The sequence below is a fragment of the Orbicella franksi genome, chromosome 1 (assembly GCF_964199315.1).
Source record: "Orbicella franksi chromosome 1, jaOrbFran1.1, whole genome shotgun sequence".
Lineage (NCBI taxonomy): Eukaryota > Metazoa > Cnidaria > Anthozoa > Scleractinia > Merulinidae > Orbicella > Orbicella franksi.
In genome coordinates, this window is record NC_138145.1 from 22,546,426 (window position 1) to 22,668,321 (window position 121,896).

Below are 121,896 nucleotides of genomic sequence, written 5' to 3' on the forward strand. Positions count from 1 at the left end.
TCATTCAAGGTCCAAACATTACGCACAAATTAATTACTACTGGTGCTTTCAGTTGATTTTCGTTCATTTTAAATTCAACAATACGCTGAAGCAGCAAACGTGACAATTTAACTCTTCACGCCAACTTTGTAACTTGATACTTTTGTTTTCCTCGCAAAGCCATGTAATATGAAACCCCTGTTTTCTCCAAAACATACGGAAGATGTCCTTGTTTTTTGGAGATAAATGAAAGAAAGTTAAATATCTGATGTACTGATGAAGAAACGGAACAGAGACGATGTTTTACTAAAAATGCAAATTTTTACCGATGAACAAGAACTAATTTAATTATCAGATAGTCACGAAATACCACTTTCTTTTTCTGTTGCCACCTTTGTTGTTAACAATAAAACAATTCAAAATTAACACACAACGATATTGATGGCTGCGAAGTTTTTCAACGAAAAGTATTGAAGATAAAGAGCGCTACTTGGCCGATATGAATGAGTCTCCTCAAAGACTGATTAAATTAATTTGAACTTTCATTAGGTGCCACGGCGTCTGCAGCAATATTTGAGCATTTTCCTGGTTTCTTTTGTTACAAATTCACAATTTGCGGAGTATTAACGCCACTAACTTGAGAACTTTTTGGTCTCTCTTACAGACACAATTATGGCAAGAAACAAACAAGTCGCTAAGGAGAAGCAATATATTTGAACCCTGACAAGCACACTATTGTAGATTGAAAACAGCAGATGATATTTGTTGAACCGACCTGTTTGTAATTCTAAAAGCTACGCAGCCACAGTAACGTTTCACTTTTGCAATAAAAAGGGACAACTGGCGCTACCTGAAAAATAACTGCCGTCCTTGGTCACATGACACGATATATAAAATACTGCGTGTAAAGATAGTGTATAACACTAACAATGCTAGAACGCATGCGTCTTACATGTTGAGCTCTACCATAAGGAAAACCACTCAACATTTGTGCGTGATTCCGTATGCAATGTATCCTTCACCTAATATAGAGGCCATGAACCCTAACTAATCTACGCATGCGTTTAGGGCAAATTAGTTTTGTTCTAAGGAGAATGGTACCACAAGGAGAGCAAGGGGTTACCTGAAACAAATATATAGCTTTGCGATGTTCAAAGTTAAGCGACGGCGATGAAATGTGTTTTACGTAGAGTACACATGTACCTTTCCCACCCTACTCCCATTACTTCCTTGCCTCTAGACTAATTAATTAATTGAAATTAATTAATTAAACAAACATTAAAGTTTACACCTTAGCGCCATAGGGCCATAGCGCCATAGGGCCATAGTGCCATAGCGCCATAGCGGCATAGCGCCTTAGTTCCTTAGCGGCAGGCAACCCCCATAACCATCCCAATAGTGCACTCTGCACTAACTAGTGAGACAATCTCAGATAGTGCAGAGCGCAATTGATAGCTCTGATACAGTAGTCCCATAAGTACTCACCCCTGCTCGGTTCACTTCCGGTTTGTGTCTAGCTTGGTAGTCTGCTACGGCTTTTCCCCTTTGCAGTGTGTATGTTTCAAGGTTGTATTTTCATTCAAGGTCCAAACATTAGGCACAAATTAATTACTACTGGTGCTTTAAGTTGATTTTCGTTCATTTTAAATTCAACAATACGCTGAAGCAGCAAACGTGACAATTTAGCTCTTCACGCCAACTTTGTAACTTGATACTTTTGTTTTCCTCGCAAAGCCATGTAATATGAAACCCCTGTTTTCTCCAAAACATACGGAAGATGTCCTTGTTTTTTGGAGATAAATGAAAGAAAGTTAAATATCTGATGTACTGATGAAGAAACGGAACAGAGACGATGTTTTACTAAAAATGCAAATTTTTACCGATGAACAAGAACTAATTTAATTATCAGATAGTCACGAAATACCACTTTCTTTTTCTGTTGCCACCTTTGTTGTTAACAATAAAACAATTCAAAATTAACACACAACGATATTGATGGCTGAGAAGCTTTTCAACGAAAAGTATTGAAGATAAACAGCGCTACTTGGCCGATATGAATGAGTCTCCTCAAAGACTGATTAAATTAATTTGAACTTTCATTAGGTGCCACGGCGTCCGCAGCAATATTTGAGCATTTTCCTGGTTTCTTTTGTTACAAATTTACAATTTGCGGAGTATTAAAGCCACTAACTTGAGAACTTTTTGGCCTCTCTTACAGACACAATTAAGGCAAGAAATAAACAAGTCGCTAAGGAGAAGCAATATATTTGAACTCTGACAAGCACACTATTGTAGATTGAAAACAGCAGATGACATTTGTTGAACCGACCTGTTTGTAATTCTAAAAGCTACGCAGCCACAGTAACGTTTCACTTTTGCAATAAAAAGGGACAATTGGCGCTACCTGAAAAATAACTGCCGTCCTTGGTCACATGACACGATATATAAAATACTGCGTGTAAAGATAGTGTATAACACTAACAATGCTAGAACGCATGCGTCTTACATGTTGAGCTCTACCATAAGGAAAACCACTCAACATTTGTGCGTGATTCCGTATGCAATGTATCCTTCACCTAATATAGAAGCCACGAACCCTAACTAATCTACGCATGCGTTTAGGGCAAATTAGTTTTGTTCTAAGGAGAATGGTACCACAAGGAGAGCAAGGGGTTACCTGAAACAAATATATAGCTTTGCGATGTTCAAAGTTAAGCGACGGCGATGGAATGTGTTTTACGTAGAGTACACATGTACCTTTCCCACCCTATTCCCACTACTTCCTTGCCTCTAGACTAATTAATTAATTGAAATTAATTAATTAAACAAACATTAAAGTTTACACCTTAGCGCCATAGGGCCATAGCGCCATAGGGCCATAGCGACATAGCGCCATAGCGCCATAGTGCCTTAGTTCCTTAGCGGCAGGCAACCCCCATAACCATCCCAATAGTGCACTCTGCACTAACTAGTGAGACAATCTCAGATAGTGCAGAGCGCAATTGATAGCTCTGGTACAGTAGTCCCATAAGTACTCACCCCTACTCGGTTCACTTCCGGTTTGTGTCTATCTTGGTAGTCTGCTACGGCTTTTCCCCTTTGCAGTGTGTATGTTTCAAGGTTGTATTTTCATTCAAGGTCCAAACATTACGCACAAATTAATTACTACTGGTGCTTTAAGTTGATTTTCGTTCATTTTAAATTCAACAATACGCTGAAGCAGCAAACGTGACAATTTAGCTCTTCACGCCAACTTTGTAACTTGATACTTTTGTTTTCCTCGCAAAGCCGTGTAATACGAAACCCCTGTTTTCTCCAAAACATACGGAAGATGTCCTTGTTTTTTGGAGATAAATGAAAGAAAGTTAAATATCTGATGTAGTGATGAAGAAACGGAACAGAGACGATGTTTTACTAAAAATGCAAATTTTTACCGATGAACAAGAACTAATTTAATTATCAGATAGTCATGAAATACCACTTTCTTTTTCTGTTGCCACCTTTGTTGTTAACAATAACACAATTCAAAATTAACACACAACGATATTGATGGCTGAGAAGCTTTTCAACGAAAAGTATTGAAGATAAACAGCGCTACTTGGCCGATATGAATGAGTCTCCTCACAGACTGATTAAATTAATTTGCGCTTTCATTAGGTGCCACGGCGTCTGCAGCAATATTTGAGCATTTTTCTGGTTTCTTTTGTTACAAATTCACAATTTGCGGAGTATTAACGCCACTAACTTGAGAACTTTTTGGTCTCTCTTACAGACACAATTAAGGCAAGAAATAAACAAGTCGCTAAGGAGAAGCAATATATTTGAACTCTGACAAGCACACTATTGTAGATTGAAAACAGCAGATGATATCTGTTGAACCGACCTGTTTGTAATTCTAAAAGCTACGCAGCCACAGTAACGTTTCACTTTTGCAATAAAAAGGGACAACTGGCGCTACCTGAAAAATAACTGCCGTCCTTGGTCACATGACACGATATATAAAATACTGCGTGTAAAGATAGTGTATAACACTAACAATGCTAGGACGCATGCGTCTTACATGTTGAGCTCTACCATAAGGAAAACCACTCAACATTTGTGCGTGATTCCGTATGCAATGTATCCTTCACCTAATATAGAGGCCACGAACCCTAACTAATCTACGCATGCGTTTAGGGCAAATTAGTTTTGTTCTAAGGAGAATGGTACCACAAGGAGAGCAAGGGGTTACCTGAAACAAATATATAGCTTTGCGATGTTCAAAGTTAAGCGACGGCGATGGAATGTGTTTTACGTAGAGTACACATGTACCTTTCCCACCCTACTCCCACTACTTCCCTGCCTCTAGACTAATTAATTAATTGAAATTAATTAATTAAACAAACATTAAAGTTTACACCTTAGCGCCATAGGGCCATAGTGCCATAGCGCCATAGTGCCATAGCGCCATAGTGCCATAGCGCCATAGCGCCATAGCGCCATAGCGGCTTAGTTCCTTAGCGGCAGGCAACCCCCATAACCATCCCAATAGTGCACTCTGCACTAACTAGTGAGACAATCTCAGATAGTGCAGAGCGCAATTGATAGCTCTGGTACAGTAGTCCCATAAGTACTCACCCCTACTCGGTTCACTTCCGGTTTGTGTCTACCTTGGTAGTCTGCTACGGCTTTTCCCCTTTGCAGTGTGTATGTTTCAAGGTTGTATTTTCATTCAAGGTCCAAACATTACGCACAAATTAATTACTACTGGTGCTTTAAGTTGATTTTCGTTCATTTTAAATTCAACAATACGCTGAAGCAGCAAACGTGACAATTTAGCTCTTCACGCCAACTTTGTAACTTGATACTTTTGTTTTCCTCGCAAAGCCATGTAATATGAAACCCCTGTTTTCTCCAAAACATACGGAAGATGTCCTTGTTTTTTGGAGATAAATGAAAGAAAGTTAAATATCTAATGTACTGATGAAGAAACGGAACAGAGACGATGTTTTACTAAAAATGCAAATTTTTACCGATGAACAAGAACTAATTTAATTATCAGATAGTCACGAAATACCACTTTCTTTTTCTGTTGCCACCTTTGTTGTTAACAATAAAACAATTCAAAATTAACACACAACGATATTGATGGCTGAGAAGCTTTTCAACGAAAAGTATTGAAGATAAACAGCGCTACTTGGCCGATATGAATGAGTCTCCTCAAAGACTGATTAAATTAATTTGCGCTTTCATTAGGTGCCACGGCGTCTGCAGCAATATTTGAGCATTTTCCTGGTCTCTTTTGTTACAAATTCACAATTTGCGGAGTATTAACGCCACTAACTTGAGAACTTTTTGGTCTCTCTTACAGACACAATTAAGGCAAGAAATAAACAAGTCGCTAAGGAGAAGCAATATATTTGAACTCTGACAAGCACACTATTGTAGATTGAAAACAGCAGATGATATTTGTTGAACCGACCTGTTTGTAACTCTAAAAGCTACGCAGCCACAGTAACGTTTCACTTTTGCAATAAAAAGGGACAACTGGCGCTACCTGAAAAATAACTGCCGTCCTTGGTCACATGACACGATATATAAAATACTGCGTGTAAAGATAGTGTATAACACTAACAATGCTAGAACGCATGCGTCTTACATGTTGAGCTCTACCATAAGGAAAACCACTCAACATTTGTGCGTGATTCCGTATGCAATGTATCCTTCACCTAATATAGAAGCCACGAACCCTAACTAATCTACGCATGCATTTAGGGCAAATTAGTTTTGTTCTAAGGAGAATGGTACCACAAGGAGAGCAAGGGGTTACCTGAAACAAATATATAGCTTTTCGATGTTCAAAGTTAAGCGACGGCAATGGAATGTGTTTTACGTAGAGTACACATGTACCTTTCCCACCCTACTCCCATTACTTCCTTGCCTCTAGACTAATTAATTAATTGAAATTAATTAATAAAACAAACATTAAAGTTTACACCTTAGCGCCTTAGGGCCATAGCGCCATAGCGCCATAGCGCCATAGCGCCATAGCGCCATAGCGCCATAGCGGCTTAGTTCCTTAGCGGCAGGCAACCCCCATAACCATCCCAATAGTGCACTCTGCACTAACTAGTGAGAGAATCTCAGATAGTGCAGAGCACAATTGATAGCTCTGGTACAGTAGTCCCATAAGTACTCACCCCTGCTCGGTTCACTTCCGGTTTGTGTCTACCTTGGTAGTCTGCTACGGCTTTTCCCCTTTGCAGTGTGTATGTTTCAAGGTTGTATTTTCATTCAAGGTCCAAACATTACGCACAAATTAATTACTACTGGTGCTTTAAGTTGATTTTCGTTCATTTTAAATTCAACAATACGCTGAAGCAGCAAACGTGACAATTTAGCTCTTCACGCCAACTTTGTAACTTGATACTTTTGTTTTCCTCGCAAAGCCATGTAATATGAAACCCCTGTTTTCTCCAAAACATACGGAAGATGTCCTTGTTTTTTGGAGATAAATGAAAGAAAGTTAAATATCTAATGTACTGATGAAGAAACGGAACAGAGACGATGTTTTACTAAAAATGCAAATTTTTACCGATGAACAAGAACTAATTTAATTATCAGATAGTCACGAAATACCACTTTCTTTTTCTGTTGCCACCTTTGTTGTTAACAATAAAACAATTCAAAATTAACACACAACGATATTGATGGCTGAGAAGCTTTTCAACGAAAAGTATTGAAGATAAACAGCGCTACTTGGCCGATATGAATGAGTCTCCTCAAAGACTGATTAAATTAATTTGCGCTTTCATTAGGTGCCACGGCGTCTGCAGCAATATTTGAGCATTTTCCTGGTCTCTTTTGTTACAAATTCACAATTTGCGGAGTATTAACGCCACTAACTTGAGAACTTTTTGGTCTCTCTTACAGACACAATTAAGGCAAGAAATAAACAAGTCGCTAAGGAGAAGCAATATATTTGAACTCTGACAAGCACACTATTGTAGATTGAAAACAGCAGATGATATTTGTTGAACCGACCTGTTTGTAACTCTAAAAGCTACGCAGCCACAGTAACGTTTCACTTTTGCAATAAAAAGGGACAACTGGCGCTACCTGAAAAATAACTGCCGTCCTTGGTCACATGACACGATATATAAAATACTGCGTGTAAAGATAGTGTATAACACTAACAATGCTAGAACGCATGCGTCTTACATGTTGAGCTCTACCATAAGGAAAACCACTCAACATTTGTGCGTGATTCCGTATGCAATGTATCCTTCACCTAATATAGAAGCCACGAACCCTAACTAATCTACGCATGCGTTTAGGGCAAATTAGTTTTGTTCTAAGGAGAATGGTACCACAAGGAGAGCAAGGGGTTACCTGAAACAAATATATAGCTTTGCGATGTTCAAAGTTAAGCGACGGCGATGGAATGTGTTTTACGTAGAGTACACATGTACCTTTCCCACCCTACTCCCACTACTTCCTTGCCTCTAGACTAATTAATTAATTGAAATTAATTAATTAAACAAACATTAAAGTTTACACCTTAGCGCCATAGGGCCATAGCGCCATAGGGCCATAGCGCCATAGCGCCTTAGTTCCTTAGCGGCAGGCAACCCCCATAACCATCCCAATAGTGCACTCTGCACTAAAAACTACGCTCTGTCTTTTCTGAAGTTGGACGCCAAGGAGCCTGGAACCGAACTCTTCTGCTCTAAAGCCCCATAAGGGTATTGAGACTTACGTGGCAATCGGTCATGAATTGGGAATTAGTCTTTCCAGTGGCTATTTGTTTCGTGCCACTAACCAGCAGGGCCACATTGTCGATAAGCCACTTTTTTAAAAGTGCTTTAAAACTTTACGGCAGAATCCCGCTTTAAAAAGTGCCTGCGAGATGCCCAGATCGATAGTGGTGAAACCCTTCACAGTTTTCGTTCCGGACGTGCCATTACCTCAGCCTTGTCGGGCTCTCCACTGGAAGATGTTATGTCTCATGTTGGTTGGACGAACTGAAAAACTGCCTTGTGTTACCTTAAGTTAGCCGACGTCTTCCGGGCTGGGGCCCCTCTGACCTGCTTACTTCAAATTCCTATTCGCCTCATTCTCAGGAAGCCTCCCGCGTTTATGGTGATTTTAATGACTTAAAGAATTTCGTCACCGCGTTTCCTGCTGCATCCTCTTCCAAACGTCTACTTCCTTCTTAAGTTCTATTTTATTTTTCTTCCCCTTTGCTTTTTCCGTCCCTTTTGAAGTTCTTATAGTTTTGGGTTTTAGCTTTGGGGATTTTCTTTTGAGACTGGGTATGTTTGGTGGTTTGTATATTCTATAATACCGTGTGTTCTAGTATTATTCCCGTGTGGCCGCCAGACCTCCATACCTTAGTAGGAGGGTGGGTGAGATCGGTGTAAATAGGTTACCATTTACAGCGGTCTTACCCAAGCGAGTATAAGAGGTATCGCCAACATCAATTCATTATCATTTCGATAGAAGGCTCTAGCATTTTTTGTAAGGCGTCTTCTATCCCCCTCTACACTCTCTTACCTGTCCTCCTTTCCAATAGCCGCCATCGGATCACCTTTGTCCTCCCTCTCCTCCCAATTTGTCACTGTACTTACTGTTCTGTATATCTTCATCTGAAGGTCGCCGCTAAACCTCCATACCTTAGTAGGAGTGCGGTTAAGATCGGCGTCATCAAGCACCCTCGTTCCCAGGGTCTCTCCCTAACTGATCAGCAAGACGCTCATGACCCTGCAAATTGTGCGAAATCACCAATCCGGAGTAATATTTTAAACCGTACTTTTAAAATTAACTATCAAAGCTCGTAAAATTAAGTCTTAAAAGTATACCAAACAATAAATTATACAAAAATATTTTTATTTCTCTTGAATAATCCAAGAAAACTTTATAATTGTTACTACTATGTCGTTGCAGTAATAATAATTTTATTATTATCTCCATAATTATCGATTTGTCTGGGTGTTTGGTGATTACTTGGCGCTCCAAAAAAACCATTGTTGGTAAGAAATGGTGTTTTGATGTACGGATAATGATGGTCGCGATCGCAACACTGCAAACATTCTTCTTTTGATTAAAACTAACTAAATAATTTACTGACGTAAAAACTAAGAGATTAAGACTAATTTTTGATTTTTGAAATAATATTCATTGAGACTTTCGTCACCATCATAAGAAATCTTTATGTACTAAAAAATTCCAATTTGTCCCAGTAATAGATTTTATACAGGCCGTAAAGGATTACCCTGGATTAACTTCTACTATCAAAATACTTAGAACATTTCGCTGTCACCAATTCATGTAAAGATGACGCTTGTTAACTACAGTATGCTGTTAAAATTTGGCATTGCGTTAGAAAATGAACTATCAAGACAAACAAAATAGCATTGTTCGCCAAGACTATCAGATTGAATTAATGATAATAATGAGACTGAGGACTTTAAGCATTTGCTCTTTTTAACAATGCTGAAGTTTAATATCAAAATAATTTAAGCCCCAGTAGTGCAATTTTCATTTTCAAAATGAAATGACTTGGTGAATCTGAATTTCTCGTTTTAAAATTCCATAAACTTCCCTTCACCCTCCTTTCCATTAATATAGCAAAACACATTATCACTGACATCCTGCAATGGTTATTCACAACCATAGACATCAGTCTACTTGGAGTTAGGCAACTCAGTATTTTGGAATTGTTCATATAAGTTAATCTTGACTACAGGACATGCCGACTGGCGGCATGTGTATTGTCTATTGAAGTAATATACATAACTTGTGCAAGAGGTCTTGCAGTCCAGTTGGCATGCCACAAATGTTAAACAGGTCTTTTGACAACTGAAGACTAGGATTGCCTTAAAAGGAAGAATCTTCATGCCTGTCGTCTCTACCGTTTAAAAGAAAACTCTCTTCCTCATCGTCCTCCTTGCTGAATGGTTCTACATTGACCTTGGTGTATCTCAGTTGCTTCTTGGATCGAAACTGAAGAACTCCAAACATAACAAGGAACACGACTATTGACACTGACACAGCTGCAATGGCGATGATAGATACCCCGTTCGCTTTAGGATCTTTCAGTACAAATTCCAATGCTTTGTTATTTGGGTACTGAATGGAGCGATGTTTATCTCTAGCTACTGATCTACATTCACTTCCGCATGGATTACAAGATCTTGTGCGTTCATCGATAGAATGATTAGGTGAACACTGTACAACGCACATTCTGCCCTCAAGGTAAAGTGGATTCTTACACATGAGACAGCTATCCATAGACGGGCCATAACATAAATGACAGACTGGATGACACGGCTGGCACTGATGAATGCCGTCCTTATCAGTGACATAAGTCCGATCAGGACAGACATTTACACAAGTAAAATTGTAGAACGCTTTGCCCTCGGGACAGTTGAGGCAGTTAGAGCTGCCTGGACCATTGCAACTTTTGCAATTTGGATGACACTCGCTGCATTTTCCTTCGGTTGAAAATTGTCCTTGTGGACAAACTGAGCTACATCTGCCTGTGCTTCTATTTTGAACCAAGTCTTCTGCACATGATAAACAACTGTCTGCACCAGCTCCTGAGCACGTTTGACATGTCGGGTGACATCTCTCACAGAGCCCTGTCACCTGATTGGCAAATGTTCCAGTGGGACATTCCTTCTTACATGAAAATCCAACAAGACTTGTATCAGGTTCCCTGCACGCAATACAGTCATTTGCTGTGGGTCCAATACACCTCGCACAGGAAGAGTGACATTGTATACACTTTTGATTATCACTATCTAACACCCAACCATGCTGAGGACACTCTCTGATACAGTAGTGCTTGTATAGTACAAATGGTGATACACATCTAGTGCAATTTCTGAGACCATTTCCTGCAATACAATTCAATAAGAATTAGGAAAAATGCATGATCCCCTTTAAAGGCAAAATTGAAGTGAATTTTGCTGTTGAACTCGCCCAAATTAATTTCCCAGACTAGAGGTCAATGAAAAACGTTTGCGGTATAAAACGGGTTGTTAGAACTTTCCACAATTACTTGCGTTAGCCCCCATTTAATTAATGTTTCCTTGAATATGGTTAAGGTCCGTTCAATGGATGAAGAGTGTGGACAGTGGAAGGTAAGTATGAAGCCTGGAAGGTATAAGAGTTAAAAGTGAAAATGAAGTTGTTACAAAACGTATGGTAGGTAAATTCTGCATAAGAGCCAAGTGGCCCATCGGGCCGGAGCTTATCCCGGATGCGACTAGGAGTATTTCTACTCCCCCCTGGATGGGATGTTGGTCCAACGCAGGGTTACCTCCAGCATTAAATTCGCCGGTACCCCTCTAAACATCTGGGTGGAGAGAGGCACTGTGAGAGTAAAGTGTCTTGCCCAGAAACACAACATAGTGTCCCGGGCCAGGGCTTGAACCCGGACCGCTCGATTCGGAGACGGGCGCTCTAACCATGAGGAAACCGCGCCTCCCACAAAAGGTATGTAGGGTCGTAAATTTTAGCTAGAAAGTGGAGGATGTCAGAAGATAAAGACACCAAAAATGGCGGTTTTAGCGGAACTACGAGGGCGCAAGGAATTTGACCGCTGTGGACATTTACAGCAGGTTCTATGTTACTAAATCAACTCTATAAAAGATGTGAGACATTATAAAACCCACCTCCTTTGCAGGTTGAACAGTAATAGTCACATGGCTGACAACTGTTCGCTTCCTTGTCAAAGAAGTAGTCTGAAGGACAAGATGCCAAACATCTTGAGTTCACCATAACAGATTTGGTGTCACATCCTGTACAATCATTAGCAGTGGGTCCAGAGCACGATTTGCAAGAAGAATGACAGGGCGCGCAACTCTTTGTATTTTGCAGCAAAAATGTTCCCACTGGGCAAATGCTGACACATTTGCCACGACTCAACACTTCATGCTCTTGGCACTGGATGCAGTTACTGGAGGACAGAGCGCATTCCTTACACATACCATCACAAGGTTCACAAGAGTTGGCTTTGCTGCGGTAATGACCTGCTGGACATTGTGTTTGACATGAGTTGCCCACAAGCAATAACCCCGGTCCACACGACAAACATTCTGCGTTGTTCTTACATTTCTTACACCCAGGAGAACAAGACTTGCAGTGTGTTGTTTCCAAATCACCAAAATAACCATCAGGACACTCGTAAGTACACTGCTTTGTTTGTAGGTCAAGAAATTTGATTTCACTACAGCTAAGGCAGTCTTTTTCAGTTGGACCATTGCATACAAGGCACACAGGATGGCAGCTCTGACAGCCCTCACTGCCATTAAACTTGCCACTTGGACAAGATGCTTTACATCCTGAGCCATTGAGCGACCAGCCGGCTGGAAAGAAAACACGACTTAAGTTCACACTGCATCATATTTTAATTAACAGCAACAGATTTGTTGATAGATTGCGAGCAGTCTCTTTCTTTCCCTAGCGTGCGAGAAGTTAAGTATCTAGCGTGCGAAGATGTGAGAGCGATCTAGTCACGAGAAGGGCCGGTGCGGAGCCCTATTCCGGAGCCCCATTCCCTCCTCGTTTCTTTTCCTGATTTGCACAATAGTAACTAAGATCCGCGCGCGGACGATTTCAGGAACAAAACCCGACTCCTCGTAGTCTAATACCCTGTTCACAACTGTAAACAAGTTTGTGAGTGGTTTAACTAAACAAGGTTAAAATTAGCACCTCATATCGTGCACACCCCACAACTTAACCTGATGAAACTTGTTTGATTAAAATATGGTAGCAAGGTAGTTTGAAAGCGGAACCGACAAATTACAAAAAGCTAAACCTGATTTAATAAATCTAGTTTAGTTGGTGTGAATGGCGTATAATTTGTTGATGGAATTAGCTTTTGCTTGCAGCTGGAAGACATATAGACTGTGAAGGCTGGACCAACGTTATTTGATTTTTCTCATCCTGAAGGCTTTGAAGTCCTGAAAATCCCTTTAAGTTTGGGTAGGTCCAGAAGTACAAACTGATATATTTTTCTAAAATTGCTTTAAGTCATTATCGATCACCAAAAAAGGCATTCAAAAGGTAAAGTACAATTTCAAATATCAACTTTTTAAATTAAGCAGTTGCTTCTAATCCGTTTGTGGCTTTTGCACAAAATCAGTGTGTTATTTTTTTGTTGAACAATTTTGCATAACATGTCTTAGCCAGCACTCTGAGTTTAAAGCAAGTACGGTACTAGTTATATCATTTTTAAAAATCTCCCTTGGCACTCTTCAGAAGTCTTTTTGGAAATAATTATTATTGTCCTACGACGTGTTGAAACACTACACAAGTGTTGTACAAGTTCCGTACATGATTCATAGTCTGTCATATTTATACCCTGCATTATGAAATAAAAATAAATACCTTTACAAGAATGGCAGTCACTAGTAGATGGTCCACTGCATGATTCACACGTTGCGTGACACGACTGACAACTATGAGTAACCTGGCTGTGAAACATTCCAGTTGGACATTTGGTGACACATGATGAACCAGAAAGGAGCCTTGGAAGAGAGCACGAGAGGCACTGATCACTGCCTTCACCGAAGCATGTCTGGCACGTAGAATTACATGGGACACAACTGTGTGACAAGAGGAACAACATGCTTTTAAATTAATGGTTGCATAAAAGGTATGTCGACTATTAAGTAGCAACATCACAACATCAAGAGATTTCCTTCAAAATAAGCTTGACAGCGAAATAACTGCTTGTTAACTCTTAAAGGTAGCTTTTATTGCATAACTTTGATGTACAAATTAAGTAATGTCCTCTTTAAGTAATTAGCTAGCTACTGAACGGCCGGTTGTTCACTACACTGAACAATCCAGTCACTACCAACATACACAAAACATTCCCATTCTGACCTGTTGGAATGCCTGGGGAAGGTTCCTTCAGGGCAGCGCATCAGACACTGAGATTTGTGCATGACGAATCCTTCTGAACAACCAACGCACTTCAGACCAGAGGTAAGACTACAAGAGGCACATCCAACTTGGCAATTTTCACATCTCCCAGACGTGGTATTTGCATATGAACCTGCAGGGCACTGTTGGGCAGAAAAGCATTGATGCATGTGAAGGAATCTGCCCACTGGACAGCTGGTGCATTTAGTAGGCTCAACAGGGTCGCAATGTTTGCATGATGACTGGCAACGAGCACATGTTCCATTAGATGATTCACCAAACTGACCTGATAAAGGGAAAAACAGGATATGTAAATTGCCTGCATCAACTTATAAACCATGCTACAATAATTCCTACTATCCTTCCTTGAAACTTCAAGTTTTGCAGTGCCTCTCTCCACTTAGTCATACGCAAGTTCTGCCAAACTGTTGGAGTAGCCTGTCAATATGCTTGGAGTACAATCTGTGATGGAATAACAAAGTTCTGCAACCCCATCTCTGCCAGTTACTACTACACCAGTAGTCATGTAATACATTGGGAACCAAAGTTCCTAGTTGCAGGCATTCAAACGTCTCTTGAACAGGCACTTCTAAACCATAATAAAACTTACCTTCAGGGCAATTTGCAACACATGTACCAACTGGAGCACCAAGTCTAAACGATCCCTTAGCACAGGACACACATTCAGAAGTTGAAGGACCAGCACAGCTGCTGCAAGCGGAATCACAAGGCTTGCATTCTTTGAGGTCTTTGTCTCCAAAGAAACCACTTGGACAAGAAGCCTTACATTCACCACCATGCAGAAATAATACTTGGTGTACATCTTTAGTACCACATTCTGTGCAGGAGCTTTCACTACCACCATGGCATTTATGACAAGAAGGATGACAAGGTCCGCATTGTCCATCAGCCTCTAAATACTGTCCATCAGTACATTTGGCTATACACTTTCCCAGAAAGTGTCTATAGTCTGAAGTGCAGGAGCTGCAGGATGTTGCATTACCAGCACACGTTAGACATGACTTGTCACACTTTCCACACATCACAACAGAATCTTGCACATGTTTGTAGAAGCCATCAGGACAAAAGTTCACACAGCTTCCATTGTGTACAATAAGGGGTGAGTGACAAGACAGACAGTCAGATGTGTTGGGGCCATGACAAGTTGCACACACAGGACTGCAAGGTCTGCAAAGCTTTGCATTGGTATCTCTGAACTCTGTGTTTGTGCAGTCAGCAACACATTCCTATACATTATGATAATATTTCATGTCAGTTACATCATTGAAGCAAATAAATATATTTTCTCTAACCAAGATAATTAGCATTATAATGTATTAACTTTCCATAAGCCACAGATAGCACTGTTTCATGGAATGCAGCGTTCAGCAGCTATACAAATTTATTGGAACAAAAGAAAGTGTTTACATAACAAAAGATTTCAACTCCCACAGAATTGGTTTGGGACACCAACATGGCTGCTGTGGTGTCATGTGAAAACACTCTATAGCTCATTTAAGATACTGCCTGAGTTATAAAAGGTCAGTAACATGACCAGGTAGAAGTTGCAAATGTTTCCCTAAAGTGAAAAAAATAATAAGACTACACATCTGTGAGATGCCTTGCTCTAATTCATCACTGCAGGAGTTCCACTCAATAGAAAAGCTAGTAACATACATGTAAATTTGCAGTCAATTTGATAGAGATATACTAGTTGTGCAACAGGTGGAATACAATGAAATGTCCCATCAGCAACTTAATATATTATATTTTTGGTATACACATAAGCCTTTTAGGACTGAGTGTGTGTACAAAGAAAATACAAGTGACAAGTGGGATATTCAATGGTATACCAGGAGAGCCTTTACATAACTATTTTATACCATGCCATATAAGAATATACAGTGGTCAACACAGTCACTGCAATGCACAACGGGAGCTATCAGGTTTAAGAGCTTTCCTGTAATCTGATTAGCTGTTTTTTTTTCTATAGGATGGTATAAAATGATATATACTTAGTGCTATAGTGTTCTTACATTGTTGGTACTTCTTCTGAAGTGTTTACACTCATTGCACTCATCTGCTTTTGGTCCAGTACATCCATTCTGACATTCCAAGTTACAGGCAGGAACTGGTTCCTTTGTGGAATCATTAGGTTGAGCTGGCTGTGATGTTCCATATGCAACCAAATACCAATCTTTGAGCATTCCACTATTCCGAGAGGCACCTGGAGAAAAAAATCCCACAACCTCATGTGCTTGTAATTTTTCAGAGATTCCAATCTTAAAGTGTTAAAAACACTGGCATGAATATTGGTATTCCAGCTAATTTCACCACATACTTATATTTTTTATTTGAGTGTACATTTCTTGTTAAGTTCATATATATCTCGATGAAGTTTACAGTTTAAGTGGGTCATGTGATCAATCATAAGCCAAGTGTTCATCACTTTGAATGAAGAAAACTTCTTTATTTCTAGACTGAACAGTTTAAATCTGTATCCACTGGTTTATCAAAGAGAATTCAGATTCCTTCCATTATAAGCTTAGGGCCATTATTGGGAACAAATGGGTCAATATTTCAGTGGACCTATCTCAGAATCACAAATAAATTTAGCTATTTAATGGCATGGTCTTTGTAAATGTCCATAAGAGAATGAAACAATGAAATCTCAACTTGTTCATTGTGATGCTAAAATGACTATGAGCTCAAACGTTTAGCAGTTTTGCGTGCTTGCAGGTTTAAGAAGAATTATATGCTGCACTATAGGGTTGTTGGTTGGTTTAGAAAATACATGAAAAGAAAAGCTGCATAAGTGTCACTTGCTGAGATGTATCCCCAGCAGAGTGCATAGTGTAGGGTTAGAATATTGTTGTAGCTGTTTAAAAGAAACCCTTCAAATGGTCTGCAGGTTTGAAATGTACAAATTATTTTCGATGTAACTGAGAGGAGCTGAAAGCAATCTTCAAGCAGGAGAGCTGAAAAGTTAACTTGATACAAAAATGGACTTGTAACCTGAATTCTTTGATTGAAATATCTTCAATTCTTCCATCCAGGGAGGTTCCTATGCGTGGCGCTATTGTCTTTTGTTTTTGCCTGAGTGATTTTACACGTTGAGGCTTTGATAGTACAACGCGGAAAACTATTTTCGATAAAGATCTTATTTCAATACACTGATAACCCAGAAAGAGAGCTCACACTCCGAAATGTACAGCTGACGAGACAGTGAATGCAATGGTTTTTCCAAGAACTGCATGGTGGATTTCACAGTCAGCTGCATTAATGACAACCGAAAGCTGTGTAAAAATAGAAATACACACAGACAACAGGAGCAGAATTTATTTTTTTAAAAAAAGTGTCAAAATCTTTTATTTTACGATTTTAAACAACAACCGTAAAAATGATATTTTGTGTGGCCGTACGTTCACAGTGGAAAACAGTCAATCTAATGAGTTTATCACGCTTATAAATGTGTCATCCAAAGTAAAGTAACAATATTTTCTAATGTGAAAGTGCTTAAATGGCTTGAGCTTGACAATTTATTAACACCGACACCATAGTCCCATAAGCATCACAACAAAGAAGTCGAGATTTCATTGTTCTGAATTGGAGATTTGATTGGCTGGATTTGAAAAAGGCTGGAATCTATTATTTCAGTTCTGCCATCTGATTGGTTATCATTGTCTGGTTGGTTCTGGTTGTGTCCTGTGCTAAGGGATCTTTCAGGCTATTGCAATAATTGTAAATACTTAATAAGCTTTACAAAGCTTTGTTTACCATGGTTTTCAATCTCCAGTGTCCAAGTTCCTTTTGGGTCTTCACCCCAAGTATGAGTTGACATGAATTCCCAATTTGTAAAGCCACTGCTTGAGTAGTCTTCTTTACGTTGGGGCAGCAAAATTGCAACTGTACCTTGAGGAGAAATCAGCTTGATGCTGAGGTCACCACGTCGTGTAAAAGTCAGTGTTGTGACTACCTGGACATGCTCCAAGTATCGCACATAGTCACTCTTATCTGAACAAGCTGTAAATGGTATAGTCACCTTCAAAGTGCCTGTCCCAGGGATAGGCCTAAGGAAAAAAAAGAGTTAGGTTGAAGAACAGATAAACTTTAAAAAAATAGAGCGAGCCTCTCCCCATGCAGGGCTGCTGAATCCAATAGCCTCCCTCACTTTGGATTCCAGCTCAAGTTACAGCTACTGTTCACCCACGTCTGAAATCTCAGACCTGTTTTTGGCACTGGGATATCTGTGAGGGCACTATAGAGAGACTGAATTGATGACTTCCTATCTCAGCCACCAACCAACTATATCTCCAAGTTGGTCAGGCAAACAACCCAGACAATCCCAGTTATCCTACATGTATCCACTTGTAGTGCACAAGCTAGCTAGTTGGTGAGTCTTTGGAGTGGAACACTACAAAATAAAAACCAGGTTAGAACAGTCAGACTTTTCAAAAGAAGGTTCCAGTATGCGTTACCAACTCATCATTTTAGAAATTTATTTTAATTTAAATAGTATGATCACCTTTGCTGTGCCTCTGGTATTTCACGACAGACATGCTGTGGTGGTACAGTTTTCCACTTCCTTGCAAGGTTGACAAGTGCCAATGCATCAAGCAAGCCATAACCAAACTTGTGGCTGACCTTTCTACCGACTCCATTGATAACAAAGTCATCAGATTTTAACTTGGCATTGGATGAGGTACGAACAACAAGATGCTGCATATCCCTCCAGGTCAAGTTACGACTAAAGGAAAAAAAAAGTATGAAACAAAACAGTGTAGGTTAGTCAAAGTACAAGAACAGAAAGTATTAACACACCAATGACTTGCAAATCATTAGAAAGAGCTGGTATCAGTATAGGTGATATATAAATGGTAACTATGCTTACTCTCATCTCATCATGTGTACATTGATGTGGTTCTAGGAAAACATCTTTTATACCCACACCAACAATGGCAACAGAATGAGATCGGGATGGACATTTTCATACATTCCCTGTATTTTTCTCCCCCCTGACCTTGACTCAGCACCATTGTTTGTTGGAATATGGGGAGGGTCTATTAACCCCTGCCAAAGTAAAATCATAATGAAGTATATGATACGTGTAACTAACAAAGTATATGGATGCAAGCATACAGACAAAAGTATGTCCCACATTTTGATGAACATTCTTTGGAAAAAAATTCAGCTCAGAGGAGAATGCCCAATTTAAGGTAAGGTAAACTCTGATACTTACTTAACCTCCAAAGCAAGAGCTAATATTCCTGCTGCAAGAGGTGCTGAAGCAGATGTACCTGTATGTGAATTTGTGCATCGTCCATGAAGGTCTGTGGTAACCTTAAACAAGTAAACAAATAACAGTTCTATTTATGAACAGTCTTCTGTTAAAAGGCAAGTAGTGCCATGTGTGTTATCTGCCTCAAAAATATGCAACCTGGATGTTTGTTGATGACTCAAAGATCATAGCTTTCCTCAAGCTTCACTCTTGAAGAAACTGTTTGCTTACTGGAACTGACAATGATCTACAGACAGTAGGTCATCATTTTTTCCAAAATCTTTAGGTAATGCCTTTGTACTAAAGTTTGAGCTCATGATAACCAAAAATTAAACTATGAAAGTTATGATGTTTTCGAGATTTTTGCATAATAAGAAAACACCCAGAGAAACGTCTTAACATTCAAAAGCAACACAATTTTAAAACCTTATTCAAATATATATATTGCAAGCAACCAAACTACCAAGTACTTACAATTTTTCTCATTTCATAATTTCCACTGCTAAAGGTAGTAGCAAGAGTTGATGAGCAGTATTCTGAATACCATGGAGACGTTCCATGTTCTGTTGCAGAACTGATTGACAGGGTGTAAACACTGTTTGTGTAGCCATCACACGCGCAGCTGTCATGACCTCTTCCTCCATTCCCAGAAGCCCACACAAAAATGGAGCCTAATCCACCACGACCCTAATCAAATGAGATGAAAATGATAAGCTACATTCTCGAACTTTTTCCATGAATGAAAATTGAACTTACCCCAGTAAGCTCCACCTCTTGGAGGACTGAGGGTATTTCAGAGACATAACTCACTACGGGTGTATTTCCTAAGGGCTTGCAGCATTAAGACTGCATGAGCAGATTAGTAATTATTATACATTTATTAAGTCAAATATCAATTCATATTATTTATTGTTTTAATGTTTTGTTAGTACTGCCAGCATACATGACTGTTACATAAATATAATAAATGTATATTTATTTATTTATTTATTTATTTTCCTACATTTGCACAACTTGTTCTGATCATGTGCCAGACTTAAGTTGAACCTGCTAGTGTCCATCCATGCACTTATCCTCCTATTCATACATTCTCGTCAGACAAACAAAAAAGCATTCAGTCATAAGTTATAACACTGTCATTTATTCACAAGTGAAACCACCTCAGTTCACTTTTACCATAACTGGCAAAGAATTTAGTAACAGAAGATATTTTTGCTTACTTTTTTACAACCATCTTCAAATGCCTTTTTTGCTAATTTAGCCGGTCCATCAACTGTCCTTCCATCATCATCTGGTCCCCAGCTTGAACTATACAAATCAATATGCTGTGGATTGAGACTAAGAGATGAGGCCTCTACTGCATCTGTCACATCACCATCTAGCATTCGCACACCTTGAACGCACAGAATAATGCTATTAGATAACTCATTGCCAAATTACACTCTGTATCATCAACAATAGTATACCAAGCATTGGTTGTTGACAATGTATGTATCAAGTTCCTGACAAAACTTTTACTAGTATTATTTTGTTTTTGATTGGTTCATAATTCTAATAATGTTGCCATAAACACTTAAAGGTGGCTCAAAACAGTTTCCAGCACTTAGATTTTGATGGGTCATTATAACCACTCGTTATATATCACTCGATGCTACAATCATGGTATCTAAAAACTGCCCAATCATTGGTGAAAACGTTGTTATCATTATTTTTTGTGAAACAATAGGCTACCATAGGAACAGTATGACCTGCTAAAAACACCCTTAATTACAGATTTAGGGTCTTATAATTCAAAATCGGCACAGTGAAATTTTTTCATGTTATCAATTTTGATAAACATGGTAAGAAGCAACTTTTGCCAAAGTTTTAAAAAATCTGAACATGGGGAACCACCTTAAAGTTTTGAAAATTTAAGCACAGATTTTTCCAAGACATTTTCATGATTTTATTTCCCTTTTTCTCATTAGTTTTAGTTTTGATTGAGAAGATAATTATCAAACACTCAAAACAGTGCTTGATCACACATCCAAACTCCTTGAGGTTAATCATCAGGCTTTTAGCCAGATGGGCATCCAGGGGTCCTGTGGATAGCCACTTATTACAGAAAATCATTCTATTTTTCTTATGTTGCCTTTTAAATTATTCATTTGAGCAGGTCCTGTAGCACATTTTGGATGCCCACTTTTCAAATCCTGGCTAAAAGCCTGTTCATCATAAATACTCTGCTGCAAATTAACTCTCTTCCTGGTGCTTGGAAATGTGGTCAAACACAATCTTTCATGTTTGAAATATTACTTTAACCAAAATATGGTCATGCAGCTTACCTCCTACTTTTGAGCCTGGTGCCACACCCACCCCACAGACACTGTTGTTTCCTGCTGCAGCTACTTCACCTGCACATCTTGTTCCATGTCTACAGAGAGTAAGAAACAAATAAAATTCTTATTACAAAAATAGACGACTGATCAAGAAAAGAGATGTTTTCGTCTTGCAAAGATTCATCATTTGTCTACTTAACAATGTTTTGATACTGTGAAGAGAACATGTGGCATTGATCATTTTTAGGGAATTGACGGTGAATGGTGCAGATGCACGGTTACATGGAATCTATTAAGTAGTTAGCCAATCGAACTGCCTAATTTGAAATAGACCATGCAAAATTGTCTTAATTTACCATTCTGCTATTACATAATTATGTCTTTGTGACTCACAGGAGTAGAATACTTCACTGTTCAATGGTGTGGGATCATTGATGTTGCACCCTCTGTTTAACCCTTGTGTTGTCAAATCAACTGACCTGTTTTCATCATTCCATGTTGCTCTTGGTGCAGGGTCTGCATCATTACTGTTATAGTCATAACTAGCTGCTGGATCCTTAAAAGCAGAAATAATAGTTCTGTTTCAAGCTCATTCTGCACAATTCAAAATGTACTGACTAACAGGGATATTATAGCTATGTGAAAAAATTAAGACTGTCTTCACATCCAAGTTAAGATGATCACGGCATTAACATTATGCTTTGATACAAATGAAGAACTTGAAGAGATTTTTAAACAAAGGCAAACTTATTGTCTCTAGTTACTTTTAGTTTGCTTTGTCTCAATGAAACCAAGAACTTCTTAATGATAATAATAACAAAATACACCCCCAAATCTTGTACATTCTTGTACTGTACAACTTCATTACAGTGAAATTCAGATGTAACCATAATGTTGGCAAAAATGTTTCGTTAAAATTTTTCGGTAACACAAATCTCTCAAGTACTTACATAATTGGCCTTTAAATCCCTGTGTGTATATTCAATTCCTACAAAAGCAATTAATAGAAAATATCATAAATAAAATACCAAACGTCAGCAGCTTTATATTAATTTATTTTCTGTCTTCACTATGTTTATAAAGGGGTACAGAGTGACTAGTTAAAACAAAAACTGTTGACAAATACAATATCAACAACACTACTGATATAATTGCAAAGAAAAAAATAGCTATTATTTAACTAGAAAACAGATAATTTCCCATGTAGCAAACAGATCCTGATCTTCTGTCTGAGATGAGCTATCCGTTGGATTTTCCCGTTGTTTTAGATGGGAAAATGGGTAGATCGAATTGCAACTGGAGCCAGATTTCCTGGTAACTAGCATATTTTTGTGCAGGAAAATATCTTCAGAACACTTAATTAACAGCAGACTCTAGAGCTTTCATTGAGATATCAATGTATCAAAAAACTGTCTTACAATGAAAATTATTAGACAGTTAAGGAAAACCTACCATCATCCAATATAGAAACAACAACATTCTTCCCAGTAACACCCTGTCCCCAAACTGGAAGGACATTGTGGTCATAGCCTCTAAATATGCTGTCTGTGTTATGCTGAAAAGAAAAAAACTGCATGGCTAAATCCCAATACCAGGAGTGTTTGAGTTTTTATACTTTTTATACCTCTGCACATGTCACACAACAGGTACATTCCAGTCCAGGGTACTAGTTTTCAAAGATTGGATAACGCTATCCACTAGATAGCGATTTATCCAGTGGATAGCATTATCCAGCCTTCGATTTACTGGGCCCTGATTAATCACTATCCAGTGGATAGGTTTTGGCAAAACAAACTACACTATCCACTGTATAGTGATTTATCAGGTGGATGGCATTATCCACCCTTTGAGCAAGTGAGTCCAGAAAGGAAGATTGAAGTAGTATCCTACTGATGGTTATGCATGGTAAGTCAGACCCTCAGGTTAGGGTTTGAGTTTTACTTTGTGGTTTCATAGAACTCAAATTAAAAAATAACAAAAAGTAAGTGCAGATTGTAAAGCTTCTTCCGTTAGCCTGTGATGATTAGGTCGCATTCACTGCACTATCATCCTAACTTAATGCCTTAGAACGAGAACGAGTGGTCCAGGTTCGAGCCCTAGCCGGGCTTGTGTTATGCTCTTGGACAAGGCACTTTACTCTCACAGTCCCTCTCTCCATCCAGGTGTATAAATGAGTACCAGCGAATTTAATGCTGAAGGGTAACCCTGCAATGGACTAGCATCCCATCCAAGAGGGAGTAGAATACTCCTGGTCGCTTCATGCTTATTAAACTGGAGATATGCCCTAGCATAATGGGCCACTTGGGTCATATGCAGACTTAGGGAGACCTTGTTCTGTTAGACAATCAGTGTTGAGTTTTGCCAAATGCTTTTTTTGCTCTTTTTTGAGCCAAGGTTGAACAGTTATAGGAACAAAATGTTTATCTCATTACAAAGAACCAGGCCAGCCTCTTAACAGTGTACAGGCTGTGTTTTTCGTCTGTGACTCATCAGACATGTCATTTATATGAACATCTCCTCTACTCCCTGCAGTAACCCGATAAACAGGGTTTCCGTGCACTCCTACAAGAGGTCAGAGACAGTCCATTCTGCTGATTGACTTTCCAGTTTCCTTGAATTGGTTGATCTCATGTATTTGTACCATCATTGGGCACGAAATAAAGATTGTTGTTGTTGCCAGCTGATCTGCTTGACAAATTGACATGTAAATCGGTCTAACGGGATCTAAACAACTAATTTAATGGCATTTTAACATATAGCTCAACAAAGGGGTGAAGCAATATTATTCACATTGAGTATACATGTAGTTGCTGTATTATATATTGACATCATACATGTTAGAAAAATAATCTCCCTCCGCAATACTTTAAATAGCAATCATTGTAAGCTATAAGAGTTAAATACTGAATCTGGCTTACGCGATGTTTATAATTAATACGCTTATTTTAAAATCGAAAAATCCCGCGTTTTTGAGTCCCAAAAATCAATTAATTAACCTGTCTATTTCGCTCACTTGAGTTGAATAGAGTGAATTACAACACTTCAAAAATGTATTTGACATAGCAGTTCGTCGTCAATTATCCATCGCTTATTCATGGGTTAAAGCACTAGTATTTTCCTTCATCACTCAATATAATTTACCGGTATAATACTTACAAGAAACCACTGTTTATCAAAATCTGGGTCATTGTAGTGAGGATCGAAATCCCTGCGTACGCGTCTCTTTACAATTTGCTGGTCGGCCCAAATAACCTGAAACAAGGAAGAATTGCCAAGATATAGTTACTGAGGGAATAAACTTCCTCAAACTTACATGTATCCGATAACAACAATACTTCATACGATACTTACATTGGGATGTTCGCTCAACTCCGATGTAATATCCACGGCATCGCGTCTCGATCGTTTAGGATGTGTATTATGCTTGAACATATAAAATCCTTCCAAACTTCCAACCTATCGACCAAGGCAAAACATAAATGTTTCTCGTTTAGTGCGCAAACAAAACCGCCCAAACCTCATAGATCTGTCGATAAGTTGAATTCCCTTGCGATACTCGAACCCGCGTATGAAATAACGCAGCAAAATCACGACACGATATATCATAAGACTTTGTTCCCTTACCTGTCCTAACAGTGTAAGACCTCTTTCGGCTGCTATCCTCTCAGCCCCTGTCAGACCGCCATCGACTTGCACAACCCATGTATTGGAATACACTGTGCGAGTTCGACACGTCGCCGAGTTCAACATCATTGCGGCGACCGCGAACAAGATAACGAACATGTAATAGCTAGGACTTGTGGGCATATTAGGACCCAGTTCAGCAACAATTCCGTTAAAAAATAATAAATACAAAAGTCTAACTAAAATGTAAAAGAAAGGATCGGTACCGCCGAGTGCCTAGACCGATCGCGATAGAACAAGTTCACATCATCTTTGCATGGAAATGTATGCCCAGTGTCAATAATGTGCCGAAAGAAAATATCCGTCGATGTGACGTCACAGAAGAGACTCCTACTTCCTTTAGTTTCACCGCGCGCGTGACGCCTTCCTCGCTGAAACGTTCCAAAATAGTTCACGGAACAAGATTTATAGTTTCAGCCCGAACATCCCCTGCAAACTTTGCAAAAGAATCATCAGAATTGAAAAAAGAATGAATCGGTTTAAGCGTAGGACGATGTGTTTACATTGGCGTGCAAGCTGTACTTACACAGCCGTTCGCCTCAGAGTGAAGATGACGTGCGCGCAAACCAAACTCAGTAGCTAGTTCCGCAGAAACCTGAAGATTTGACTGGTTAAATTCTGTGAGGTAGAATAACCGAAATATCTTGAATGTTTGAGGATTTCGAGACCTGGAAACTCGATTCATTTGGCGTGTTGATTTATGTTTTTTGCTGTCATTACCTACTATAGTAATCTGGTTAATTTTCGCCTTTTTGTCCCGAGCGGTTTTCGTCGCGGTTTACCAATCTTTCGATGTCATTTTAAACATTTTAGAAATAAAATATCTTTCAAAACACAGCAAATCACCGATTCCTTCTTTTTAAGTTTCATAACTGGAAAAAAAAAAAAACAGTTTTATCAATTACAGGCATCATTGACCCTTTCCTGCTTCTCCGAGTTCAAGGTCCGAGATTTAGGCTCACTTTTCAAGTTTTATCACTTCCACTTCACAACTGAATTAAAATAGACTGGATGAATTCAAAACGAAAAGAGTAAATTACAATTATAGTTTCGTATTTCTTAGTGCCCGTATCTAATCGATTTACAATGTAATAGGTTGTTTACTACGTAAGTATGTTACAAGATTTGATAGGAGGAGGCCAAGGAGCATTGTAGTTGATAGAGACACTGTATGCTAAAAATTGTTATGACACTGAATAGCTTGACTAGGCGGTATGTTTTTTTGGCCAACACTCAAATAGAACTGTGCAGTATCCCGATCGTGGGAGTCGAGATATTCACTGCTTCTATTTAGTTTCACCTAGTAATGAAGGGAGTCAGTCAAGTAATTTAGTTTGACAGCATGATTCGTCCCCCAGATACTTTTTATTTGTTTCATTGCCGTTAAGAACAATCATTGGGGACAATTAGGAGAGCATAATCACCAGTTCTGTCGCTTGTGTTCGGCTTCTCAAGTCCTCCGTTGCGTAGCCTGCAGTACAGGCGGATTAGCGGGCTCTAGCGCGATACACGAGCCCTCTGTTCTGCAGGCTATCCGTTGCGAAATCGGCCGTACGAATTATTATAGTTGTCCGCTGCCGCGCGTGAAGGATAATTGAAAAAAAATTTTACCAGTTGCCTGAAAAGAAAATTCTGTCAGGAAGGTGCAAGTTGACTCCTGTTTTAAGAGGCTAAAAGACACACAGATCTGAGAAAATAATTAAATTTAGCTCTACTAAATTTTGCACCTGTGGAACAAGCACAGTTTGCAACGTTTTTTGTGTTTATTTACGCACAGTTGAGTTTATTTCACTTTGAGAGGTTTCGACACTTCTCCTTCACCTGGTTGGTAAAAGAGACAGGCACACTACTTCAACGCAGCAGAGAAAGTCATTAAATGTTTATCACTTTTGACACTTCATTAATTTTGCATGCATAATAGATGAAACACCTCTGAAGTGACATCTTGGCAGGTTGGATTGAAATAATAAATCATCGCTGTCAGGAAATGGGTAACAAATGCCTTGCGGTCAGATCAAATATGAAGACCGTTCCCCACCCCCTCCTTCTCTCAGGCACCCCTACAAGTCTGAAAAAATAGTCAAAAACCAGTCTTGAATCGATTGATACAGCTAAATGGTCTGAAAATGAACACCAACACAAAGCAAATTATTAGGTAGCTATAGAGGACAACAGATAGGTCTGAGGTAAAACGACTGGAAACAAAAATAACTTTGATAGTTTTCATATAGATTTAGACAAAGTTTATGAAAACGATGGTCTTTGTTAATCATGATTCGAAATACTGTAGGTCATATTTTCGACATTAAATGAATGAGCAGTTCTTTACGTGGTCGGGAAAGGTGAAAATGTCAGGAATGAGCACTTTTCAGCAGGGTCTTGATTTATCATTTTTAGTTTCCGGTTTCTTATCCCCCCCACTTGACACTTACTTTCACATTCTGTAGTTTTCCTTTGATTTATTTATTTATTTACTTTCAGCCCAGACAATGTCGAACTATTTTGCAACTGAAAACTTGTTGCGTTCTTTTGGAATCCGCCCTACATACATAAGGTATAGGTGTATCCTGATTTCTTATCGCATGCACGCAACACGTAGATTTTCAGATGATTCCAGACGTGTTATCATTTCATTCACTGACCGCAGTGATTTAAAAGTCAGAAAACCTGATAGTAATGCTGTTTTAAGATTTTAAAAGTGTGAAATACAGGAAGGAATGTTCTACTTTCACCCAATTCACACTTACTAGGGGAAAGATATGTTTGTTTTTGTTTTAAATGATTTTTTTCATGGAGCCTCTGAAACGACTGGTTTAGATAAAAGCTATTGTATACCCTCCCAAAGAAATAAGAAACCCCAAATATTTCCGCAGTTAAGATTCCTCTTACTGTAAATTTTCTACAGTATGGAATATCATGACCTTTTTGTTTTCTAACTTAACAATGTACAAAAAAAACCCGATATTTTATTTTTCTGACCCAAAAAAATAGTCTCTTGCCTGACCTGCGAGCTGACAACGTATTGATGTAGGGAGAAATTAGTTGATGATAATTACTAATGTCGTACATTCACAACTTATTAAGTTCTGACAGAGAGTTTGTGGATTGTTCAGTGAGGCAAGTCCGTAGTTTTCCGCAAGAAAGAGTGCGTTTCTTGCCATGAAACCACTCACTGCAGAGATACAAGGAGTCAGAAAGCACGGTACTCACTTGCGACGCAAGCATAAGCATGAGCAGAAGTATAAAAGAAGCTTATGCACTAGTGGGAACGGCTGCGACATAAGCATAAGCTTTCTGCTTCTGCTTCTGCTTCTGCTTATGTCGGTGTTATGTCTAGGGCCGGAGGACATGGTCGGCATAAGCATAAAGTGTTCGCTGATTGGCTGAAAGTCTTTCGCTTATGCTTACATGCTTATACTTACGCTATCTTTATACTTATGCCAACCACGTCCCCACTGGACAACATAACAGTGACATAAGCATACGCATAAGCATAAGAACGTAAAGTTTTTATATTCTTATACTTATGCTTATGCGTACTAGAATTCCAACTGTTATCATCTCCCTCCCGGGCAACCCCCGGGACAAATTCAGCACTTCGTGCACGGGGACGGGGAATTGTTTAAGGCAGTCTTGGCCCGGGGGGGGGGGGTAGGGGGCGGGTCCATCGTGCACGTGTTCAAACGCAATGGCGAAGCACCACTTGTTGGACGTAAAGGTATTTTTAGTGGGAAAGCCGATAGAGTTTGTTTCGGCTTGGCTGGAACAAAAACAACCTTTCTAAATTATAGCCTGCATATTTGAAGGTAACTTCATTTAATACAAATTACAATTTTAATGTATTAAATGCGACGTTGAGTTTCGCGATAATGCGATCATGAAATATTCTCAAAATCCACTGGATGTGGCTGTTTTCCTTGCGTTTTAATCGGAGGTAGTCGATAAAACATTATAATTATTATGATGAAAAAAATTTTAAGAGTTTATATGGTTTTGGGGTACGCCGTCTCACCATTAACATTAGAGACGTTTGTATAATTGTCTGGATTTGGGACCATGTTTCAAGGTCTGTAACTTGTCTCTGTTCACCCTAAAAGCATCATACTTGTTCAAATGACTACTCTCAACGTGATCTTTCATGTAGTGGTGTCAGTTTATTGATTGGTTTAAATTTGAAACTCGCCCCAGTTCCCTGCGCAATTTCGGAATGGCCTACCGGTATTCATGACGTCATCTGCGCAGAGTCGGAAAGATTGCAAGTAATAGGTGGCTGGCAACAGTTTCCAACAGTTATACTTTGACGGATCAATGCTACCACTGTTTAACAAGTGACGCTGCAATAAAGGTATCACATAAACGCCCAATCATTGGTGAACAAGTTGTGGTCCTCTTAATAGGCATAATAGGTTACTATAGCAACGAAACAATCTGTCAATACAGCCTTGATTTTAGCTTCAAGCGCTTATAATTAAAAAACGCCTTGATGAAATCCGTCGACTTCTGATAACCATGTTTAAGATACAACTTTTTGCAATTCTGTAGACAGGGTTCAGAGCCATTTCAAATTAACGAAAATTTAAGGGGATGATCTTGACATTTGTGACGGCGTAAATAACAAGCGGAGTTTCAGTTAAGTTAACTTGCAATACAAGGCAAGGAAAGAGTTCTATGAACTTGCCTTTAAGCTAAAAGAATTACAAATAGCTCATTCAGTGTTGAAAAGTTTCATTGAAGAAACCCAACTGTTTGGTCTGCACACTTTCCATCAATGGGTCAACGGAGACGCGGGTCTCTCTTGGACAGGGTTCGTTCTCATTTTTAGACGACAAATTCAAGGACTTTTCAAGACCTTTCTGGGAAACAATTCGGATTTTTCCGAGGACTCCATTCACTGAAAAAATACCATTAGAATGTGACACTACATGCTCAGGTTAAGGGATACCTGTCAGATTTGTTCAAGAATAACAGGTCTTTTTTAATTCTTCCACTAAGTGAAAACAGTCTAACAATCCACGGACTTCAACGACGTTCAAGATGCCTGCGAACCCTGCTAAGAGCAGTTAGTCCGAAGCAACAGCACGTAACCCGAGCGGTACAGTTGCAGAATTTCGTCGAGCCGACTTCACTACTCGGTTACTTCGTGTCGTCCCGACTGTCACTAGGCCTCCGAGGATGCACCACCATTTCTTTACTGATTAACTTTCACATTTATCCCTTGACCTAATCGAGTTAATAACATTTTCAACAGATTTGGCAGGTATTTAGCGCGTTTACCCACAACGGCAATTTCGCTCGATCATAGAGCTAACGTATTACTGCTGGTGTAATTTTGTGGATTCCGGGTTACCACCGAGGCCTGGGGCCCCCTACAAAGACATTGTGAGGAAATGGCGAGTTAAATAATTATGCTTTAATTTTTCTGTATTAATTTCATGTACAATTTGTCATAATCTGGTTTCAATTAAAGATTAATCTAAACTCATCATAACAATTGATGACAGCCATAAAGCGCATACAACGGAAAAAAACGTCTCAAAAAATTCAATGTACAACTCATTTGACAACCTGAATGCAACATAAGATGTCACAAAAGTGTTAGAAGATAAATTTATGTTCTCGAAATTGTATGAAGAAAAAAGCACTGAGTTAAGTGGACCTCAAACAAACAAACCCTAGCAGAACGAAGATGGCACTATAGAAGAAATTGTATAACAGAAATAAAATACCAGTGTTCTCCTGAGTTATAGCATGTCTGAAGCAATTACTTTCTTCAAGATACTAAAAATTACCTTCAATACTGTTGGAGAAAATACAGTAGTACCAACATATAATAAACCAAATTACTTGAGCGTTTACTAGTAGGATAGCAGAAACGAAATTACAAGTGTCGGAATATAACTCCAAACCAGCTGGAAGACTTAAATTAAAGAGGTTAGCTACTCAAGATGGCGGCAGATTTCCTTGGTAAACTCTGAGCATGTACTTTGGCCACCCAAATCCCCTGTCAACACCTGTTAAGATACCAAATGTAATTTCGCTGAGTCCCAAGACCAGAAGTTTTGTAACAGAGCACAACAACTAGTGAACTCTCTCCAGTCTTTTTTAGTGCACCTGACACATTTAGTTTATATAAAATACGGACGATCGAGTCTAATTTTTTCTATCCCTATCGCCACTATAGATCAAGATTTCGGACTTTACGTTTAAGTTTTGTTACAAAGTACAACAAATTCGTGCTGTTTATCTTTAAACAAAAGTTGGTCGACAGTTTTAAAAATCACGTTAGAACGTACTACTAGTAATTACGCACTAGCCCGTCGGGATAGTTAACTGGGTAGCCTATGTGGCCGCCATTCAAAGGGGGGGGGGGGGGGCGGGGGGGGAACTAGAAGCGCGAAGCACGATCTGGAAGAGGAAGGAGGGAAGGGACGTGAACGCCAGCAAGCCCCTTCCCTCCTTCCTCCCCCTCCCCCCCAGTCGCGCTTGGAACTTCTAGTTTTCCCCTCTCCCTCCCCTGTGAACGCTGGCCATGCAGGCTATTAAGTGGGTGGCCAAATTCGCTAGCACCGGGCGTTCGGCTGGTTAATTTTCCAAGCCCTGTATTGTACCGAGAAATCCCTTACTGATCGTTTTTAGGCATTAAGGGTTAAAGGAAGCTTACCTTTCCTTCTTCGATGGTTTCAAGCACTGCCGTCTCTACATCCTTTGCATGTGAATGCAGCTCCATATGCCGCAGCATCATTACAGCACTTAGCAGGAGTGCTGTGGGGTTAGCTTTGTCCTGACCTGCGATATCAGGAGCTGTGCCGTGTACCTGCAGGAAGCAACAACATAACTTACATCCACATCTGACATGCTTTTAATCACTTGAACCAACTATTCACTGTAAGAGAATCAATTACCAACGTAGCGACCCTATGTTAAATAGTCCTAGACTGACAACCCACCTTAATGATTAGCCTTTCTGACTAGTGTAAAAATGGGTATGGGCAAATTCTTAGGGCAACCATATAAAATACTACTGGGGTAACCTGACTGGTGCTATTCATGGGAGTTCCCTTATGCTAGGAAACGTGAATACTTTGAACACTTTCCGTACGTGTGGTGTCGTACCCATAAAAGCTTCGTACCCAGAGGATTGGAACCCAACTTGGACGATTTACAGCCGGTCAATTCAGACGTTTCGTACTCATATTACCAAGTCCAAGTTTTGTACCACGTCGGTTTGTTTCACCAGTACAGTGTCATGTTAAGTATGGTAGTTCAGGAGTTGAAAAACGTGCCATCCAGTCGTCTGGAACAAGCAGATTTCCCTGTCAGACAAATAACTGTTCATTCTCACTTGGCCGAGGCAAGGGATTCAGAGGATTCCCTAGCCCGGAATATGGATTATGGATTAAAACTTTCCCTACAATGCAGCCCAACTACACCCCACTACAGGTCCTATCTAGCGAACTGCACTTACTGATTCAAATATGGCAACTCCATCAGCTCCGATGTTTCCACTCGGTGTGACACCCAATCCACCGATCAATCCAGCACACAAATCACTGCAAAATGAGAAAAATATCACCTTTAATTAGTTAACCACAGACTATGATGGCATAAGAGGTGCAGAACTTGAGTGTGATGACTTCTGTGGTTCTTTTAATGTCACTGACTAGCAACAGTCCTTTCCAGGGGTATCATCAGCTAAACAATCCCACTATTTTACAACAATAATTATTGCAGAAACTCTTGCACACTCATTGGCTAAATTTCATTGTCAATAAGAGGACAGACACATAAATCTGTAATTTATGCGATGTTCACACAACGAGCAAGAGCGGTCAATTTGACAATTTGATATAACTGTAATAAAAAAAATTGTCATCAGTTTTTCATGCGTATGTCCTGTTACTGACTGAATTTCGTCATAGCAATGCCAAAGTAGTCTGCGGATCCATTCATCTATTGCCTTGTGGATCCACAGCTACTTTGACAATGTTATGATGAAATTTATGGTCACTATCAGGACAGACGCATGAAAAACTGATGTCAATTTGTTAAATCACTGACACTCCTGGATTCATTCACTTCCTAAACAACAACGACCAGTCTGATCTTAAATATGATGACATTTACAAGAAAGTAAAACTATCTGAACCAAACTGTTTTTTCACTAATGACAAATAAAAATTGATGTAGACCTATTATTAGATTGCATAATTTAAAACATAGGTAATTACAGTCCAATGTCCCACCTCAAAATATCTCCATATAAGTTTGGCATCACCATGACATCAAAACTGGAAGGATCTTTGACAATCTGAAATTGCAGAGACAAGAAGACATTGACCAATCACAGTACCTAGAGCATCTTAATATACAAGTGAGAAACAAAAAAATAAAAGATTGACATTCCTTGGAATTTTTACATGTGCCCTTCCATTTTCCATAAATTCCAGACATATAGTTCCATGGCAACTGACTGAAATACTTGCAAAGGTCAAATACGAGCATCTCAATGCTGGGCATCCAGATAGCAGCAATTACTGCATGTGTTAAAACTCACATTAAGACAAGTAGTATCCAGATACATCTCGTTGTATCTGATATCTTTATTCTTCTCAGCAGCCTTTCGACAGCATTCCAGGAAAAGACCATCAGAACGTCGCCTGAAAATTGAGTGAAAGAAGTGAATCAACTTGAAGTTCTTAGATCATCATTGATAAAGTACAATGAATAGGACATTGAAATGAATGTGCTCTTTACCACATCTAAAACTTTTTATTATTTTTGCTATGAAATTTCAACAATGTTAAAAATTATATTCATGATTTATTAGTTTGGATCTAGTCTTTGGAATACTGTCAAGTATTCTGTGTTAGCACCCAGATTCATTAATGAACACAAATGTTTCAGCAGTAGTGACATTAAAATGTCAGCATTTTTTGTCTGACAGTATAGTATTAGCAAACATTTTTTTAATATTCATCTTGTTCAATGCACTACGAAGTATATATTGTTAGCCCTTAATAAGTAGGATGCAAAAGGCCTACTGCATGTATCTGAATGAAAGGTAGGTTTACTTAATGTTATTTTATTATTCTGACATAGAAAATGGATTTGTATCTTAACTCCAGCATCTTGTAAGGTGGTTTACTTCAGTCTTGCAGGAGTAAAACAGCTCAACTTTGGTAAACAGTGCTAATAGTGGCACTAAATCTGCCTTCATGTTTGCATCAATTTCGTCATTGTCTCCTACTTACATGATATTGGCTTTATGTACAGCAGTCACGGTGTGTCTGTTATTTGCCTTGGCATACTGGAATGCAAAGTCTGCAACTCTTTGAGAGGCTTCCCTTGTGATCAGCTTAATGCTCTGTACCACACCATCAACAACCTGTGAAAACAAACAACTTGTAAAGGCCTGGAAATAATCAAGAAGTTCACATACAGACACCTTTGTTTCCTTCTCAGAGCGACATCAGATCTTCCAGCTCATTCATTTGATATGATGTAAAAGTTTGTTTGGATCAACAGATGGACAAATGCAAATGTTAAGAAGTCAACTCATATTTGCATTAGGTTAACACACATACATGTCCCCTCTTTAATGAAAAAAATATATATATATAACTAGTGAGACAATCTCAGATAGTGCAGAGCGCAATTGATAGCTCTGGTACAGTAGTCCCATAAGTACTCACCCCTACTCGGTTCACTTCCGGTTTGTGTCTATCTTGGTAGTCTGCTACGGCTTTTCCCCTTTGCAGTGTGTATGTTTCAAGGTTGTATTTTCATTCAAGGTCCAAACATTACGCACAAATTAATTACTACTGGTGCTTTAAGTTGATTTTCGTTCATTTTAAATTCAACAATACGCTGAAGCAGCAAACGTGACAATTTAGCTCTTCACGCCAACTTTGTAACTTGATACTTTTGTTTTCCTCGCAAAGCCATGTAATATGAAACCCCTGTTTTCTCCAAAACATACGGAAGATGTCCTTGTTTTTTGGAGATAAATGAAAGAAAGTTAAATATCTGATGTAGTGATGAAGAAACGGAACAGAGACGATGTTTTACTAAAAATGCAAATTTTTACCGATGAACAAGAACTAATTTAATTATCAGATAGTCATGAAATACCACTTTCTTTTTCTGTGCCACCTTTGTTGTTAACAATAAACAATTCAAAATTAACACACAACGATATTGATGGCTGAGAAGCTTTTCAACGAAAAGTATTGAAGATAAACAGCGCTACTTGGCCGATATGAATGAGTCTCCTCACAGACTGATTAAATTAATTTGCGCTTTCATTAGGTGCCACGGCGTCTGCAGCAATATTTGAGCATTTTTCTGGTTTCTTTTGTTACAAATTCACAATTTGCGGAGTATTAACGCCACTAACTTGAGAACTTTTTGGTCTCTCTTACAGACACAATTAAGGCAAGAAATAAACAAGTCGCTAAGGAGAAGCAATATATTTGAACTCTGACAAGCACACTACTGTAGATTGAAAACAGCAGATGATATCTGTTGAACCGACCTGTTTGTAATTCTAAAAGCTACGCAGCCACAGTAACGTTTCACTTTTGCAATAAAAAGGGACAACTGGCGCTACCTGAAAAATAACTGCCGTCCTTGGTCACATGACACGATATATAAAATACTGCGTGTAAAGATAGTGTATAACACTAACAATGCTAGAACGCATGCGTCTTACATGTTGAGCTCTACCATAAGGAAAACCACTCAACATTTGTGCGTGATTCCGTATGCAATGTATCCTTCACCTAATATAGAGGCCACGAACCCTAACTAATCTACGCATGCGTTTAGGGCAAATTAGTTTTGTTCTAAGGAGAATGGTACCACAAGGAGAGCAAGGGGTTACCTGAAACAAATATATAGCTTTGCGATGTTCAAAGTTAAGCGACGGCGATGGAATGTGTTTTACGTAGAGTACACATGTACCTTTCCCACCCTACTCCCACTACTTCCCTGCCTCTAGACTAATTAATTAATTGAAATTAATTAATTAAACAAACATTAAAGTTTACACCTTAGCGCCATAGGGCCATAGTGCCATAGCGCCATAGCGCCATAGCGCCTTAGTTCCTTAGCGGCAGGCAACCCCCATAACCATCCCAATAGTGCACTCTGCACTAAAAAGGATTACAGAAAATTTTTCAAGTAACCTGAAGCCTTTATAATATGTTCAGTGAGCTTGCTGTGATCTCACAGTTGGACCCATCAGAACTTACTGTTCATTGGTTGTAAAATACCATTTCTCCAAAATAATTTTATTGATGTTTACAGGGATGTAAAAATTCTAAGTAACCAATCTAACCAAATAATTTTCAACAAGTGTTTGGGATAATTTTTATAACTTTAAGAAAGCTTACAGCCTCAATTATCATGTACCAACTGAAGGTATTTCAAGACGGCCTCCCCAGGTGTTGTCTTTTGATCATTTTCAAATTTTGAGTTGCTATTCAATTTCAGTCTTGTAGCCAGTTATAAAAGGCAGTTGCTGGACAGACACAACATATTTCTTTTCAATGTAGATAATTATAAGAGTCATAATATTTGTAAATAATGAACTTGTTCTTCAAGGATTCAGGCATCTGAGCCCTTACAATGTTGCCATTTGCTGGATCCAACTACTCACAGACTAATTAGTAAAAATTCATATAATTTGACTATTAGGTCTTGTATTTTGACTACCCTCTAAGTAAGTGAAAAAGAAAAGCTATTCTCACTGAGCTTGATGAAAATCAAACTCATTATAGTTATTACTTGTGATTGAAAATGCCTTTAGCAGAGGTTTCAATAATTTGTGGCACAAGAGGGTAGTTTAGAAAAACAGGCAGAGGAACTTCCCAACTAGGGGGGTCCGGGGGCATGTTCCCCTGGGAAATTTTGAAACTCTAGACTCTTGCAGATGCATTTTCCTGCGTTTTGAGGCCTATTTTTATGTTGCTTTGTTGTTCCTAGAAGTCAATCAATTGGAAAGACAAGGTTGATAACATGTGGTATTTTAATTCTTTGTATTCAAATCAATTCATGAACAATAAATCACATTTCACCACAAAAAGAAGCATAATATTAAAGATTAAATACCAAAATGTGTCCCTTTCAATATACTGAACTAACCTTGCAAAGAATCATTCTTCTTTGACCTCTTTTGTTTCGACACTGGTGTGAAATATGCTAATAATGATTGCCTTTTGGCAGCCATTATTATTCATACTTAGTCCCAGTTTCCTCTAGATTTCAGCTGAATGCCTGGCACAGTTTTTTCACTTCGTATTGAAGCAATTGTTCTCATACGTAAGGTTACACTTTCCTTCATCTTTTGTGGTCCAAAAGGCTGGGTTAACACTAGAAAGTTTTTTCTTGTACCTTTCTTTTTCTTTACCTATTATCATAAGACTTATTTTACCAAATTTCTTGAAGAGAATCCTTAGCCACGAGGAAATTATCTGGTCTTAGTTATTTGTGTACAGCTACCTGGGACAGCTACAAGTGGGTAGTCCACTCATTGCAAGCGGGTAGATCTACCCACTACCCGGCTATTATCGAAACCCCTGCTTTAGAGAGCTGATGACAAGTACTGTTACAACATTTAGGTACATTTAGTACTGTCAACTTACTACATGCTCTATGCCACTGTATTCTCCCTCTGTGTTTTCTCTGATAGTCACTAGATTAACATCATTATACACTGTAGGATAGCCCTCTATGGATCGACAAGGTCGCACATTGGCATACAAGCTGAAAACCCTGTGGGTAAATCAACTGATTAACTATCTATCAATATAACCAATCAAGCCTATTAATCAGTTCATTCATTACAGAGCTGCTTAAGACACAAATTCAGGACGTAATTGATAAAATGGTTGCAAAGTCCTACTTTATAACAGAAGATGTAAGGCAGCTGACATAGATAATAAATATGTTTCGAAAATCCAAACTATTATGATCTGGAAAGCTAGTAAGGAAAATTCCATACTTTTTCCAGATTTCCAGAATAAACAAATTCATTACCCAGGTGAGATTCCTTTTAGGGCCTGAATGTTACTCTCAAATTGTGAGCTCAGTAAATGAACCCTTAGCTTGAAACCTTTAGCTCAATTACAATTTATTGGTTACAAACCTCCTCAGAGTCAGATTCATAGACACATGTCCTTTACCAATCTTTGTTTCCAGTGGCCCTGTAACAAATTCAAGCATGTTTCATTGTTAATCCCTATGGCAAAGTAATTTTTTAATCAAAAGTTACTCTGTTTTGCCTTAGAAAATACACCATCCCAGATCAAAGGAACATTGCATTTGCAGTGTGTACAATCCCAATGATTATTTTGACAATCTGAATCAATATCAATGGTATTTTTACAGATGTGTAAAAAGACTTAGCAATATTGAAAGTTCATCATGAATACTGTCAAATGGAGCTCCCCCCTTGCTACCCAAAAAATGATGCAAAATTAGGTGCACTAACGCAATGGAATGCATATGTTTTTCATGCCACACCTTGTGATGGGATAGTCAGGATTACAATGTTTTCCTGCTTGACATGTGAAAAACAGGAAGTATCTCAAGACTGGGATATGCTACACAAGGCCTGGTAAGTGCTGATCACATACAATCTACCATATTTTGTCATAATGTGTTATGCTGTTAACCAGTAAGATTAAGGTCAACTATTTATTCTTGCATTTTTACCATTTGAAAAAAAAATTAACCTACCTTTGAGACCAGTCTTGTTCTTCATCATAGAGTTTTTTGCTGCTGCTGGGATTGTGGTCTTACCATCAGGGAGGACAATAGGTGTCACTGTAACCTCTTCCCATTCAATGGGAACCTGAAAGAAAATTAGACATCAACATTCCACTTTTGAAATATTCATGTCCTCGAGAAATTAATTGGAAATATTCAAATGGCTTCCAGAGGTCTTTGAATACTAGTAGTTAAGTTGCTACATTCATGCAGCAGAAATGTTTGTTTGTTTGTCTTTTCTTATCATTAGTAAAACTTGCTATTGGTTTGAAAGTAACCGCAGAAAAATTACCCTTTGAAATAAGGATCTTCCCTTCTTTGTATTCATTTAAGACTGCTTTATTCATTAATATTACTTTTATTCTTTATTTGATGTCCATTAAATATTAATTTTTATACTCTAGTAGAGATTTATTCTTTTTAATTTACTGCCACTGTTAGACATAGGCTGCAATCAGGGACAAAAGTGTTGAAACACTTTTGCAAAAGGGATGTTTTCAGACAGAGAGATGTTCTTCCCCTGAGAGAAAAAACTCCTTTTTTGGTTGATAACCACCATCCACCCACTGCCCAATCAATGCTGAAACAGGCTTGGTTAATGCTATTATGAGTTTACAGCATTGTTAAAGGGAGAGGGGGTGAGATATGTGGAGTGCAGACAAGTCAAACTACATTTAAAGGCACAACGTATGTTTTCAGGCAGTGAACAGCTACTTTTGTTCCTGATTGTAGCTTGAGCTTATGACTACTTCAAAAGCAGCCGTGAAAAATGTGTATTACCATGGTTAAATATTCAAGACTCATGTACATGAACAGCAATAATACCTTTGCAGCAGCAAATACAGTTTTGACAGCATCTGAAATTTCTGGTCCTATTCCATCTCCAGGGATAAGTGTTACTTTCCTGGTCTAGTTTTAGTCGGAAATAATGTTAATAGTATACTAAAGTATAATGTAGCGAAAGAAAGTAAGGGGAATTAAAAAATAGAAGGATGAAAATCATAAATTACTAGTCTTGATAGAAGCATGTGAAAATTCATATCTGTACAGAAATGACTTCAATAACTTAATACAGTACCCATAAAACAACTATTAATTTAGAACTTTTACATATTATTAATAATGCCTTCATTCTGGTTTCCATTAAAATGCAAGCATAAAGTGCAAGCATGAGAGTCCCTGTAAACATTGAAATAAAGCAAGACCAAACACATAGATTGCAAAATCTAAATAATCAATACATGTTCTTATACTGGCACCTCCAGAGAAAACCATGTTTAACATGAAGAGTTTTACATTATGTTTTCAATCACACTATCTAAAGTTCATGGTAAGAAGAGTCTTCTGTCAGGAAATGGATTTACAGTGAAAGGAGACTATAATTACCCACTCAATGGTGCTTGAAATTTATAAGCACCCTTAAGCAAATTGTCAAATGCAATATGATGTCCTTTCAATTTGTCCAAGTAATATAACCGGCATATATCAACTGATATAAGCTTACATGTTTTCTGTGAACATTGGATGGTGGTCAGAATCCCTAGCAAATATGGCTCTTATAGCGACACAAAATTGTGCAATGAAGCCAAAAATAGTATTACAATAAATGTACATCTACAGTGCAACAATTGAAAGCCATGATTCTCTGAGCCCTGTCATCATTAAGAGTCCATTAACAACTCCATTTATTGTTACATGCTGCAATATGCCTTTGACAAAATACTGTGCCTTAAGTTTGTAAGTTAACAATTGACAAAAGGATTGTTGATAAAGACTAAACCTAGTCACAAATGAATTATCAGATATCACAAAGGCTAAGGTAAAAATTCCAAACGGGCGTTACTTTTCCTTACGTGTAAGCCTACCTCTGTAGAGTATGAACGTCTAAATCTCAATTCACCTGCAACCTGCAAGAACAGTGAAATCATACTTTTTTATGTGGCTCTTTAAGTCTGTAACATAGACATCAAACAGTTCTTACGCAGGTTGGTCTCTGCGTGGAATAACTTCCTGCCTTTCTCAATCCCTTGGTAGTATTATTTATAACAGAGCTTGAGTTTCGATACCAAAGCCTGCACAATCTCGTGGACGCCATGTTTGTTTCTGAGTATTGCATGCAAAGTACTGGTACCGAGAATCCGACGAATTCCGAATGAGTGACGAAATATTACGAAAATGGGAATTGAGACTTTCGGGAACTTTCCGAAAGAGTTTTTCTCTATAACGCTGATCCAACTGGCTCGAAAAGCGGTTTCTGCTGCTTTATTTCACCTCTATAGCATAACTCTTCTTGCTTTGCTTTAATGAGGCCAAGGACTGTTCATTTCACAACACAGTTTATTTACAGAGGGAAAAATTCGCACCCAGGTTAGCGAGATGCCAAAGATTGTAGAAGCCGGGCGAAACAAACACGCAAACCAACGCTCGGACGTTTATTTCTCCAAGTACACTCTCTCGATAACTTTCAGTTTCAGATAACTTCGTTTGCATAAAATCAACACTTTACGCTCGTTTACACATGGTCATGGAAGTTTTACCACGCAAATTCTAAGTTCCTACGTGGTGAATCTCCCTCTGCATCCTAAACTTCACTGATACAAATGTAGAATGGACACAACCACAATTACGTACGAGAAAACAGCTTTATTGCCTCTTAAATACGGGTTAGGCTAAAAATGGATATCTTACAGACAGTACTTATACTACAGACTACGTCTTTTCCCTTGAGGAGTGTCTTCTGGTACAAAATTGCCAGAAGATTGACTAAGGACCTTGGAAGAAGTCAAATTACAACAACGCATTTACGGGCATTGACATTCGAATTCTCTACCCTCAGGAAACAAAAGACTTGTTGTTCTCGCTCGTCACAATTGCGCCAAAATATTAAGTACCGACAACATAAAACAACGTGTTGAAATAAAACTTAAAAGAGCCTAGATACAGTTGAAAATCAGCATACAGACTGTTATTAGAGTTACACAGAACTGTTAAAAAATGAACAAGATTTAGAGAAAAATTCAAACGAAAATAGTTCAGTTTTGAATGACAAGAAATGGAATAGTAACGCCGTTACTGACGACTAGCGCATGTATCGCAGTAAAGTTCAGTTTCTTACTCAAGTGATAAGTTCCATAAAAGTTTTCATATATACAGGCGATGATACAAGTTATTTTTAAGCACGTTCTCCCCTGATACGGCGGGCGAGTTGGATATCTTTTGGCATGATGGTCACACGCTTCGCGTGGATAGCGCACAAGTTTGTGTCTTCGAATAAACCAACCAAGTAAGCTTCTGCGGCTTCTTGTAGGGCGCCAATGGCAGCACTTTGGAATCGAAGATCAGTTTTGAAGTCCTGGGCAATTTCTCTTACAAGACGCTGAAATGGAAGCTTTCTGATCAACAATTCAGTCGACTTCTGGTAACGACGAATTTCACGAAGAGCGACAGTTCCCGGCCTATAACGATGAGGCTTTTTGACGCCACCGGTTGATGGAGCGCTCTTACGGGCGGCTTTGGTCGCTAGCTGTTTCCTTGGAGCCTTTCCTCCGGTTGATTTACGGGCAGTTTGTTTCGTACGAGCCATTTTCTGCTGCCACAATCCTCAACTTTTCTCCTCTTTACCGCGGTTCAAACCTATTAATGGCGTCAATCATATGTGATTGAACGATATATATGCAGATTGCGCACGTTTCATTGGTCAATTGTTATGGTCACTGATTGGTTTAACGTTCACACTACCGGTCTCTGATTGGTTCCCTTCGATCCGAGCGAAAGTCAAGCTCGCTTGTCTGGTTGCAACATTTCTAGAAACGAGTTGTGTGGCAATGTTTTGTGAAAATGGCTGGTGTTTGTCCTTTCTGCAACGCTCGGTGAGGAACAATTATATCTGTCTCTTTAACTTGACATAAACATGGTCGATGAACAACTGTTGAGAGGTTAAATAACGTAACAAGGGCTTCACGAGGTACAAATTGAGTCCTTTGTGTTTGGTGCAAAATTCGTCTTATTCGCGCGATTCATGGTTTAGACTGTGCTTATTAAAAACTGACTCAAGACGTTTAAACAATTCTTTCTTCCTCTTTTAACACTTAGGTATTTTAGTATTATAATATTTTTAGAATGGATATAACGTACATGTTTGCCATATTTTCAACTTAATTCTTAGAGCGTTCTTGGTCCTACAAAGAATACGCCAGTAACATATATTCCCACGTCCAGAATTTCCACATGGTTGTGATTTTCGGCTAAACTCCAGAATACCCGGCCACTTATTAGCATCTCATTGAATAAGAATAGCAACTATTGTTATATACCTCGTTCTTCAAAGCCCACCGACACATGTAAGTAAAGTGGCCGGGTATTCTGAAGTTGCTCCTGATTTTCAGCTGTCACCCTTATAACCTTAGCTTAAACGTAATACTATGTAGTTAGCTATACCAAAATTTTATTTTTTAAATTGCTTTTATTTTGGTGTCCTTAGTGGGAAACTGCTACCGTATTTTAATCTGACACTTCATTAGTATAAAGGTAATATTACGACGACGATGATGATGATGATGATGATTTATTTTTACGTCAATGGTAGTTTTAATAATTATTATTATTATTACTATATTTATTATTGTTTGCTTTGTACGTTGGTAAAAATGGCCTATTTTTTGTTGCTAAGGTACATTTTTTAAAGCTTGATTATTTGATAGATTCTAACCATTATGCATCCCTGGGGTCTTCTAGGATCAACCACAAGAATGTGGGGATGTTGGGAATATAGGGTACAGTTTTCTGAAGGCTAACTGATTCTAAGCTAGGATTTAAAGTTAATCAAGGTATTCACAATGCCCATATAAAAATGTTTTCACTGCTCTGTTTTTTTACAGTTTGAGATTAATAAAAGTTGAAAGTGAAGGACAAATAAAATATATACAAGAAATCCTTACTTAAATCAAAGTTTGTACTAATTCTGGATTAGCTAGTTGTACTTTGAACAATGCAAATTAGAAGGATTGCATACAACTGTATAACAGTGAACACAAAAGTGCAGTAGGTAGTGTCGCCAAATTTCCCTGCATGACCATCTCCCATAACCAACCTTTGCCTTAAAATAGCAAACATATCCCAGTCAAATCATTATAAAGTGAGAGCCTCCTGTAAACTGTTAATACGACCACCTTTGGGCCATGAAAAATTGGTCGCATTAACGGGGTGGTTGTATTAAAGGGGTTCTTTAAATAAGAAAATGACTGACTGTGCTTTTTTTTTGGGCCAGAATAAAGTGGCTGTAATAACAAGGTGGTCGTATTAACAGGGTGATCGTAAGGTGGGGTTCCACTGTACTAACCATTTATTCTCAAGTTTAAAACCTTGCCAAGTGGCTTGACTTATTTCTTTTCTATTTGAAACCATGAAAAACATGGCCACAGAGGCACCACAGAATGGCAATAAATTTAGAGCTACTGTACTCTTTATTTGAGTCATAGTTAACACACTATTGTAGTCTGAAAACAGCAGATAACATTTCCTCAAACAAGCTATGAGTAATTCCAAAAGATACACTTAACTTGGAACCAAGAAAAGGGAGAAGTGAGGTCTCCCAAAATATAAAAAGCTACTAACAACATAGGTACAGTATCACTCCACCTTTAAGCACACATTTGTGTGATCCTGTAAGTGATGTATCTTTCTTCTAGCATATAGTTGATACTAATATAGACAAATCTTCTGTACATGTAAATTGCTTTGTTCTAGAAACAATACGACCACAAGAATAGAGGTACAGGGTTTTCTGAAACAAGTATCTACCTTTGCAATGTTAACAAAGAAGTAACATAGGACGGTACAACATGATGTGCTAGCCTAAAAGTCATTCTTAACAGCTTCCCAAAAATTCATACTAGCATGATTAATATTAATTCAATATATAAATGTTTTAACTGCTTACAGTACTTCTGTAATTAACCTTCACTTACCCATCAGGCAAGCAAAGGATAGAATCCACAAGTCTGACTTCAAGATCCACTTGCCTTTGATTATTTAACATGACATTCTTTGTGCTCTGTAAAGTTTTCAAATTAAAGTAAATGTGTTTCAAGACTTTATTCTGTGTTATTGTATCCTTTGTTCCAGTCATGACTCTTCTCTAACAGTTTTTTACTAAAATCGCCAAAAGTGAAGGGCAACTCCTGTCCCTTTACAACTTTGGTGAAACTCAGATTTCTTGTGACATTAGTCTCAACAGGCTCAATAATGCATCCTCGGTTTGGGTTAAAGAAAAATGGCACTGAATATCGATCTGCCTTGATTGAACGTCTTACACGATGTCTTGTGGCTCGATAGAGACCTTTGGTCCAGGCCTGAAGACAGTCTCCCAGGTTAACAACTAATGTGCCTGTTAGTAAGAAAGGCATAGTTAATGTCTGGTTGTCAGGGAAAGGGAAAGGCTTATTAGTCTCATGGGATGCGTCATTGGCTCACTTGCATTGTATAACATGTACTTTTCCTACTAGATTCTTAGATATTCATTTTGTTTTTGGTTGTTTTGGTAATCTTTGTGTCTTCCAGAATGCAGTGCAGGTTTTTAATTTTTACAATTTTGTTCTTACTGAAGGCCCTTTGGTTATATGTTACATTGCATGTTGATGTTCAAGTACTGTTTTCTAAGAGATGTTATTGTACTCCAGTAGGGAGTTTGTTTTTCTTTTTTTCCAGATAATCTCTTATCTGGAAATTGTACAAAAGGAAATCTTAACTTGGATTCTTTGAAAGAAATGAGTTGACAGGAGCAACTGACACAATTAATGTAAGTAATACCTGGTATTGGTTTCACTTCAACCCATTGTCCCTCTGTCATTTCCACTTCCAAACCACCAATATCATCTTGCAGTAATAAGGTCCACATACCATAATCTGTATGAGGTCCCACCCCCCAAGAGTCAGTGTCAGCTGGGTAGGGGGGATAGTGCCAGAAGGCAAGAATAGTCATAGGTGGGGAGCACTTGTCAGCAAAATAGCTCTCTGGGAGCCCTAATCCAACAGCCAAAGCTTTTGTCATTGTAAATCTGTTGATAAACAAAAAGAAACCATGCATTTTGTCATGAAACAGATGGCGAGTACAAAGAAAATCATAACTGGGCATTACAAATTGCACTCACTTAATGTGAAATTGATTTTATTCCTATTTTTTTAAAAAGCACTGGCTCTCTGTTTAGTTTTTATGAAAAATAACAATTGGTGCTTGTCGGGATAAAAGCCCTGCATCATATTATTATATTCATCATGCCACATCTACCTAATAAATTTTATTATGATAACCTATCTACATTTTGATTTTTTAGTTTTATTTAGTTCTTACCCTAAATTTGTTAGATGAGCTTTATAGGTTTCTACAGTTTTGGCAAAACCTGGTAACTCATTTTCTTGTGGAAAATTATCGCATGTGACCATGGCATCTTCCTCGTGTAAATGCTTCACATTTGCGCCCAAATAAACACCTTCTCTGATGTCTACAACATTTTGTGTCTTCTCAGAACCTTTAACAAAAGAAGTATTGATCAGTTTTATCGGACTCAGCCCTACATGCTCTTACTGATACAATAACTCGGGTCATAGTATCTGACTTTAGAAGTTTTTCACTGAACAGGAATCTTACCAGCCTGAGTTACTTGTAAAATTAATAGAAATCAGCTGCATTTTGTTTCCTGTATTAGTTTGACAACAATCGTAATTTTTTATAGCAAAGCTCCAGCAGCCCAAAGGGCTGCTAAGTGGAGCCCCACACTCATAGAAACCTGTGAATCACTTTTCTCATGGTAAAAATGGCTCCGCTTTAAGACTTGGCTAAATATTGTCACTGTTATTCATATTTATGTTGCACCCCCACAAGTGCAATAGCTTTGAAATCAGAGGGCCCAGCTTTTCTCCTTTTGTTGCAATCTCAGGCAAGACACTTTATAAAAGACTTCCACTGCCTGTGCCATGATCTGCTTTGGCCCAAGTGTATACTGGGTCCTAAATATTAGGGGGTTGGGGTCACTGCTAATTCTTTTCCATGTTACTTGATCACCATATCATGGATTCAAAGCTTAGCAGGAGAGAAACACTGTGGTTGAATAGACTCCTTTACTTATTTTCACTAGTAGTATGAAAGCAGCGTTTTATTTAATAAAATCATTACTGCTGAATTATTTTCAGTAAAATGTTTAAAAATCCACACCATGTTGGTCCTTTATAGTTGGCATACACTTTTCCCAGGAATATTTAATTGTAGGTACCTGATTTAACATATCCATTGTAGGATGGGCATTTATCAATGCTGATAGCAGTTTTCTTTTCCACTGGAAGAGAAAAAAACTTCTGTGCATAACTGAAAAGCAAGTCCAGGGTCGATTGTTCTACTCCATGACCAGTTATATAGAAGAATCCAATGTCTTTGCAAGCTTGGTGAATCTGCTGATAGACCTGATCTATAGCTTGCTGGTCGGCCAAGCTGCCTCCTGTGAAAGAAAAGAAAGAGATTAGCAGAGACCAGGATGAAAGGACTTTGTCATGACAGCATTTTATCAAAAGAATTGATATTTCTAGGTTGTGATTAATTAGTATTTAATGCATAAACAACACTTACAAGTTTTTGGTAAGACAAACTGTCGCTTCCTTCTATCTAAGAAAAGCTGGAGACATCAGGATCAGTGATAACATTCTAAACACGAAAGACGTATATTCTGGATTTTATGACTGGAGAGAATTCAGTATCCCAAACAACGAGACTAGTCAGCAGTGTTCGCACGCAATAACACGACATAAGCTAACATTAACTCCGTTTTACTTTTTTCTGTACCTGATTACTATATCAATCTAAAAGGAAAACCTTATCCCCTCACTACATACCTTTCCTTCGCCTTGGTCCATTTACTTCAAAATGCTAACAAATGAGAACTTGACCAAACTTTCCTTCAAACAAACCCTTTACCGCTTGTATATTAAGATGAGTTCAGGGATGTAACAGTGCTAATCACTTAACTTTCTAAACTAAAACGAAAGCACCATTCTACAGGGGAAGTGCCTATCACAGGTACAAAATTTATGCCGTGTGATCGGAGGTTGAAGCGAGAATGATGGTTGATGAATACTGCTTTGTCGGGGAATATTGAATTAAAGAAGGGAAAGTACCTTTGTGAAAGAAAGCGAAAACGCACATTTCAACTCTCTTTAATTCCACAATGTTTATACTCAAAGCTATAAGACTCTAATCCGCGTGACTTGATCATCACAAGATCCAGGTCATATCTCACATCGGCACGCGATCAAAGGACCAATGTAGAATCTTAGACAACGTGAACGAGCCAGCGTAAAACTTTTCTCTTTATACGATAACTCCTCGTGATTGCAGGTTGTCCTCTGGGTTCTCGTGCTCTTTGAAGAGCCTTCCCCAGTAGGTCGGTAATCAGGGGCGGGACTAGCAACAGCAGTCGCAATTTCTATTCTTTCTTTCTTCAAGGGCAGCAATTTCTTGAGGTTGCCTCCTCGTCTTGCCATCTCGTCCCTTCATCAACACGACCTAACTTCCCAGTACTTCTGGGTGAATTTTCCTCCTTCACAACGACCATATCTCCTTCATCAGATTTGAAATTGACGAAAATTAGTGTGGTAGTCTATTTGCCATTTATTCCATGAGAAGTGGGACAAAAGTAACTTGAGGTTATGATATCCCCTTCCGTCGACGTCACTCGCAGTAACTGCTTGTCAATGAGCTTCAGGTTGTGGTCGCTGGACAACAACCTTTTCTTCCGATCATCAAATTGTATTTCGTCACCGTAAACGTAAGTGAGCGGTCGAGTGTTACAACACTTCCAACTTGAGTGAAGACTTAGTAGTCCTTCATGAGTCAGTTTTGGCCACACCAGGGATTTTCTTCAAGCTGCCCTTGGTGCAACGAACCACCCTATTCAAAAAATCTTCTCCTCCTTGGTATTGTGGCAGCTTGACCTTCCAGGCATCGCCCACGTTCAGAGCAAACTGTTTAACATCTTGGCTTTTGAACGGCTTCTCTCTGTCCGAGACAAACAGCTGATTTACTACTCCTCTGGTAAAAAAAAACTCTGCGGTAGACGTCTAATAAAGGACTGCATCTAGTGCAGGAACTAAATCCAGGCGAACAGCTCTCGTGTTTGCACATGTAAACAACGCTAATCCTATTTATACCTTGTGCACTGATCTTTTATTCTCCACCCAACACACTTAGCTTCCACCCCTGTCCAGTAAAATTCCGAAGCCCCTCCTTTACCACTTGTAAACGAGAGCCGAGTAAGCGAGTGCTATCAATGTGTCCTTGACACCACGATGCTTCACTTTAATATTTTCATTCATGTTTATGCCGCGAAGTTCTTGATTGCGTAGGTTGCATAACTATTATTTAATTATTCAATTGAAAGAAGGAATTGTCACCTGCAATGTCTTCTTATTTAATCTATCCTCTTGCCCTGATTGCATTCTGTACTGAAAATGTCTGATCGAATTTTCGACCCTCCCACCTCCCCTCGGTGACGCGACACAGCTTTTGTGCTTTCGCTCCCAGTGGCTGAGTGCCTTGGCCACAGTCTTTTCCCATAGCTTACTACGTGAATATGTTAGTTAATATACTATGGCAGTGTGGTACAAACAGGGATGCTAGGGGCTTTATTGTGGTAGCAATACTGGATATTGCATGAGAAAAGAGGATTACTCTGAAGGTATTCCAGTTTTTCCGAATACTTTCCGGTGGAAAGACCAGCTTCATTTGGTTTCTCACCGGAAGTGCTAGTTTTTTCATTCATCTCTGCCAGCGATTTCGTTTCCAGATCTTTCGGCTCGGGCAGTTGTGAAGAACGGAAGTGAGGTCGAACATAAATAACCGGAAGTTAAGGGACGAGTTTCTGGGAAAACTTATTACAGCTTCCAGGAAAAGCCTTTTCGGGCTTCATGCTGGGACAGCGAAAATAAATTACAAACATTTTACAAGTAATTTCCGAGGAAAGGGACTTGGCCTTTTAATAGTATGATAGTAGCAAAATTTTTTTGTTTTTAAATTCGTGTTAAGTATTGAGACATTCTCCGATGTATAATGCCTTCTAAAGAGCATTTTAATATCAATAGTTTCAGATACAACACTGAAATGATTAACTATTTTAATTGTCGGAAATAATTGGGGGATTTCAATACTGGGAAGGGTGGGAAAACGAAGAAATAACTATTTATTTCTCCTCTAACAGATCCATTACCAGGAGCGTTACTATCCATTGACTCTTTTCAGGCTTTTACTTCTAAATGCCTGAAGACCAATGCGACAACTTAAATCTTAAAGGAAGCCATATGTGCCCAGACAAATCTATAACATCGCGAGAGTCTCCTAAATGCTGCGCTCAGCACATTGAAACTTTCGTTTTCTGTGTTGCATTTGGAAGACATGAAATGCTTGGACTTGAAGTTCGTAAGCGTGTCTAACTGCTAGAATGAAAAGTTGAAAAGTTGTAAACAACGAAAATCTTATCCCTTCCTAAAATTAATTCATCTTCGACTTGGTTCATAAACGTTTTAAGACAATTTCGGAAGTACTCGACCAAAATGTTATAGGTACAGACCCATTATACTAAAAGAGAAACGCCGAGAATCTACGGGCTTTCCATTACTTAATTAAATCAAAGAAACATGAACTCAACTTACTTTTGCACAGAGGCGAAATATCGATTAGTGGAACAGAATTCATGATCAGGATTGAAGCGGAGTGATGAAGTGTTGGCACTCGATGTAAAGCTCTGTCTTCTCAAGGAATATATTATTGCCTGGCTTTCAACATAGTACGTCAGGGGAATGTCCCGGAATTAAACATTCCACATTCTCGTACCCAGAGCCCATATTGTAACTCGGGAGAGTTAAAAAGACTGACCCCCAATCGGCGGACTACCCTTCAGACTGCCCCACGGACCACCCTGAATAATCAACCAAAATTACTTTTATGGGGCAAAGAGATACAAGAAGCCTACCATTCTCGTCCCCAGAGGCCGCGCTCCTTTTTGGTCAGCACGAAAAATCGCGACCTCTGGCCGGTTCCAACACCGGAAGTTCGTGATCCACGGACTTCCTGTCTCTCTGCGCATGCTCAAAGTCAAATCTGACAAATCTGATTGGTTCTGGTCTCATTCTATTGTGTTTGCAAAGCCAATCAGAACCGGAATCTCACTGGACCTGTGCTGAGGTCGTGATTCTTGGGGCTGACCAAAAGGAGCGCGGCCTCTGGGGACGAGAATCGAAGCCTACCTGTTCCATCTACACGATCATAACTGTATGAAAAACAGCCGCCATTTTCTTTTTCACATTTTCATTTTCTCCCCATTCTTCATCGGCTACCTACCAAACCCCGTTTTTAGAATGGACGACCGGTAAGCGCTGTTTAATATTAACCTTTTTGATTTGCCTTAAGTATTTGCCATCAACATTAACATTTGCTGAAAAAGCAGCCCTTTTGAACCCTTCCTTACATCTAGAGAAATCGAGATCATCGAAATTGACGCCCCGAAAGAAACTACAAACAGGTGAACTAAATTAATTTTATGATATTTTTGGCTATGTATTACAAATGAACGCAAAATTTCCCTCTCTCAGTTTAAAATGTCTGTTAAACATTTGGGAATTTATCCGAATAATTACTCCAAACGCAATAACCCGAGGGGTAGACTACGAAAGAATGAGGCGAAAATGAAAAAAAAAAAAAAGACTGGGTCGAGGAAGTCGGTGTAAAGAAAATGGCAACTGTCCACTGACTGGTTTTTTTTTTTTTTATCATACAGTTATGATCGTGTAGGTGGAGCAGGTAGGCTTCTTGTGGCTCTTTTCCCTGTAAAAGTAAATTTGATTGATTATTTAGGGTAGTCAGTGAAGCGGGAATCGGTCTTTTTAACTCTCCCATGTAACTCAGCCGGAACGCCTAATCGCTGGTATTGTTGGTATCTAAGGCTGGAATTAGAGGTGGAATTGTAAAGAATTGTAATTATGTTGAGGTCCTTAGGTGCTCTACTTCAACGGTTTCATGCAGCTAGAGATCAACCAAAAACGGAAAGTCTTTAAAGCCACCTTTTCCTAGTGCCGAGGCTGAAATGAGCGTCTCTTGGAATGAGAACGTTGAACGTTCATTTTGTTACCGGACGCCACGCTCACACGAGCAGACAGAATTCCTCCTAACATAGGGCGCTACTCACTAGCACCTTATTCCGTCGAATTTGTCTCGCATCAAGAGAATATGACGTATAGATGACGTCACTAACATTTTTCTTATTTCTTTATCATATAAAACAGATAGATTCCTTGTTGCCGTGCGTCGTCCAGTAATAGATCACAGAAGACGTCAAACTGTTGTAAAAACATCAGTGACACTCGGCTATCGCCTCTTGAGCCAGTTTTTTTGTTCTTCCCACGTTTTGACGTCATCTGTGATCTATTACTAAACAGACGCACGGCAACATGGAATCTATTTGTTAATTTGTGACATTTAAATACAAAAATGTTAAAACGGGATCGCACTTGCTTGAAATTTAAATGTGAATACAGTTGGGGTTCACCTGAAAATTTTGAAACAAGGCAACTTGATGAGAAGTCTTTTGCCGAAAAACAACGGCGCAGAAGGTAGTATTTCGGTGTTTATTTTATTTAGAGTTAGCTGAAGCAGAAAGCTTGCCTTTCACGACTGTCCTTCTCTGAACATGGATTTGCCCGGCAAAACTTCTTATCATGCAATACCGACAAAATGTATGAATCTGTCCTTGGTTAAATGAAATAATCAATCCAGTAGCCTGATGGAAAAATGAACTAACCCTGAGCAAGACTTTTTTGCACACCGTTAGTAAGAGTTAGAGGTGTCAAAAATAAAGTATATGCAGTCAAACTTCAATTTATGTTATTCTGTCCTCTGCTCCAGCCGTGGCTTTTCTCTAAAAGTGTTCGGGCGAAATCACCATAGCGAAAGGGCATCTCAAGGCCTTTTACAATCTTGGTGAAGGTCAGATTTCTTGTGATGTCAGTCTCAATAGGCTCAATAATGCATCCTCGATTTGGGTTAAAGAAAAATGGCACTGAGTATCGATCTGTCTTGATTGAACGTCTTACACGATGTCTTGTGGCTCGGTATAAACCCTTGGTCCAGGCCTGAAGGCAGTCTCCCAGGTTAACCACGAATGTGCCTGTTAATAAGCAAGAAATAGTTAATATCTGGTTGCCACAAAGAATGGAAAAGTTCATTACCCAGTGTCAGGTAGGAGACGCTTTGTGAAGGGTTGCCGTGCTACTGCAATATGGCCAGTGTCTCGAGAACCTATACCATCAGAGCGTAGATGCCTTCCATCAAACGATAGTAAAGTAGCTAGTAGATTGGAGATGTTTTCAAAAATCAGGAGCCAAACATAAAGAGCGTTGCACACTACCTGGTATTGGTTTCACTTCAACCCATTGTCCCTCTGTTATTTCCACTTCCAATCCACCAATATCATCTTGCAGTAAAAAGGTCCACATGCCAGAATCGGTGTGCGGTCCTACCCCCCAAGAGTCAGTGTCACCTGGGTAGGGTAGGTAGTGCCAGAAAGCTAGAATACTCATAGGTGGGGAACACTTGTCAACAAAGTAGTCTTCTGGGAGCCCTAATCCAACAGCCAAGGCTTTTATCATTGCAAATCTGTTGCAGAAAAGTAACCGTGCACTTTGTCAAAAACAGCAGATGAGAAAATCACTAACTAAGAATAATGAACTGCACCACTGAACTGCACCACCAATGTGAAATTGAATTTTAATGGTTTTATTTATTGTTGCCAAGAAGCGCGCTGTCTCCTCCTAGTTGTAATGCGAAAGGGTGTCAAGTACCAAGAGTTTCTTTTGAGACAAAAACTGCAATTTTCATTGCTATTTGAACTCAATGGCACGAGGTGAGGAAAATGATAGTGACTGATAATCAAAATGAATTTCTTTACAGTGGAACCCAAACCCCGCGGTTAATACGGCCACCCTCATTAATACGGCAAACGGCCACATTCTGAAATCTCAACCTGTTCAATCTATAATTTTACCCCGTTTATACGACAACTCAAACAAGTTATGTTCATCTTCCCATTGTTAATATTGTATGTACTGATTAAAGTTTCAATTTTGTAAAAATTATATCTGCTTTACGGATGCTTATATCTGTTTGGACGTCTCAGCTTAGACCAGTCATGAAATTTGACCCCACCCCGTTATTACGGCCACCCTGTTAGGACGGCCAAGTTTTCATGGCCCGTTGGTGACCGTATTAACGCGGTTCCACTGTATTAGAATGACTTATCCACATGTACTGCCTCTTCATCTTACCCTAATTTTGTGAGCTGAGCTTTGTAGCCTTTTACACTTTCTGCAAATCCTGGTAAATCAGTCTCCTCTGGAAAATTGTCGCTCATCACCATTACATCTCCATCATGCGACTGTAGCAACTGCCGACCACAATAAATCCCTTCTCTGATATCTGCAACATTTTGAGTCCTTTCACAACCTAGACACATTTTAAAAGTCTTTTAATCAACCGATAAGCAGAACTTACTAACTTATCTTATTCTCCATCTTATTCAATGAATTCCTTTACCGGTTGTTGCAGTACCCGATAGTATCATCGTCTTCCCGTGGTTTCATAATTCCTCATACAAGTTTTAAGAAACATTTTTACAATCATTAATTCCTAGAACTTCTTCGTTACATGCTCTTATTGTCATTTATGTTCATCATCATCATCATCATCATCATCATCATCATCATCATCATCATCATCATCATCATCATCATCCTGGGCTCTCTCTCCTTTGCCTCCCTCGTCGACAAGGCAGGCAAAGGACAGAGAGCCTGAACGATAATCTTTATTCGATCAAGATAAAATTGTCCCCGAAACTAAAAAGGCCCAGCTAGTGTCCTTCAATTGTGGTTTTTGCTAAGACAATTATTCCTCCAGTCGCTTTGCCTTTTCTGGGGTGATCATGAATGAGCGGCTTCTGATGAACTAGTTTCCAGTTGCGGAATCGAAAATAACGATGAAATGATTCCCGACAAAGTTTTTACCTGTGATGAACTTCTAGTTCATGGCAAACTGAGTATATTACCTTGAAATTAAGTTAACGTACATGATTCCAAGGAATATTTGGTACCTGGCTCAATGTATCCATTGTAGGATGGGCTCTTATGAATGCTGAGAGCAGTTTTCTTTTCCATTGGAAGAGCAAAAAACTTCTGTGTATATCTTAAAAGTAAGTCCATGGTCGATTGCTCCACTCCATGACCAGTTATATAGAAGAATCCAATATCTTTACAAGTTTGGTGAATCTGCTTATAGACCTGATCTATAGCTTGCTGGTCCACTACGTTGTCATCTGTGCTTGAACAAAAACAAATGAGACGTTCTATTAAACAAAAAAAAAAAAATAAGGCAGTAGAATAGAAAGGCAACATAGCCTGCTGGCTAACTGTGCATGTTCTGGTACATTGGGTCCACATTGTGCACGATGAGCAAGTTTTGGGAGAACTCGATAAAGCAGTAGAAACACTCACTTGGAGCTCGTGTATTCCAAACTTCCACTCGGTCTTTTAACAATTAGATCATGAGCTCTAGTTTTCTAAGCGGTGATAATTGATGAGGCCAAAGGCCAAATGTATTATCTCCTCATAAAAGTCGAGGGCGAATGCGCATGACTTAGTCTTTTTTCGTTGTAGTTTTGCAAAGTATGGCAAGGTTTTGTCCAGACGAATATTTGTACGTTTACATCTGTAGTGCAATTTGTCATTCAGACGAGTCGGACGATTGCTTACGTATAATCCACGGATGCCCACACGAGAATGATAACAGGGATCGTAAGCATCTAGACGAGGCGGCACTTGCATTGAGCATGCGTTGTCACGTCTGTGCATAAAAGCCCTAACCGCCAGTTGTGCAAAAAAAAATGTGTTAAAAGACGTCAACATCTGCGTGTGAGATAGCCTAGACTGGAATAAGTCAGGATTTATAACTCATTTACACTGAGCCACGTAAAGGTAAAGTCTGCATACGAGCCAACTGGCCCATCAGGTCGGCGCTTATCTCGGTTTCTGTGATATGAAGAGACCAGGAGAATTTCAACTTCATCCCTCGATGGGATGATCGAGTCCATCGCAGGGTTATCCCCAGCATTAAATTTATACATCTGGGTGGGAGAGGCCCTGCGAGAATTAAGTGTATTGCCCTAGAACACAACACGAGGCCGAACCCGAGCTGCTCCATCTGGAGGCGACCGTACAAACTATGCATCAAGCCACCGCGCTTCCACACCGTTCAACCACGTGCTCCATAATTTTGCGGGAAGCTGGGGCGCTAAAATCACACCTTACCAGATTACCTCTTATAAAGTACCATAAGGACTACTTTTGCACACGGATAAAATGTGTATCACTAGTGGAGAACTCAAGCATGTGCGGAATAGAAGTGGTATGATAATATTGTGACGGAAAATCGTGACGGGATAATGAGCCCATTGGTTATCGTGCAAACTGCTTTATGAATATTAAAGTTCTATAATATAAAAGGTCGCTAATGGCACTGTTACGCAAATTATAACAAAGTAGATCGAAGTATATTAACGCGACATGAGACAAAGCTTGCAGTTTATGTAACACTTCGATTTTAAGGGAAATGGAGTATGAAAATGACCATTTTGGTGCACAGACTGCCAGGATTCTGCTCTCAGTCAATGTTCCACTGTCAATGTTCAACTGATTTTTTATAGCAATATTGTATGATAAACTTAAAGCTTCCAGCCATGAATAAGGCTCTAAAGGTAAAACCCTTTCTAAGAAACGTTTACTTATTGGGATTATCTATTTCAACATGCTGAAAAGATTTTAGACGTGGAAGATAATATTTAGCCGGCGTTCGTATGTTATCACTCCTCACGCAAGGAACATCCGAGAACATTAGACTCGCATCAAAAGCGTTGCCATTTACTTTTGAGTTTGTAAATACATGGCGGATAAATAACGGGAAACTTCTATTTTGGGGGGAAGAATATTTGTTGTTCAAGTTTCTAGCTGGGTCTAGGTCACTGTAGTCAGAAATGCTCAATGAAACGCTCTGTGCGCATATTACCACATTCAATTTGCATATTTGATTGTGCCTACGGTCAATGAGTTTTTCGCTTTGAACTTCACATGCTTGTCAAAGTTTCATAATAATCAGTTGCAAAAAGAGACATCATTATCCTTTCGCAAGTTCATAAGACCTTTATGCATTTGGACCAAGCTGAAGGCGAAGTCCGTACAAAAGAAACTCTACCCGTCCTCCGTGGACCTATGAACTCAAACAGTATATGCATATGTCATATAGGGATTCCGTTTGATCACTTATAAAGTAACATGGAAACCACTTACTTTTAGATAGAGGCGAAATATCTATTACTGGTACAGAACTCATTGTTGGGAAGTTGAAGCACGATATGTATACTGGCTTGTCAGCTGACGGGTAAGGTTAATTGGCAAATCCTGTGACGGCCAAGAACGACTGTCACGAATGTTTGACCGTCACGGGCCAACTGAGGAATATTGAATTAACTTCGTTCCAGATCTCTTCTTAGCTTTGCTTTTTAACACTAAGGAGCTAGTTATTCATTAACTATCGTGGCACGTGAGCTGGAAAAGCTCATTTTTGAAGTCAGAGTGCAAAGTCCTTTAACGTGATACCAAAACTGTTCCACAGAGTTGTTTTGCAAAAAAAAAAAAAAAATTTAGGTATAAGACCACCTTAAAAGAGCCTGTTTACACATAATAGGCAAACATTTCAAACTTCTAATGATAGATTTGTTCATTTTTTCGCAAAACGCAGAAATGCGGTAGAGGTGATCTATCAAAACTTGCGAAAAATGGGGTCACCAAAAGTGCAAAATCGTTAAATCCACGCAAAGTTCTAGCACTATTATATTTGATTACTGGCCCACGTAATTAAAGTGCAAATGACGCAGGCGTGCAATTACAATAAGCTGTAATTGGATATCATACCAGTAATTGGACACCCACTTGATCGCACACCGATTAGGTGACAAATACGCGCCCAGAGAGCCAATCACAAACGAAAATTTTGGTCAATTTTGTTAAAGGCACGATTGGTAAAAGTAATAGTAATTGGACCGAGTGTATTACAATTTAGGGAGTAATCGGGCGAGTAATTTCAAAGTAGGACGAGCGCGAAGCGCGACGCCGATTTTAAATTACGACTGAGCACGATTTCTCCCCGAATTGTACAACACGAGATCCAATTACCAATTAATCGTATCAATAAAAAAAATCCGAGATTAAAAAAAATCTTTTCAGAACTTCTTTTGAGTGAAAAAGTTAGTAGTCCAGGGGAGTAGTGTTTTTCAGTAGTTGTAAAACTGTTGGAAGCCATTATTAAAGCTCACGCAATTGACGTGCAAATGGCGTAGGTATCCAAGACACCCAGGTGATCGCGCACCGACTACGTGACAAACAGTCGCGCGGAGAACCAATCACAATCGAGAAAATTTGTTTTAGATAGGATAAGTAATGAAATAAATGGTATTAGTAGGTCAATTACAGACCAAATCGAACTTCAAACACCACAAACATTCTAGCCCTACATTGACTTCATTCATCCCTGTTTAATACAACACGTACACACAAAACAATCTAGCCATACGCCTACTTACATTCTGACCATGCGCAAACTCTCTCAGCTTTAGAGTGATCCCCATTCTCGTCTCCAGAGGCCGCGCTCCTTTTGGTCAGCAGCACGAATTGCGTCCTCTGGGAAGGTCCAGCACCAGAAGTCCGCGATTCATGGACTTCTCGTCACTCTGTGTGTGCTCAGAGGCAAGTCTGGCAAATCCGATTGGCTGAGAATACGAAACGATTACTCTGCGCATGCTCAGAAAATCGGACGTTCCCAAAGGTCGCGATTCTTGGTGCTGACCTAAAGGAGCGCGGCCTCTGGGGACGAGAATGGAATGATCCCTAGGATCCCTAGTTTGAACTTTTCTTTGAAATACAATCAGTCCTTCATTTTCTTCATGACACAAACGTTCAAATAATTTTCTTTCTTACATAATAAATGGTTCTCAGTAACTCACAGCATGCATAGCATCCCTGCTTACTTCATTCAAATTTATAGAAGCATGGAAATTGCTGTTTCTTATGTAAAATCTCCACCACATAAATACCAAAGGCTGCTTCATAAAATAGTGTCATTTATTCTTGAATATAACATTGTTTGTCTTCAATATACACATTGGACAATATTAACAGTAAATTGTTATTACCTGTACATTATGTATTTATTTACAAACAAACTCGCACACAAAGAATGTTTTCCAAGCAATTCTCTCATGCCCCTTTTTGCACTAGAATGTAGTTCTTTGTAATTATTACGATGATTCAAAACACCATTATTGATTTAGGATGGAAAAAAGGGATTAGCCTTAAATCAAGTTTGACCACTTGGCAAAAACGAATTATCTGTCACAAACAAATGTGCAGTTCCAGAAAAATATCTATACCCCCCCCCCCCGCCCCCCCCCCCCCACCACCACCACGGAAGGGATTGGAATTTTGAGTGGGTGGGGGTTTCTGTAAGACCCCAAAATTTGAAGAACTGTATAAAACTTAATTGGAATTTCCAGATTTGGGGGGGGGGGGGGTCTTAGAAAAAATCCCTTCTATGGAGAGGGGTCTTGGAAAAAATCCCTTCCATGGGGGGAAGTATGGATATTTTCTGGAACTACTCGATGGTGACTGATCTTGAAACCACAAAAAACAATAGTCAAAATAACTACTGTAGAAAACAGAAAGGATGTGCAGTGTGACTCCTACGATTTCAAAATGGCAGGGTTTAACATGAAAAAGGCTTGGCATCTGTGGTATACAAAGTAAGATGATACACATTAATTAGGTGCTTTGGAGAACATGCATTCTACGGTAAGTCTTTAGCCATGTAATAATCACTAAACAAGACCTATCAGATAATCTGCTAATAGCATCCACAGTCGAGTGTTGATACATACCCTCGATTGAACTGCGATCAACCTGCGATTGACACTCAATCGACATCTTAATTGGCAATTGATCAGCCGTTGGTCAATAGTTGACTGAGTGTCGACCGACTCACATCCATTGATTGAAAATTAGTCGACCCTTACCCACTGCCGATCAAGATGTCACTTGAGTGTCAATCAAGGTGTCGATAGAATATCAATTGAGTATCAATGGAGTATCAATGGAGTGTCAATCGAGGGTTGATTGAGGGTGTCGATCAACACTTGACTGCAAATGCCTTTACTACCCATGATTCAACCTATCTATCCCTTACGCTAGACTGGAATAAAGAAAATTCAAATATGAAAGTGAAAACATATTTAAATATGAATATACCAAGCAAGTGTGGAAAAAGAACTTTATATATTAACAAAGATATTTCTCAGATAATCCCCTTCAACTGACATTTCTAAAATAAGCTATGACCATATAAAACAATGCTTTAAATTTTGCTGAAAAAACTTTTCCTCAGGTGTTCTTCACAAAAGGAGTTTAACACTGTTTCTGTTCAAGACCATCCTTAGGCCAAACAGTTTAAAATGTTTTGCTAAAATCCCTAGAAAGAAACTTTGTGGTATAAAAGAAAAACATCCATCTTGTATAAAAAAGAGACCCATACTGGGGGGATGTGGCTCCTATTAAGCCTGGCCAAGCTTATAACCAGATATCCTGTGCAGAAAGGTGCCTGAGTATCACAGGATACCTAACCTGAAGAAAACTGTAAAATTTCACTAATGTCTACAAAATAGTCTGAGCACAGGAAACCCATTTTTTTAAATTCCTGGATACCTCATTCTTTGATGCAGTGTAAGAATAATCATTATTCAGTGGATCATAGTCTTGGCCCACGTCATTACTCCTTTTCAAAGTGAGCTGTAGAAGATCGAGGTTGGAATGATAACATCCAAGGTGATGTTAGCAATAGTTGATATTGTCATTTTCCTCAGAATTAACATTAGATTCACCCATTCAATTACTATTAGTCATTTATGTATTAGAAAACCATTGTACTACTTGTCCTGTGCATTGAAATCGATGAGGCATGCAGCGGATTAGTAGCAATAATTTTGACTGGCAGGTCCCATGTCATGGTTTCTGCATCTACATCAAGGGGGCCCTGCCATGTGGCAATGTCTGTATAAGGAGATGTTAATTGAACTGGGCTAGCTCCTGCTGGTAATGGTGATGACGCAAGTGTAAATTCAAAATGTAGTCTCCATTTTAAGCAAACTGGGAAATAAAGAAAATGGTTGCTGGTTAACCTCATGAGTGATAAACATGACTTTATTAAACAAACATGCATTCCTATTCATGCAGTGTGGTGGCCTCATGGTGAATGCGCTCATCTCCAGATTGAGATGGGTTTGAGCATGGCCAGGGACATTGTGCTGTAATCTTGGCAAGACACTTTACCCTCACAGTGCCTCTCTCCACCCAGGCATATAAATGGGTACTGGCAAATTTATCGCTGATTGTAAACCTACAATGGACCAGCATCCATTCAGGGGGGAGTAGAAATACTCCTACTCACTTCATACTACAGAAACCAGATATAAGCACCATGCTGATTAGTCTCCTCCGCAGCCGTTTTTTGGGATGTCACACAACACTCCCCCAAAAGAAACGGCTGCTCACATCCAAACAACATTCCTTTCAACAAATTAGCCAATCACCGCTTCCGTTCCATTTTCAAGAACGTTTTCGCGCTAAATTCGCCCTTTGAAACTTGTAAAATCAGAGAATGTTTTTTATCTTTGTATCCCGTCGTGGGAGATGCCACAAATGAACATACAGATTTCCGGCTTTTGTTTATGGACGCCAAAAAATACCGGCGACGCTTGAACGAGCTTTCTATGTAGCTCAAGACTCTTCAAAGTTCAAGCTAATTATTAGAAGCTTTCAACTCAAAAAATTATTGTCGAGAAGGAAGATATCTATTTTAATTTAATAAAGGAATCAGAAAATCAAGTAGCTTCGCTCGATTTGTTGACAGCAAGTTCTGGATGCCACTCTTTGTCCTCTTTCCTCCTGATTTCAATCTGTAGAAAGCGTTTAGCTCTTGATTGACGCTTACAATTTGACATTTCCAAAAAATATATATTCTCTCATTAGCTGAACATAGCGATGAGCACATGAAGCACTTGTACTTAGGGCTTTCATTTATCTTTTGTTTTCGTCTGTCATGATGGTAGCCTGTGAACACCACCCATTTTTGGCGACGTGCGGCGTGAAACAAAAGCCAGAAATTCTCTCACGTGTTCACACCGCAGGCCTTTTCGCGCGAAAACTTACATCATTCACACTTTGCTATTATGCAATTGGTCTGTTCAACAGAGCGCAAACAAACCACAAACACAAAAGGAAAAGAATGTTGTTTGGATGTGAGCAGCCGTTTCTTTGGGGAGAGCATTGCATGACATCCCAAAAAACGGCTACGGAGGAGACTACATGCTGATGGGCCACTTGGCTCATAATGCAGACTTTACCCTTTACCACAATTTCCCATTCGCAAGAAGAAAACATGATGCAGGCAGTTGAAACAAACTGGAAAAATTGATTTATTATATACTGTCATTTGTTCACACCCGACTTACCTAAATCAGAAACAAATTCTGGACATGCAGTAAAAGGTATTGGTAAAACCATATGAGTCTTCTTGGTATGCAAACAGTTTTCTTGAACAGAAGTAAATGATGAGTATGTCACTTCCACAGACTGCTTAGAAGGACTGCGCAAATCTTCAGGAATATGTTCTTCACTTTGCAGGACAGCGGAAAACTGCAAATGCACATAACAGCAAAATATTAATAAGGATGATTTAACACCAAACAAAGGAAATAGCAACTTGCAATAATGGGGTGTGTTGTGATTAATAGTACAAGTTGAAGTAACATTTTCCCTGGAGACAGGAGCACAGCAGTTTTTCAGGAGGGGCATATCATCCCCACCCCTCCCAAGTTGTTACCCCCAACCGCTATAGCCCCATTTCTAAATTTCCTGGACCCATCCATTCTGGTGACTATCAAATCAAACCAAGAAATGTTTATCCCTGGCTTGTGTGACAATCACAGGACTACAATGTTACAAAGACACTAGCCTGGGTATCCATCAAAATCTGGCTAACAAAGTACACAGTTGAATTAACTCAATTTCAGCAAAATAATGGAGCCTTTTTATTGTTCCATAACTTTAATAATTAGACAAGTGCAATGAACACTAGTGCTTGGATACAAGACCCAATCAAGATGTTTACCTTGAGACAAATAATAAGGGAATCAGAAAAGTCAAAAGATCCTACAATTTCTTCACCAATCCTGTAAGCTGACTTGAAGAGACAAAATCTTCCCACAGATCCTCTGTTGCTTACAATATTATATACATCTGCAAAAAATAGTAACATCAAAGTTTTCATAAAGTTATTTTGTACCTATATTCGCAAACTGATTTACTGGGAGAAAAGAAGAGGAAGGATGTATACCTCCCCCTCCTCAAAACAACATACACAGTGTATAGGTATGTGTGATTGTATGGAGTCTTGTTGTCAGCCCATCAGACTCTAATGATTGTTTCAGGGTTATATTGTTGATGTCCGTAAGGGGCATGTGGGGTAAATAATAGCTTTATTGAATGGCCACAAGAAAATGTCCCAGTGTTGCAAATTAACAACATTCATAAGCAACAGTGCAACAATCAAAAGAGAAACAAAGAGTAGCTGGTACTTTCCATTCAGTGGTATTCGTATGGTATTACAGGCTCAGTGCACTTTGCCATAGTTCTAGTGTGTTCCAGTGTGGCGGCCCATGGAACATTTTGGTCATAGGATTGAGCAGTTTCCTGCACATCTTTGGTCTATTCGTCAATGTCTTTCGCCCCCCCCCCCCCCCTCCCCCCACATCCCCGTCTCCACTGTTAACTCACTGTGACAGATGCCTGGAAGACTGCGTGGGGGCTTATGGCTGGGTTGCGGCAATTACCAGCCATGGGAGCGTTATGATGTCTAGGGGCTGGCTGGTGACAGTGGAGGCCTCTGGATATCCCAGGCATCCATCTTCCATACAGCACGATGTAGTTGTTAAGTTGTAAATAGCTCTTAAATATCACCTGTACCCAGAGTGCATACTTACAAGAATTTCTTCTAGATGTGATTGTTGTTAAAACATCCACTGCTAAATCCAACAGAGAAGTCTTTGGAGTGGAGTCTTCTAAAAATGGATTATGTGATTTTTTTTCTTGCTTGTTTAAAAAATGTTCAATTCCTCCAAGTCCTGAAACAGAAATAAATTATTTGGTTAATGTAAGGTATTGTAAAGTGTATTGTAGTCATAGGGATCAATGACATGTCAGTATTAATTTTTGGTTTCCATTACTGGAAATGATCAGCTCAATGCTGACAAAGTTTCAAATATGTGAGGGCTCTCCAGTCAAAGCCAGACAAAGGTCAGTTACTTGACCTGAAAAACTAATGTTAAGAAAAATGCTAATGATTTGGTAACGATTACATCTATTGAACTATTGGAACTGCTTGCATTTACAGTGTAGTTGTATGCTTAGAACCCCATCTCTTTCTTCCCTAAGACCCCTGGGTTGATCTTGAAAAGTCCAACTAAACTAACCCAGGATTATTGAGGATTTTGATACTTTGGTTAACTTTTAATCCTGGGTTAGTGCCACCTGGCTTTCAGACAACCCGGCCCTCAAGGAATTTAATGAGGGCTTGAGGATGAAGATGCTTAAGGAAGGAGGCCTATTGAAAGATCAAAATTATTAGATTAAGACAGGCTGAAATAACAACAAAGTTCTAAAGATAGAAAGTTCCACAAGATTTAAAATAGTTGGGGCTTGAGCTGTTTTGCTTGACACTGTATTGATCTGCCAAACAGTATATATTGACATACAAGTGTATAATTCGATACTAACCTTGTAAAACTAGTACTCTAATCGGTAATCTCAGAAGCTTGGATTGTCCTTGAACTCTACTGGTGCCAACAGTGATTTTGTAGGAATACTTCACCGCATGTCCTTTGTATGATGGGACTCCATCAAATGGGATTGTGTCACTATAAAAATCTATAAGGAAACCAAACCACTTGTCATGAAAAAAATCTGCTAAAATAAATTAAAGAACTGTAGAAAGTCTTCATATTGACCTTGTATTGAAGTATAGAGAAATGATTCATATTCCAATGGAGTCGAATAACAAGCACTAAGCTTTGTCTTACAGAAATTCTAGCACAAAACAATATATGACTTCCCAAACTCAGTGTTAAGCATTCAATGTCATTGTTTATCTGATCACTTACTCTATCCATCTATCCGGAAATTCTGATCAATTTCTCGAGGATTTTTTGTAACCTGAACAAAGTATCTAAGGCATGTTTACTGTCTCTTGTTCATGTTAACTTAACAGGTGGCAAAATTGGCATGGGGGCTCTGAACTTCACACTTCTTGTGCCTTTTACTTGGTCAGCTGGTTCAACCCCTTTCTTAGCATTTCACAGGGCTCTGTTTTGTTTTACTCTAACAAAATACTTCACAATGTCATGAAGGTTCAAAGCACCACGAGAATCCCTCTTCCCTTTCTCTCTTTTCCCACCCCCTTAGACTTCCCAACACCTCTACTTCCAGGTTTCCCCTGCCTATCCTCCCATATCACCAAGAGGGGGGAATCCAGGATACAATGAAATCATCAAACTAATACCGTAAACTTCAGCTTACAAGGAGGGTCTCTTAAGCCCTGGGATTATACAACTTTGTAAGGGCTTTAAGATGGGGTTATAAATGGAGGGGCTTATATCCAAGGGGGCGCATAACAATAATAATAATAATAATAATAATAATAATAATAATACACGTTTCAAAACAAGCTACAGTTGCTTATGTTGATCAAAATATGTTTTTCATTTACTGGTAATTTAACTTCAAACCAGCACGATAATATAACAAATTCAAAACAAGGAAAGCTAGAGGGGGGCTTATATCCAAGGGAGGCTTATAACTGGATGTCTTTTTTGGCCCATCTAGCTGTAGATGGGCCTATAACCGGAGGAAGGGGGGGGGGGGGCTCATCAGTGTTAGTTTATGGTTAATGACATACAGCTGTGAATATTTACATAGACTGCATATTGAAAATAGACCAATTTTGATATATTAAAATTCAGCCTAAAACAATAGACCTCAGTACCAGGCTCTGGGGAATAAACTCCACAAACTCTGTAGTTATTCCCCAGAGCCTTGTACTGAGGTCTATTGTGCTGGGCTGAATTTTAATATATTGAAATTGGTCTATTTAGGCCACAGTTTTGATGTTCCATGTGCAACATTCTTCTTTTAAATTCACTCATGAATGCAAAGTATTTGGGGGATTTAAAACTCCTTGACTCACGAATGCACAATCAGTAATACATTAATTAGACACGTTGGAGTGGACAAAAATTAAAATAGTGTTTGTTCAGGTTTATTGTCAACGATTAAAATCATTCAGCCAATATATTGACGACGACTAAACGCATCAGTGGAAACGTAAACGAAGCTCTTTTCAGGAGTTAATTCAGGAAATTATTTGTCTCTCCTTGAAACGAATAAAAAGCTCTGATGTGTGCATTCTTTATCAGTAAAAGCAAAATGCAAATATGTAACATAAAACTGATATTAGGGATAAAAGAGCTGGTTTGATATTTACAATACAGCTTATGGCCTTGGTTATAGTTATGTTAAAGAAGAAGTTTACGTTAAGTTAAATACAATAAAGCAAACAGGCCATTAACACTTACAAGTTCTAGATTCACCCGGAGCAAGCTCCAAATCACAAAACAGTATCTTCGGCTGTGTAGAAAGCAAACAGCGGCCTTCCTCACCTGCGACAGACACGACACAAATAAATCACGATCAATTATTCACCATTGTCATCCGATAATAGCATACCAGCAAAATACGAACATTATTCAGACCAAACAGGCGTTTGTATTCTAACCTCTTGACGGAACGAAGCTTGTACAAGAAGCATTTGAGCCTGTCGAAATTTGATTCTGTGTTCGATCCATTCTCGAATTCGATGACCAGATTTTCACGCGTGGTTCTTTTACAGTACATTGACAGTGTATTTGCGCGCTGGCCCAGGCGAGCCTATCCAGTTCATGGCTCTGATTCGAACTGTCACTGTTAGTGTGATTACAGGGCTGACTACAAGTCTCTTTCCTGCCATCTGCGACGTTAGTAAAAATAATTTCACACTCGATACATTCGCCAGCGAAGAAGACAGAACCACGAAGCAAGCGCGCCTTCACTTCGATCATCGTAAAAACAATCAAGATTTGGTTCTCTCCTCACATATATGTTCTGCGTCCATTCTTAATGCTGACAAAAAAAACCATTAGAGGTCGTCTTGTTGTTTTTGTACGACCCAATTTCTGGAACCATTCCCGAGAAAATATAACGTCTGCTGTGTTCCTCCCGCATCCGCCATATTAAATGAAAGTACTAACTCTTCCGGAAGCAGCAGCTGACCCTCCTGTTCGCAGACATAAGTTCAACAGGACGCAGGAGAAAACAAAACACAACGCACCCGCTGCCCGGAGGAATTTCCATATAAAAAGGATAGGGGTACTCGTCGGAAACTTTGAAAGGAACCCCTAAGAGGTACCAAGGTCCTATTTTGTGGATGTGGCTTGAAATTTTTGTCACCCCTAAGAGGTACCAATTGTAAGCAACAAATGAGCATCCCCGTCCTTATTATAAGGGACTCCCCCAACCCTGGGACTAGATGTTTAGAATGTGTGTTACTGTTTTTTTTCTTCCCTGTTTGTGTGGTTCCAAAAGGCTGGACTCTGGTGAAAGGTAAAATTCACATTTCTCTCCATAAACCAAGCCTTTTAACATACATTACATGTAACAGATCAAGAGACTGATTGTAAACTATGTTGCTATGGTAATCTGTCACAACAACTTGTTCACCAATGACTAGGCATTTGTTAAATACCTGTATTGTAGTGTCAATAGACCAATTTCGATATATTAAAATTCAGCCTAAACCAATAGACCTCAGCACAAGGCTCTGGGGAATAACTACAGAGTTTGTGGGGTTTATTCCTCAGAGCCTCAAGCTGAGGTCTATTGTTTTAGGCTGAATTTTAATATATTGAAATTGGGCTATTGAAAAGGAGTTGTGGAATTTATCCATCAAAGTATATGTGTTCTAATAGGGCTAACAGGTGCTCGAAGGGCTGACAGTCAAAACGCCAGCTTTACAAACTCACTATGGTGATTAATTTACCTTTATCAACATCAAGTTTATAAAAAGCCATGTATAAGTGCTGGAAACCATTCCAAACACATGGCATCCACACAAACAGAAGACGAATTTGTTTGTACAGAGCTCTTATCTGTCACTAATTTGATTCTTGAGCAGTGTGTACCTAGTAAACAGCCAATGGCACCACTACTTGCTCATGCATTGAACCTGTAACAGTGCCATCGAATACCTGTTTACCTGACAGGTTTTTTTCCCTGTAGTCTCATTCTGCCAAGGGCTACATGGAAGGCTTAGCATGATTTTACAGCCATCATGGATTATGGCTAATAAAAGTTTTCACAGCAGATCTATAGAACTATTTTTTAGAGGAGTGGTGGTACTTTATTCCACAGGGTACAAGAATGATTAACATTCTAGCATGTGTCACTGTACTCCTGTGGTTTCATCCTTGTAGCCTGCATTGCATTTGTAAATGGGGAAGGGGTACATAGGCCTTTTTAAAGACAAAAGTAATAGCCTCCTCTAGGTGTTCAGTTAGTTGGGGTGTAGTGTGAAAAAAAAGGAGGGCGAGGTCACACTGCACCCCAACTAACTGAACACCTAGAAGAGGCTACAACAGGAAGGAAACAAGGCATGGTTTGGTAATGTACATAACATGCACATACTATGTATGATTACATAAAATATCACAATGGAACTTAAAAGTTTAAAATTTATTGACAATTTTTTTATATCTTTGTGAAAAAACCACACGTCTGATGTGTTACACAGTTCTGGTCAATATTATCATTAAACCATGAATAAACATATATTTTTCATATAAAAAGTGAATCTCCAATTCTCTTTTATAAATGACTTGCCAGAAGTTAAATAATCAAGGAATGAACAAACTGTTTCATAATATTCAATGAATCCTTTTTCCCCTTGAATATGGTTCCAACAGTCTTGTCGCAAGTTAAATAATTCACTCTAGAAAACATCCCAATCAGGTTAAGGCTCATTTATTCTGGACCACCTCTCTAAAAGTGAAGCAAAGTAATAATTAGAAAAATGTCAGTAACATCATCAAAATCAAGGGCAATTTATAAACAAAAACGTTCTTCAATACTATCAGTTTCTAATAAGTAGCAATAAACAGTAAATAAAAGTCTGAAAATATAGGTATATTGATAACTACCAGTACCTTGATTACACATCATGGCTGCCTGTCATCACTGACATCTAATCATATATTTATTATTTTAAAATTTTTACTTTTTAGTATTTCTTCATTATTTTTTCAATTATTTTTAAATAAAAAAATATCTTAATTGACCACTCCCCCAGTGAGGCTTTTCTGGGCCAATGAACCCAGGTGACGAAACAAATAATGCAAATGAACATAACATGGTTAAAAATCCCAACTGGCAGGAGGGAGACCAGTTGGCTATGTACAAGCATGACCGAGGAGTTGAACTAGGGTCTATGGAGAAACAAATTCAACTTAGTGGTCAGAGTGGAACTTGAACCCACGACCTCCAGATTTCAAGTCTGGCACCCTAACCACTCGGCCACACTGCCTCTGCAATTATTGTTACTAATATATTGGGGTCAGTTTAAAGTTTGGGCTGCTGGTTTATATTTGTTAGTATGAGAATTATTTTGCTATGCAAGGGTTAATAACACCATGATAGTGTTCCATATACTTACTGTATATTTGGCTAGGTTAAAGAGTAACTCTCATTGTTATACCTCAAAGCTCAAATATGTTTTTTGCTTAGAGGAGAACATGTCAAATTCCAAGGTTCAAAACTCACTAACTCCCTAGGGCAAACAAAACTCACTAACTCTCTAGGGCAAACAAAACTCACAAACTCTCTAGGGCAAACAAAACTCACTAACCCTCTACGGCAAACAAAACTCTCTAGGGAAACAGCAACTTGAACTTTTGACTCGCACATGATCAGGTCATACACCTTGAAACCACAGTAAATTTGTGTGTCAGCCAGCATCAGTCAAATAATTTTTTTGCAGTTTGTTCCATTTTGAGCTTGGAGATATAACAAAAGACTTAATGAATAGCCCCACGGGAAACAATGAGTTTTGTTTCCCTAAGTCCCTCAATGTTCCCCTGAGGTGGAGCCAAGGAGAACACTAAGGGTTGAGGGGAAACAAAACTCACTGTGTCCTTTGGGGTCAGTCATTAAGTGGTTGTCAGTAAAAACTGCATCATTGGATAAATTCAAGAGTTTTCATTGGCTTAGCCATAGTGGTATATGACCAATTATACCATGTTCTTCAAATATGGTGAGCATGTGTGTCATGTTTAGGACATTTTATTTTAGTCTTCTATAGTAAGGGAGTATTTCTAATAAAACAATAATTTATTGCTTCAATAATGTTGTTTTATTCAATAATTTACTAATTCTAAAATAATAATTTAATTTTCAATAATTGTTTATTCCACAAATGTGTATTGGATATGGAATGATTAAAGCCAGTGCTATGAGCCTGGTTTGCTATCTATCATCTCATGCCCATTGCAAGCTTGTGGAGTAATTGTTAATTTTACACTGGGACTTTTTCATAATGGGGCTTATGATATTGGGGTACAACTGTAAGTAATTTTCAAGACAGCCTGTACAATTTCTCAGTCAGTACAGTAGGTCACTAAAAACAACTTCATCAATTAAATGCCTATTGAGTGCCATTGATAGGCAATTGATTAATTATTAATCACTATATTGCCAGCCACTGATATTCAGATTGCATAATCAATTTCGTATCCAGTCATTGACTGATTGAATAAGCCAGGTCCTTGGTAGATGTGAGCTGGAGGTTCTTTCAAATGGAATCGAGCCGATGAATTTCACAGACCCCCTAAAAATGTTAGAACGGTTTGTTAATATTGTACACTTTCTAGAGCTAACCTCAATATACTCCATTTCATCTTGTGTTAAAGGCCGTCTTCTGTATCTTGCCGGTAAAGTTTGATAACTATGCAGGTCGTCTGAATTAAAAGCAGCGCTCGAGGAAGAGACAGTTGTAGCTCGAGCCGCTGATGCTGCAGGTAATGTTCTTTTACTGATCGCAGACAGAGTAGACGAAATCTCAAGAGTTCTGTCTGACGGACCGGCTACCGATAATGAAGACACAAAAGGATTCGAATAAGTTTAAATCCTCTGATCAATGAGAAAGAGTAAAATCACTCTTTCCTACTTACCCTTTGTTTTCTTTTTTATTCTGTTTGGAAACCTTATACTGGGAATATGTTTTCTGACTTGTTGCACCACTCTAGTGGTGGCGGACGCCATTTTGATTTGTAAATTTCGCAAAGAGTTCTGGGTGTCGTAGAGCTCGACGTTTACCGATTGTTACACGAATGAACGAACAATTCCGAAATGTTGCCGACTGGCTGAAGTTTCAAAATGGCAGAAGAAGCCGGTGCTGTTGGAGAAACGTGGATTCCTGCTTCAAGAAGACCTGATGGTACATGGCGCAAGGCTCGCAGAGTGAAGGAAGGTTATGTGCCACCGGATGAAGTGGCAAAATACGAAAGTAAAGGAAAGCAGTGGGTAGATAGTATTCCAAAATTGCCACCGGGTGTACATGAGGAAGAAAGCAAACAGCTTTCAAAGAATCAGAAAAAGAGAAAGAACAAGAAGAAAGATGGAAACGATAGTCAAAGATGCGAAGTCGCAGAAGTTACAGAGAAAATGCAAAGCACCAAAGTTTCTAGTGTTGCGACTGCAGGGGGGACAGTGTACACAAGTAACCCCGACGATTTAAAAGTAAAACGTGTTAAGAATCTTAGGAAGAAATTACGACAAATCCAAGACTTACAAGCTAAAATTGACTGTGGAGAGTTAGTGAATCCAGAAGCTACACAGGTAGAAAAGTTATCGAGGAGGGAAGAGATAGAAAAGGAACTTGAAGAATTGGAGGCGGAAGTATGAAACCCGATATGAAATATAATAGGCTAAATTTCTCAGTACCACAACCACAAGTCAACCTACTAACATCAGTGGATTAAGTAGTGAGTGGACTGTACTACTGTGACAGAGTTCAGTCACAGGGGCCCTCTTGTTTAAATTAGATAACCTTAACTGTTTATGATGTCTTTTGTCCATTTTGTGAGGTTTGGAGCCAAAAAACTGTGTGATCGGAAATGGCTGAGAAAAATTGCAGGGGAAATCAGAGTTTCTTTTCCAAGTAGCCTGTATTACAGTCTGCTTTTAGGCTTAAAAGCAGTCCAATCGCTTTAACACAAGCCAGTGGCTGATCTGTGAAACACAGAATCTCAAGCCTGTGTAGCAAGCATTCCTTACCAGTCTGAAGGAAACGGTGAACAAGCAGTCTGATCAATCAAAGATTGGGGCGAGAGCAAAAAATCAACAGTCTGCTTCATCAAAGTTTTTGCTCTCGCTATGATTTTCATGTGGCCTGAAATATGTGGAAAAAGCTCTTAGTTCCTTCAGAATATAAATATCAACGGAAGGACTGATTTGTTTATGGTTAAATGGTTAACACACTTGGCTAGATCAGGTGAAAACTGTAAGCAGTGTCTTGCTCAAGAACACAGTGCACTTCCCCTGTAACTGGTGGACAAAACAGTGACTTAGTGTATGCAGCCAGTGAAGAGCAAAGACATTTAATACAGTAAGGGATGAACCATTTTATCTTTGAGGGTGCCTCAGGCAATTTTATGATCATAAATTTTATAGCACTAGGTCATGCAAGAATTTGTTTTTCGATATGCCTGTGTCTTGTGGGACCCTCTTGTGTATAGGAATATTTTTTGATAATCAATACCATCATTAAGAACTATGAGCCATCCCTCAGTTTGCAAGGAGTTCAGGCATTATTATTCTCTTAATATGGGCCTCTTTATGCTTCCTTTCAAAATTGAGGTTTTTTCACCTTGCACACCAACCACTAGGCCACCATATATCTCTCAGTTATGGTTACTATGCCACAGGGACGTGGAATGGTCAAACATTGTACAACAGAATTTGCCTCTAAGCCTAAGAATCACTGGACCCATCACTTGCTCACTGTAACAAACATAAGTGCAATTGCTTGTAAGTAATTTTATTATCAAATAAAAATGATGCAAACTAGATAATTCAGTCACCTACTTTGAGACAAAACTCCTGTCTATTGTGTTTGTAAAGAGAGAGCATTGCCCTCCTAACATTCTTTAGAGCAAAATGGCCGACTATCCCAACTAATACCTCACCCCAAACTTTAAAGGCTGATAATAACACAATCTCACCTGACTCAGAGGATAGTGGCTGTTGTCGAGAAGTGACAGCTGTGAGGAAGTATTCGTATGGGTGTAATATGACACCTGTTTTTGGGACGTGCAACATTTTTATTTGTAAAAGATACCTATTGTAGCAAATAAAAACTTAACACTATCAAAATATATCAACAAAACAGAAACCAAACAAATAGAGACTAACAACACTTAATACAGATAAATTGTGGGTCCTGGCTGGAGAGGGGGGGTACTCCATATAATGGCCTATATGGGGAGGTTCCCACTGAAAGGGTACCTTTCCCAGGCTTCAGGATATTGAAGGGTAGGGATTTCACAAATTGAGGTATATGAAAGGGTAGACAAATAGGAGTATCGTAACATTGCCACAACAAAAACTGAACAAAGAATTCTTGTTTTATGGTCACCGGTAACATCTCTTTGGTAATGCCTGATGTTCTCCTCTGATATTGTTCATTATCTTCATTCCATATACTTCAGATGAAATATACTACTGACTTTTTCACACAAAAGTAGTTTCCTCTTGTGGAAAATTCAGAGAGCAAAAATCATACTCAAAACAAATCAGTCTCGTATTGCACGCTTGGGCAATTTTTGAATTACTTGTCAAATAGCATTATTGCAGATCAGGCATTCCCAAAATACTTTAAAAATTGGCAAACTTTGGGTGATGTGAAATGATCCCAATGCCCCCATCCTTGCAGGGGTGGGGCTCCCATATAAAAAGGATAGGGGTGCTTGCCGGAAATTTTGAAAAGAATCCCTCAGAGGTACCAAGACCCTTTTTTATGGGCGTGGCTTGAAATGCTATACACTCCTAAGAGAAACCAACTCTAAAACAAGACGCTATCTTGTCATGTTTTTTTCCACTCAATGCCCTGAAAGGTACCGCAAAAGCTCCTGCTGTAGACTTTTTGAGGCTGAATCCCTAGGAGGAACCAAAACCACGTTTTTAATCTCTAAAAGGTACGATGAGCACCGCCATCATTTTGATATGGGAGTTCCCCCCTCCCCCTGCCAAGCCCCCATCTGCCCTTGTTGATCATGGTATTCTATATCCTCCCAACAACTTAGCATGAGGCTCACTTATCTAATTGACAATGTACAAACAATGTGAAAGCAACTTGAAAGAAAGCAATTGTTTTATTAAAATCCACTTTAAAAAATGCTGGTGAAAATTAACCTTTGAAGCAAATATCTTCAATGTACCATATTTTTACAGGAATATTTTCATCGTCATATCACTCCCTCTGTAATTCTCTTTGAAACATGATACCTTGTAACTTACATATATATATATTGTGTGGTTGCATGGTTGATACTACTACTACCACTACAATTGCCCCTGCAAAAAAAAAAACAAAGAAGAAAAAAACTAATTCCCATTGCCACCACTGCTGCTACTACTAAACTGATATTTCTGTAGAGGTGGGAGTTCAAGCCAAAAAACCTTCCATGGGTAGAGTACGGGTATTTTGTGGGGCACCACATGTTTAGTTTTCCATTGTTCACTTGCAAAAGCTCTTGGGTTGAAAATTAACAAAGACCAGTGTGGTTTGAGTAATATTTTTCCACGCTCAAGGCAACATTTAAGGTTCATAAGTTAAAATCCAATCATTATGTTGCTCTAGAAAATAGCCAACTCCCAAATGGATCTGATCTGATATGTATGGCTTCCTTTGATTTTTCTTTCGATGTCCATGGTCTCCTTATCATGGATTTTGACTCCATCCCAGTCAATCTCTCCAGAATTGTACATTTGTATTGTTTCAAGTGAAAAGTTCTGCATTGGTAGAGTCAGTTATTATTGAATCATCATCCTCATTGCCATCATTGAAAAGCTCATCTACATATATGCTTAAACCATTCTCATTCTACAGATTAAATAAGCATTCTTGAAATCCCATTTTTGTGTTTTTTTTCCCTATATTCTTCAAATGTGTTTCCATTGCCAAAACAATAATCTGTTTAAAAATATGTGGTATGCTGGCATATCAATCACATGACTAAACCATATATTATTCTATTTACAAGAATCAAATTTGAAGACTTACTCTGAGAATAAACATCATTTCTTTATAAAGAATATGTACCTTACATGTTGTCATATCTTTCTTTTCTTCTTTCTCAAAAAGAACAAATATTACTACTATTATTTTCATTCCATAATTAAGAACAGATCTATTATTTTCCTTTCTTTGAAACAGGTTATTTCCATAATACCGGCACACTGGTCAAATGTGGCCCTTTATATAATGTATAACCTACAGAACAGAATGTAAATTAATATTAAATATTTTAATAATTTCATTTCTATTTGTCTGACTGATCTCCAGCTTGAAGTTGTCGAAGAGAGAGTGGGGGAGGCAATGCATCATGGGATAGTTGCTGGACTGTTCTGTCAACACTCTCGTAAGTTAAACCTCCTTTTGCTTCCATTTCTCTGAAAAGAAAATGCAAACCAATTATCAAATGTTATTAAATAGATAGACTTGTACATGTTCATATGGCCCCATTCTTCCAGGGGAGAGCTAGGAATTAGTAGTAGTACATGTTCATAATCCGCTAGAAAACTCTGGTGAGCGGTCCTTAGAATGGAAGGATTTTTCCTGTCAAAAATGAAATTAGCCGTCTAACAAAGAGACCTGGGACTTTCTAGTCACAGTCAAAATTAAACCCACACTGTTTTGTAAAATGGGGCTGGAAGTAGAAGAAATGTACAAATGATACAAATATCTTAATTCATTATTCTGTTCCATTAAATGCAGTGATCTGCTTTCTTCAGCTCTCCTTGAGTAATACTAAATCTTGATGCATGTACAATTATTTTTACTATCATTATTATTATTACTATTATTATTATTTTTTACTTTTGCTGGCGAGCCCTAGCGAGGCAGCAGCCTATTCTTTCCAATAGTGAGAAAAAGCCAAAATCTGTTGGATATAAGATCAGAGACATGCGCAGTCAATTGTGTTTTTTATATCTGGGCATTCCAGGGTGCTTGTGAATGCACATGGAAGTATCAATCGATTTCGCGCAATAGCTGAGTACAGCTGTCCCTCTCTGCTAGAAATCAAGGACATGATAAATGAGGTGAAATATAGATGTCTTTACTTGCTTGTGGAAGTATTCATCAATGTCATGAACGGTTTAGTGATGACTCTCGAGGAAGACAAGAGATTTTTATGTGTTTGGCTGCTCTATTATGTGAGCAGTTTTTGCCGATTCGCAAATGGAGGTGCCAAGATATTGATCAAGTCCTACTTCATGGAGATCATTTTTTTTTCTCAGTGCATTCAGCAGCAGTGAAGTGTTAGGCAAAAATGCTTCCATTTGGAGTAAACTGCTGACTGCAGCTTGCTGGTCTCAGGAGAAAAGAGAGGAAGGTGTGAAGCCAACCTGCTTTATGTCGAAAACGACTTTGGTACCACAGGCAAATCATTCACAGTATTCTTTGCCCATTGAGGTGTTAAATTTGATTGTTGAGTCAAAATCTCTGCCCATTGAGGTAAATAATTCGACCATTGAGTTACATTTGCCCGTTGCAGTGAAAGAAAAGCTTGGAATCATATTGTCATGTGGATTTTGATTTCCATGCTTTAATGCGATTTGACATGACCTTTGATGACACATTGCGTGACAGCTCCAGTTTCGGTAAACTCACAAGTTCATGCTATTAAAATGTCTCATTTTCACTTTTACTGATAATGTTTAAGCATAAAGGCTAATTTTAAAAATAATACTTGTGGAAATACATCTTCTAAAGGTTTCCTGGGTCTCTTAAAGCAAGTTCTGGCATTTGTTACGTTCTTTTCTTAACTCAAGAAGTAAATTTTGGGGCTCTGTTGTTGTTTCACAAAAGCCCTTTAAAACTAAACTAGTTGGAAAAATCGTCATTCTCTTCTTAAACAGCTACACCAACCCATATTATACTGTTTATTTCAAATCAATTATCCTTAAAAACACAACAGTGCTTTTCAGTTTTCAGAACATGTTTCGACGTTTCAAACATCATCATCAGCCATTATGAATGTATAGAAAAGATTTACAAAATGATCGGTATATATAACTACTCATATACAATGAAACTAATGAGTTAAAATATTTGTCAACTATTAAACTTATTTAAACTAACCGATAGAATGAAACACAAACAAGAAAAAATAATCTAAAACTACCTGTAAACAACAGTAGATAAATTTAGAAATGCAACGACAGATTAACATGCTCAACTTGTTTGTTGAGTTCAGGTTTCAACTGTTCAATATGAAAACTCTCTTTTATTTTAAGTTGACAATAAGTGCTGGCATGATCAATTGAGAATCTTAAAACAAGAAATATCACACTTATCCATACAACCTTTAGAAGCACTGAGATGTTTCAAATCATATTATCAGTATTTCCTTCAAGCTCTGACGCCAGCACCCACTTTCACATTGAAACTCCTAGTTTTTATTATTATTTATTAACAAAGTGGATACTTCACAAGTTACATTATTTCTCATGTGATGACACCAAAAAAGTGGGATTTTAATCGAAAAACAAATCTTTGCCACAAATATACCGGCCAGGGGCAATGGTGTACTCTCCAGGCACATTTTAATAATTTGTAAGAAAGAGCTTTGCACAGAGAAGCACATGGTGCAGCCATAATTAATGAGAATTGCCTTATTCACTCCTGACATGCTGCTTGTTTTACTGAGCCATAATGAACTTCATATGACCAATCATGATGGCATAACTTCTTGCACATATATGTATTTCAAATCTAGAAATTACTTATTTCTATATTAAATTTGCACTAATTGCAAAGTATATAACCAGCAATCACCTTGTAAATTCATCATGATTATCAAAACCATCCACTTCAGGAACTTTTGAATTTGGACAATGTGTCAATTTTCCTGTGTCATCTTCACTATCATCATTGTCCTCAGAGGATACTTCTTGAGCCGAACGTCTATGCTCCTTTGGTGAAGACCTGATAATAATTGGCATTAATGTTATGGTTGAAGTCTTATTATAAAAATCAATATACCTTAAGGTCTTCAAATGGCAGTGAAAGCTACCTACTTGTCCCAAAATCCCTGAATTCCAGTCCTTGCTGCACTCAAAGAAGCTTGTAATGATGCAAATAATCCTGATTTCCTGAGACAATGCATGAAAAGATATGCAGTTAAATCATTCACTCATTACATTGCCTCTGGAAGAGAACCTTGTTGTTGGGCTAAAATTGTATGTTTCTGATTGATTGACCTTGTTTTCAAGGAAGCAATATAAGCTCAGCTGTAGCAAGGCTATCCCCATAATTTTTTTTTCAGTCACCTGACAAACCCAATATCTGAGATTTGTAAGCAAAGTATGAAATGGCTATGCCTAAGATCGCCCTCAAAAGGACCCCTCAAGGCAAGTGGTACAGAGAAAGGACAAAGACCGCCTGGTGGAGAACTGCGACAGCAGACCTCAAAGAGTTTGGCTTAGTCTGGGTGGAGGCTGAAAAGATCACCAGGGACTGCAAGAAGTGGAGAAGTTAAATGCTGTGATGGCCTTACATCCCGGCTGGGATGATGAGTACGAGTGCCTGACCAACCCAGTTGTTTTGAAAAAGTCAAAAAAGGTTTTGATTCATTGCCTGCTCCCATCTAAATCAGCCCTCATACACTGTAATAATGACATCAAACAGTGCTTGTGGCTCCAGTGCAAAATGGCAGACACAGGAAGATTTTTTTGAACCAAGAGACAGAGAGCAACGGGAAACAAAACAGATTTTTGGTAATGGCCTTATTCCATTTTCAGAAATTTGGGCTTGTTCATAGTACATAGCTAGCTAAATAGTTACTAAACTAAAAACTACATCAATATTAATAATAGTCATGTGATCTAATTCAAACAATATCTTTTTCCGTATTCAGTCGATTCATTGATCAAATTTATTGATTAAAAACAAACAAATTATTTTTCTCCATGCATCTGGAATGAGTTAAAAACCTCCCCCATTAAATTAAATCTAAGAGGTTTGACATTGTTGCCATGCATTCCCCTTAAGGGCCAAAGAAAGTTGTTGTACTTCCGCCTGGGGTAGATTTACATCATTCTGTAAACAAGTGGCAGGGTTACTCTACCAGTTTAAAGCTGGAGTAAAACATTGGAGTCCAGACATATCCCAAATGGTACTTCCTGTTCAGATTGTGATTTTTAATTGTGAGTTATTTGAATGCTAATGTCTTACCTTTCTACTTTGTCCTTGGGTTTATTTTCCTTGTTTAACTTCTGATTTTCTCTTGGCTCCTCATCATGATCGGATTCTTGACTTTCAGTTCTTTGAGGCAGCAATTTCCGCTCCTCTGTCTTAGCCTGGAACATTAAAAGATTGAAATCATTTGAAATCATTTTCATATTCTACTGGCTGCTTGCAACTGCTATGTCCACCAATGAGTAGAAAGTGAGTACCATGAGCAAACTGATAAAAATATTTTGAGCAGTAACCTGTGATGGGCTAGTGTGCATGTTACTTTAGGCTTCAGAACCAGAATTTATTGTTTATCTTTTGAACCAGTAGGCCCTGCAAAGGCTCTACTTTTATAACAGTTTTCGTTTCAATTCAAGCTACAAGGCTAGAAGGAAAAAAGCGACTTAAAGCTCTGGAGAAGTATGATGTATATCGCACCCCACTAATTTAAACTTAGTTACTTTGAATTCCCAGTTATTTTGAACCAAAAACTATTTCCCTTGGATTTGCCCTTCATTCATTTACTATTGGCTATTTGAACTCCCGCTATTTCAGACTATTTTTTTTTCCAACTGAGAGTTTAAAATAACAAGGTTCAACAGCACTTTGCCAAAGTATAACTTTAGGACAAATTGAAGTGAAACCATTTGAAACCCAAGGGCTGTAAAAAGATTTAAAAACAAGCCATTTCATGAAAAATCAAAGGAAATCTGTCAGAAAAGTTCACATAAATTTTCATGTTATGGGAAAAAGAAAACTGTTTCAACCATTCTCGCATTTCTTGTATTTTTGTGTGTGTGCATGTCCACCATATGCAAACAGCTTTGAATTTTAGCATGCCCTATAAATTAGAGTATAAAGTGTGGAATTGACTCCAATTTTGATGCATGCAGCAGTTTTGAAATTCAAGACTCTGAGATAGGCTTAAATTGTGAGATTCCAAGATTCAAAGATTTCAAAACTCAGAAAAAAAATTCGCCAGACTTTCCACTTTCTCCAGTGTGTAGAGAAGGTCTTGTCCAATAGCCTGGGGCAGGTGGATTTTGTGGTAGCTGCAAGTGGATCTTAGGCCAGTGAAATTTTTTGGGACAAATTTTGAGAAAATTCAAGGTACAGATAGAAGTACTGTATGAAAACAAATAACTGTTTTAATTTTATTTTTTTAACATTTGTTAATTAATAATTTTTAGTTTTTATTAATGCTGCCAGTTAGAAAATTTGTGGTGATGAGTGAAAATGACTGCCGCGCTAGTACTACTTACAGTGTACCTAAAGGGGAAGCTGGAAAACTGGGTTTCTTTTCACCCTGTTTCTATGGACTTTTATTTACCCATCATATATATTGAGTTATTATTCCGCTTTTTTACCACATTCGGTCAAGACAGCATACATGAACATGAACCCTTAGAGTCATATTTTATTTTCCTCATTTGCTGGTATGATCTGTATGCTTTTCGGATGATGCAGGATGTATTTCAGAAACTTAAAGCCAAATTACTAAAAAATGACATAATATTGGAATAATAAATCCCTTATTTGATGGTTTAACATGCATTTTATCTATAATATGCCCAAACATTTTACACATTGCTCATATTTTCTTCGCCCCCTTAGGGTTCAGAAAAATATTATGCAACTTGCAAAATATCTACCCATAATTATAAATTAAATAAACCATTGACAGAATAAAGTGTATATATCCAATGAAATAGCTCATGTTGCATGAACATTAAAATGAAAGCTTTATAAAACTGTATATGAAAGCTGTGTAGAATATTCTTGCTGGAATATTTTTACAAGTAAAATTTCAATAATAATGATACTGGAAATGACAGGGTCAATAGTTTCTCAAAATCAATGGATACAAACCAGAACTAAAATTATAGTACTTAGCATTGCATTACTGGCTACCTAAAAGAAATCAAAAATTATACTTGTCTGGTAAGAAATCACACCAGTTTAGTTCTTAATTTTAAAGGTCTTCACTCAACATTATTTGGGGATTTTGGAAAGACTGATTTTTAATCCTAGAAGACTAAATAAACACTTACGAAATTCACTTTTATCCAAAGGATTAAATGTATGCTATGAAAATTGGTCAGAACAATATTACAGATATCCATTAACATAAAACAAAACAAGATACTCATAGGTCTACAATTAAAAGAATATAAAAAATTATAATCATGCTACATTGCAGCTGAAAGATATAGTTAACTGTGAAGTTGCTATATTCATCTTTCAACTTCACCATGCTTAAAATCACACTTCACACTCTACAACATGTACGTTTACATTCAATACTGAATATGTAATCATAGAATATTCATACCATTTCTGAGCAAAATTTTCTTAGCAAGAAAATATGGGGCTTTAAAAAACAACAACAACAAAAAAAACAAACTTAAAGGACTAAATGAGAAGTAGAAACTATACACGTAAACCAAAAGGGTACCCACTATAAAAGAAAGTAAAATGGTTGATTTCAACCTACCAGCCGTGATGACATTGTCTCTGAAATGGAGAATCCAAGGGCTGATGACTTATGATTTAAATTCTCACTCAATTAGATTTTTCATATGTCAAGCCACAATAAAATCCTATCAGAAATTCCCAATAGCTTTACTTGAGTGGGTCTTTTAATCTCGAAAATTTTAATTGCAGAATCTGTTTCGATGTACACTGGGCACATTTTCCATCTGGTCATAACATTAGGATTGTTATTCAAGCTGATACATAAATTACTGTTCAGCAAACAAATATCCCTTTTTGCAATGACCTGACCTGCCTGAATTTTGAATTCTAAGTATGGAAATTTTGTCAGCTACCAAGAAACATATTCAGCAGCTCACACAATATTTGTTTAAAGGTTATAATGATTTTAATGGCAAACAGACAGACCAATCAAATTGTGGCAAACCTTCCATTGTCATTTGACCAAATGTCAATAAATTGGTTTTATAAATTTACATGAGTCTACTAAAAGTGATGTCTAAAATTTAAATAACATATGCTTGTGAATTTTATGGTCTTCAGGTAATATCGTAAAATAATAGGAACAAAGCTGAGTTCATTTAAACTGGAATTATTTTTGTGGAACAGATCTCTCATACATATAAAATTATGTAGTGTCACATCACAGTACAATTATTATTTCATGCCATGAAATAAGCAGATTTTGGTTTTACTGCTAACCCATAAACTCAGTGCCCGCACAATTACTATTAATTGCTCCTGACCAACACAGAAATATTAAAGCCAAAAATTTAAAATTTAAAAAAAACTCCATTATGTGAAAAATGTCACTGTTCTACTTAATAAATATATCTGCTCCAGTGCCTGTCAAACATTTTAAACAAAATTTTAAGCCATTTAAAGTAAATACAAACTACTCTTTGACACTGGATTAAACAAAGCTACTTATTTATATTTCAATACTTCAGTTTTAGAAATGTGACCCTAATAAATTATTCATGTTTGAGTTTATAACTTCTGAATACAAATTCATTCATATCAGTGTTGTAGATAAAAACTAGGCAACAATGAACATATTTATCAAATGACTCCTTTATCAAAACAGCCAAGCAAAAAATGAAATTTCCAATTGTACAACTACATCATAATATTATTACACCTCAGGCCTGTTTCAAAATGTGTTTAACATACATGTATGCATGTAGAGTTATGTACATTAAATTATTAATTGTAAATTTCATATTACATGTATGTGATTCTGACAGAAACGGTTACTTGATTGATATTCCTCAAAATTAAATAAATATTTTTTTTTTTCAGTACAATGTCAGGTAACACTGATGGGGTGGAATTAAGAGTTTTAAACAAAAATTGAGTATTCATAAGCCCAGTCGAGAAGAAAACATGGAAATCTCATTCCTGATCAATTTGTCATGGACACTCTCAGTTATCATCTCGACAAAAATAAACAGGAAAGTACATCAGGTAACCAGTACAGTGGCGTAACTTAGACATAAAAATAAAAGCAAACACTCAGCCCTTGAGCAGGGCTTCCATCTATGTCATCTACTGGTGTTTGTTATTTTTATTACTTGTTTTATTATTCTCCAAAATGAATTATGCTGACTTTCTTTAATTTCAAACTTGTGAAGAGAATGAATTGTTCAGTAAAGAAGATAGTGGAATGTTGACATGATAGCATATATTTCTTAAAAATTTCTGAAAAATCCCAAAATATGCAACATGGTGTTGGCTAACAGAGGTATTAGCCTTGTAATGTTATTTTCATGCCATGAGCATAAAGTACCTTTTTCTCCTTCAGTGGTCCAAACTATAATTTGTTCAAGCAGAAAATCTGATACCCAAATTTCATGAAAGATATTAATGGTTTTACAGAGAAAATATTGATTTAGTATATAACAGCTAAATTATTATCTGGGCCAAAGAATTCATTCTGGACATGTGCATAAGTTTTCTACTCATATTCGACTGAATCATAAGCAAAGGAGTTGAGTGGTGCATGAATGAGCATGAGAACAGGAACATACAAAAGGAATATTACAATGAGAAATAACCACCTCTGTCGTTACATTTTCATGATTGAACAAAGCATTTTCAAAGGAAACCTTCCCACAAGAGGTGTGAGCTCACCTTTGTTTTGTTTTGTTTTGTTTTGTTTTTTCACTGTATCATTGCAGAAAGAATTGTTCAGGTTCCCCAAATGTCCTAGTGAAGATCTAAATTAAGATCCTTAAGATATTGGGTACTTACCATTTACATGAAAAAATTCCGAAATTCCAGTTGGAAAATCAAATGGTTCACACCCTTCCGTTTGGGAAGCTTTGGAAAGTATGGGCTGTGATTTTAGGTGATGCTATTTTTCTGCTCTTTTAAGACTCTCTAGCTGATGTGGATATACTTCATATCGATTCCCTCTCCCGCAACGTCACATTTAATTGTTTAATGTTTATGCCTGAAATTTCCACCCGGATAGTTTTTGTAAATGGTAAGCACCCATTGTTTATTACCAGGGTCCTCCTTCCCCTTTGTGAAGTCTTAGCCCATTACAACAAATATCAGTTTGTTAGCAACTTTTAAATCTTAGGCAGAGAGACCCAATGAGAGTAATGTGTCCACTGAAGTCCAACAGCACAACACTGTTAATAAGTCTGGAAAACTACACGCTAACCTCAAGCTCACCATATCTTCCATGAGACAGCATACATATAATTATGTGGTTTATACAGTTAAACCCCACTAACTTAAATTCAAGGGACTCAAAGAAGAGGTCGAGATGTAGTGGGCTCAAGATAGCCAATAGTAAGTGACTGGAAAAATAGATCCAAGAGAAATTTTCTTTGAGTTCCAGTTATCAGGGAATTTGAGATAACGGAGTTTAAAGCAGTGAGGTTCTACTGTAATTTCAGTGCCCATACCGTCAATTTGCTGTGCTGATGTTTAATCAAGAGTAGTTCATGTTTGAATTTTTTGTCCATTTCAGCCATCTTTGCATTAAACCTCTCAAGCTGCAAAACAAATATATTTTCTTTACGTCTAACACTGACAAGTTTATTTTTCTACTTAATATACAAATGCACTTACAGTAAGTCATATTTTTAAACACTTTGTTTGCATTAGAACTTACATAACACAGGTTGATGGTTTGTAACAAAAAGTATTTGGTTTCCATACGAATGTTTGCATTGATTGAGGGATTCATAAGTTTTTCACAATATTTGATTTACAATAATCTGAGCAAGGTTACTGAATATTATTGCATGTTTAACAGTTTCAAAAGACAAAGTAATATAATACATTACGTAATATAATATTATATAATTATTGTATTAAGGGAGATGAGATTCTCTACAGTTCAACAAAGTTTTTAAAAAAACCAAAACATTAATTTCTCCATTACTTTATGTAACCAAATGCACATTCATATTTATTTATTACTCTGCAATGTATTATTTACGTCAGAAAAGTTTTTTTTCTGTGCATTCATAGAGGGCCTTATCCAGACATGTGAAAGGCTCCAATTTTGACAAATGTCACGCTGCAAGTGATGTATTTTCTTGTACATATTTGTAACAACTAGGACATTTCTTGGCTTGCCAGCTGTACGTCAAATCTCTTCTTGTTTGGAAGGGTGTTTTACTATGTGGCAAGTCAAAAGAATGTCAAGAATATGAACAGTGTATACTAAGTAAAACTTTGTAAGGTATTATTTATGTCAGACATGAGATCCATGAGTTGGCATGTCTATACCAACTCTCCTGGATTATCCAGGAGTCTCCTAGCCTGTGAACAGTCTCCTGGATACAGACCGAATCTCATGATCTCCCATATGGGTCACCAATTCTCACAGATACAAACAGAAATGCTTCACATAGATTTTCACACTTATTTGAAGAAATGTTTGGAGCGTTTGCTTAGGTTTGAGAAGGTAAAAATTATCCATCTCCTGGATTTCAATTTTTTTTAGTTGGGCATCTCTGGTGACATCACTTGAATGCTTCGCTCGTACTTGAACCAAAATGAGTTACTACTACGTAACTACTAAAGGTGGTAACTTTTCTCAGTTTGTGAATCAACTACAAACTGAAAAAATTATATTATGGTATTTCAATCAACACATGCACAAGTTAAAATCAATGTGTACCTCAAATTCACTAGAAAACACCAGCCCACTTGAAGAAACGTAAAATCCATTCTTTAGCTTGCCAAAACCACTATATATAGGATCCGGCTTGTTGTGAATTTTCTTGCTTTGGTCATCTGAAACATCTAACAAAGAACATTTTGTGCTTGCGGCAGTTGCTGCTTCACTTTTCTCCAGTGTACATGATGAATCTGTCTTTAAGGAAAATAAATGAAGAAAGTTCCTTCTCCATTTTTCCTGACTCAGTTCAATAGTTTTCTTTTGAAAGAAACTATGTAACAGTGCTTTCCATGTACAAAGACTTTCTTCCCTTGCAGAATCTCTACTACTGCACCCAAGCTTAGTATTTACTTCATATTGGGAAGCGCATAGTTCCTTGTCAAAAAGAATTGATGCCAAACAAGGCACACTAAAAACTGTTTCCTGCGATGGTGGTTCTTTGCATTCTGTTTCTTTTTCATGCTCCTGATCTGGGAAAACACAATCAATCATTGATTTAATAGCAATGTGGTCAGCACTTGTCCCAACTGCATATAGTTGATGGTATTGTTTGAATGAAGCCCATTGTAGTTTTGGCTGTGAGAAAATAAAAACAAAATAAGTGAGTCCTGCTCCACATGGTCAGTAAATATGTTTTGCCTTTGCCTCCAATGCTATCAGGTGAAAGTGAATTATGGGTACCTCTTAGCTCTACAGATATGATGTTACAGATTACTATTTTGCAGGACAGGTCACAGCCAAACTGTCATAAACTCCAAGGCAAGTATTTTCCATAACAATGTAATTCTTTTGGGATATGTGTACAAAGCAGAATTAGTAGATATGCAAGGTCTAGATAAGATAGACAAGGCTTTTCGGATCATGTGTAATTTGTGCACCCCTCGACCGATATATCAGTCGACATATCGACTGACACTCGACCAATGTATCGGTTGACATATCAACCAACACTCGACCGATGTATCGGTCGACATATCGACCGATATATCAGCCGAGATATCCGCCAAGTGTCAGTTGACACATTGTCCGACTATCGGCTGATATCTCGGTCTATATAGCGGCCGACACTCGGCCGATAAGTTGACCATTGACATTCAGTGGAATATCAGTCGACTGTTGGTGGTATATTGGTCGACTGTCATATAATATAAGTCAAAAGCTTAGACTGCCAGTGTCAGATTATAAGTTATGTGCATTTCATCCTTTTTTGGTCAACCTTAAAAATTTCTGAAGGTTATATGTTCGGATCATTCAGTCGTTGCCAAGCAAGACACCCAAGTAAAAATACTGCCAAATACACAAAATACAGTTGACAGGAAAGAGGATAAGGATGATGAAGGATAACAAGGTGCTGCAACAGAACTGATAAAAGACAAGCAAGTCTTGAATTTGCCCATGCATAGGGATTAATTAGGCTAAATTATTTAGGAATAAATTAAGGCGGAAAACGTGAACACTTCTGGAAACGATGTTAAAGGCTACCACTAGTGGCTGCCTATGCCATTACTAACCTAGGTTAAATTACGTCTGCGACACAGGCTACAGTCACCAGTAGCTAAGTACCAGTGAAGTATCAGCGGAATGTCAGTAGCCTATCAATCAATATCAGTCGATATATCAGCCGAGTGTTATGTTGACTGACATATTGGTCGAGTGTCGGTCGATATATATTGCCCGATACCTCGGTCGACTGTTGGTCGATATGTAGACCAAGATATTGGTTGAGGGGTGCACAAAATACACATGATCCAGTCTTTCAGTATCTTGCATTTTTCATTTTCTTACTCCCTCACTTTCTTTTGCAGTTTTGTTAGCTTTTCTGTCACCTTTGTTTACATTGGACAGTGAATATGGTATTTTCAACATAAAATCTCAATAGTTCAGAAGACCTCAAAAGGATAAAAGTCTTATTCCATTTTGAGAGGACGAACCCGTGTATTAGCCGGTTTAGGAGCTAATAGTGTCTAAAGTTGACACGAGATGACCTTGAAAGACACATTTCTTTTGTTCTCAAACACTGCCAGAACACAGTCCAACGATTCATTCATATCCCTTGATCTCCACGAGAGAAAAACATTGTGGGTGATGCCGAGCGCGGATCGACCTAATAATTATCCGCCCCTCCTCTCATAGCTCATGTCACTATTGCATCTATACGCCAGCTTTTGATGTTTGTTTGTCATAAAAAGTTTCTTCAAGTGCCTGGTCTTACCCGTCAATTTGTGCCCTCGATTTTCTGTCCGCTTAGTATTTGACATATTAATAATAAATACGAAGTAGTACGAAAGAGATGTAGATCAATAAATACAGAAACAAACGGTGATTAACCTAATAATTACTGAAACGAATCAATTTTCCAGGGCCACAATCAGATGTCATGCATGCCATTATGTTTTAGTACATGTACTTACTTCTTCGTGTTTGTCATCACCGTCAAACTCATTTTCTCCGTCGATGATGCTCATTTAAGCCCTCGTACCGTTTTGTTTGCAGGTCTGCTACATCCTGTCTTTCTGGAGACACTATTGTATTCCTTATAAAACCAAAATTAACTCCGGTCACTCTCGACCGAGTTCACTCACGTTCCTCTCGAAGATTGTCACATTCGCTTCTTGCGTCTGCAGTTGGCATTTTCTTTCCCAGCGGCCTCACAAAAATGTGAGTCCGCAAAGACTGACGGGTACTAGTGACCGGTCGCCATTTTGAGATTGCAGCGAAAGAGGAACTTGAAGAAATGCTTCGTTGTGCCGCCCGACGATTGGTGTCTCCCTCCTTAAGAGGAGCTTATTCCATGTTGGGTATGTTTTGGCTTCCTTTTTCTGATATTCTTGGGCAATTAATTATTGTTTTAAAGGCTTGGAGTGACCTTTTCGTCAAACGTCTCGTTGCCCGAGCTTACGCGTACGAGTGCATGATAGGATATATATGAGACTAAATTGAAGATATAAGCTTAAGTTCATTGATCTTTCGTCGATAAGTACCATTCGTGAAAATTTTACTAGTTCCTTTCCGTTGAAGCGAGCGTTTGGGAAAAAAACATCAGAAATTAACGTGTGTTATATGCATTTGATTGTAGAAACAGGGATTATATTGATTCATGATAATGCGAAAAATTAGATAAGCTTAAGCTTTAACACTACAACATCTACTCATGTGCACATTATCATCAACATGTACACCAATCGGTCACTTTGTGAATTCGTATTATACCCGTAGATGGTGAAGAATGCAAAGTGAATATATGAAATTTATTAAATTTGAACTGCGGAGAAAATGTAAATACGTGAATGGTACTTGTAGTTCTTTACCCAACTCAGCACTTGTGAAAGTTATGATGTAATAATAACTGAGATAATGAGCAGAAACATAGCCACATGTGAGAAGAAATCCTTCTGCAGGCCTGAATTACTTTATTTCAATTTTGTATAAAAATCACAACCAATCCTGGATACAAGACAGGTCTCTGTGGAGTTATGCACCTATCAATGTTAAGCCGCTTCGGAGGGTGGGGGGGGGGGGGGGGGGGGAGGCCAGGCAAAGGCAGGGGATTTGAACTCCGATCATCTTTTCAGTTCAAATGCCTGACCCCAGGGAAATTAACCTTGGTCAAAAGAGTGCAAATTCCCCATCCCAGAGATATTAGTGTTGTTCAAAAGACTGCAAATTCTCCACCTCTATCTAGAAAAGGGCATAGGTCTGTCAAAAAAAGAATTAAACATCAAAAAGTTGTATTTAAAAGGCTACAAAGTAACAATGTCAAAATGCAACATCTGTTCAATATAAAAATGTCACCTAATTTATATTAAAATTGTGATGACTCCCTAAACATATACGACTAAACAAGACAGAAAACATGCAAATTCTTATCACAACTAATGTCCTACACCATTGTGACATTTTAATGACTTACATTTTAAACAGAAACGATGGAAATAAAATGTTAACCTCTATCTGTAGTAGAGAAATATGAAAAAAGTCCCATAAGAGGACTTGAGATCTTAGATGTATTCACTAATTCATAATACACTGCACATGGTAGGCTCATAAAGATGAAGTTCAATCATTCAATTTCATTTTAGTACTAAAATTATAACATGCTTAGAAACAATATGCATTGCAAATTGAATGTATGAAGGTGAATACAGAACACTATCCTGTAAAATGTTTCATAATTTCAGTTCATTTGAGCTTAAATTAAAAACAGTCTTACGTTATGTAGGATTCAGAAATCTGTTTCCATACACAACTTTCAAAATACAAATCAATGATGTTAAGCAATGGAGTTAACCTTTAACTAAGGAAAAACCAAGATCTGTAACAAAGGCCTTGTTTACAGAATATCTGCAACAATGTTCAGTTCAACACCAAACTAGCCAGCGATCTGGGACATTGTTTTCTTTCAATTCTGTACAGTTTGTTTCCAGTAATTCTTGGTCATCCAAGATGGTGTCAGTAGAGCCCAGTCTACCAACGGTTGAAGTCAAAAGTTCTGACCCCCAGGACTCGGCGAATGATCAAAAGTCCCAACCATGTGCAGACTTGATATGTCAAAACCCCCGCCTATGCCCAGCCACCCCCCCCCCCCCCCCAGCGGCTTAACATTGATAGGTGCATTACTTTCACACCATCAGTATCTAGAATTTTCCAGTTCCAATTTCAGGCATTTCATGAGTAGGAAGAGAATTGAGTCTTCTAAGAGAAGTGTCTGTACATTCAAGCTAGACAAGTTGGGTTTGGCAATAAACTTGGAAATTAGAACAAATTGTGGGCAAAAAATAGATTGTACATTTGGTACAGATGAAAAAATTTCTGTTGTGGGTTTGCTGCAACAGGTCAAATCCAAAAGATGTAAGTGAAAATTGTCTTATCTAAATGTGAAATATCATCTATTTTGGATGGAGTGGTTTCTATTACATTAATTGCATTAAATGGAACCACTGTTTAACCCATTGACTCCTGTGCCGGCCGTAACCGGCCGTGCGAAAACCCACCCCCAATTTCCTGTGCCGGCCGGAAACGGCCATAAAAAATGCACATGAGGAGAATTGCCTTTCCTACCCTCCCTGAAGACATTTTGGTTCTCCTATTATTCTACTGTTGTTAAGGACAAATAAACCAATGAGAATCGACTTTCTGCGCATATTTTTAGAGGACTTTAGGGGTCCTAGAAAGACAGTTTTTCATCTTAAAATCATGCGCTCGAAAAGTGCAAGTAATCATGGCGCATTGCGGGCCAAATCTACAAACTTCCAGGGTCTTGTTTTCATACCTAAAATGGAGAAATTACTTCTTTGGCACTAAAAATAGAAAGGAAAAATATAAATCAATGTTTAGGTGGTGTCAGAATGGAAGATCAAGGTGTTCAGAGTCCTCAAACCTTTCTGGTGAAGAATTTTTCCTTCCTTCAACCACCATGAAAACGTAACGATCAGTGTGCTTTCGAGTGAGTTTTGAATACAGATTGTGGATTTAAAGCAGCTTCCTGGACTTAAGAAAACAAAAATGGTAATGTACAGTATTACTTCAAAGTTGAATTCAACTTTTAGAACAATTGGTAAAGCCACAGCCGATAAAATAACTGCAAAACTCCTCAGCAAAATCTCAAGCTTGTGCTTTAGCGTGAAGAATTAATTTGAACATGCAGTCGTGCAACAAAGCATGTCTGCAAAATTTTGAACATTTTTATGCTTTGAATACAGATCGCGGATTTAAAGCAGCTTCCTGGACTTAAGAAAACAAAAATGGTAATGTACAGTATTACTTCGAAGTTGAATTCAACTTTTAGAACAATTGGTAAAGCCACCGTCGATAAAATAACTGCAAAACTCATCGGCAAAATCTCAAGCTTTCGCTTTAGCGTGAAGAATTAATTTGAACATGCAGTCATGCAGCAAAGCATGTCTGTGAAATTTTGAACATTTTTATGCTTTTAGATAAGTTTTTTTGCCTCATCTTGAATGAAACTTTATTGTTATTGAACTTCCTGTCACATTTCTTTCATTTGGTTGCCTTTATTTGTGAATTTTAGGTTGTAAAAGTAAACAGTATTTTTGCACGCCAGATTTCTGCGTATTTAATTTACAGTGACCCCCATGGTTTGTTTGTTTACTTTATTCGCTTCGTTCAAATATATTTTTTTGAGTCTTATTCTGCTACTACAGAACTCCTGAGAAAAGAACTAAGTGGGAACTAAATTAACACATTTGAAATACAATTTATCTCAAAATAATTGGCTTGTTTTTGTCGTCTTTTTGATGTACAACTTTCATCTTTCTTTCACTGCACCATATTATTTTGTTGCGAAATTATCTGATTTCTTCTTTTTAAATTGGTTTTTACATGTGTCTTTCGCCGTTATTTTCTGGTGTTTTATCAAATGTTAATGTTGCAGTTCCTAGGGAATAATGCTTTAAATACCCCAACGAACACAAGCAATAAACACGCATTCTATGGCGTAAAGGGGGAACACTGCTCCACAATCGGTGTGACAGACGAACTTCCATTGCGTGACCAAATGCCAAACTTATCTCCCCAGTGGTTTATTCTGCACTGGATCGGACAAGTCAGCAAGGCCAAAAGCTTGCACGTCCTAAAAGCGTAACTCTAAATGGCACTATGAGCTGACCTCTGATCAGCATCGTGCTAGAGTATAGGCAGTTCTCAAGCCTTGCTTATCTCCCCAGCACTATGAGCCGACTCCGCCGGCACGTGCTGGATCGGACAAGAGGCATAAATAGCGCCACTAAATTAGCGAAAACGAAGCTTGGGGAAGTCGCTGCAAGACTTAACTGCCACTAATACCTGCAGAGCAGGTATCCCCCCAAGCAAAAGAATTAAGAAAATAGAACACAGGTCATATGTGGCGCAGCGGACAATAGGACATTTTGAGGTGTACGGATGTACAGTAGGTAACAATCTGAAGACCATCTGCCAAGAACTTTAATTAACCAGTCTGGGAGACCAGCAGCTGCTGTAGAGGCAGCGCTGATGTGAAAACTATGACCCTTAAGGGATTTATAAGGGAGACCGGCGTAACGGGCTGCGTCCCTAAGAAGGTGTACTACCGCCGACCAAGTAATGTATCGGCCAGACTGAAATGAGAATAAGGGCCCCCGAGGGCACGCAGCGAGGAAGTATGAACGCATGGCAGTCACTGCGCAGAGCGGTGAGGGTGAACACGCAATTAAAAGCCGGTGACCCTCCCGAAAAACATCAGTCTTAGAAGATTTAAGAATAATTGACATCTGCTGCGGGCTGGCCAGAGAGGGATGAAATAACACACAATCGGCCAATAGGTCAAATTGAGGGCGAAACTTAGATACCCCTTGATATGTAAATTCACTGCAGCGAAGAAAACAAAAGAATGCTAGTGTGAAGGCAGCCCAAATCATAGAAAAATCCCGCTCACCCAACCAGGAGAGCAAAATGGGACGTGTGGTTAATAAAACCCTCGGGGTAACAGGTTGCCTTAGAACACGGGTATTTTGGCCCTTCATTTATTCAACTTTAAATAAACGATGTCTTGAAACCTGATCTTGTGTCTGTGGTTACTGCGCATATGGTATATTTTTGCGCTTTCGCCCGCTCTGAAATATTTCACAAAAACGCCGAGGAATTAGGGGTGGGTCGCGGGCAATTTCATGCAGGAGTCAATGGGTTAAGGGGTATCTACTGTAATGGCCTTCATTTGTGAATGTAGACTTAAAGTTTACAAAGTTGGGAGTATCCTTAATTCCTGATGAATATAAAAATGTTATGCTGGTTAAGAAAGAGGTTTTAAAAATCTTAAAAACCCAACGTAGTGGCCATTAACATAAGCCTTCTTCAGGGGTAATAAAATATAATGAAGTGACAAGTTTATATGTTCATTTTTTTATTAGGAGCTATGCGATCTTAAATAAACTTGTCTCTTCATTATATTTTATTACCCCCGAAGAAGGCTTATGTTAATAGATGAAATGTTGGGTTTTTAAGATTTTCAATACTTTTTTCTTAACCAATGCAACATTTTTGTAGTTATCATGGAACCACCCGGTTACAAATCAGCTTTTAATATCCTTAATTCCTGTTCAATATCAGGTGTTGCATCTAGAAAGATGAGTAGCAAACCTAAGGAATCTGATGAGGTGTTTGATGCAAGATGGCAAGCTTATTTCTCAAGGTATGGTCAACTAGTTTGTGATAGTATTCTGATTTTACTGTACTGTAGACCATTTGCAATATGCATTTCACAATCTGAATGGATTTTCAAGTTGTTGTTCTTTTTTTTTCTGATGTAAAGAAGTTACTGCCTTATTGTTGGGCAATAATTTATGCTGTATGTTGGAAATCTATCAGTCCTCTGTTCTCATTCATCAGACTAGCACTTATCTTCCGTTTTCAAAGCATTTTATGTCTGTCAAACAGAAACATTAATTTGGTTCTTTTTGTGCCTTCAGTTTTCAAAGCAATTTATGTCTGTGTCAAACAGAAACATTAATTTGGTTGTTTTTGTGAAAGCAAAAAAAAAAAGTTTCATTTAAATGGGTCATGTGAGAGGTAGAACGTAAAAAAACAGTACCATGTGAAAGCACAGTATAGAGTTAAGTCAGTGTTCCAGATAAGTGGGGGTCTCAGGTCAAAAATCTTACAAGATCAGCTGCATGACCCAACAAATTCATAGAACATTTATATTGATTTGGTCGGAGCAGTGGGAATTGACCCATTCAAATTTCTTGTTGACACCCAACCTTGAAAACTTATCTGGAACCCTGTAAGTAGCTTTCATTTGAATCGTCACACATTAGGATTGCCTCGCACTTGAGGCATATTATTAACCAGCAGTATATACACATGCATATAGACTTCTGTAAATAGACCTAAATGTTAAATCCACTCACATTGACTCATGGTTGAATTCTTGAAGTGAAAGGGTCTTTAGAAAAGTATATATATATATTTTTTATCCACTTTATTTGTTGATTAGACCTGACATTGATCATTGGGAGCTGCGTAAAGGGTTGAATGAACTCTACGGACATGATTTGGTGCCAGAACCTAAGATCATCATTGCAATGCTGCGGGCTTGCCGTCGTCTGAATGACTATCCCATGACTGTTAGGATTCTAGAGGCTGTTAATGATAAAGGTGCAGGAAGTAGTGAAATCTACAACTACATTCTCAGTGAAATCAAACCCACCATGGAGGAACTGGGACTATCTACTCCAGAGGAACTGGGCTTAGCAAACTGATGTTAATGATAAGGTACAGTGTAAATGTCGCAGATTTATGTTAAACCTTTGCTTGTTTATTCTGACTAATAGAAAGGCCTTTTTGGTCAATTGCTCTTAAGCTCTCACATTTTGTGCATTTGCCCCAAAGAAAACCAATTTTGCAGCTTGCTTTTTGAGCACTCTGCAACAAACTATGATGTACTAGCCCGAAACTCGTTCTCACAAGCCTGCCCACCACCCCAGCCCACCCCTCCCCCAAAAAATTATTTCTTGCAATACTTCTGTAATTTGATCTAGTTCTTTTTTGTTGGGTGCTTATTGAGAAATCAGCCTGAGGAAGTTCTTAATGTGTTCGTAAACTTTGTTTCAGAAATACTACACATAACATGTTGTTAGAGGTTTAGTTAGTATATTTATTATACATAAATAGCTAGGTAAATAAATCAGTAAGTCAATAAATAAAACAAAAATCTGTCAGGTAGTAAACTAGTTAACATTAACCAGCAGAAATGTAACATTAGCTTCAAAATTTTTTTATTATGCTGACACCCTCTCCCTTATTATATATATTTAAGAACATGTTTTATTTATTAGGCTGAACTGGTTCTTATATATATGGTGCTTTATGGGCCAAATTTCAGCCTGATGTTCTTAATCCATTTGTTCTTATATGCGGGTGTTTAATGTACCTTCAATTTATTGTTACAGTTTACTCTTGTCTCTATTACTGTCTTAAAAGAACTAACAATTAATTACTAGTTCATTTTAGATGATACCAGAGTAGACTGTGAAAACAGCTATGAGGTATTTCAATCCTGGCTGCCTCAAAATTTTCCAAAAGTCTCTAAGGGCTATATTCCATGTACCTGTTCAATTTTGACCTACATGGGTATTAAATTAATTTACTCTGTCCTGTTTATTTCAGATCATGTGGTCGTGGTCATAATTCCATGGCACTTGATGCATATGCCACTGTGTTAAAAAAAAGTTTGAATACATTGTAAACTGGTTTATCTCAAAATTGCATTGCAGTTATAATATTTTGTTGTGACAGTAACTTGATTTTGTAATTTTAGCAATTTATTGCATCTAGACCATCTCCTTCATTTTAAATAAAAACAAGTGTAAAGAGCTACACATGGTGGTTTTCAAGTTATATTTTTAACCTCAAAGCGGTGTAGTTGATTGTTATTGACATTCATGTAAAGAAATGGCAAATGTGGACCATTAAACATAAACTGTCGTGGGAATTTGTGTAGCTGTGGAACGAATCAAGATTTAAGCAATGGAGTACTTTTTCCGTGATTACGTAGCTTCATCTAAACACAAGGGTGGTTGGGAGAATTCAAGACAGCTATGCAAACCCAAGATGCAGTCGAGGATTTGCATAACTTTTGAGAATTCTCCCAGACTCCCGTGTGATTAGATGAGGCTATGTTAACATGAAAATATGCGCCAATCTAAGACGTTACAACTGTCTGTATATTCTCTCATCTAACACACCTATGGACCAATGAGAAGACTTGTAGTATCTCAGTTATTTAATAAACTTCGATCCCTACCTACTAGTTCCCCGTAAGCTTAGCTTGCTTTGTGTTGAGCATCATAAAACAAATCGTCCTTACGGTTTCCGTGATCACAACCTGTGGGAATTACTTTGGTGCAAATCATCAAGCACTGCAATCGAGACCAGGGCTTTTAAAAGTTATGTTGAAAAGATTGCTAGCGTTTTTCTTCTGTCCAAAAAACTTTCCCAGTAGTGTGGAAAATTTGTGGAAGGTTGTCTCGTCCGTTTTGGAAGGGGTATTAGTTTCTGGTGCTGTAGATTTGCTGGTGTGTTCGAATCCGTCACAGGAGCATGGGAAATGGGAGTAGTAGGAACGATAACTGAGATAAGTGGTATCAAAGGACCGTTCGGACATGAGGTTGAACTTATTCTTTGCTTATGCCTCTTTCAACTACAATGTTTTACGTAGGAAATCGTTAGTAGGTTGATATGGAATTGTTTGGGAAAGACTTATTGTACATAGGGGGATAACCTGAAAATTTTTTCGTTAGTGAACCGATGAACCTATAACCAGGAGGGCTTATTATACTCTAATCACCCTGAAACGATTATAAAATATTTTGTAACTAATCTTAATAAACACAAACACAGCATCAGGGGCGGGCATCTCGTTTATTGATGTAGGATACAGCGAGCGTTACATCATCATAAAGAAAATACAGCAGTCAATAAACAGAAAAATTAAAAAGCAAAGTTGAAAGAGATGCCTTCGAGTGGCTCTTGCATAACTTACAAATTCTTAAATAGCCTACTAGCCCCTTAGGGATTCACGCCTAAAATACTTCTACAGTTAACACGAACCATACATAGTAAACATACTCCAGTGTAATAGCGAAACGTTACAAAATATATTAAGTGAGGGGTGATAATCTGTATTTTATTATAGAAAAGGAACGCAATTTGATTTGGTGTTTTATTAAAACACAACAACAATGGTGCATTGTCAACCTTTGATACTCTTTTTAAGTTACAAAGTAAACAACTACCAAGTCGAGACACTAACGTGGCCTAGCGTCCGCTAACTTGTACGGAACGCTTAATCCACAAACATGAACAAAAGAAATTAGCGAGAGTGGTAAGGAGGACTGCATAGGGACACTTGCCAGTGAAGAGAAGTACTTTTAAACGTAGCATGTTAAAACTGTGAATCCTAGAGTTTTTTGGTGTGTTTTGTTTTTGTTTTCAACAACAACAAATTAAGCCGACTTAAAATTTAAAAACTAATGGAGGGGGCTCTCGACATCTTCAGACTTATGTCAGGAAAAAAGGTTAAGAACTTTGAGAAGTAACGCTGTCACGCAAAGATGAGCCAACAACTACGTTGAATTTATCTTCACAAAGTTTGATAGAACTCGCACAAAATCGTTGACATCGTTTTCAGGACGGAGGAGCCTCCAATGGATTTATGGGCGGTGCCTCTGCCGATCGCGATTTCCTTTTCACTGGAAAAGAAAGGACAAAAACTCACAAAACAGGAACAGCCATAAAGTTCCCGAAGGGGAAGGTTATGTTTCTGTTAAGCGTTATCGCCAGACAACTACTATCGATATGCAAGAGCTGTTCCTATCAGTTAGGCTCCGCCCGAAAAGGTTATCGTGTCGATAACTTTCTCGGGCGGTCGTTTATAACACCTTTGGATAGTCGAGTCATGTTAACGATTTAGGTGTCAGGATCAGCGAATGTCTTGCCCACGATAGATAGTATGTACAAGAAGATTGTGTTATTATAGTTGGGGGATGACAAGAAATTGGGGTATCAAACTTCTGATAACTGAGATGTATTCTATGTACTAGGGGATGGTTTACTTGTAGAATTATAACAGAAGTTTATAATGCTATGAGCTTCTCATAGTAGTAATAATAATAATTATCACACTGTGCGGTATTCTATATCCACCTATATCGACCCTACCTAGACCCAACGTCTCGAAACTACCATCGCCACTTTCTCCCTCTGCATATCCACCGCCACTTCCGCTTCCGGCCTTTGTCGCTGATGTGTCGTCACCAGACACTTCTTCATCTACCCCGGGTCCGTTAGTGGCCAAAGTGGGACTTCCACTCCCAGACTCCTCGTCGATTCCCGGTCCACTGGTTCGGGGAGTGGTTGGCTTTGTGGGAAGCTCGCTGCCCGAACCTGATCCCGCGCCCGAGCCCGATCCATTATCAGGTCCCGAACCTGATCCCGAACCCGTTTCTTCAGTCACCTTAGTCTTGATCTTTTTATCTGCACGACAAAAAAATGCAGTTTCAGTGGTTAATAGTACTCGCAATTTTAAAACTGCTCTCAGTGGGAACTCAGTGAAAGTGCATTTGCTCGGGTATTATATTCCTTTCAAGCCTGAATTTGATTTTTAGGCCAACTGCAACTCGACGCGAAAGGTCTGAGTCTGTTGCTCCTTGATTACCTCAAACCCGAATTTGACGCGTATGACTGATCTCAACCTTTGTAATCAGTCATGAGCAGAAGATTTCTGTTGCAAGTGATACATTCAAAACTCGCATTAAGGAAAAACTTTCGCGTCATTGTTATAGGCCCCGTTCACACTACGTCGGAGGAATTTGAAAACGGAGGTTTCACTCTGAAAACGCATCAAATGTTTTCCATCCACACTTTGGCAGAGGAAGTTAAAAACGCAACAATAACCAGTCATTTTGGATTTGTGATTGAGGAAAACTCAGACAGGGAAATCACGTGGTTATCAAGACGTCATCGTTTTCCAAAAGCTTTGTTTTCAAAATTCTTTCTGCCCCCACTTAAACGCAAAGCCGGCGTTTTCAAATTCTTCCGGTTTGAAGAGCGTTTTCGAAAAGCTCCGTTTTCGTGACGGATTAGTGTGGACGGTAGGCCTAGCCGTAGAAATAAAGCTGCGTTTTCAAATTCCTCTGGCGTAATTGTGGACGGGGCCTTATATAATCCTCACAATCCCTTTGTCACAATACATCAAGAGTCTAACTTCTAGTCATTGTAACAAACAGTTAACCAACAGAACGGGTGTTTTAGCGGGGTAGAGTGCGGAGAGCGATAGAGTCATAAAGAAATTATGTAAGACAAACCGTAGTGGCACATTCAATATTTCTTAGTATGTTCGTGCAGTCGCGTACCTTTGACACATTGACTTCCCTCTTTGTGAAAGCCTGCTGTACAGATGCAGTCGTACTTCACGGCAGTACAAACACCACCTCCTCTGCAGCCACGTACACATTTAGCATCTACAGAGTAACGGTCGCGGCTGTACATTAGGTGAAAGTAGTTTTTGTTGTTCAGCTACCTCACTTTACTACAAGCGTAGGCTGGGTTTGTGGCAAACAAGGAAATATGAGCGTTTATTTTAATGGAACGAGGGATATTTTTTCATTAATTCAGAAAGGGAACTAGGAATTCTCTACCACTAACGGGATGTTTGACGAAAAAGTTTAGGAAACAACAGAGTTTTTACGATAAATGCAGAAATTCTCGCGCGCTCATTGGTTAATTTTTATTGTCAATAAGCGGACTGACACATGAATTTATAATTTATGCGATGCGTCAACGAGCGAGAGCGGTCAATTTGGCAATTTGTTATCGTAAGAAACAAATTGATGTCAGTTTTAAATGCGTCTGTCCTGTTATTGACAATGAATTTCGTCATAACATTGTCAAAGTAGTCTGCGGATCCACTTTGGTGGATCCACAGCTACTTTGACAGTGTTATGACGAGATTCATGATCAATAACAGGACAGACGCATGAAAAACTGACGTCAATTTGTTAATTTTTAAACAAGGAACAAGAGGGTTGGGGAGTGAAATTCTCGAGAGAGCAGAATAGCAAGTACTCCCCCCTCCACCTCCCCCAGGAGGTCTTCGGCACTTATCTGACTGTTTCCAGTCCTAAAATAACGAACAATATAAGTGGAATCATTTTGCTACAGAAGTCTTAATTCTTTATAATGGTTTCCTTAAACTTCTTACAATGTTGATAATGAGCGTTCAGAACTTTAAAGTGATTTATATGACTTCTTTTTAATAGGAACATAAGGAGAAAAACTTGTTGTTAGAGATAGGTAATACTCGGTTCAAATATAACGTCTTACAGACAATGGCATTTTACACAAAGTAGTGAATATCGATGGCGAAAAATTAAACTCACTCATTTCGACGTAAAGACTGACATCATAGGAAACTTTTCCAAGCTCATTCTCGGCCGTGCACTTGTAATTTCCTTCGTCCTCCACCCGAGGGTCAAAAATTATTAGGGACCCCTCCCTTGTGACATGGAACCTCTTGCCCATGAACACTAGGGCACCTTCTATGGTGATGTGGAAGCGTGACTCCTCAGGAGTGCCCAGTATCAACAACCCGTCTTTGAACCACTTGATTTGAGGCGTCGGTGATCCCTTGGCTCGACATTTGAATACCACTGGCTTTTGTGGCTCTCTTGCGTCAACAGGCGAGGGATAGATCGTGAACTGGGGACGAGCTGCAAAATAAGTCAAAATATCCCATAATATGACAAAACGGCGCCCATTTGCACTGCAGTAGCAATACCCCCGACCACGTTACGACCAACTAAATTGCACTTCCTTTTTTACCTGACTTTCTTTAGGGCGAGGAAACGGTAATAATCACTTCGCGCGGATCCTTTATCCAACCCATCTTGCCTGCCAAACACCATTTAATTTTTTCTTTTTTTTCTTTTTTTTTTTGCAGTTTGCAGTAGGCATTAAACAGCAGGTCAGAAATGGACGTATGTTTGTCTTCACTTTAGTTTTTTGAAAACATTTTTTATACGTGAGAAAATTAATCTCCAAGTTTGGTGTCACTCATTGCAAAAACGAAATGCAATGATCCCTCAAGTTTATACCTGACTTGTGATGTTCAGTTAGACTGTGGAACTTGTTTACTTCCATATCGTCATTTCTACAGAGATTCACGATGCGGTGTTCCTATACGCACCTAATGTTTTCACTTCAAATATTCTTGAAACGCAGAATTCCCCCCCTGGCAATGAGGCAGTGACAAGCCTAAAGCTTATACCCAGAATTTTACGGTGTGTGACAGCAACAAGACATACTCTTTAGGTGCCTGCCATGTGGACGAAAAAACGCTCAGCGGTGTACGTCCACAACATTGTATTATTTCTAGCACCCTGTACACATGCAACAATGGATATACTTTTGCATCAAATTGTATCCAATTCTTACCTCCAACGGTGACCATCGCGTGGCTAGCTCCAATTCCAGCCTCATTCTGAGCAATACAAACATACTCTCCTAGGTCCTCTTCGGCCAAACCGTAGATGGTAAATTGCCCCAGTGGGGTAGGGACTCGATATTGGTCCGCTTCCAATCTCGTGCCATTCAGTATCCAGTGATACGTGGCGCCCATATTCGTTCTGCATTGGATTTGGACGTTTTCCCCGAAAAGCGCCATTACTTTCTTGGGATATACTGATACTTTAAGAGGCTCTAGACGTAAAATAAAGATCGAGAAAAAAATTGATTTTAAGAGGCTTTGATAAGTAAAAGAGATTGACGGGAGATAATGTTATAGATCCTTCATCGGTTTGAAATGTAGTTGTAGTTGAATCCCCGTTTTTTCAGTAGTCAGCTAGATTTCCTAATAATTTAACACATTTTCGTCACTGACAACTATTGTGCAAAATTCTTGATGATGCGACAAAAAAAAAGGGAAAGCTCTGGGAACGGGCTTGAGTTTTTGTATGCTAGCAAAAATGCTAGTTTACTGCATCCTTAATCCGCAATGGAGCTCATGTCCAAAACCAGAGACATCAATTCTCTCCACTGTTCTGTTCGTTGATACTGAAAAGAAATGTGGATGTTTATCTATCTTGGAGACAAGGGCTCTGAGAGGAATAGTGCGTATTACATTGCTAGAAAAAAAATCGCTCTTCTCCTGAAGCGATATTGAATTAAAACCTACCACAATCGAAGTCTCTTTCCTTTAGTTGCGTTACCATGACACCGGCTAACCTGGTAGGGGTGGCACATGTTATGTCATTCAGACCTCTCTCTAGTAACCAGTCCTTTAACCAGCGCACGTTACAGTCACAGTGGAGCCCACTCCCTCTCGTTAAAGCTGTACTTGGTGGCATAGTCTGGCGATAGGCTTCTGGGACATCCCATAAGCTGAAAGAACGAAGAACTTCATTTTAGTATCAGTGAACGAGCGTAATAATTCAAAGTTCAATTTCGTTTGCCAAAAAATTCCCCAAGCTTAACCAGCATTGACTCAACAGATTAAAACTCAAATGATATAAACAAGCCGTAATATCTCCCCCGGTTCTTTCCTGCCATACTTACAGTCTTGATATTTTTTTTAGATGATCGAATCCTCCTTTTCCAACATATGAAATTTTGTTGAAGTAAAGATGTCTATGGAGTAAAGTTAAACAGAAATTGTAAGAATTCTTCAAAATGCAAGAAAATTATTGCAAGTTTTGGTTGATTAAAGAAAACTATAACTGAGTACTGATTGAGTCGTACAAAAGGGTCTACGAAAATAGCTTATTTACTAGTGGGTTTTGTTCTTGAAATATATAACTGCGTGTAGAAAGTAATTTCACAATCAGTTATCTCAAACTTTTGACCGATAGACTACGATGCCTAATCGGCAACCCAGATTGTGTAAGTCTCTCTAACAGGTCAAAACCCGATAAGGATTTCAAATCGGGACATTTAATTTGGGCGTCGTCGATCCTCTGAGACTGTCTCACACGATGGCACAGTTCAGTTCTTTGACTTACAAATCTTTGACGTTTGAGAGTCCTTCGAACGTCCTTGAGTTAAGAAGGGTGAGGCGATTTGAGTCAAGATATCTGTAGAGTCAAGAAAGGACGTTATTACAAACTATTACAAGTGTATGAAAAAGATAATTCAGCAGGGCGTCACTGGATAAGCATATTGAGTGAGCAAATGAATGACAAATTGGACGGATATTTGGAGGGAAAAGCAAGCAAATTGGCATCAGAAAAGTAAAAGAAAGAATCGCTAACATCGCAAAAAATGTTGGATTCCGGATCCCTAATATGAGGCGACTAACAAGATCACATAAAACCTGTTTGGTGTCATCGGTAGTCAAGGCAAAACCAATAACTTAGTTTGCGTTTAGTCAAAACGGCGCGAATCTAACTGCTGGTTGTCGTCAAAAAATAAAAACACGAGAAATTGGAGATAAGCAGAGCTAGTCGAAGACTCGCTTGTATGTTTTAAGGAGAACTAAGTCACAAGAAGAAAGAACAACTTTGCTGTCTGTCATGAAAGTAACTGATAAAACGTTGGTGATAACACACCGAAAACAAACTACAAGTGATCAAGTACATGCTCGTGTGTAAACTTACAACACGTTAAGATTTCCAAGATATCGGAAAGCACCATCCGCGATGTAGGCAATCATGTTTATACCGAGATGGCTGTGAACACAAAACCAAGAAATCAAATTTTATAACGGACTCAGTTTTACTCTCCTATATCGCTAAGGTCTGGTGACAAAAATAAATATTTTTCATGTGACTTTTAATTAATGATCTGTAACTCTCAAAGTAATTTATAAAGTTTAGCCAGTTTCGGCCTCGTCCTCAGGCGCCCCTCCTTGATTTGAGCGCCGTGCGCGAGGAGTTATGGGCCTTTTGTACTCGGACTTTCGCCACCAACGAAAATTAGGCGAGGAACCTCTTCTCATCAGTCATCCAACGCGTCTTGCAGTTTCCTCGAGAGAGAAAACTAGAGATGAGTTTAAGACTCAACTGATGTCAAGGGTGTAGACTAAATAAAATTCTGCAAAGGGATCAAACGAGATAAAATATCGAGAACAATCTTACAGGACTCGGAGGGCTCTGAGATCCTCAAAGATGTTATCAGGAATAAACGTCAGTAGGTTGGAATACAAATACCTGAGAACAAATGTCAACGCAAATATTGTACGTTAGGTGGTTGGTTCAGTGAACATAAACTTACTTAAACAACATGGACATCTAATTATTCTTCACAGTTTTGTAAATTGGTGTTTCTCGATCGTTTCTCCGTTAAAGGAACTACGTCACGGTTTGTGTAACTTGAAAACTCCAGGCTAAACTTTGTAATCTTCATCCATAACCATCCCAGTTTTTCCTTCATGGTATATTATTATCTCTTTGGTGTTTTTCTAACTTAGTAAACTACTATTTTCAGGTTTCTTCAATTTAAAAGTAACTTTGTACGTAGCCAAAATAACTCAAAGTACTGCAACTGAGCTGCTTTGAGATCAAGCTTCAGATTAAAATTGAAATGAAATTCTTCTGAAGTTAATTTACAAACTGACAGAATCATTTACATCAAAGCGCCGCTCGTTAGTTTTCAGTCACTGATGTTTTTGGTAAAATGTTAGATTTGTTATCTACAGCCTCAACGTAAGAACCACTGGAATAAACAATCGATAGCTGCGTGGCATACTGATGCGAGTTATATTTTCTGTCTTAGGTACTTACAGTTGTTGTAATTTCCTGGTAGCTGAGAAACTCCAAGGTTCAATTTTATTAATTCTATTACGATGAAGATACCTATAAAAAAAAGAACGATCAGTGATTGAAGCACTCACTAATATCAGAAGTAATTATACCTGTCGTTTCAAAACGCACATGTGCCAGCTTATAATCATCAAATATTTTCGCTCACGCGCGATTGGTCTAAACGCGTCACGTGACCGAATATTCCCCAGCTAAAACTGGGAAATATCCGAGAATATTTCCAAGTTTTCAAAACTGCGCGTGTTGCAAAAAATATTTGAAGGATAATAAACACAATAGCCTCCATTTGACTTTGAAAATATGCTCGGATATTTGTAATTGGACATTATCTGTTCCTCAAAGCTCACAGTTTTCCTCGAGCTACGCTCTCGGAAAACTGTTCGCTTCTCGGAACAGATAATGTCCGCGCACAAATATCCGAGCATATTTTTGCGCCAAATGGAGGCTATTGTTTATATATATGCGTGGACGATATTCATAGATCTTAACTACGAAAAAAAAACTGATTTCGAGTTCAGACATTGTCCTGGGTTACCACCGTTTGAGAGGCGGTGTGTGTGTGTGTGTTTGTGGCGTGGGGGGGAGGGGGAGGGGGAGGTAACCCGTATTAGAACAACTGAGCGGGCTTTTTTCTGAGAGAGGAAACCCTAGGACTAGTGTTAAGTCATTCTTACTTACAATTCTTCGAGGTTTTCCAGTCCTTTAATAGTCGACTGAGGAATGGAGGAGATCTTGTTATCAAAAAGTGATCTGAGATTAAAAAATATTCCGTTCTTTCAACCAACAATGCAGTTTTGTAACTTACGATCCTTAAACGTAAAATTCTGAACACAGCAGTGACGCTAGTACGTCTTTAAATATGGGTTACTGACCAAGTGTGAGGTCAAGATGGTTGGATATTGGCCAAGTTCTTTTTTTGCGCGTTTTATGGACCGAGACGGAGTTGAGGTCCATAAACTCGCAAAAAAAGAACGAGGCCAATATCAAGCCATCTTGGCCGAACAAGCTTGGTCAATAAAGGATTTATTATATTGCTTTCGGGGAAATTTTTCTCGCGGGACACGGCGGGTAGTCCCGAGTGGGCAAGATAGCTCCATCTTGCCCGCTCGGGTAGCCAATCACAGCACAGGATTTGACTCATCTTGCCCGCTCGCGGAGCTAGCTATATAATAAAGATTCTTCTTAGGTTTGAAGGAGTAATCCTGACTGCATCAAAGATTGGAACGCAGATCGGTTTTCTCGTTTCTAAAACCGATGACCACGAGTGTATTTCACATACTGAATGGTTTAGATGACTGTCGGTTGTTCGTTTATCGGAAAGCCATCGGATAATCCCGAGCTGCCTGCAGAAATCCAGCGAGAATATATGGTGGACCCATGTTCTTTAATTAATCGACAAGTTACAACGCTTACTACTAATCACAGCTGAGTAGATTTTTTTTCTGATCACAAGATCAATTCTGATGACGAGGAATTTAGAACAACTAAAAAGCGTACACGATAACTTGTGAATTACTTAATTAGGCACACGTCGACACAGAGACTACTTACAGAATCCTGAGTTGCAACAATCGAGAAAAGGCTCCATTCTCAATGACTGAAATTTGATTTCGGTAAAGGTATCTGAAAGAGACAGCAAGAAAATGATTTATCAATTGTGAACGAACTAGTTACCCGGATAGAGAATTTGCAGATATGAACATCATGACTTGTTATGCCCATTACATTCTGGTTAACAACCAATCAGTAGAGACTGATTTAAAATGACGTAACTAACCTGTGGCAGGGTTGTATTATTGCCGGTTTTCATGTGACGTCATCATTTTCCAAAATAAGAAATTACCAATCCTTCTGAAGTTTTAGTTTTATCAGATGTAAGACCTTCTAATAACTTGATGTTTTGCAATGTTAATTCCTCATTATGTAATAGAGCACGTCTGGATTTCCATTTTTATGCGCTGCGTGACACTAAAATGGCGGCCCGATAAGGCTCTTGGTCAAAAGATGAGTTTTTGCTCAAGTTTTTGCTAACTAAAGAGTTCTTTTTCTAGAGCAAGTATTAATTTCAATGTGTCGGAGCTCTAGAGTAATAACTTTTCGTTTCAATGGCAAAACTCAATGACAGATGTTTCTGTTACTTTACGGCCGTCATGTTTGTGTCCCTTAAGCACAAGAATGGGGACTCCATACAGAGCTCTCTAAATTTGAGTAAAACACTTTTCCGAATAACGTACGAATGAAAAACCGCACAGACCTAAATCTTGGCGAGGTTGTTTATATATCAATCACCTTTCACATCTTAGCTTCTTGACTTAATTTATTGAATGGTTACGATTTTTACTTTTGATGGTGTGACACCACAAACCAGACATACAGAGTTAAGAGGGCATGAAGGGCAGGCTTTATTCTAAAGCTAATCCTTCTCAAGCTATTTTTAGGTATGCTATTCAGTTCATCCGCGAAAGGCGTGCGAAGCCACTCGGGCTGTCCACGTGAGTAACATTTGTGCCTCAGGACTGGCCATTTAGTCTATTTCTAAACCCTCCTGGGATTCCCGAAGCTCGGAGTGATCTAAAAACAACTATGACAATTCTTATTTTTCTTTGCCGTAAATTTATTTGATATTTTCAGCAGTAGAGTTAAAGATAATCCTAAAAGAATTAAACAGTTGGAAAATTCTTCAGTACTTACAGAGTAGTAAGGGAGTAGACATCTGCAAACAGGTACGCTCCAATCTTTTTAATCTGATTAAAATTCAGAAATCTAAAAAGCAATACAACAGGAAGAAATACACCAAAGCTCTATCAATATAGGGAAAATATACAAAGAAAGACCAAAATGAGAACAAGGTGCAATTTCAATGGCAAAAAAATACTTGACTAACATATTTTCAGGTAAGGTTTCGAGTTCACACAAGGAAAACTAGAAATTTCAATTTCCTTGTCTTTAACGGAATTTCTATCTCTTGACGGAGATTGGGTTTTGAAGCAACTTGATTTAAGGCGGCTCAAAACAGCTTCCAGCACTTTCTAAGACTTAGATTTTGATGGGTCGTTATTGCCTTTCTTTGTCAGTCGATGCCACAATCATGGTATCAAAAAACTGCCCAATCATTGTTGAACATGTTGGCGTCAATTTCGTGACACGATAGGTTACCATACCAACAGTATGAACTGCCAAAACACCCTCAATTTTAGCTGTAAGCGCTTATAACTCAAACACGAGCTCGGTGACCCCCATTTTGTATTATCGAATTGCGATAAGCATGATATGATGCATGTTTTACAGAGTTCAAAAAAATATTCTGTGTAGAGGGTTCGGAGCCACACTTGTGCATTTGTGTGATACCATTATTGAGCATCACTCGTTAAACTGAGGGAGTATTCATCTATCAAAATATAGTTGTTAAAAAAAGGCTGGAAACTGTTGCCAGCCTCCTTAAAGTAACTGTTCTTTGTTTCGGCGGAAACCCAGCAATGTAAGTTCAGCAAAACAAGGGAAGATTTTAGTATTTCTATGTCACAGAACACAAAGAGTTTTAGACTCTTGCAATCCAACTTAGGAGTCACGTCAGCTTGTCGTCAAGGATACGTCACGTTACTTAGCAACCTATGTAACAAAAATCGAGGACTCCGTTTACTTATTTATCGCGGAACCTATCGTGGATTAGTAAAGAGTACTCACAAGGTCTTCAGACGATAGAGACCAAGGAATGCACCGTCTTCTATTGTGTTGATCGAGTTCCCGCTGAGGTCCCTGCAGAAGAAGGAAGGCACTAGAGTTACCATGGAGTTGATATGGAATTCAGAGGTTCTACTTTAACTTGCATTGCTTAGACATTTTCGTAGGTCTGTGTTAGTACAATAAGATTGAGGACCGGGATCGCTCTACCATGATATGTCTCTCAGCATTGCCAGGGTAACACTGAACTTAGCAGGAATTAGAACTGCATTTCAGAGTAACAGTAATGGTTCCTTAGAAGAAGTTTACAATGAAAATTGAACGTCAATTCTACGTCAGTGAAACGAACGTGAGAGGCACGACAGCCAACGCACTTTCCCATCCTAGCTGCCTTCATATTGCGAATCACACAAGTCAAGTGTTGTCTGCCAATCATTGAATACCGCCGGCACATTTGGAAGCCACAAACGGCGGCCTCGACGTTAAGCCTAATCAGATATGTAAATACTTTTAAAATACTTCGTTTGTCCTCATTTTCATAAAAGAAACAATTTTAATTTCACATTTATTTTCCATGGAACGCAATACTTTCTTTAATGTCCTCGTGTGCACTTACAATTTGTCCAGTTGATCCAGACCGTCAAATGCGGCATACTGAAGGCTTTTGAGCTTGTTCTTTGCAAGGTTCCTATTGAGTGAGTGAAAATTAAGTAATCAGCTTCAAGAGTGTTGAATTAAATGAATTAATTTATTCTTCAGACCCTTTGCCTCACTCTGTAATTCAAAAGAAATCTTAAAAACGTCACGTCATTGGAATTTAAACATACTCATCTTTCACAAAGGGTAGATGAGTAAATTTAGACACTGCTTTTATTCTCCTGTCGAATTTTGTGTATATAGTCAGTTGTGATCTCGACAACTGACAGGGCAGGGTTTACTACAGAGCTTTACTAGTAGCTGCTCTCGAACTTGAGCGTCCATGTTTGATTTCACGGCCGAGAAGCTAAGGTCCTGACAAAAAGGCCGGTGGTGTCATATGAACCAATTGAAACAATCTTCGCTCAATGCATTTTACTTACAAAGTTTTAAGCCTAGTACAATTCCTGAATGCCCTAAAAGCCATTTCTTCAATGCGGTTGTTCTGTAAATACCTTAAAGAAGAAGATAAAACAAATGACAGGGTTTCTACTTGACTACGAAAAGTTGACTGAACATGACTTGCGCTTAGATAGCTGAAACCTCAGTTCAAGCCTATTAGATATTTCTTCCCTGAAATACTTACTGGTACAGAGAAGTACTAAATCATTAGGGGTTCAAACCGCCTGTCCCCTCAGGGGGGACTTCCATGGAAAGAGGTCGTGGATACCCGTCGTTCGCTTAGGGGTGTAAATCATGGATCTTGTTGGTCTCATTTAGGGCGTTTAGGTTAAAACGTCACTGTCTTTTAGGGCTGTACTCGAAGAAATAATAAAACACGCCATCATGCGCGTTTTAAAGTAGTATTTGTTAGGGATCGAATGAATGAAACTCGAACCACACCCACATTGGTCTCCTTCAGGGTTTCATTCTAATATTCCAACGAGCATCGTTGACCTTTTGGGCTGTCCCCCTACATGCCACCCTGTACTTCATACAAACAGACAGCTGCTGACACGTTATTTGATGTGTCTTGAGCGACTGTATTTAGGATATGATTTGCAGATAAGATTTCTCCGTTAATTGACTCACAATGTATGAAGAGAAGGGAGATATCCCAAGGAGGTTTCTCCAATCTTTTTTATTCGGTTTCCCTCGAGATGCCTGGAAATAAAGGAAAAACGTTGAAATGTAGACTGACGCTATTTTACACTGACAGAATGCCAAGCTGATTTGTTGATAGCTTTCAGACCTCGTTCTGTTAGCTTTCCAAATTCCTATCAGTCAATTACGGCCACCCGCCATTGTAGTTGAGCGGCACGTAGTGATTGTCTTGATTTCTTTGGTTTCGATTTTCAAGCAATGAAATTAAGACAACAACTAGTTGGAAACGCTAATGATATAGCGTGCGACAGTTCTTGACGTAACGTGTAACCTCAAACATAACATAACGTAACGTATCGCAATATGACATGAAATAACTTAGCATAACGTAACACTGGGTTTCAATTTTTCAAGCAATGAAAGACAACAGCTAGTCGGAAACGCAAATGTTACAGTGCGCATCAGTTCTTGACAGTAACGCGTAACCTCAAACAACATGAATAACGTAACATAACGTATTGTAACATGACATGAAATAACGTAACATTGGATAACACGATTAATTGAAGTCCGTGTCTGTGATAGTTACTTACAAAACCATCAGATATATCATCCCCCTAAAATGCCATCCTTCCAGCCTGGATATCTTGTTATTCTGAAGTAGCCTGGTGATGAACAACACCCAACATGTTAAGTATAACGCCTGAGGATCAAACGTTTGAACATTAACACATTGTTTGGGCATAGAGGCTGTGGGCAATCTAGCAACCGGGAAAACACCAGTTACATGTAACGTTTCATGTGGTCAGACCTTCTTCATTCGCATCTGAATCCCAGAACACTCGCGTGTTTTGTTAACGGTGGCCGAACGAAACCAAAAGGGTCGTGATCTTTCGAAGTCTGTGAGAATGAAATAAAAGATTTCCTGTGCAATTTTTCTACGCGCATGTGACTCGCTTTAGCAAACACTCTTTGTAGAGTTAGGAAAGGTCTAGACTGCTTAGTGGCTATAGAAATTGTTATTATTTTTGGGGGGGAGGTGGGGAGGGAGGGTGATGGAGGGTTTTTCTTGAATATAAGTGCCTAGATTAGACAAGTTTGGCACTTTTCACAATGATCGCAAATGGGCAAATAAATCTACGCTTGCCATATGTGCTAAACAGACAGCTGTTCGTGGTTCCAACCAGGATCCGTGATGATTTCCCCAGGATATATCGCGCGAGTCACACGCGTTTTATCTTCGTTCGCGTTTCGAGCTGGTTTCAGCTCTCCACTAATCATAAGACACTTGCGAGGCCCTATTAGCATCATAAATGGCATTATAACTGAGACAAACTTGAAAAACGGCGACGTCTTTAATGTTTGACCAAATGCAATCCATTTTAATCTTCTTCAATTCTGAACACCCGTGCCCCCTTTTGGACTTTCTGTGTTTCTTTTGAGGTTTTCTTTCACTAGCTCCCACTCGTTTAAGCCGTTATTGATGATTTTTCAGTTAATTCTAAGACCATTTCATTAGCTCTATACATGACCTAGCCCTTTTAACCCCCCTGGAATTTGACGACTGCTAGAAAAACACACGTATTGTCCTTATAATCTGATGGACTGGAGAGGCCAAGAGATTAAATACTTCGCAAGCCATGAAGAGAAACAACCAAGGGTTTGTAAAAATAATGATAAGCATTTATGTGGTAAGTGTCTTAATTTGGGACGCTTGGATTTCTGTCATCAAGTCTTATTATTTTACCGCGATATAGAAGTGCAATGTTTTATGTCATGTAATACATCGTATATAAGAATGCACTTAAAATTTCTTTATGCTGAAAAGTCGCTCATCGAGGACATCCAAAAGCAAGTTTACTCGCCTTGATCGCTAATTCGGGCAAATCATTAGCGGTGTATTTGTGAAACAATTAATCAATTAATTAATTAAGACAACTTTCGTTACCCAATCTTGCCGACTGCTAAATGTAATCGCTTTAAAAAACGTGCAATACTCTTACATGCTTGTCTTTGCAAATAGGAGTTATTATAAGGAACAAGACATTCACTTACAATGTTGTAGTTACTTGTGGAAGAGGCCAGGGGAATCGCTTCAGCTTTTTTCCGGAGCAGTTTACTTTCGCTCCGACGCCTTGTGATTCAGAGAAATATTGTTCCTCGCAGACGCATTCCTTTGGACAAGGACTGGTGATCTGACTCAAGCTCACGGCGCCAAAAAGCATGACGACAAACACGGTCGCTAATGACTTCATTGCCATCGAGATTGCTGTTCCAGTTTGTGGCATGGTTCTAATCAAAGATCGACGAGGAGTTATCTTGGTGGAAGCTGGCTGTACTTCAATTCACTGCTCTGTGGGATGTCTCGCTTGCCACTGCTTTGACTAGCAACAAGACAAAGAGGTCTTTCATACTCAAGTGTCTCAATACTTGTTTTCTCTCACTTTGGCTGCTGCGTGAAAATTTGACCCTATGGATAAATGGCTTTCCTTGCATGAATTGCGATTATGTTTCATAGATTAACAGTTTGACAAGGGATACAAAGCAGATAAAATTAGACGTGTAAAATGGCGGACCAAACATTCCATAGAGTGGTGTCGACTCGGAAGTGGTGTGCGCGGTAAAGAGCAGAAACCGCACCACGCAGTTGACGGGTGGGTAACAGCTGAAAAAAAACCTGTAACTCCCGAAAATTCACATTCATATCTGCTGGGAAGAAAAAACTGCCCCTCAAAATGGGAGATCCGATCCACGTTATTTTTTAATGCGACAGTGGGTTCAGAGATCATCGACTAAAGAGGGATATCTAACTTTTACTGCACACTTAAGAGAAAGATGAGGAATACTAAAGAAGGCGAATATTGCATCTCAGACGTTTTAATTAAAACTTCTTCGGATCATGTATCTTATGGGGGGCCTCGACCGATACATCGGTCGACACATCGATCGAGATATTGGTCGATGTCTCGATCGATACTCGACCGATACTCGGTCGATACATGGTAGATATTTCGACCGAGTGTCGGTCGAGTATCGATCGAGACTCGGTCGACATACCACCTATATAACGCTCAATTGTCATCTGAGTGTCGACCGCTAGTATCGATCGCCATAGTGTCGGTCGGTTATCGGTCAACTATCGGTCGCATGTCAGTGAACTATCGACCCTTGTCGGATAAGTTTTACAGTACCTCGATCGACATATCGGCCGATATGTCATTTACAAGAGCAATAAAGAAAGCACGAGAGAGGAAAAATATGAGAGACTGGGTTATTCGCATTAACTTGAAAAGTCAAGTTGTTTAATAAAAATAGATATTTTAATTTTTGCGCTCTTAATTTTCTGCTTTTGGTAGACATTGTATTTACTTAAAACGTGTATAAATGGAGAAAAATTTCCCTAAATTAATGGAATAATGACTTAAAAAACTCTAACAAAAAAAACGAATTTCATACTGCAACAACATTTTTTCAAGATTTTAAGACATGAATCAGCCTGTAAAAAGTTGAAGTAGATAAGCATTCTAATTAAATCGCAATTATGACACTTAAATGTATTATTTTTTTATATAAAATTACAACAAAAACAATAAACTGGCATGAAATACAGTAAAGCTTAAGATTTGCCTAAATTCTGCGATATTGTGTCTGAGCTTTTTAAAAACCGTCAGTGTCTTTGCAACATTTCTCACTCACTAATATCGTTTCTGACACATCATATGCAAAGCAGACAATAAAAATCTGCAAACCACAATTGCACCGTGGTTTATAGTAGCCTCTAGAGTGTAATTACAGGGGATATTGTTCGGCGATGTCTTGCAAGATTCTTTGACAGCAACCATTTGGGTGTGGTTCTCCATACCAACGTCTCCACATGAATTCCTGTAAATATTCTTGAAGAAAATTGCTATTACTGTTTCCCTTCATTTTTTTTAGCTTTTCCTTTGCAGTACTCCAGTTGCTTTCTGCATTCTGTGCTGATGCACACCCGTTGCCGGGTCCACAAAATTAACGGAGTGATTTACAGTTTGGTGGTTTAAAGCCAGGTCCCTCTGAATTCTGTTATAAGCAGCCCACTGATCAGTGTGAACAATGGTACCAGGACTTACTCTTTCCCGAATTATTGGCAGAAGGGTGGCAGCATTTCTTCTCCTAACAAGCTGCAGATAAGGTCGTGCAGGTTGATGTTGCGTGCCGAAGAGGCCAAGCAACCATCTTTCACTTCTAGTTTGCCGTCCTCGATGAAACTGTTGTAACGAATTAAGAAAATGAAATACGGGGTTAGGTCATAGCTTGGAGAACCCAAAAATCTTGGCATGTACTGTTTACTCAAGAAAGAATTAACAGCCTTCACTCTAAACTACAGTGACACCACTGGAATGAAACGAATGTCGCCTATCAAATTTTATGGCATTCCGTGTTTGGTTTTTTATCGAATTTTGAATGCTGCTTTCATTTTACAGCAATTTTTGAGAATGACCTAGCCCCTGTCAGTTTCAAATGTTAGATACTACCATTTATATTGCACATCTAAGCAGTTTGATAGGAATTCGATAAGGGAATGACCTCTTAGAAGGACGGAAAAGCTTCTTTTTCTTGCGAATAATCTCAACCCCAAAATAGATTCGAGGCCATCTAGTCATAAACTACATACATCACTTAAAATATTGTATAGACCTATATAAGAATCAGTTGTGATACATTGTCTAGTAAATAAAAAGTAACTCACATCTCAGTTTTTGACATTTATTGTGTTGGGTGGGTGCCTCATAGGGATACAGGAAAACACACAATAAAATCAGCCGTGATTAAATCAATGCCTGTACTGAATATGCTGTACGGTCAAATCAAAACTCAAACAAAGTTTAAAAAATTAATGGTAGTATAAGTGCCATTAGAGCAGTTTTCAGTTGCTTGTAAAACCAAAACCAAAGTAATAATCGGGCAAATCACAATAAAAGCAAAACAACGCAATGCCTCAAAAAAAAAAAACGCTCACAGATTCGTTGAGAAATTGGCGCAATCACAGAGCGTAGTAATTCAAAACTAAATAAATAAAAAGCGAAATTGCTTTCGACAGTCGATTGTCAACCACTGTATAGTTTAGGTTTGCTTAACAGTATAAATAAGAAATGCATAAACGAGAGTCGAAAATAATAACCAATATAACCAATATTATAGCTCGTCCTACCCGGTACTCGATGAAGTATCGGTGATATGCCGTTTGGGACGAGGTATTTACCAAGTAGCAACTCTCCTCTCCTAATATACAATGTAATTCAATTTAAGTGATGTAATTCCTGTTTTATGCGTTTTTTCTTCCTTATAAAGCTCTATCGATTACTATTTACTTTTTTTACGTTATATTTACATATCTATGTATCAGCCAGGAATGGGAGGAATAAAATAAATAAATAAATAAATAAATAAACAAGTAGCAACTGATATTAATGAAGTATCGGTGCACTCTCAACTATATCGGCATTTATTATCCATCAAATATTTTTTTACAATAACTGAGTGAATTTTCGCGCGCTGATTGGCAAATTTTTATCATCAGGCGTAACATGAATCGCTATGGATACCGCACTTGCGCGGGGATCTTGAAAACTTCGCCAAACTCAGTATTTACAGTTCAGCGCTGTTTAATTCTCGAAAGTAAACTACAAATTGCAACCAAACGAAACTACTTTAAAGCGAAAATTATCGAAATTGTTTTTAAGGTGAATTTTTGTTCAGATTGGATGGAATCTGTTTAATTTTTCCGTGTTCAAAGTAAAACAAGCGGACTGAACTTGTTAATAATTCAGCGGGCTTTCAAGAATTTCCGAATGGAATAAAGGTTAGCTATAGAACTTCTGTCTCTACATTCTGTTTTGGAGTTATTGAATGTAGTTTGAAATTTATGACGCCGTACGTTTCGGGATCGTTTTCGTTCAAGCATTTCACTCGCACTTTTACTTAAAGAAAGTCTAGTCAATTGCAAAAGAGAAATTGACGTCAGTTTTTCATGCCTCATGGATACACAGCTACTTTGAAAAATGTTATGACGAAATTCATGACCAATAACAGGGCAGACGCATGAAAAACTGATGCAGCCAAAAATTTAAAAATTATTCACAGAAGTGGAGGTGAATAGTACCTTGCTAATCACCTCCGAGTTAACCAATCAGCGCGCGCGGAAACCACTATTCACTTGTGTGGTATATGGATATTCCCCAAGTGATGATTCCCAGTTGCCGAAATTTGCGTTTTAGTTTCTCGTCCCCGGAAAATTGTTAAAATGAATAGAACTAAACATTTTGAATAGACTAACATTTCGAGCAGCGACAGAATAAAAGGTCTCCCAAATGCAGCCTTGTGTAAAAATATTTAAAGGGTAATAAGCTAACAGTTTTTCTCGAGCTTCGCTCTCGGAAAAAAGTTCGCTTCTCAGAACAAATAACGTCCGCGCATATTTTGTTGTAATTATAGCGGTTCTTTGTCAACGGAGTATCGATCGAGGCATCGACCGATACTCGTTCGGAGTTGATCGAGATATCGGCGACTATCGGCCGCCGTCTATGTATCGGTAATATGTCGTATCGGTAGAGTACCGATCGAGGTATCGACCGAGTGGCAACCGATATATCGACCGATATACTCGGGGATGTGACGATGAAGTATCGGTAAAGTATCGGTGAAGTATCGGTGAAGTATCAACTATAGCGGCCGACATGTGTGTACAGACATATCGGCCGATATGTCGGCCGATATAGCGGTTTATTGTCGACCGAGTCTTGATCGATACTCGACCGACACTCGGTCGACATATCTACCATGTATGGACCGAGTATCGATCGAGACATCGACCGATATCTCGATCGATGTGTCGACCGATGTATCGGTCGAGGTTCCCCCATAAGATACATGATCCACTTCTTCAAGGTAAACACGAGGCGCAAAAAATTCTCCTATGTTGACGCTATTGCGCTGTTCATTCCAGTTACACGATTTTTGTGTTGTTCTCAGTTTTTTCCTTCGTCTTCAAAGCATGCTAGTAATAAGCTAATCATACTGATTCTACCAAAACCACCGCATTCCAAATTAATTCTGGTTCTGGGTTCCGGGCGTTCTACAGTGGTAAAACTAAGGCAGCAGAAAATCCCCATGGAGGGGTGGGTTGCCCGCAACATAGTACGACCGAGTTGGGGCTGGAACTGAGAAGAAGCAAAGATGGCGGACTCGCGGGAATTTTGTATGCGACAGCTAATTAGGTAGCTCCAGCCTACTGATACTACCGAGGAAGTGAAGTTTTGAAACGGAACCTAAAAACTTTCGAACACAGGGTTAGTCTTTTGGGAATCAATAGTTCTTGGGACATTTTCAACGTAGTTGGAGGAATAAGGTACAACAGTCCGTTTTTTTGTGTTCCGCATAACCGTACACGTGGTGTACGTTAATATAGATTTAGCCAAGGCTAAAAGCGAAGCTCTGGGCCAGGCTGTTCAATGCCCCATTAAGCTAACCCAGGATAAGCGGGAATTTTGATTTGAGTTTTGTAACTTTGCGGTGAGATTTTCTGTTTTTATTATATTGTTTGGCCTTCTGTTTTGAGTTTGAATAATCTCAAAATACACTAAACATAAGCAGTGAAAAACATTTGTATACAAGAAAAAAATTTACTTCGGTTAACTTTTAATCCTGGATTAGCATTAACCGCCTTCCGAACAACCTGGCCATGATCGTTAAATCTTTTTGTTCGGGTTCTAGCATCGTGAAATTTATGTTTGCCACAAATTTCACGGTGGTCCATTTGGGGTGGTACATGGGTAGTGCATTCAAGTAGTCCATGGACCAGGTCCATCGGGGTAGTCCATGGACTAGGGGTCAGCAAAATGTACCATTACACAGTCAGTATAAATATGGACTACGGACTGCAGACTACGGACTGCAGACTATGGACTTAGGTATAAAATGCTGACTAAGCATTATGGACTGGGTATAAAACAAAGACTCAGGTATAAAACAAAGACTCAGGTATAAAATGCGGATTGTGGACTGAACGTGGCCTACCGACTGCAGTCCGTGTTTTTTACTGACCGGTCGTAACTAATTTTACATCATACATGTACATGTATAAACAAGAACAAACACTCTCTTGTGCATGTGCTTTGCGATCAATTTATTTGTTTTCACCCCCACTGAAGGGAGGCCAATTTTACATCTACACAACAACTCAGGCACAAAATGCGGTTCCTAGAATTTTTGCTTTTTTGACGTACCAAACTTACCAAAACTCAAACACACTCTTTAATCTACAATTACTTACTAGCTTTCTTTGTAGCAGAAATGTCTGGTCAGATCTCCGACCAGGCTAAGCTTTTACCTGTCAAACCTCAAACTTACAAGACAATTGTCCGATGACCAACTGTTATTTGCAGGCTTAACAGTGATATCTTTTTGATAAACATTGATTTTTTTAATAATTGGCAAAGGTATATTACTTTCAAAAATTTTGGACACTTAATTTTGGGATGCTTTTCTAGAACATAGCTTAGTTAAATTTTCACCTACAAAACTTGAGTCAGACTGGAAAATTTGTGGGATTGATCTGCATTACATGTATGTTCTCATAAAAGAAACAAAAATTTTCCTTTCAGGTGATAAAAAGAACAAGCAAATCCTAATTCAAGTTCTTGCTTCATCATGCCTGTGATGGTGCTGTCCAAGAAGAAAGTATGTACCTTATACTGTACTGTAAATATTTTGGATGCTTAAAATTTCAGGCACTCACAAATTTAGGATGGTTATATTTCTGGACACTTTGTTGTCCAAAATTAAAGTTGTCTGAAATGTTTTGCAAGTAATGTATATGGAAAGTATTTATTTTTATGTTGTCATAATGAGGAGACTGATGAGCAGAGCAGAGTCTTTCATTAAGATGCATTCCTCAGAATCACTCAGAATTTCTTGCCTCTGGTTTCAGAGTTAATGTCTGGTTCAGAATCATTCATCCCATCAAGGAACATCATTGCCTGCAGTCTCATGGCTAACATTCTGCTGCAAAAACATTGATTAATTGCTTATGGAATTAGTTTGTTTTGTTGGAGTAGAAATGTTTGGGTAATCCTTTAGGAACTTGTGAAATTCTCAAGACTCCTAAAGCAAAATTTTTAGAGAAAATATTTCCACATTGTTTTTTATGCAAGTTTAGCAAAAGTCCTGTACAAAATACTTACTACATACATATTGGATTTTCAGGCAAGTTGCTAGAGACATAGCGCAAGATCAGGGACCATGGACCCAGGACAGAGGACCCAGGACGGAGGACCCAGGACAGAGGACCCAGAACGGAGGACCCAGGTCTCAGGACAGAGCATCAAGGAGTAAGGATAGGACTGAGGACTGAGGACCAAGGATTGACAACTGGGGATCAAGGACAGGGGATGACACCTTGGATGCGAACTATCAGAAGTTGAATTATAGATATATTAAGGTATATGAGATATTACCAGTAACAGAGATGGCATGGTGCACCTGGCCCTGAGGGTTTTTCTCCGGGTACTCCGGTTTCCCTCACTGCTGAAAAACCAACATTTCCAAATTACCAGTAGCAGAGATGGGACTGTGCACCTTGCCCTGAGGGTTTTTCTCCGGGTACTCCGGTTTCCCTCACTCCTGAAAAACTAATATTTCCAAATTTCAATTTAACAAAATTTGCGACACATTGCTGTGGGCCAATTGAGATGAAAAATTCTTTGATTACCCAAGGTAAACATTAATTGGTTTGCAATGTAATACCAATTTATTACTCTCTGTTTATTTCCTAGTTACATGTGCACATGTGGTTTTGCAGTCTCCTTTGTAGCCGTTATTTTAATCAACGAGCGATTTGGGAAGAAGCTTTATTTTTTTTCTGTCTTTTTCAAAGATCTCTTTTTTAAATATAGGTAAAGGAAAATTCCCGAGGCAATCAATCAATCAATCAATCAATAATTTGATCAATCAAAAAATCACTCAGTAACTCAATTAATAGTTAGATAGAAAGCCCAGGATATGCAGCTAACTAAAATAGCAAATTACCAACCTTTAAATTTATCTAGTTGCAATTTGAAGATCTTTAAGATTGTATTCCAATACCACTTTGATGCACATGTAACTAGTACCTATGTAAACAGAGTATTGAACTGACCAGTGTGTTGTGTGGGTGTCGTTCATTTGCAAATAAGTGGCTTGCTTGTCACATTTTCAATACAATACATTATATCAGAGCCGGGAATTATGCCAATAGCAATTATCACTAAAAATTAACTGAAACTCTGGTTTAATCTGTTTCTGTGAATTAAAAGTTTGGTAATTCTTGTTGTATTTTCATGCATACAGACATAAAACAAAAAAAGAGCCAACATTTTGTTCAAAATTGCCTTAAAAGGTAAATTTTTGCAATTGTTATTGTCAAATTCAGAAATGGACAATAAAATTTCAAAAACCCACGCAGAAAATAAGCCAAAATATATTTCAGTTAGAAATAATTTATGAAATGCTCTTTATCCAAGAAAAGAAACCTAAACTGAACACTCAATCTGACTCGATCAAAGCAAAACTATTTAGTTCTTAATTAATACTCTCTACATTCTACATTGTAGTGTTTTTAATCAGATGCAACAAGACTTTCACATGCATTCTTAGTATATAAAGAGCTCATAAGAATCTGACTTTAAGTTTTTCAAATTTGAAAATGATGAATGAATCATCGAAACATCATTCAAAATTATTATTGCTGATTTTTG

The 121,896-nt window shown here is 38.5% G+C and overlaps 11 protein-coding genes across 14 annotated transcripts; 2 read left to right on the forward strand and 9 right to left on the reverse strand.

Moving 5' to 3' along the window:
- Window positions 1–8,830: 8,830 nt before the first annotated feature.
- Window positions 8,831–26,878, reverse strand: LOC145478368 (proprotein convertase subtilisin/kexin type 6-like). Its single transcript, XM_081456378.1, has 18 exons — window positions 25,117–26,878; window positions 24,844–24,948; window positions 24,649–24,744; window positions 22,945–23,047; window positions 22,443–22,480; window positions 21,972–22,048; window positions 21,499–21,587; window positions 20,395–20,567; window positions 19,649–19,861; window positions 19,136–19,236; window positions 18,422–18,643; window positions 17,674–17,966; window positions 15,933–16,123; window positions 14,507–15,143; window positions 13,858–14,182; window positions 13,357–13,574; window positions 11,640–12,332; window positions 8,831–10,859 (listed from the first exon to the last, which is right to left on the reverse strand). The coding sequence occupies exons 1-18, from the start codon at window positions 25,297–25,299 to the stop codon at window positions 9,838–9,840; spliced, it is 4,779 nt and encodes a 1,592-aa protein (XP_081312504.1). The 5' UTR covers window positions 25,300–26,878; the 3' UTR covers window positions 8,831–9,837.
- A 3,688-nt stretch (window positions 26,879–30,566) lies between these two features.
- Window positions 30,567–41,444, reverse strand: LOC145478646 (isocitrate dehydrogenase [NAD] subunit alpha, mitochondrial-like). The gene is made up of 12 exons (XM_081456744.1): window positions 40,928–41,444; window positions 40,812–40,853; window positions 39,772–39,855; window positions 38,917–39,031; window positions 38,324–38,381; window positions 37,821–37,950; window positions 34,428–34,561; window positions 33,731–33,833; window positions 33,420–33,484; window positions 32,642–32,726; window positions 31,838–31,990; window positions 30,567–31,187 (listed from the first exon to the last, which is right to left on the reverse strand). The coding sequence occupies exons 1-12, from the start codon at window positions 41,060–41,062 to the stop codon at window positions 31,113–31,115; spliced, it is 1,179 nt and encodes a 392-aa protein (XP_081312870.1). The 5' UTR covers window positions 41,063–41,444; the 3' UTR covers window positions 30,567–31,112.
- A 130-nt stretch (window positions 41,445–41,574) lies between these two features.
- Window positions 41,575–44,089, reverse strand: LOC145478969 (histone H3.3). The gene has a single exon (XM_081457190.1). It carries the CDS (start codon window positions 42,527–42,529, stop codon window positions 42,119–42,121), a length of 411 nt encoding a protein of 136 aa, XP_081313316.1. The 5' UTR covers window positions 42,530–44,089; the 3' UTR covers window positions 41,575–42,118.
- A 17-nt stretch (window positions 44,090–44,106) lies between these two features.
- LOC145478690 (uncharacterized) lies at window positions 44,107–51,846 on the reverse strand. Its single transcript, XM_081456797.1, has 5 exons — window positions 50,638–51,846; window positions 47,214–47,435; window positions 46,295–46,472; window positions 45,754–46,001; window positions 44,107–45,331 (listed from the first exon to the last, which is right to left on the reverse strand). The coding sequence occupies exons 1-5, from the start codon at window positions 50,678–50,680 to the stop codon at window positions 45,039–45,041; spliced, it is 984 nt and encodes a 327-aa protein (XP_081312923.1). The 5' UTR covers window positions 50,681–51,846; the 3' UTR covers window positions 44,107–45,038.
- Window positions 51,842–55,470, reverse strand: LOC145488352 (uncharacterized). Its single transcript, XM_081467236.1, has 4 exons — window positions 55,125–55,470; window positions 54,304–54,481; window positions 53,388–53,635; window positions 51,842–53,147 (listed from the first exon to the last, which is right to left on the reverse strand). The coding sequence occupies exons 1-4, from the start codon at window positions 55,468–55,470 to the stop codon at window positions 52,855–52,857; spliced, it is 1,065 nt and encodes a 354-aa protein (XP_081323362.1). The 3' UTR covers window positions 51,842–52,854.
- Window positions 55,471–59,184: 3,714 nt separating this feature from the next.
- Window positions 59,185–68,041, reverse strand: LOC145478615 (RAB6A-GEF complex partner protein 2-like). The gene is made up of 7 exons (XM_081456713.1): window positions 67,016–68,041; window positions 66,816–66,899; window positions 64,963–65,112; window positions 64,170–64,310; window positions 63,299–63,426; window positions 62,640–62,823; window positions 59,185–61,275 (listed from the first exon to the last, which is right to left on the reverse strand). The coding sequence occupies exons 1-7, from the start codon at window positions 67,335–67,337 to the stop codon at window positions 61,040–61,042; spliced, it is 1,245 nt and encodes a 414-aa protein (XP_081312839.1). The 5' UTR covers window positions 67,338–68,041; the 3' UTR covers window positions 59,185–61,039.
- A 104-nt stretch (window positions 68,042–68,145) lies between these two features.
- Window positions 68,146–71,628, reverse strand: LOC145478926 (alpha-ketoglutarate dehydrogenase component 4-like). Of its 2 annotated transcripts, XM_081457134.1 has the most exons (3): window positions 71,496–71,628; window positions 71,203–71,408; window positions 68,164–69,312 (listed from the first exon to the last, which is right to left on the reverse strand). In XM_081457134.1, the coding sequence occupies exons 1-3, from the start codon at window positions 71,584–71,586 to the stop codon at window positions 69,295–69,297; spliced, it is 315 nt and encodes a 104-aa protein (XP_081313260.1). In that variant the 5' UTR covers window positions 71,587–71,628; the 3' UTR covers window positions 68,164–69,294. The 2 variants fall into 2 exon arrangements, with proteins under 2 accessions (XP_081313253.1, XP_081313260.1); XM_081457127.1 differs by having other exon boundaries at window positions 68,146–71,408.
- A 39-nt stretch (window positions 71,629–71,667) lies between these two features.
- Window positions 71,668–73,399, forward strand: LOC145478917 (partner of Y14 and mago-like). Its single transcript, XM_081457116.1, has one exon. The coding sequence runs from the start codon at window positions 71,701–71,703 to the stop codon at window positions 72,226–72,228; it is 528 nt and encodes a 175-aa protein (XP_081313242.1). The 5' UTR covers window positions 71,668–71,700; the 3' UTR covers window positions 72,229–73,399.
- A 1,278-nt stretch (window positions 73,400–74,677) lies between these two features.
- Window positions 74,678–89,000, reverse strand: LOC145478637 (uncharacterized). The gene is made up of 7 exons (XM_081456733.1): window positions 88,832–89,000; window positions 86,421–86,996; window positions 85,195–85,284; window positions 79,784–79,908; window positions 78,628–78,702; window positions 78,386–78,535; window positions 74,678–75,996 (listed from the first exon to the last, which is right to left on the reverse strand). The coding sequence occupies exons 1-7, from the start codon at window positions 88,883–88,885 to the stop codon at window positions 75,867–75,869; spliced, it is 1,200 nt and encodes a 399-aa protein (XP_081312859.1). The 5' UTR covers window positions 88,886–89,000; the 3' UTR covers window positions 74,678–75,866.
- Window positions 89,001–89,060: 60 nt separating this feature from the next.
- Window positions 89,061–96,882, forward strand: LOC145478951 (cytochrome c oxidase subunit 5A, mitochondrial-like). The gene is made up of 4 exons (XM_081457168.1): window positions 89,061–89,218; window positions 94,500–94,581; window positions 95,386–95,663; window positions 96,558–96,882. The coding sequence occupies exons 1-3, from the start codon at window positions 89,155–89,157 to the stop codon at window positions 95,648–95,650; spliced, it is 411 nt and encodes a 136-aa protein (XP_081313294.1). The 5' UTR covers window positions 89,061–89,154; the 3' UTR covers window positions 95,651–95,663; window positions 96,558–96,882.
- Window positions 96,883–98,057: 1,175 nt separating this feature from the next.
- LOC145478433 (uncharacterized) lies at window positions 98,058–119,127 on the reverse strand. 3 transcript variants are annotated; one of them, XM_081456476.1, is made up of 20 exons: window positions 113,180–114,370; window positions 111,718–111,789; window positions 111,113–111,184; window positions 110,464–110,535; window positions 110,001–110,072; window positions 109,388–109,459; window positions 108,395–108,466; window positions 107,255–107,326; window positions 106,382–106,453; window positions 105,665–105,736; window positions 105,020–105,091; window positions 104,540–104,611; window positions 103,946–104,017; window positions 103,503–103,574; window positions 103,123–103,328; window positions 102,384–102,647; window positions 101,330–101,659; window positions 100,304–100,411; window positions 99,111–99,425; window positions 98,058–98,641 (listed from the first exon to the last, which is right to left on the reverse strand). In XM_081456476.1, exons 1-20 carry the CDS (start codon window positions 113,410–113,412, stop codon window positions 98,577–98,579), a joined length of 2,457 nt encoding a protein of 818 aa, XP_081312602.1. In that variant the 5' UTR covers window positions 113,413–114,370; the 3' UTR covers window positions 98,058–98,576. The 3 variants fall into 3 exon arrangements, with proteins under 3 accessions (XP_081312602.1, XP_081312594.1, XP_081312586.1); XM_081456468.1 differs by lacking the exon at window positions 98,058–98,641 and adding an exon at window positions 118,060–119,127 and having other exon boundaries at window positions 98,652–99,425; window positions 113,180–114,029; XM_081456460.1 differs by lacking the exon at window positions 98,058–98,641 and having other exon boundaries at window positions 98,652–99,425.
- Between the last annotated feature and the right edge of the window lie 2,769 nt (window positions 119,128–121,896).

What these genes read in the sequence shown, in the direction of transcription:
- LOC145478368 (XM_081456378.1), bottom strand. Translation starts at nt 25,299, where the DNA reads ATGCCCACAAGTCCTAGCTATTACATGTTCGTTATCTTGTTCGCGGTC. An exon ending in TTGAAGATGGTTGTAAAAAA is followed by an intron (nt 19,862 to 20,394) that starts GTAAGCAAAAAT and finishes TCATTTGATTAG; the next exon opens with GGTCGTGGTGGATTAGGCTC. An exon ending in GCTCTTGCTTTGGAGGTTAA is followed by an intron (nt 18,644 to 19,135) that starts GTAAGTATCAGA and finishes TTTTTCCTTTAG; the next exon opens with TCGTAACTTGACCTGGAGGG.
- LOC145478646 (XM_081456744.1), bottom strand. Translation starts at nt 41,062, where the DNA reads ATGCAATACTCAGAAACAAACATGGCGTCCACGAGATTGTGCAGGCTT. An exon ending in ACAGTGGCATAGAGCATGTA is followed by an intron (nt 34,562 to 37,820) that starts GTAAGTTGACAG and finishes TTGTTTTCACAG; the next exon opens with GTTGTTGATGGTGTGGTACA. An exon ending in AAACCATCGAAGAAGGAAAG is followed by an intron (nt 31,188 to 31,837) that starts GTAAGCTTCCTT and finishes GTATCTTAACAG; the next exon opens with GTGTTGACAGGGGATTTGGG.
- LOC145478969 (XM_081457190.1), bottom strand. Translation starts at nt 42,529, where the DNA reads ATGGCTCGTACGAAACAAACTGCCCGTAAATCAACCGGAGGAAAGGCT.
- LOC145478690 (XM_081456797.1), bottom strand. Translation starts at nt 50,680, where the DNA reads ATGAATTCTGTTCCACTAATCGATATTTCGCCTCTGTGCAAAA. An exon ending in TATTTCGCCTCTGTGCAAAA is followed by an intron (nt 47,436 to 50,637) that starts GTAAGTTGAGTT and finishes TTTCTTTCACAG; the next exon opens with GAGGCAGCTTGGCCGACCAG. An exon ending in GCTCATCTAACAAATTTAGG is followed by an intron (nt 46,002 to 46,294) that starts GTAAGAACTAAA and finishes GTTTATCAACAG; the next exon opens with ATTTACAATGACAAAAGCTT.
- LOC145488352 (XM_081467236.1), bottom strand. Translation starts at nt 55,470, where the DNA reads ATGTGGACCCAATGTACCAGAACATGCACAGTTAGCCAGCAGGCTATG. An exon ending in GCTCAGCTCACAAAATTAGG is followed by an intron (nt 53,636 to 54,303) that starts GTAAGATGAAGA and finishes TTTCTGCAACAG; the next exon opens with ATTTGCAATGATAAAAGCCT. An exon ending in TGAAGTGAAACCAATACCAG is followed by an intron (nt 53,148 to 53,387) that starts GTAGTGTGCAAC and finishes GCTTATTAACAG; the next exon opens with GCACATTCGTGGTTAACCTG.
- LOC145478615 (XM_081456713.1), bottom strand. Translation starts at nt 67,337, where the DNA reads ATGATCGAAGTGAAGGCGCGCTTGCTTCGTGGTTCTGTCTTCTTCGCT. An exon ending in CACATCTAGAAGAAATTCTT is followed by an intron (nt 63,427 to 64,169) that starts GTAAGTATGCAC and finishes TATTTTTTGCAG; the next exon opens with ATGTATATAATATTGTAAGC. An exon ending in AGAATTTGTTTCTGATTTAG is followed by an intron (nt 61,276 to 62,639) that starts GTAAGTCGGGTG and finishes TTTATTTCCCAG; the next exon opens with TTTGCTTAAAATGGAGACTA.
- LOC145478926 (XM_081457127.1), bottom strand. Translation starts at nt 71,586, where the DNA reads ATGGCGTCCGCCACCACTAGAGTGGTGCAACAAGTCAGAAAACATATT. An exon ending in AATAAAAAAGAAAACAAAGG is followed by an intron (nt 71,409 to 71,495) that starts GTAAGTAGGAAA and finishes CATTATCGGTAG; the next exon opens with CCGGTCCGTCAGACAGAACT.
- LOC145478917 (XM_081457116.1), top strand. Translation starts at nt 71,701, where the DNA reads ATGGCAGAAGAAGCCGGTGCTGTTGGAGAAACGTGGATTCCTGCTTCA.
- LOC145478637 (XM_081456733.1), bottom strand. Translation starts at nt 88,885, where the DNA reads ATGAGCATCATCGACGGAGAAAATGAGTTTGACGGTGATGACAAACAC. An exon ending in TGTTTTCTAGTGAATTTGAG is followed by an intron (nt 85,285 to 86,420) that starts GTACACATTGAT and finishes TTTGTTTTGCAG; the next exon opens with CTTGAGAGGTTTAATGCAAA. An exon ending in AATCATGATGAATTTACAAG is followed by an intron (nt 75,997 to 78,385) that starts GTGATTGCTGGT and finishes TTTTCTTTTCAG; the next exon opens with AGAAATGGAAGCAAAAGGAG.
- LOC145478951 (XM_081457168.1), top strand. Translation starts at nt 89,155, where the DNA reads ATGCTTCGTTGTGCCGCCCGACGATTGGTGTCTCCCTCCTTAAGAGGA. An exon ending in AGGAGCTTATTCCATGTTGG is followed by an intron (nt 89,219 to 94,499) that starts GTATGTTTTGGC and finishes GTTCAATATCAG; the next exon opens with GTGTTGCATCTAGAAAGATG. An exon ending in TGGCAAGCTTATTTCTCAAG is followed by an intron (nt 94,582 to 95,385) that starts GTATGGTCAACT and finishes TTTGTTGATTAG; the next exon opens with ACCTGACATTGATCATTGGG.
- LOC145478433 (XM_081456468.1), bottom strand. Translation starts at nt 113,412, where the DNA reads ATGCCACAAACTGGAACAGCAATCTCGATGGCAATGAAGTCATTAGCG. An exon ending in CTCTCAAACGTCAAAGATTT is followed by an intron (nt 103,575 to 103,945) that starts GTAAGTCAAAGA and finishes TTTACTCCATAG; the next exon opens with ACATCTTTACTTCAACAAAA. An exon ending in GGGAAGTCAATGTGTCAAAG is followed by an intron (nt 99,426 to 100,303) that starts GTACGCGACTGC and finishes TTTGTCGTGCAG; the next exon opens with ATAAAAAGATCAAGACTAAG.